Source organism: Herpailurus yagouaroundi, unplaced genomic scaffold (assembly GCF_014898765.1).
Source record: "Herpailurus yagouaroundi ecotype Mexico unplaced genomic scaffold, PumYag 159, whole genome shotgun sequence".
Lineage (NCBI taxonomy): Eukaryota > Metazoa > Chordata > Mammalia > Carnivora > Felidae > Herpailurus > Herpailurus yagouaroundi.
In genome coordinates, this window is record NW_024412400.1 from 34,991,332 (window position 1) to 35,113,542 (window position 122,211).

General features: G+C 41.9%; 2 protein-coding genes and 1 long non-coding RNA gene across 3 annotated transcripts; 2 read left to right on the forward strand and 1 right to left on the reverse strand.

Moving 5' to 3' along the window:
- Window positions 1–38,571: 38,571 nt before the first annotated feature.
- On the forward strand, window positions 38,572–60,024 carry MRPS22 (mitochondrial ribosomal protein S22). The gene is made up of 8 exons (XM_040480323.1): window positions 38,572–38,995; window positions 49,438–49,601; window positions 50,668–50,832; window positions 52,674–52,817; window positions 53,704–53,787; window positions 55,039–55,184; window positions 58,714–58,822; window positions 59,782–60,024. Exons 1-8 carry the CDS (start codon window positions 38,572–38,574, stop codon window positions 59,875–59,877), a joined length of 1,332 nt encoding a protein of 443 aa, XP_040336257.1. The 3' UTR covers window positions 59,878–60,024.
- Window positions 60,025–60,426: 402 nt separating this feature from the next.
- Window positions 60,427–91,589, reverse strand: COPB2 (coat protein complex I subunit beta 2). Its single transcript, XM_040480322.1, has 22 exons — window positions 91,398–91,589; window positions 85,095–85,232; window positions 81,544–81,630; window positions 81,219–81,345; window positions 80,226–80,374; window positions 77,988–78,134; window positions 76,804–76,903; window positions 76,042–76,184; window positions 75,067–75,266; window positions 73,318–73,428; window positions 71,510–71,598; window positions 71,318–71,424; window positions 70,026–70,169; window positions 69,255–69,385; window positions 68,754–68,961; window positions 64,608–64,718; window positions 63,220–63,434; window positions 61,721–61,813; window positions 61,447–61,627; window positions 61,231–61,299; window positions 61,008–61,079; window positions 60,427–60,780 (listed from the first exon to the last, which is right to left on the reverse strand). Exons 1-22 carry the CDS (start codon window positions 91,398–91,400, stop codon window positions 60,688–60,690), a joined length of 2,718 nt encoding a protein of 905 aa, XP_040336256.1. The 5' UTR covers window positions 91,401–91,589; the 3' UTR covers window positions 60,427–60,687.
- LOC121033736 (uncharacterized) lies at window positions 70,167–71,829 on the forward strand. The gene is made up of 2 exons (XR_005792081.1): window positions 70,167–70,267; window positions 70,756–71,829. It is a non-coding gene; the product is annotated as an uncharacterized LOC121033736 (long non-coding RNA).
- Window positions 91,590–122,211: the final 30,622 nt, after the last annotated feature.

Here is a 122,211-nt window from a genome sequence, read left to right on the forward strand (position 1 = left end):
GTGTGTGTGTGTGTGTGTGTGTGTGTGTGTGTGTGTGTGTGTGTGTGATGATTTATTGAGAAAGGACCTCATGCTGGAGAAGACAGGAGCACTGATTGATGAGCTTGGAGTCGGCTGGAGATGAGCCTCATTCATTTTGCAGGTTTCCCAGACTTTTATTGAACACAGCAAACACAAAAGGAAGAGCTGACCACATGGGAACTGAGGCCGAATTTGACATCATGAAATTTATTTTATTAGATTTGGATTTTCTAAAAGGCTTCCTGTAAGGCTCAGGATTACTCCCAGCTCCCATTTCCATCCAGAGTTCTTTGTGGACACTCACCCTGTGCTTGGGCCTGGGTTAGCTGCTCCTGGAAGAGAGGGAGACAGAAGGAGCAGGTATGAAGCCCACACACAGGGAGTTACAGCCCAGGTGGAGGTGACAAGACCAGTACTGTTTCTATGCACCATGGGCTGGAGAGCTCACAGGTGACTCCATGGAGGAGGTGGCCCCTGAGTTGGGCCTTAAGAGGAGGGTAGGAGCTGGATTGGTGAGACAGAGGGAAAGACATGCAGGTGGAAAGCACAGCATGACTAACGGAGGAAACAGTCTCAAGCATGATTGTTGCAGGCCAGGGCCTAACGTGAATGCAGTGGAGGGGGACGTGTGTTGTTTTATTCTTTCCAGGTCTGTTGAGATGTGATTGACAGACAGCCCTATGTAAGGTTAGGGTGTATAACATAACGACTTGACTTACATATATTGTGAAATTATTACCACAATAAATTTAGTTAACGTTCATCACTCATATAGATACAAAAGAAAAATAAAAGAAAAAGGTTTTTGCTTTGTGATGAGATTTCTTAAGATCTACTCTCTGGCCAGTTTTCAAACATGCCATACAGCAGTGTTAGCTCTGGTGACCTTGTAGTGTATCTTATTTATCTTCTAACTTGAAGTTGGTCCCTTTTGACCACCTTCCTGCAATGCCCCCTCCCACTGCTCCTGCCTCTGGTAGCCACAAATCTGATCTCCTTTTCCATGACTTTGATTGTTTTTTTTTTTTTTCAGATTCAACATGTAAGTGAGATCATACAGTATTTGTCTTTTTCTGTCTGTTTCACTTAATGTGATACCCTCTAAGTCCACTCATGTTGTTGCAAATGGTATTTTTTATGGCTGAATAATATACCATAGTATATATCTGCCTCAACTTCGTTATCCATTTGTCTATAGACACTTAGTTGTTTCTATATTTTAGCTGTTGTAAATACTACCGCTGTAAACACAGGGGCGGGGCGGGGGCAGGTATCTCTTCGACATAGTGATTTCGCTTCCTTTGGATATATTCCCAGAAGTGGAATAGCTGAGTCATATGGTAGTTCCATTTGTAAATTTTTGAGGAGCCTCCATACTGTTTTCCACAGTGGCTGCACCAGTTTACATTCCCACCAACAGTGCATGAGGGTTCCCTCTTACCCACATCTTCGCCACTACTTGTTATCTCGTCTCTTTCGTGGCAGCCGTTCTGACGGGCATGAGGTGACATCTCATTGTGGTTTTGATTTACATTTTCCTAATGACCAGTGGTGCTGAGCACCTTTTCATGTACCCCCTGGCCATTCGTATATCTTTTTTTTGAAAAATGTCCTTTCAATTCTTCCCCCTTTTAAAAAACTAGTTATTTGGAATGTGTGTTCTTCGAAAGCTTTAATATAAAATGTTCCCGCTAAAAAGGAAAAGCAGAGTCCCAGGTCCCATCTGGAGAGCGGAAACAACCTGTCTTGGATTTCCTGCTACCCACTCCCACCTGGAAAATAATACCTGGAATCCCTTTCTGGTGAAATTCCCATGCTCTTCCAATTATCTGCAGAGATTAAGAGGTGCTATAACATGGCAGCTATGAGATCAGCCTCCATATTGGAGAGACTTGGGTTCTAGTCCTGGCTGAGCCACTTCTCAGTGCTGTGATCTTAGGCATATTGTTTAGACTCTCTGTGTCTTGTGTTACTCAGCTATTTAAAGGAGATAATGAGAATTTCTATTTCATCCAATTGTGAGGATCAAATGAAATATAACACCAGAAGTCCCAGTGTATCTGTGGCTCAAGGAAGCCCAGTCCAGGAGCCAAAAGTAACTTAAAAGGTATTTCAGTCTTCATGGCATGTCTTGAAGGACCTCGTGGGGGATCCATTCTGTAACTCACCAGAGTGATTCCCAAAGTCACTCTCCTTTTCTCCTCAATTCTCCTGCACCTGTCACAAAAATCCTCACTCACCAAAGGGCTTTTCTGTTCTTTCTCTAGTGATTAGCTGAATTGCATCATAATATGGCAAGTGATGGGAGCTGTGAGTGCTGATACATCCATCTTTTCGCTTTGCTACAGAAATAGTGCTTACAAAGCACTACTCACAGAGCCTGGCTTTTTAAGGCCTCAGTGCATTCTGTTATTAATAGGAAACACTGTGAATGCACATAGTACTTGTTCAAAACTTGGAGCTCAAAAATATAATCAGCTAGGACAAATAGTACTTTTTTTCTTGAAAATATTGAATAACTGAAAACAGCCATTTAAACCTTGGAAGCTTTAAAAAAATTTTTTAATGTTTATTTATTTTTGAGAGAGAGAGAGAAAGACACATTGAGCAGGGGAAAGGTAGAGAGAGCGAGGGAGACACAGAATCTGAATCAGGCTCCAGGCTCTGAGCTGTCAACACAGAGTCCAACACGGGGCTCAAACTCACGAACTGTGAGATCATGACCTGAGCCTAAGTTGGACACTTAACCGACTGAACCATCCAGGCGCCCCAAATCTTGAAAGCTTTTTAAAAGTAACTCCCCTAAAGTTTTAGTTCCATAGATCTGTATCCTGAAATGGTGTCTGTGGATCAGTAAGGGAGATTACCTCCCCTGGCCTGCTTCCGTAGCCTTTCTAGTTGCCTTTGCCACTCCTTGTGCCCAGACCAGGGAGCACTACTAAAACTCCAGGGGCAATTCAGGGAGCTCTGTAGCTGGAAGGGATTCCAGGGCCCCTTGGCCTCCAAAACAGGAGGGGCCACCAGAAAGGAATTCCAAGTGGGAGTGGGTGGGCAAGCAATCCAAGTGACTTGCCACTTGTACTTATCAGAGTTGGCTGAGTCTTAACTGAGAAGAATTGTGGGAGAACAGAGGAGATGTGGACAATACAGAACAAGAGTTGTTCGTTAATTCGTTCGTTCATTCATTCATTCATTCATTCACTCACCAGCCCTTCATTGAGTGCCTGCTGGTAACTGATTGTGGCAGACCATATTTCCCAAAGATAGCCACACATTTATGTTTATTCCACCCCACATGCTTTTCTTGCAGTGTGACTGTCACTCTTTCCACTGAGAAGTGGGGACCTATGTTTATTCCCCTTCAGTCTGGAAGGGTGTGTGTGGCTACCTTGATCAGCAGAGTAGAGCAGAGGTAATGCCGTATGACTTGTAGTTTTAGGTCATAAAAATGATACGTATTCCTCTTGTGTTTGTCTGTCTGACTCTCTCTCTCTTCTTGGATGCTTGCCCTTGGCACCCAACCACCCAGGGGAAGCCTAGGCCACATGGAGGGGCCCAGTTAGTGCTTGGTCAATAGGCAACATCAACCACCAGCCATTGTGAATGGCCCATCAGCTGGTTCTAGACTCTGGCTAAGGCCTTAGACGCTGTGGGCATGATGTCCCTGCTGTGGTGAATTCCTGGCCTCTGGAAATGTTGGACCCAATAACTGTTGTTGTTTTAAGTCACTGATTTTTGGGAGAGTTTGTTATGCTGCAATAGATCACTGATATGTAGGGTCTGCTGGGCCCACTTTCAGGGTCTCTGGGGGGATCTCTAAGTTAACAGAAAGTGACTCTCTTGCTTGATAAGGCGGGATAGAGGGAAGCCTCAAGGAAGTATGTCAAACTCCCTTGGGGCAGTAGGGGTGAGGGCTTAGAAAGGCTTTTTGGAAGAGGTGACACTTCAGCTTGGTCTGGAAGGGCAGGTAAGAGTTAGCCAGGGGGAGGATGGAAAATGGGGAAGAGTGTGGGAGGAGCCTGGACTAGGGGCCCAATCCCTGGGAAGTTGCTGTCAGGGAGTTACCTGGCTTTTCTCACTCCACATGAGTGACTGGTCTCTCAAAGAACTGACTGTAGTGTGGGGCCTCACATCTGGCACAGCCCCTGACATCTGCCCAGGGCACATCAGGACTGTGGCTCCAAAACCCTGTCCCCAGTTAGGCTCTGGGCCCTGGCAAGGTGTGGGGCAAGTGGCCCCACAGACAATAGCGGGGACTTCTCTCAGAGCATACCTTTGCTCCTGGGTCTCTCAGTCTTACCTCAGTCATCTTCTTACCTCCTCCAGGGTCTGGGCCACCTTCGGAAGGGACTGGAAACTAGTGGTGGTGGGGAGGTCAGCAGCCACCACCAGGGCAGGGGGCTAGCACTGGACAATTTCAAAATGGTGCCCTACACAGGGGGGCAAGCTGTTTTTAATATGAATCATAGCAGCATCAATGATCTTACTTCTTCAGATGTTCCCAGCCAGTCCTTGCGGTCTAGCCATACTGCATGAACTACCCTCCTCTGAACATAGCTTCACCCCAGTTTTCCTGGGTTTTAGCCTGGGCTCTGCCTAATTCCAGAGATGTCGTTCCTGCCATTTTCACCTAATCCCTCACCTCAGGCATCCCCTCCTGACTCCTCAGGACTCCACAGCCCTCTATGGCACACCCTTGAGAGTTGGTGATGCCCTGGCCTGTTTACCTGTGTACCTCCCTGACTAGGCTTAGGACAGTGGGGTATTAGAGTAGGTGGGGTTGGTGTGTTTGTGCATTTGTATGTCTGTTGTAAGTATCCTGTGGTTTGTGTCTTTGTGTCCTATCTAGGTACATGTGCTTGCATATGTCTGTGGCTGAGTGTCCATGTGTGTCTAATCCTGGATGTGTCCATGTGTATCTTTTGTGACTGCGTGACTGTGTGTGTTGCGTGCCTGTGTGGGGGATGCTCCCTCTGGGCTGAGAGTGGGGGGTAGAGACAGTCACCAGTCAGGAGCCCGCCAGCTATGTCTTCACGGAACCTTTCGCCTGCCAGCCTCCCAGGACAGCCAGCCCAGCCCAGCCCAGCAAGACACTCTGTCCCCTCTTTTCCAAGTTAAGACACGTGACGCAGACACAGCCCGTGGCGCTGCCCACCCTCCATCCCCCCTGCCTGGGTGGTGTGCGTGTAGACACGGCCAGCATCTCCCTGGTCTCTGTGCTGCTCAGTAAGGAATGGATTATAATTCCTGGGAAGGCTGCATCTGCAACCAACTTGAGGGAAATAATTGTTGAGTGAGTTGAAAGAAAAAAATCGTAGCAAGGAACTTCAATCCAGCCAGCCATCCGTGTCATTAAATTAGGCTAATCTAAATCCTCAGAGCCTAATTTAGCAGCCTCCAAGGCCAACTGAAGCCTTACCCTACATGGCTCTCTGGAGTTCCCACTGCAGAGTCCCTTGCAGTGGTGAGCTGTAGGGGAAACTGTGGGCAGTGACCTCACAGCCTAGGACACACAAAGCTATGATGGACGCCAGCTGCTCCGTGGGGACCTGGCTACAGGAGGAAGCCTGAGCTGAGGGGCAGGCAGTGAGTGTTCTTGAGCTGGCCCTGCCCCTGCGCCAGTCACCCAGCCACCCCAGGCCTCATCTGCGGTTGCCCAGCTCACAGGGGCCATTAGCAACATGCACAGGGAGGGGCTGGTGTGTGGATAAGGCTGAATTCTCTCAGAGTTACCTTAGTGTTTTTCCTCTGAGCCCAGAGCCGTGTCTTGTCAACACCAACCGGTGGGTGAATGGAAGAAAGAATGCAAGATGAATCTGCTACAAAATACAGCTTTTGTAACGGTTACTGTGAATCCTTAATTCCTTCACCCCTTCAGACACTTCATGACTCATTGATTCAACCATCCCTCCCCTCCTTTAATCTTCTTAGCCCCTCTCACTCCCATTCTCTCTGACTTGCTCATTCACTGGCTCTTCCTATCCTCTCTCCTTCCTTCTCGCCCTCCTTTCCTCCCTCGCAGCCTCCTTTTATTCCCACTTTTGGGGAATTGCCTGGTAGATGCTCATCCCACTGGTTGTCCAGAAATGAAAAGCACTTGGGGTCTGTTGCCTCAAGGACCAGTGCCTAGGCCAGGTTCCTGCACTTGGTCCTCTTCCTCCATCCTTGCCTCTGGCTCCCCACTGCCCCCTTCCTGGAGCAGCATTTCCTCCCTGCTCCCCTCCCTGGGGCCTGGGAGGGTGGGAGCTGATGGTGGGCTGTTGGGTGCGTCTTTGCGAGGGGCACTCAGGAGGAAAGGTGCCGAACTGACCTGATAAATGAACCAACAGGGATGTGTGGCCTGGCCCCCCTCCCCCTTTGATCAAAAGCCTCTGAACCCCTGATGACATCCCATGGCGTATTCCTCTATTAATCAGAAAAGCCTTGACAGATGTAAGCAATTTGTCTTTGGAGAGGACTGGAGGGGTGGGGGCGGTGAGGGGAGGGAGCCCGCTCCAACCCTGTGGAGAAGATGCTGAGGGTAAGTCTTGAAATGGGGGCTGAATTCATGCATACTAAGAAGGCAGGAGAACCCAGAGCCAGGCAGATCAGAAAGAGAAGCGTTTTCATTTCAAAGCATATTTCTTCCTTGATTGAATAGCCCCCCACCCCCCACTACCACCACCAAACCGGGATGCTGGAATGAGGCTGGGATCCAGGGGTTAATCCCACCCAGACCCCTTCAGGGCTCAGATGCTTAAAGCAACAGGGGCTGGCAGGTGGGGTTCAGGTGTAGATTCTCTGACAGAACAGCAGTCAGCATTCTCCCAGGGCCCTGTGGCCGTTTTGGTTCCTGCCTGCTGCTGCTGCTGCTGCTGATGGTGAAGCTCAGCTTAAAAACACCATCAGACACACCCAGTGAGCCCACTGTGCAACACGTCCAGAGTTGGCACTGGAGGCACAGACAGGAAGTAATGTCTACTCTCCAAAACACCCAGCCTAGACCACCAGGCAGATACATAATCCAGGAAATGAGTCTTGGCATGGGGGTGGGGAAGGGAGGGAGTGTATCTGCTACAGTGTGGACGCAAAGGGGATCAACAACTCAGCAAGGTGGGGACGCTTCCTGGAGGAGGAAACATAGCTGTGTCTTCAAGGATGGGTAGATGTGCTCACATGGGAAGGGCTTCCCTTTGTCAGTTGGAGAACTACTCATCCTTCAGGACGCAGCCTGGGTCTCCTCCCGTTAGGCTCTTTTCCTCACTAATTTTTGAGGTCAGAAACTAGGTCTGATTCATCTCCGTGTCCTACTGCCCAGCCCAGGGCTTGGATTAGAGTACAACAAATGCTTCCTGAAGTGAGAGGAATAGAGTTGCAGATCATGGGAACAGTGTACAAAGGCATGGAGGCAGGCAGGAATCAGCTTTAAAGTGTAAGAGTAAGAAAACCGCAGCCTGTGTTTATATCAGTGGGGCTGTGTCCAAACAGTGTTCTGTATCCATAGGGAAGCTGAAAACTGAATTGAATTTCTCAGTTTTCATTTGGATGTCTGGCACCCTACAGGGGCACCTGGGTGTCTCAGTCAGTTGAGCATCTGACTCTTGATTTCAGCTCAGGTCATGATCTCACAATTTTGTAAGTTGGAGCCCCACGTTGGGCTCTGTGCTGATAGCACAGAGCCTGCTTGAGATTCTCCCCCTCTCTCTGCCCCTCCCCCACTCTCACTTTCTCTGTCTCTAAATAAATAAACTTAAAACAAAAACAAAAACAAAGATAGCCCAAAGACTCAGCTGCAACTGAAGAGTATATACAATCTTATTCTCATTGTGGTTAAAAAAAAAAAAAAAAAAAAAAAAAAAAAGAGTGCTCCATGAATCTATTTAGATGCTTCAAACATAGATTTTAAAACTCGCTCTTGCAAATTTCAGAGACCAGAGCCACAGCCAGTGTTTTGATCATTTGCCTCCTTCCCTTTCCAATAAACACCTAACATACTTTGCCAAGCTTTCTGTGGTCGGGATTTACAGATCTGTGACTCACCCAAGTGAGCCAGGGAACATGAAAAGATGTCGCTGAGGAGAAATATGCAGGAAGGATGGGAGAGGTCAGCGCCTCCACCAAGCAGGACAGACTCCCACAGCTTTTCCTAATAAACAAGTTTCCAGGGCCCTTTGAATTCTTCCGGAGAGGAGAGGATCGTTAGCATTCACATGGAGGGGAGGAACATCGTGGACAGTGACCACGTGGGCCTGGATCCTTAGTGAGGGGGTATGAGCTGAGGCAGGAAACTGAACTGGGAGGCAGGCTAGGACCCAAATTGTGGTCACTGACAACCATCATTGAGCACCTGCTGTTTGCCCATCCCACAGAGGAAGTGAATTGTCTCGTCTGAGGTCTTGTGGCCAGTAAGTGGGGATCTGGGATCAGAGCTGGGTTTGTTGGTTCCAAAGAACCTAGTTGTTGCATATTCCACTGTGATTTGGGCAGTATTGGGTCTTTCAGTATTGGGACCTGGGACTGGGGCCTGAACTCCCTCACTATGCAGATTGCTGCTCACTGAAACATGCTCAAGGACATTCACTGATACTGAGGCCCTCAAACTAGTTCGAAAGGAGTTCAGGCTGAGGATTTTAAATAGGATTCACCCCAGGCTAAGGGTGTCCTCTGAATGCCCTCCAACTTGCAGGACAAACCCTCTGCCAACCAGGACTGCCCATGCATAAATGCCATTCCCTGTGCCCACGTTTCCACCCACTGTCTGACGCTCTGCGAGGCTGGTGCACTGCCCACCCCTGCACACTGCACACAGCCCTCTTGGGTTTCTCTGACCTCCATTCATTTCCTGGCTCCCCAAGAGCCTGACCATGACAATAAAAAGCTGCTCTGTTCACTCAGTGCTCACACGGGCCTGCTCTGTGATCAGCGTTATACATATGTTTTCTGGATTAACTCCCCAACCCTGGTAGGAGGTGGGTCCCCTTGTCTTCGTTTCTTAGATGAGGCAGTGGAAACTCTGGGAGGTTAAGTAACCAGCCAGAAGTCACACAGCCAGGAAGTGGTGGTAGCGATTTGAATGTCTCATCCGTATGACTGGAAAGCTAGCGTCTCCAGCACCTGTGCCCTTCTGTGTGCAGGCTGCCTCACAGAGGTTCACTGTCTTCCCCTGTGCTGCCACCAACTCGGGACCATCTAGTTAACCCTGGCTTCCCAAGTTTAAGGGGACTGGCCCCTTCATCTTCTAGTGCCATTTAAACCCAGCTTTTCAGTATGTGTTTAAGGCAATTTAGCATCATTAGACCTCAGCATGTGGTTTCTAGAAGGTGGCGAGCCTGTGGTCATGTGCATCTGTGCATATGTATAAGACCATGCGTGAATGTGATTGTGTGTGTGAGCATATGTGTGCACGGGAGTGTGTTGGTGGGCAGAGATGGGAGATAAGAACAGGGAGAGGAGGGGGAGGGAACTTAGGACAAAACAGGTCTCTAGGACATGAGAGGGGCCTAGTGTTCCCAGGGCTCTCTGCTGCACCCCACAAGGGACAAGAGCAGAGCCCCAGCGGGGCTGCAGCAACTAGAGGCCTAGAGATGAGCAAGGCCTCTGTGAGGTAGACACATTCCTCTGTGATATACTTGACCTTGGCTTCTGGGCAGCCTGGCACAGACTTGTGTAGACCCAGAGGGAAAAAAAGACAAGCTTCCTACGAAAGCAGAACCTGCCTTACTGATGAGGTGTGAAGAAATGTAGTAATCACTGCCATTAGCTGAGCATGTCCTATGGGTTAAGTGTGTTATGTGCACGAATCTAAGGAATCCTTAAAGCCTTGCAAGGGGTACATTACGAATGAGGAAACTGGCCCAGAGAGGTTAAGAGGCTTGTCAAGTCCACACAGCAGACTGATGAATATGGGAGTATGAATCGGGACAAGGATGGGACTGACTTCTAGTGACTGAAGCTGAGAGCCCTTTTGGGGGCTGTCAGGTGTGAACCTGTAGGGGCGCCCGGTGCCTCTGATCAAGGATGACCCATGTGTTTCCCACTTTTGGCACAGAGTATGTGTCAGCAGTGTTGATGGAACTTTGGAGATCTTTGTATCTGAGTCTGGAAGATCAAATTGGGGTTCACCAGGGAGACCCCAGGGAAAGTGCGTGTTCTCATCAAGCTCAACCTGCTTCTGAGTCATCGAGGTGGTCTTCTGCTCCTGTCTGGTTCTTACCCACTTCTCAGGGCTGAGTTCCAGGCCCACCTCCTCCAGGAAGCCTCGCTTGTCTAGTCCACACATGCTGATCATACCCGCATGGCAGTGCAGCCCTGACCTGTGTGCAAGATGACCGTGACCCCACCTGGGTGTTCCACTTGGTGGAAACACCACAGCTTGGAGGCCCAGGAGAAAGCCAGTTGGCCGAAATGGAGAGGGAAGGGAGGCAATGAGCCGTTGTCATCTGCTGAACAAACTTGGCAGTGGGGAGCTATCAATGGCCTTCTCATTTGGAAATAAATTCTAGTCAAAGAGCTGCAACTGAGCAAGTCCTTAAAGAGTGTGCAGATGTGAATAGAACCAGGATACTATTTTTAAAATGCCTCTCAACATACTTTCTAAAATGGGTAAGCTGGCTTTTTCTCCGAAATCCCACCTACCCACTGAGGCAAAGCCAGGGGGCCTGTGCTCCAGGGGAGGAGAGAGCAGGTATATGGCCTAGAAGATGGAGCTCCCTAGGGCAGCGAAGGAAGAAATGCCCTAGAGGTCTCTGTCAGGCTGCAAGGGGGAGGAAAACCTCTTTTAGTCTTGGAAGGGAGAAAGAAAGAGGAAGAAGGCAGGGGAAGTGGTCTGACCGTGTCTCCTAGTTTGCCCCACAAGCCCTTCCCCCATGGAATCCAAGACAGATGTGGTGTAAGAAGATACAAATAAGTCTGAGGGTATTTCTGATTTCAGGGCTGATTTATGGTTTCCATGGAGATAGATAGAACATTTTTATCCCTCTTAAAGTCCTGCATCTAACGTGGTGCCACTGCCCAGAGGACAGAGTCAGTGATGGCTGGACAGGGAACAATGCAAGTGGTGGACAGTCTTTTTGGTCTTCCCCTAGAGGAGTCTGGAGTTGTCCACAAGCTCCCACTGGGAGATGTTGGAAGAAGGTAGCAGAACAGCTAGCGGACTGCTGTGGTGAAGGTCAAGGGGGCCCAGAATAGAGACCAGGACAGGAGGCTGAGACACAGTGTGTGCAGTATCATTGAGGAGCGGGCTGGGTGCTAAGGTTGGGGAGCCCAGTGGGCATGGACCATGTTGAAGGAGAGACTGTGCATGGGTTCTCAGCTCTGAGCTCCATCAGACGAGGTCACGTGTGGATTGAGAGAACAATTCCAAGGCTTGTCACTCACTTTCCTGAGACCCCTCCCCCACCTAAAAAAGGCCACACAAACGTCGTCCTGCTCTTTGAAGAAAAAGAGGAAAGAGGGAGAAAGAATATTTACGTGAAAGGGACTGAGATTCCATTTGTCGTTAAACTCAGTGACCACCTGCTTCCCTCTGCTCTCCTGATAGAGGAGACATATTTACAGAAAATAAAAGGAAGCCTCAGTTTGGGGCTTAGTCCAGAATGTGGTAATGTGTCAAGTTTTTACTTTCTTTTTCACTTTAAAAAAAATATTTGTTTATTTTTGAGAGAGAGAGAGAGAGAGAGAGAGAGAGAGAGAGAGAGAGACTGACAGAGTGCAGGTGGGGGAGGGGCAGAGAGAGAGGGAGACACAGAATCCAAAACAGGCTCCAGGCTCTGAGCTACCAGCACAGAGCCCAACATGAGTCTTAAGCCCACGAACCGCGAGATCATGACCTGAGCTGAAGTTGGAAGCTTCACCAACTGAGCCATCCAGGTGCCCCAGTAATGTATCAAATTTTTTAGCATGAAACAAGATTAATCTTAGGTTTGGCCATGAATTTATGCTGAAGGCACAGTATCTCACATGTGAGAGATCTTTTCTCTCAGATAACACCGTTTATCATTTTAAATTATTTTATCATTTATAATTTGAAATACCCAGAACCAGAGGCCTTTAAAGACCATTATACCCCACTCCTCATTCCCTTTAAGTGTGAATGTTCTTGCTGTACCCCCTTTTTCTTCCATCCCAATCCCTGTATACTTCCAACGTGCTTCCCTTCTGTGGGGGAGAAGAGCGAGGGCAGGGATGGGTTTTCCAGTGGCCCAGCTTAGCTGGTATCCCATAGGGAGGATACGTAGCCAGCTTGAGTGCAGATTGCTAGAAGGAGTGACAGATCTAAGCTTTATAGCTTGAAACCACATTTGCTATCTTAGCTTTTGGCTGCAAGTACCAACTCAACTAAGGGTGACTTAGAAAATAAAGATACTTAACAGGAAGACTGAAGAAGGGTGGCTTTCTGAACTCTAGTTCAGTGGCTTGAGGATGTCATCAAGGGCCAAGGCTCTTTCCAGCTATTTTCCTGTCCTTAGAACATCAGCATTTTTGACCCCATGCATGTTGCCTCACAGTCACAATACACCTGCAATAACTCCAGACATCACATTCGCATACAAGTATGTTCAGATTCAGCTCCTATGCATCTCTTTTCTGGCAGAAGAACTTCTTTCAGAAGCTTGACGGGAGGGGAGCTCATGTGCCAACTCCCCAGACCAGGTTCTATACCCACCTGCCCTAGATCAAGACATCTATTATCAGATAATCAAGGTTCTCTTAGCAGAGAGCTAGGTTGGGATGTCTTTGGGCCAGAAAGCCAACAGTGTTTGCCAGTGGTTCAAGTAAAGCCAGGAAAGGAGGAGAGCCAGGGCAGGAAGCCTCATGAGGCAAAAGCCGGGAGGAGACAAAAAAGGATTTAAAGTGGGTCATTGCTGAGCTACCAGGTAGATGATGATGATGGTGATGACGAGGATGATGATGGTGGTAGGGATGAAGCTACAAGTGCTGGAGCACTTACTGTATGTCACACTTGCTAAGCATTAAACAGTCCACACTTGATCCTCACAACAATCCTGTTTTACTTACAGGGGAAGTGAGGCCCACACTGTGTGCTAGCAAGTTGTGGAGCTGAGATCATTATTGCACACTTTGGCTGCTGATGTGGGATGCTGGTAGCATTTCAAAGCAGCTGCTATGCATAGATTCCTTCTTCCCTCTTCCAGCACATATTTAAAAATACTTAATGAGTCCTCTGTTAGACTCATCAAAGGTCCTCACATTCTAGAATACACTGGAGAACAAGACTCATGAGGTCCCTGCTCTCATGGAGCTACATTCTGGTGGGAAGCATGAGAGATTGTCATCTGATCTGTCAACAGGAAAGATGCCATGGTAAGGACTTGTGACAAGTTGGTGCCACCAGGAGTGCTTGGAGAGAGAGCCCTGTTTATACTGGGTGGTTTGAGGAGGGCTCTCTGAGGACAGAGTGGTTGGGTTGAAACTTCAGTGTGAGAAGGTACAGCCGCATGATGATCTGGGGGAAGGGAATTCTAGGCAAAGCAACAGCAAGGGTAGCATTTGAAGCACGAAAGAAAACCATCCTGGTTGGAGCATGGCTGGGCAGGGCCGAGCGAGCATGTTTTGGTGAGGAGTCTGGATTTTTTTCCAAGTGATAGGAGACACAGTAGAGCATCAGCAGCAGGGGGAATGCCTAATCTGAGTTATGCTTTTGGACACGTACTCCTGCTCACAGAGCCCTCCCTTTCCTGTGGGGCACACTGACCCTCATTCTGTGGGCATCTCCCCAGGAGGATTGCAAGTTCCTGTAGGCGCCAACTGGAAGGTACCTCCTCTTGCGCCTGCATGAAGCCATCAGCAATGAACCAGTGGCAGAGAAGCCAATGTCATGAGTAAATATGGGAAGTTCCTGTCTTCACCTGCAGGGACCTGACTGCGGCTGTCCCAGGTGGAGAGTGAGCATGAAGGCATCTGCTTCTCTGAAGTACTGGGGTCCACCATGTCACAGAGCAGAGCAGGCTTGGAAGAGGAACATCTTTCTTCCCTGGGAGGTGTTTCTCCAGGGTGTTGGGGGTTCTGCTCCATCCAGTCTCCCACACAAGCTTGGGAGCAGCCCTGGGTCTCATTAAGAGGAGACTGTCAGATGATCTCAGCGTCCGGCAGATCATTCCCACAATGAGATCTGATAGGTAGCAGACATGTGTGCTGGGGGCGACCTGGTGAGCAGCTACCCCTCCGCCCCCCACCCGCCAGCCCAGGGGGCTTCCCCCACCCTCGCAAGGTGCTCTCAGAACTTGGCTCTGAATGCACGAAACATGAGGCCATCCCCCTTAATCAGAGCTGACTTATGGGAAAATTAAACACAGAAGGACATGCCAGCTCCAGGGAAGGTTCCGTCCCTGCCTTCCTGGAGGCTCAGCCTGACTCTGAGCACCTTTAGGGGGAAAGGCTGACCCTGCTGTCAGCTAGAGAGCTGGGACCCCATGGTGGCGGTTGCGTCTAGATGATGTGTCCCTGTTAGCTGAAACAGGGAGACTAGTAACAAAAGCCAAGTAAAGGGGAAAAATCCTTTTGTTTGGAATGTTCTGTCTACTCTCTAAGTCCTCGTAGCTGGATATCATTGATCTTTCAGAAGCACTGAGTTGAAGTCTCATTAAGTTTTTCCAGGTGTGTCAGGTACAAATTACCTAACTCCTGAAGCCATTAGAAGGAATGCAGGTTCTGCTGGAGGCAGTTTACAATAGAGAGCCAAGGGGGCCAGTGCAGAGGGATTGTCGGGAGGCCAGGCACGGGAAACCTGGGAAAATGGTTCAGGATGTTGAACTCTGTGGAGGAGACACTGAGCTAGGCTGTGACTCGACTCCGCTGTCACTGTTTGGGTTGAGGGACAGACCAGGAGTCTTCTCCTTTGAGCCACATTGAACTTGCACATGGGGCAGCAGGGTGATCCAGAGCCAGGGGTCTTCTTCATACACCCTACTTTGTCCAGAGAGTCCTTTGAAGGCTGCTGTGGGCTCCCTCTCCACTTAAAAAGACCCTTTCTCATGAGGATTTAAAGCATATGCTTGGCCAAGGCTGTCAAAATGCATCACAGAGATGATCCCAAACCAGCCGCTGAGCACCCCCCCTGTCCTGATCAAAGCAGAAAAGGCAGACGTCCCGCTGCCCGTGGATGCTGCAGCACAACATGGGGAGAGCCAGCTGGGACTGCAGGCTGCCAGCCCTGTTAGCCGTGGGGGTGGGGGGCTGCCGTCCATGAGCTGCTGACCAGTTAGACACCAGACGGGCCCTGTGCCCAAGGTATCGGAGATGAATCGGTGACGACTCATGTCCAAAGTCAGATCACAACAGCTTGGGCTAGGCCAGGGAATCAGGCTGGTAGGGCTGGGTGGGGAGGGGCCATGCCTGCAGGAGCAAGGTGGAAAATTAGAAAGCACAGATGGTGCTTATTCCCTGGATATGGGTGGAGGACCGGAGGAGATCGTGGAAGCCCCAAATCTGAAGCTAACTCTACAACAGCCACCTTGCCTGAGCACCCGCCATACACCTGGCTTCATGCCAGAACTGTCATGCTAAGCCTCGTGCAGTCTTCCTACCAGCCTTGGGCGGGGGTCGGGGGGCATTCTAGCATCTCCCGATTTGACAGATAACACAGTGAAGCTCAGAGAGACTGCGTGCTGGGTCCAGCTTCACCCAGCTAGCTTGTGGCAGAGTTAGGATTTGAACCCACGGCAGCATGAGCCCACAGTCAGAGCCCCTAATCCCTGACTGTGTTACTGCCCAGAGATCAGATCGGTTAAGCCTTATCACACGGGAAAGGTGATGGTCAGGGGGGCTGAGGGCTTGCGGTACAGGCCTTCCCAGTGAGAGGCTGGCACGGAAGAAATCCACGTATGGAGAACCCCAGCTCAGCAGTTGGCACACCCAGGGGAAGATTCAAAGAGGAGAATTAGAGGGAATGGGGTGGGCAAGGGGGGGCATCTCCTGCTGGTGACCAGCCAGCCTGGATCCTCCTGGGGATGGCCAGGAGGTTTGGCAGGGCCAGGGAAGAGCCACCCACACTCTCCATCTCATAGCTCTCCTGACACCCTCGAGTCTGGGGTGTGGCCCCATTCTCTGCAAACTTCTGAGAAAAGGGGACTCAGAGGTGAAGTGTGTGGTGGCTGACTTATGGTCATTACAACCGAGAAACTAGTTTTAGAAGAAAGCTGCATACCGGTTTGGGAGATGATCCATCTGGGATCCTAATGGCCTTGCCTTGGGAAGACTTCAGCTAAAGAAGAGATGCTGTTTTCCGGTTCCCTGGCTTAGATGGCCCAGATGTCTCAGCACATCGGCACTGTTGCCTCGTCCGGGCTGGGCTGGGGGCCCAGCTCGGGAACATGAACTGTTGCCCCACATACCCCAGCCCCCTAACGCGCTCCCAGCCTGGCTACGTCAGCAGCCTTGGTGCTGTACTTCGGGACCCGTGGTGGGTTCCTGGTACCCATGGGGAGCTCTTTGGTGCTGCCTGCCCAGCCTTCTGCCCCTGCCCCAGTGCCCAACATACCGGACTTTTCAGGTTCTGGTCTGGACTCCGAGGCTGGCACCTGCCAAGAGTTTCCTCTCAACCCGCAGCTGGGCACTGGCCTCAGAGCCAGAAGCTCCTGGATCAAAACTCTATCACTTGCTAGCTGGGTATTACCTGGGTAAGTGACTTGATTTGTGGTGCTGGTTATGAGGCTGTCGTCTCCAAGTTCTAAAGCTGCCCTTCTGTATTGTTCTTTGGTGCTCTGGGAGTCTGAAAACCAGGTTATGCCTTGCCAGGGGCTCCCCATTAGACTCTGCCAAAAGGAGACACCAGGCGGAGCCTGCGTGGCTGGAGGAAGGAGAAGGGACTGCCCCTTTGCGTCTGCTCCTGCTCCCATCAGCGATGCTCCAGCGGTGGCCCTGCACTCAGCAGCAGCTGCCGGTTCCATTTGTCTGTTTCCTCCATGTGCCCAGGGCCGGCCCATCACGTCTCCTCAGAGACACCGGTCCTCAGAGCTCTGTGTCCCAGCCGTCCCAGCTGCACGGGCCCCTCCAGGAGCCTGGTCTTTATAACCCCGAAGTCTCACCTTTGTTCCCCCAGCCCTAGCAGCTGAGCATCTTCTCATGTGCTTATTTGCGGTTCCTATATTTTCTTGGAAGTGTCTGTTGAAGCCCTTTGTTTGTTTGTTTTAACTGGATCGCTTTCTTATTATTTATTGAGTTGTAAGAATTATTTACATATTCCTGCTGTCGCTACCTCTGTGAGAGCTCTGCGTTCCCTTTTGCCTTTTCGGTTCTTTAATTCCTGGTTAACAGCGCTTATATGAAATAAAAGACATCTCCCCTCTCCTGAGGGAGACACCCGTTCATACCAGACTCCTCGCCTGTCCAGTGGGCACAGTGACTCCATGTCCAGTGAGGACTCAGTGAAGAGATTCCCATGAAGAGCATCGTGGTCCCAGGCTGCACCCAGAGAGGGCTCGGTCAGGGTAGCCCCAGCCAGGGGCCCCCAGTGCAGCCCCTTGTGTCTGTTTTAAGCTGAGGGGAGGAGCAAAGTGCTCTCGTGGGCTCCTCTCAGCTGGCCTGGAGGCAGTTTTTCCAGCCAAGCTCTCCTGTGAGAACTGATGTAATGAAGGAAAGACCCGAGCCTGCATGTCTGTCCACCTTGGAGTGGGCCAGGCGGAGGCGAAACGGCCCTCCCTACACAACATAGTAGTTGAGTTTAAGAAGGGCCTGAATGAGAGGGGCACCCGGGGGGGGGGGTGGTGCTCAGTCCGTTTAGCATCCAACTTCGGCTCAGGTCATGATCTCGCGGTTCATGGGTTCGAGCCCCACATCTGAGCTATCAGCTCAGAGCCTGGAGCCTGCTTCGGATTCTGTGTTTCCCTCTCTCCCTGCCCCTCCCCTACTCACATTCTGTCTCTCTCTCTCAAAAATAAATAAACATTTAAAAAGCTTTTTAAAGAAGGGCCTTAATGAGAAATCAGAAACTTCTGACATCCCAAATGCACTGTTAAGAGGCAGAAAGCCAAGCCATAGACTGGCAGATACTAATCCAATAAGTATGCAAACAACTAAGAAAGGGCAAAAGATTTAAATAGGTACTTCACACACACACAAAGATAACTGAATGGCCACGTGAAAAATGCTGAGTGTCATAGAGAAATTCAAATTAAACCGCGATGAGGTATCACTACACCCCACTAGGAGGGCTGAAGGTAAACAGACTGACAATACCAAGTGGTAGTGAGGCTAGCAGCCAGAACCCTGCTACTTCGCTGGTGGGTTGGAAAAAGATGTAGCCGCTTTAGAAAACAGTTGGTCAGTTTCTTATCAAGTTAAACAACGCTTGCAAAATGATTTAGCAACCCCACCCACATGTATTTACCTGAGAGAAATGAAAACAGATTATATCTACAAAGTCTTGTATGCAAATAGTCAGAAACTTTCTTCATAATAGCAAAAGCCTAAAAACAATCTAAATGCCCATACGCAAGTGAAGGAATGGATACACTGTGACATATTAATGCAACGGAATCCTAACTCAGCAGTGAAATCTGTGAACAACCATGGCACACAGTAAAGTGGAGAAATGTCAAAATCCTGCAGAGGGAAAAAGAAGATGCAAAAGAGTACATACTATATTTTTTCCATGTATATGAATCTCTAGAAAAGCCTAATGGAATATGTAATGACAGAAGACAGACTGGTGGCTGCTTAGAGCCAGAGGTGGAAGGGAGTATTGACTGAGAAGGGGCCCGGAGTCCTTTAGGGAGAGGAGAATGTTCTGTATGTTGATTGCGGTGATGGTATATAAATTGTCAGGAACTAATAGAGTTGACTTCAAGGATATCAGTCAAACATGAAGTAGAGAGCCTTGTCGAGACTGATGGGTGAGGCAGGGACCCATAATGAGAGAGACCCCCCCACACACATGGTGCCCCCTTCTGACTAGCCCCCCCTTCACATACCCCTTGCTGGGTATCTCTGTTTGGTCCCCCACCCCTCCATCCTGCTCTGTGTCCAGGAGGCTGGCTGGAATGGACTGCACGGATGGCCCCTTGCCCATGGTCTTCCTGTCAGATCTGCCAACAGCGGGCACCAGATCTGAGGGCAGAGGAAGGTGGGTAGGAGCATTTATTCCCCTGGCAGATCCTGTGGGGTTGCTGCAGGCCAACCGTGCCCCTGGACTGAAGGTCACAGCCCCTCAAGGCAGCCTGTCTGGATCATCTCCCTTCTGGGGTCTGGTAATCCTCCCACCCTTTCCAAGTCTGCACTGTCCCAAGGCGCCCTACACTCACCCACGCTGTTTGAGTAGTCCTTTGGTTAACCCCCCTTCAAATTATCCTAATTCAAATGTGCCACCTCTTGCTTGCGGGAATCCCGACTGACAGAGCACACACACTTTTTGGTGAAACAAACCAGAGGCTCTGTTTTGCAAGAGAACCTGGGGGGCAGATGGAGATGGTGGAAGGGGGCCCACGGTACCCTGTATTTCCCATTAATGTGCGAGTGTTCATGCCATCGCCTATGGAACTGGCCCCAGAGAGCACAGTCCTCTTCCAAAGCCTTGGCCCCCAGGCCTGGACATATTCCTTCTCTTGGTTCCCTAAAGGAGCTAATAATTTTTTAAATTAGTCAATACCAAGGGACATAGCAGGAAAACAGGACAGACCCAAGAGGCCTGAATCAGGCAGGTGGCACAGAGCAGGTTGGAGAGCCCACAGGAGCCCCTGCCTGCTTCCCCCTACACTGCTGAGGAGTCCAGCGGCCGTGGTTTGAGCTGCCCTGGTGACTTCCACATAACAGCTGCTACTGTGCCCTCGATGTTAGTATGGCCATCTTTCCCACATGATTTCATCTTTTCCTCATTTCAACACTATGGCTGAGACACTGTGGTTTCCATTTTTTACACGTGATGAAACTGAGGTTTGACAAAATTAGGTAACCTGTCCAAGGTCATACTGCTTACAACTGTCAAGCCAACTTCGAACCCGGGTCTGACTCCTTGGTCTGTCTCCTAATACAGCTTGCTGCTGCCCTTCCTTACTAATCCTGGGGTATAAAAGCTCACGGCTTGTCTGGTCATACCCCCACCTGTAAAACCCAAGGACCAAAGTGATCAATTTTCTGGCACCCTCCAAAATGCCTCGGCGAAGCCTCGGAGCCCCAGGTCTTGCTGAGCAGAGAGGGGTTAGCCAGCCATCTCTCCACCTGGTCCCCCCGGGACCCCCGCATAATCTACAATGTAACAGAGCCCAGAGGACTCACCTCGCTGCACAGGGCACTTGTCCTTGGCATGGGGAGCTCCTTCCTGTCCCACTGTTATGGAAGGGCATTGATGGCATGTGTTGGGCTGCCCAGGTCTCTGCAATGCCTTGTAAGCTTATTGTCCCAGCAATAGCACTGGTCCCTGGGCTCCGCTGCAGCTGGTGGCAGAGGCTAATCTCATCTCATGGGACTGCCTGCTGATTCTCCAAACACATAGCCACACGCTCGGTAATTGTTTTTGGAGTATGTAAAACATTTATGTAGGGTTTACAGGCTATATATAAAATGACCACCCTTGCACCTTGGCAGGATCTTAGAAACTCTATGTGAGCATCCCCCTTGTCCCTTAGACTACGGTCCCTAAGAGCAGCACTATGACATTCGGGGCAGGATAATTCTCTGGGGAGTGTGTGTGTGGCTGGCTTGTGCATTGTAGGATATTTAGCAGCACCCATGGCCAGTAGCACACTGCTACCCCCCACGTTTGTGACAATCAGTGTTTCTCCAGACATTGTCAAATATCTCTTGGTGGGGGCATAATCACCCCAGTGGGGAAGCTCTCCCGTGGAGGAAGCCACCACTGTGACTTGGTGACAGTCAGGACTTTGATTTTTAGAGCTGTAACACTCATGCGCACATCCCTAAAGCAACATGGTTTTGTTTTGCTTGTTGTAAGACTTGGTAGAAACGGGATCACACGGTACACCCTTTCGAGTCTGGATGAGACGCGTCCCCACCGCTGCATGCAGTTGCCTTGTGTGCGTTTTCATCACCGTGCAGCATTTTGTCGCGTGAACATGCCACACTTGGCTCGTGTACCTTCCAGTACTGACGGCCCTTAGGCAGTGTCAGTCTGGGGCTGTGGTGAGCATGCCGCCATTCTCCTGGGGGTGGGATTTCTCCGAGGAGTCATAGCAAGTGGACTTTTTTTTTGAGTCGTTGTGCTAAATTAGCCTCCCACAGGGAGGGTGTGAACAGTCCTATTGTTTTCCCATCTTTGCCATCATTTGAGATGACCAGTTTTTAAACATTCGTCAACGGATGCATGCGTATACTTTATGTTATTCTTCACACCCCATTTGTTGTCTGCACTCTGTTGGGCGCCTGGCCCCCATACCATCCCAAGTGATCAGAGCCAGAGTCTTCCTCTGACTGCGCTCTCCCTGCCTGCATTGTATCTGCCTCATTTCTGTCCCCCTTTTCTCTTGCCTGGGAGCCCCACAAAAGCAGGGCTGTATCTGTGTGCCCAGTCCCACCAGCAGACTTTGTGTTGGATGAATGAATGAATACTTCTGGGTGGTGGGGGGAAGGGCTGGAATCAATGTGTGTGATAGCCTCTCCTTCTGACAAGAAGGGAAACTGAAGCCCAGCCCAGTGGGGTAAGCCCTGGGGCCAGAGCTCTGGGAGGAGGCAGACAGAGGCTCCAGACTCTTAACCCTGTCTTTCCCAGTGGGACACAGGCCCCAGCCCTCCCCCACCCCCAACTGCTACTTGGGCTGAAAGAACAAAATGACCCCAGAGTCTTCCTCCTTCTTATTGTTCCCTACCCACCGCCATTCCCAAATACACTTTGTTCTGGATGCCACTTGGGGTCCCAACAGGGAGGCAGTGGGCAGGTGGGAGGAACCTGCCTTGCTTCCCTCAGGTGGCTGGATTTCTGGAAGGTCTTGGGGAGGGAGGGAGGGAGGGCGGGCATGTGCCAGTGGGGTGACTAAGGCACAGCTGCAGTGGGAGCTGTTTGTTTCTCTGCTGCATTTGGGAACAGCGACAGTGACTGTCATTTCCCCTCCACGGAGGCTTGGGGAGGGGCAGAGAGATGGGCACTGGGGAGACAGAGGCTACCAAGGTCAATACCCCGGAATCCTGAGAGTGTGAGGACAAGGGGAGGGGCAGCAAGTGCGGGAGAGCCTTCCCTGCTCTCCCATGCACAGAGTGCATGGGTGAGGGCCAGCGGGCCAGCCTGCTATGGTGCAGGGTGGGACCAACAGGTGGTAGTGGAAACTAGCAGGTGCACTTACTCAGTGCCTACCGTATGCCTGGCACCCTGTTAGGTACTTTACTGGCATAATCCTCTTTTCCTGTCTTAAACTAGGGTTGGCATCATGTCCATTACACAGATGAGGACTCTGAGGCTTAGAGACGGGGAGCAGCTTGTCTGTGGACTGTGCTTCTGCAGCAGGCACACACTCCATCCAGGGCTCTTGAACAGACCTGGGACCCTCCCACTGCAGCACATGCTCCTTGAAGGCAAAGCCACAACAAGCCCAAGTCACATGACCCACGGTGGGCAGAGAATGATTTCAGCAGCCTCTAAGAACCAAGCAAACCTCTCCAGAGCCCTTGAGGTGGTGGGGGGGGGGGGGGAGGGCACGGGGCAGAGGGAGAGGGGGCAGGGCAGTGCGGTTTGAAGAAGAGCAAGGGAGCCCTTTAGAGATGAAGAGATTCCACTGGAGTGGGGGGGAGGGGCTTTGGGGGGTTCAGAATGAAAGACCATTTTGGTTGCTAAGGTTACTGTCCACGACCTCCCCAGAATACCTCCCAGTCTGCATTTTCAAAGTGTGGACAGTTTTGAAGCCCTTTCACCCAGATGACCGTCTGGAAAGTCTGAGGGAATAGAGTTGCCAGATAAAAATACAAGGTTCCCGGTTAAATTGGAATTTCAGATAAACATCAAATGTTTTAGTATAAAACATTTAGTATGTCCCAAGTATTGCCTGGAATATACTTGTAGGAAAAGATTATTTGTTGATTATCTGAAATTCAAGTCCATCTGAGCATCCTATATTTTCGTTTTGCTAAATTTGGCAACCGGAAGGAGGAGGCCTGGACTGGTATCCCCATTTTACCCAGAAGGGAATGGCGGCACAGATAAGCTGTGTGGGGCATGGCTGGCACTGGCACCATGTGCCGTGATCCCAGCCCTTTCCACTGCACACAGCTGCCACCTCTGAGAGCTAATTGCTGAACGGAGTTGCAACCTGACATCTGGGGCATGTGTCAGACCACAACAGAGCCCGTCTTGCCTTTCATCAGGCCGGGCCGGGGGAGCTGCCGGGCCCTTGGAGGGAGGGAGAGCTGTAACTTCAAAGGCCGTGTCGCTGAGAATTCCAGCCACAGCCTTCCAGGTTTGCTTTTGGCTTCATTTCTTGGACTCGCTTGGCTCTGGGGACTGAGGTTTTACTTGTATGTAGGGAGAAGATACTGCTGCTTTTTTCCACTTGGGGGAAAATACCACCTTTACTAAATGGTGCGTGGCCATTTTCCAAATTCTTTTAGTTGTTAATCCTCCCATCACCCCCATGACATGCCTTCATGTACTGTTATCCCCATATTACAGATGGAATAATTGAACATGAAGGCCTCTGGGGGCTGTGCAGGGCACATAGAACGGGGCTGGCTCTGGTTCAAAGGTCTTGCCAGTCCACCACGGGGAGGGGAAAATTATGTGACATGGGGAGTTGCCCCTGGATCTCAGAACATAAATCTCACTGAGCCAGAACCCAACAAACCAAGTCATCCCAGATTCTGCCTTCTTCCTCTGCCTTTTCCCTGAAGGAGACAGGTTCAGGAGGCATGGAGATAATCTGAGATTTGAACCCTCCTCCAAAGAGGTGATCCCCACATACGTCTTCAGGACAGGCCAACCCTTCGTGATGTCCTCCTCTTCTCCTCCTTCTGTAGTCTTTCTGTTGCTGGGGTTCAGGGTTAACATTCCACACCACCAACAACGATGGGAATTGTGTACATTGGCATTTCAGAAAGATCATCCGCCACAGGCAGAGAAAGGAAAGCGGTTTGGGGTGCCACTTTACTCTTGATGGAAGAGCTCCCTGCTCCAGGCCTCTGGCTAGCCAAGGTCTCCTGGCTGACGGTCCCAAGGCTTGGTGATAAGGTTACTATAGAGAGAGATGCCACACTGCATGGGAGGGGCCTCACAGCTGCAGCACCTTCTTTTGTGTGTGGCAGAGGGGATAACCTGTCAGCAGACCACACAGCCATGTGGTTTGTATGGCTTCCCCTCAGAGCACAGGTGGCCCTGGCCTCCATACGTTTCATTCCCTAAGTGTATCTGTGTGTGTGTGTGTGTGTGTGTGTGTGTGTGTGTGTGTGTGTGTGTTGGGGGTGGTGCTGTCATGGGTGCCATACCCAGCTTCTCTCCTTGAGACAGCTCACATGGGCCTCGGCTGGGCTTTCTGCCTTGCTGGAAAGCAGGAGGTGAAGCCGCAGAGACATAATTTGTGGTATCAGTGCAGATGGAGACATATCTGTGTGTGTGTGTGTGTGCGCGCACATGTGTGTGCTCACGTGTGTGTGCGCAATGCCCTGGACGCTATCTTCCTGAGACAGGATGAGTGAGCCTCCACTCTCAGGGCCATTTCAGGTGTCAGAAAAGTTAGAAAAAGGAAGAGCACTTCCAGGGTCACAGTTAAGAATAGGGGGAACCACCACAATGACAAGGCTACATGTAGGTGTATTGATCAACAGCTAAGCCCAGCTGCCTGGCCATCCTCTCCAAGTTGCCAGCATGTAAGTAAAGTCATCTTGGATCCATCAGACCCAGCTTACGCACCAGGTGAATTCCACATGGACTCTCAGTTGCCACCATATAGAAGGATCACCCAGCTGAGCCCTACAAAAAATTGTGAGAACTAATAAAATAGCTGCTGTTTAAACATCTTAAAAAACACAGGGTATGGGGCGCCTGGGTGGCTCAGTCGGTTAAGCGGCTGACTTCAGCTCAGGTCATGATCTCGTGGTCCGTGAGTTCGAGCCCCACGTGGGGCTCTGTGCTGACACCTCAGAGCCCGGAGCCTGTTTCAGAGTCTGTGTCTCCCTCTCTCTGCCCCTCCCCCGTTCATGCTCTGCCTCTCTCTGTCTCAAAAATAAACGTTAAAAAAAAAATTAAAAAAAAAAAAAACCACAGGGTGAAATGCACACTAATTACAACAGCCTCCAGTCTGGCTTCCCAGTGTTCCATTTTCACTGCTATCAGAGGGATCTCTCGAAGCGCTGCCCCTTGTAGGTAAAAATTCCCTGATAGCTGGGGTACTGGGTTCAGATTCAATAGTCAGGCACTTAAGTCTCCACCTCTGCCCCTGTCCTCTCCTTCCAGCCTGTGCCCCAGGCCCCACTCAACCCACATTTTCCAGTCCCTGTACTTCTGTGAACCCACTCCCCCTCCACCCTTAATCCTGTTGGCCTGGCTCAAGGTCCATTTCTCCCTTCCACCCTCCTCTAGCGTCCCTGGCCCTGCCCACACCAGCCATTTTGTACGTGTCTCAAGGCTGTCCAAGTTTGTTATCTTCTTGTGATAATCACATCTCACAGGTGCCTAGAACTTTCCAACAGACAAAGCACTTTCACAGGATACACTCATGTATTCCTCATGGCAACCCTACAAAGCAGGGATCACTCGCTCCCCTTTGCAGTTAAGCCTCAGAAGGTACATGCCGACTCTGATTCTAAATCACCCTGTTCGTGGAAGCTGAACTTGTTTTCTGGGTCTGACGTTTCCTGACTCACGCTCTCTTCTACCCACATTGAAAATTCCACAGCAAAGGCCCCTGGACACAAGTGGGGTTCTTAAGTGCCAGATGGGAGGGGGACTTGACTCTCTGGCTGTCAGACCCTTTTAGAAAAGCAAGCGAGGTCTTTGCAGCGAGGTCACTTTCTTGACTTCTATTGTCTGTTGTCTGCTCCCTACCACCCCTGTATTCTGGGAGATCCCCTGCCTCTTTGGCTGGAGGAGTTGAGGTTTTCTCTGTCCTCAGGACGGGTGGAGAAGTAGCCAAAAGGCTGTGTGAAAGGAGAGGACACTCTGTGTCTTTCCAAGGATGCGAATGTAGAGGGGGACTGCGTGGCATGAAAAGGCACCCCCAGGGCTGAGCCGCCTCAGAGGACGCTACACCAAGGTCTGGGTCCTGACGGCGGTCCCACAGCGCCACCCAGTGGCATTGAGGGAGAATACATGTGCCCTCATGTGGAGTGGGGCGCAGGACAGGGACCTAGAGCACCTCCTAAGCCAGAACCTGGGCCAGGTGCTTTTGCCCATTATGCGGCCAGATCACCTTGTTAATCCTCCCACCACCTCTGCCTGGCAGGAGAAAGGGACGGGGCTCAGAGTGAGCGGCTTGATTCCTTGCTGGGACAAGTCAGAGCTGCTTCCAGCAGTGGCTCCTCCTGTCCCTCTCCAGTGCCCTTAACCCGCGACCACCTGTGTCCCCCTTGCCTCCTGGGTGATCCTCTGTGTCTTCTCCCATCAAGTCATTTTGCGGGCAAATATAAAATGCCTGAGAAAAGTGGTGTAACTTACTGAGTACCTGCTCTGTGCCTGAGGCTGCTTATTAATTTTTGAGTATTCTCACTAAGCCCCACAACAACACTGAAAGGCAGGGATTATCAATCCCATTTTACAGAAGAGGGACTGATTCTTGGAGAAGTAGAGTAATGCATACAAATTCACCCTGCTGTACAAAACAGAACTGGGATTCACAACCTAAAGCCCTTAGGTCCCTGCTTCCCTGGGGGAACTATTACTTTTTTTAATTTTATTTTTTTACATTTATTTATTTTTGAGAGATAGAGAGAGAGCACAAGTGTGGGATGGGCAGAGAGAGAAGGAGACACAGAATCCGAAGCAGGCTCCAGGCTCTGAGCTGTCAGCACAGAACCCGACGTGGGGCTTGAACTCACAGACCATGAGAGTATGACCTGAGCTGAAGTCAGACGCTCAACCGACTGAACCACCCAGGCGCCCCTGTTTTTTTTAATGTTTATTTATTTTTGAGAGAGAGAGAGAGAGACAGAGCATGAGCTGGAGAGGGGCAGAGAGAGGGAGACACAGAATCTGAAGCAGACCCCAGGCTCTGAGCTGTCAGCACAGAGCCTGATGTGGGGCTCAAACTCACAAACCGTGAAGTCATGACCTGAGCTGGAGTTGGCTGCTTAACCGACTGAGCCACCCAGGTGCCCCCCCACCCCCCTTGGAGGAACTCTTCCTTTTATCATCATTGTCTTAAAACAGCCTCTGCTTTGGTGGAAGAAAAAGTTTTGCAACCAGAAAAATCTCCCATAAAACATTAATAAGTTTTCTACCAAATTCAGGTTCATTTTCTCTTCATGGCTTAAATAAAAATGGGCATCATTATTGTCACCATCATCAACATCATGTATTCCACAAACATATAATGAACCCTGTCACTGTCATTGCAGGAGTCCAACATGAATCCTGGCCCCTATCTGCCATCAAGGTCACTGTCACTGCCATTCTCTGACTCCAGTTAGGGTGGGCTCTTCTCATCTTCACCTGGAGGCCTGGACCCTTCTCTTCTAGTTCTGCTTGTTGTTCATGTGCTTATTCATTCATATATTTAATGGATATTTATTGAGCTCCTATTGTGTGTCAGACACTCTAATGAGTACTGAAGATATAGTGGTGAAAGGCTCTGCCCTCACAGAGCCCATAGTCTGGAAGGTAAAATAGATAATAACCAAGTAAATTTACAAGTATTTGACCACAGTCTTCATAAGCACTCTGAAGGCAGGACTGGAATACTATGACAGCATTAGTCTGGGGGCTCCCCTCTCTGCAGCATGCCTCACAACCTCCAGCCCATACTGGATATGCACTATAGGAAATCCTCCAGTCATGGGGCCCTCTGTCCTAGGTCCTCAGTGACATTGCGTTTCCTGGGATTTTGTTGCTTGCTTTCAGTTGCCTCATAATTTGTGTTCCTTTGTGAGTCTTCATGAATTTTAGTTTTTAAATCAGAAGAAAAATGCCCCTTTACAGTCTGGGTTCAGAAAATTCATGTTTTACAGTCTTGAATTACTCCCTAGTGGTATCATATAGGTGTTTGTGCCCTTCGGACTCCATTGAGGAGGATCTCCACTTCCTTCCAAGAGAGAGAACAAGGACTAGATGTACTTGAAACAAAAAATCAAGAAAATATACAAAATGATGGTTTTCAAAATACCAGACACCAGGCAATGAAGGGCAGTGTCCCTGTCATGGGAAACAAATGAGGCGAGTCCTACAATTTTCACATCTTAATGACTTGAGAAGTTTTCTAGGCTATAGCACAGAGAAGGAGAACCCAGCCACAGCTCAGAAAACTCCCTGAGTTCAGGAGATGGAGCTAAGAGCCCAGGGAGACCACGGTGGCCAGAGTTTGCCAAATATATACCAAAGAAGCAGAGAGCTGCACATGGAACTCTGAAGATCCACAAAGGGTTCCTTTCAAGCACTCAGCAGAGTGCTGGTCAGGGCATGAGTATGAAGATATTACCTGAAGCTGAAGTGGGGGAACATCTAAAAGGAATAGAGAGCAGTGGACAGCATACCCCAAAGGCTGGAAATAGTGACTGTTCCCACCAGCAAGAAAAATTCATAAATTATGGGGAATTGGGTAGAATATTTGAAAGGTGTTATCTGAGTAATGTGAAATTATTAGCCCTACGTGGAGCACTGCCCTAGACCTAACAAATCATAAAAGAACATCCAGGGGCCCCTGGGTGGCTCAGTCAGTTGAGTGTTTGACTTTTGATTTTGGCTCAGCTTATGATCCCAGGGTCGTAGGATTAAGCCCCATGTTGGGCTCTGTGCTGAGCATGGAGCTTGTTTAGGATTCTTTCTCTCTCTCCCTCTGCCCTTCTTCCCCACTCATGCCCTCTCTCTCTAAAAAAATTTTTTTTAAAGAATATGTAAAAAGATTGGTGTTTTCAGTTCACCTAACTGAATCCCAGACCAAGGTACAAGAATATGTATAGGAATACTAAAATATTCAGCCCCCCAGCAGAGTAAAATTCACAAACTGTGGCAATCAAATATTAACAGGCATAAAAAGAAGCATGAAAATATTGTTAAGAACAAGAATAGTCAATCTGAACTGACCCAGAACTGACACAAATATTAGAATTAGCAGAAAAGGACGTTAACAGTGATTATGACTGTATTTTATCTATTAAAAAAGCTAAGTAGAGACATAGAAAATACAAGAAAACGTCTAAGTCAAACTTCTGTAGGTGAAGATTACAATGTCTGAGATTAGAAGTATACCAGATTAGATTAATAGCAGATTAGACTCAGCAGAAGAAAAGATTAGTGAACTTGAAGCCATAGCAATAGAAATTATTCAGAATGAAACAGACATAGAAAACAGTTTTTTTTTTTTTCTGAAAAAGGATAGAGGATCAGTAAACTGAGGGACAACTTTAAGTGGCTTCATATATATAATTGGAGTCTGTGAAGGAGAGTGGAGGGTGGGGAATGGAATAGACAGAAAAACTTTTGTAGAAGTAATGGACAAAAATTTTCCACATTCACTGAAAACTATACACCTACTGATCCAAGAGTCTCAACAGATCGAAAGCTCAAGAAATGTGAATAAAACTACATCAAGGCACATCATAATCAAAATATTCAAAACCTAAGATAATGAGAAAAATCTTAGCTGCCACAGGAAAAAAGACATTATATGCAGAGGAACAAAAAAAAATGAGTATAGCAGATTTCCCATCATAAATGTAATCAAGAATACACTGGAGCCAGTCTTCAAAGTGCTGAAAGAAAAAATTGACAGTTTAGGGTTTCATACCTAGCAAAAAATATCTTTACAAAAATGAATGTGAAATAAAGATTTTTTTCAGGTAAACAAAAGATGTAAAAATTTGATATCAGCAGAAATGACAAATGCCTTTGATGGGTAGGCTCATTAGTAGTCTATACGTGGCTGAATCTTTGGGCATAGGAAGACACATATATTCTGAAAGTAAATGGATGGAAAAAAATATAGCATGCTACCACTAATTGAAGCAAAGCGAGTAGCTACATTCAGACAGAGCAGGGGCTGTTACCAGGATAAAGAGGGCATTACACAATTACAAAGGTGTTGATTCTCCAGGAAGACATAACAATCCTTATGTGTATGTATCTAACATGAGACTGTAAATATGTGAGGCAAAAACTCATGGAACTCCAAGGGGGACCCGAGGAATTCACTATTATAGTTGAAGAATTCAGCAGCCCTCTACCAGAAATGGACAGATTTATCAGGCAGAAAATCAGTAAGGACATAGTTGAATTCAATAGCACCATCAGTCAACTGGATATCATTGACATCTGTCAACGACTTTATCCTACAACAGCAGGATATACATTTTCCTCAAGCTCACATGGAACACTGACCAAGGTTGGCCCTGTTTTGGGTCATAAAACACACCTTAGCAAATTTAAAAGAACAGAAATCATACAGTGTCCTCCGATCACAGTGGAATTAAACTAGAAATCAAAAACAGGAAGATAGCCAAGTTCACACTGAGCATTTACCAGGGTAGAGCATACTTTGGGCCACAATACAAGTCTCAATAAATTTAAAAAGCTTCAATTCATACAAAAATATATTTTCTGACTACAGTGGAATTAGATTAGAGATGAATAACAGAAAGATAACTGGAAAATCATCAAATGTGGAGAAACTAACCACAGGTTAAAGGAAGGAATAAGACAAAGAAAATTTTAAAGTATCTTGATCTGAATGAAAATGAAAACACACACAAAAATTTGTGGAATGTTGCTAAATCAATTCTTAAGGAGAAATTTGTAGCATGAAACACCTATAATGGAGAAAATCTCCAAACAATAATCTCAGCTTCCACCTTAAGAAACTAGAAAAATAAGTAGAATAAGGGGAATAAATAATAAGGATCAAATAAACAGAAATCAATAGAAAATAAAAGAACAGAAAAATATTTAAAAAAACATTCTTTGAGATGGTCAATAAAATTGATACACCTCTAGCTAGACTCATTAGAAAGAGGAGAATATACAAATTATTAATATCAGGAAAAAGAGACATGATATATTTACAGAATCAACAGATTTAAAAGCCTAGTTAGTTCATACTATAAACAATGTTATGCCAATAAACTTGACAACTTAGATGAAATGGACAAGCTATGAAAGCTCACTTAAAAAAATAAAAAAGGTAATCTGAGTAGCCCTGTATCTATTAAGGAAATTGAACGTCAGTTAAAAAGCTTCCCACAGTGAAAACTCAAGGCACAGATGGCTTGACAGGTGAATTCTTCCAAACATTTACAGAAGAAACAATACCAGTTCTACACAAACTCTTTTGGGAAATTGAAGAGGATGAAAAATTCCCCAACTCATTCTATGCAGTCAGCAATACCCTGATACTAAAATCAGACAAAGACTACAAGAACAAGTAACTACAGACCAAATCCTTCATGAAAATAGAGAAAAAATTCTAAAAATGTTATTAAATCAGTCCAACAGTCTATATTAAAAAAAGATACATCCGTATCAAATAGGGTTTATTCCAGGAATGTGGGGTTGGTTTAATGTATGAAAAGCAATCAGTGTAATTATATATTATATCATATATAATTATAATTAATATATATAATTATGCAATTATATATTTATTCTATATAATATATATTGTATATTAACAAACTATAAAAGTAAAACCCTGTGATTATCTCAAGAGATTCTAAAAAAGCATTTGATGAAAATCAAACATCCATTCCTGAGAGAAGCTCTCAGCAAACTAGGAATAAAATTAATTTTTGCAACCTTACAAAGGACATCTGTGAAAAACTTACAATCAGCACTACACTTAATGTGAAAGACTGAATGCTTCTCCTCTAAGATCAGGAACAAGACAAAGATATCTGTTTGAGCCACTGATCTCCAACATTGTACTGGAGGTTTTGGTAAGTGTGATAAGGCAAGAAAAAGAAAAAAAAAAGTCATCCAGACTGAAGAATTTAAAACTCTCTTTATTCACAGATGTTATTGTTTATGTAAAATATCTGATGAAATCTACAAACAAGAACTAGAAAGTAGGTTTTGCAAGTTTGAGGATACAAGATCAATAAACAAAAAACAATTGTACATTGGTTTTTGCAATGTCATTGTACCATTAGCAAAATTGCAACAATCATAAATTGAAATTAAAGTAACATTTACAGTAGCATCAAAAATATGCAACACTCAGGGATAAATCTGACAAAAGATACATCTTTACCCTGAAAGCTACCACACATTGCTTAGAGAAACTAAAGGGGACCTAAATAAATGAAGAGATAAGTGTCATTTATGGGTCAGAAGATTCAGTATTGTTGCGATGTCAATTCTTTAGAAATCAATTTATATGGAGAGAATAGATTTGATTTGATCTGAGATCTTAGATTTGACCTGAGATTTGATATAATCTCAGTCAAAATTCCTGCAGAATTTTGTAGAAACAGAAAACTAGATTCTAAAATTTATATGGAAATGTAAAGGACATAAAATAGCCAAAACAACTTTGAAAAAAAAGGAAAGGAGAACAAAATTGAGAGCTAACACTATCTAGTTTCAAGATTTATTATAAAAAAAAACCCCACAGTAATAAACCAGTGTAGCATAAACATATAAAAATAGGTCAGTGGAATAGAATAGAGACCTCAAAAGTACATCCACACATATATGGACAACTGATGTTTTTAAAAGGTGCAAAGGCAATTCAGTGCAGAAAAGACAGTCTTTTCAGCAGATGATTCTGAAACAATGCTTAAATCCATACCTCACATGATACCAAAAAATTAATTCAAAATGTACCATTCACCTAAGTGCGAAATGTAAAACTATGAACCTCCCAGAAAAGAACATAAGAAAAATTTTTGTTACCTTGGGTAGACAAAGCCTGACCCATGAAAGAACATGTTGATAAACTGACCCTCATCAAAATTAAAAACTTCTCTCTTAAATATGTTGTTAAAAGAATACAAAGGCAAGTCACAAACAGGGAGAAAATGTTTGCAAATGTATTTTTAATATAGGTCTTGTATCCAGGACATATAAGAACTCCTGAAATTCAATAAGAAAACAAACAGCCCACTTTAAAAACAGGCAAAAGAGTTGAATAGACAGCTCTCCAAAGAAGATCCATGAATGGCAAATATGACATGAAAAGATGCTCAACATCATTAGTCATTAGGTCAATGAAAACTAAAGGGTTTCTGGGTGGCTCAGTCGGTTAAATGTCTGACTCTTTTTTTTTTTTTAATTTTTTTTTCCCAACGTTTATTTATTTTTGGGACAGAGAGAGACAGAGCATGAATGGGCGAGGGGCAGAGAGAGAGGGAGACACAGAATCGGAAACAGGCTCCAGGCTCCGAGCCATCAGCCCAGAGCCTGACGCGGGGCTCGAACTCCCGGACCGCGAGATCGTGACCTGGCTGAAGTCGGACGCTTAACCGACTGCGCCACCCAGGCGCCCCAAATGTCTGACTCTTGCTCTAAGTTCAGGTCACGATCTCACAGTTTGTGGGATCAAACCCCACATTGGGCTCTGTGCTGACAGCATGGAGCCTGATTGGTATTCTCTCCCTTCTTCTCTCTGCCCCCTCCTGCTCATGTGCGTGCATATGTTCCCTCTCAAAATAAATAAACCTAAAAAAAAAAAAATCCAAAATGAGATACCACATGTATTAGAATGGCAAAGAAACTAACCACATCAAGTGTTGGTGAGGATGTTGAGGAAACCAAATTCTCATACACACCGCTGGAGGAGATACAAAATGGTACAATGACTTTAGAAGATAGTTGGGGAGTTTCTTGAAAAATTTGATGCACCTAATCATATGATTCAGCCATCCCACTCCTAGATATTTTCCTAAGATTAATGAAAACACATGTCCAAAGACTTGTACACAAATATTAACAGTTTTATTTCTAATAGGGCCAAAGAATGGAAACAACCCAAAAGCCCCTCAGCAGGTGAATGGCTAACAAATTGTGGTACACCCACATAATGGAAGATTATTCAGTGATGAAAAGGAACAATTATCGATACACAGGAAACATGGGTGAACCTTAAAATCATCATGCTGAATTAAAGAAGCCAGATGGAAAAAGAGCACATACTTAGGATGCTTTTTTTTTTTACAAAACTCCAGAAAATGCAAGCTATTCTGTGAGGGAGGAAAGCAGTGGTGGCCTGGGGGAAGGAAGTTGTGTAGGCTGAGTGGAATAAAGGGATTCCTGAGGGGCATAGGGAAACTTTGGAGACAGAAGGGATGCTGTGTAGCCATGGAACAAGATGAGATGAGACCAGAAAGATGCTGGTGGTAATAGTAATAGTAATGATGCTGTCTGTCATCTGATGGGCACTGACTGTGTGCTTCATGCCTGTTAACTTTTGCTCTTGTTCTGTGTGGAAGCTGCTGTCACGTCATCTTAGCAGGAAATGAAGCTGATGAGTAACAAGGGCTCATACAGCTAATAAGTTGTGGAGCTCGAATTTTAACCTACATCTGTCTGGCCCCAAAGCTCTTACCATGAATCTGCTCCCATTCCCAGGCCAGTAGACACATGTGAACACATGCATGTTCACCTGTACACAGAAGAGACCACATAAACACACACATACACTCACTTTGCATATACACGTATGTACTTGCACACATGGACATACATGCATATTCATATGTATTTGAACGTGCACACAAAATGATCGCCCGTGCATGTGCACACACGTATGCATGCATCTGTGTCCCCAGAAGATACACATATACACGTTTGCATGACACAGCCAAACACACACATTTGCACATACACATACACATAGGCACACACACTTAGGGCACCCTAAGAATCTATATTCTGCTCTTTTGGCTCTGGCTTCCAACCACTGCAACCCACTGCCAGGTTCTCCCAGTCCAGGCCCCAGGAATCTTCAGGACGCTCAAGTTCTGAGGCCAAAGTGAAATTATGCTCAGACCCCTGATCTGGGAACTGCATGCAAGTCAGGGAGATCAGATGCATCACATTTTCTCATGAAAGAAATTTCTGACAGGCTTATTAACCTTTGAAAATACCAGCTCTCCATCCAAAGGACTTCCGGAGTCCAGATCGAACTGAAAAATAATCTTGTGACAGACCACCCGGTTCTGAGCTGATGGGAATTACTTTCAACCCAGGCCAGCATGTCCCTCTGACAAAATGTTCCACATACCAAACCTGACAGCAGCCAGCTCTGGGGAGCAAGGGAGCCAAGTGTCAGCTATTATAGATCATATCCATGATGGCCATGACATGGGGTGATTACTCTGGGCCTCCGTCATTGCGAGGGCATCTGGGATGGCAGGAAGGAGCCAGCCTAAGTGCCTTTGACATTAAGTCACTGTGCTATAGGACAGAGGGTCTGCCTGTTATCACAGACAGATGTAGCCTTGGCCTCTGGCGATCATTTTCTGTCTTGGGTAGAATTCACTTTTGGGTAGAATTATAGTTGAGCGGGTGCTGTCAGAAGCAAGGAGACAGAGTGCCGTGTGGAAATTTGGAGATAAACTGATAACTCCAGGGTTGGAGGAAGTGACTCATTCACTCCCACTATTTCAGGGTGGAAGACGGTCTTCCTGCTTGCTCTCTTTTGGGCCACCTTCTGGACTCAGAAGAGAGTCTGTATCATCCCGGAAGTTTCAGTGTTTTTCCTTACCCCAGGAAACACATGTGAAACAACTTTTCCACCGTAATAGCTGCCAGGGACCCTAGAGTGTACCTTGTGTTTGCTTTGAATAAATTGGAAGGCCTTGGGCAAGCCCAACTTTGGAGCCTCAGCTTATATGTATAGAAGATGGTCATACTGGTGCCTGTCCTGTCTGCCTCACCAGTTTGCCAGGAAGACCAGCAGGACTGATGAGAAAACAGTGCCCTCCGAATGAAGGGATGATGGCTGTGCTTTGTCACATCTTTCAACATCCTCACCATTGCTCAGGATGTTTCTGCTCAGGTACAGATTTTCACAGGCTTCCAGGCACACATTATTTCCATATTCCTTTAGAACTATCAGGAATCACTTCCAGGCTTCCAGATCCTGGTTCCTCTTCTCTTGCACTGCTGTGACTGCTCCACCACTTGGTGGACTGCTGTTCCTTCAGGTTCGGGCATCACAGCCACATGTACAGCCCCCAGGGGCACCATCAAACTTCTTGCTCCCGCAGCTACCAACACAACCCCATTTTTTCCTCAACCAATGGCTTTGCTTTCTGTTACCTGGAGAACAGAGGCAGAGAGGCAGGAAGGCCCTCCGATTCCTTCCTCAAGACCTATCCACACTCGACTCACCTTAAACTTCTTGCCTCCTGGTACAAAGATTGCTTCCCATCAGTGGCCAGTTTCCCCATTTAGGGCCTCATTCTCTGCAGCTTCCTTGGGAGCCTCCCATCATTACTTGTCCCTCCTCATTTCACTTCTTGCCTTATTACCCATCTCTTCTCAGTGCACAAAGGGGCTTTGACCATGGAATTTGTGTCTGTGGGAACATGTTGGGAGTTGGGACCTGAACGGGGGCAGGGAAAATACACTCTGGGTGAAGACCCAAATGGGGAAGATGTGGTCCTTCGGGAAGATGGTGTCTTGAAGACCTGTGGAAGTTTCAAGGGTTTGCTGGAGATTGCAAGGGCTCTTGGATTTTCCACACTGTCATTTTTCCTTCTCAGGCCCTGTCCTTCCTCTTTCCATCTCTCTACATCCCTCTTCCAGTATTCTGCCCCCAGATCATCATCTTGAAGAATTCTAAAAGCCCAGGGCAAAATCCCAGTCCCTTTAGGAAAATAATGAAAATTCAGACCCTGTAAAATCACTGGCAGTTGAATAGTTGAAATGTCACTATACTTTTGTTTTACAAATAATACCCACTCTTGCTCCACAGAGCTAGTGATCCCAGATTTGACCTGATGAATCCTACCACTGGATGCTTCTAGGGTGTCTTAGGACTGTCCGAGGGCCAGCCCTCCCCATTTCCCAGGGGGTGAATAGGACCTCACCTGGGCCAGTCAGTTTCTCTCACCAGGAACTCGGCTTTGATGGAAAGCAAGTAGTTGGAACCAAGGCATTCTGACAGCAGCCTCCTGGAGAGATTTCTCTTGAGTTCCTGCCTCTGGGAACCCTGGAGCTTCCATCCTTCAAGGCCTTCCTGCGGCTTTGCTATTCACCTTTCCCTTTCACTCTGTGAGATAGTCAACATCTTTCCCAACACTTCCATCTCTGTTTTAGACAGGAAATATTTGTTGCTTATAACCAGATAGCCTTCACTGTTAAGCGTTCCCTCTGAAGATCTTCAGACAGGCCCCGACTTGCTGCCACCCAGCTGTCTTGCACCCACCCCATTTATGAAATGCCAGACGTCAAATCCTGAAAGTCCTTTGTCCTCAAAGTCTGCAAGGTAAGTGCTCTCATTATAGCCATTTTGTAGGTGAGGAACTGAGATTCTGAATGACGTGGGCGACTGTCCATGGTTACAGCTAGAACTAGGAAACTTGGTTAATACTTGTCAGTAAAACTTAGTGTGGCCCGAATAAAGGAGATTAATGAAAGGAACATGGGAGGGTCTCTGGCCAAGATAGCACCTTTCCTCATCTCTCTTTTTCTCAAAGCACATAGTCAGCCATCTCTACAAGAAACTAATACAGCAGCCAATGGATTCATTCCTCCTGCATTAGGTGTCCACTCATTGTCCAAACAGTATTATTCAGGGGAGCGATATACAAAAACATAGCCAGTGAGGCCTATCGTCTCAGCAGTGCCTATGGGAATGAAGTAGGTGGGCGATTCTTAGAGAAAGGGCACGGGCTGGGAGACACTTGCATGCATTTCACTACCACTCCCTGACACTTGCTACCTGCTATCATGTAGGTGTGCAAGGTGGGAAGTGTTGGGAAGCATAGGGCAGCAGCCATCCCTGATTGCAGCCTAGAGCTCTATGCTCCCCCACCCAATCAGGGAATCTGTTCAGAAACAGAGATCTAAATGAGCCATGGTGGAAAAGAGGTTAAGGTTAGAAGATGAGTCTACCTGTCCAACTAACTCAAACAAGTGTTAACATCCTCCTTTGGCCAGGCCTTGGGAAGAGTTCTTAGCACAAGTGCCAAACTACAGGGAAGAGAAAGACCTACACATCCTGGACAGCTGGTAAGAAAATAACAGGATCACTTAATCATTCATTCAGTCATTTATTCAACACGTTTGCTGGACATAGACATTACAGGTTAGGTGACATACGTAGAGTGACTGTCTTCATGGGATGAGAAAAATAAGCAAATAAATGAGCAAAATAATCACAAATTGAGAAAAGGGCTATGAAGTAAAGAGGTAAGGTTCTGAGACAGAATGAAGTGTATGAGTTGGTATGGATGAAGTTGGTGGTGGCAATCGGTTATATTTGGCATGTGGGAGGGTCTGTGATAAGCTGGAATGGATAAGTCGAATAGGCAGTTGGATTTAAACCTGGGGCATGGAGAGGTTTGGGCAGGCCATGGAAATCGGTTAGAGCCATGGAAACCGAAGGAAAGGTCCAGGAAAAAATATATAAGGCAGATGTTGTACGTTTTACCTTTGGCTGTATGCATACACAGGACACGAACATTTTCCACGTGGTAAGAAGCGGGTTACAAGAAAATCGTAAAGCTGCGCAGCTTCGCCTCCCACCTCCCGCAACCAGACTACATTTCCCAGAATGCGGCGCGAAGTGCGCGAGACCCGAAATGGCTCACAGCCACTTCCGGCGCAGATGGCCCCGGATAATCATGGCGACCCTCAGAGCGTCTGTGTCGCTGTGGGGCCTCCTGACAGGTACTCGGAACACCGAGCGGGTCTCTTTCCCGGCCCGAACTCGGCTCCATCTCGGCACCCTGCTCCAGCCGCTGCCCAGGCCCTGCGGGGCGGGGTTGCCATGCCGTCGGCTTGCCTCTGAGGCGGGTAAGTGACCTGTCAGACGTCCGCTGGCGCGTTTTCCTGGGAGACCCAGAGCGTCCTTCTGGCTGGCGAGAACCACGCGGGCCCCACCCCCTCATCCCAGTCCCCGGCTCCTCTAGCAGTGCTCCCTTAGACCGAGCCGGCTTCCTTCTGTACCTTGTACCTGAAGGGTCTGTTATCGCCCACCTTTGTAATTCTTCACTCGCTTAACTAACAGTGCCTGAGTTCGGTTCCTTGCAAAGCACAGCTACGTTTGGGGAAACGGCCAACTAAACTTTGAGGGAACTCGTGGCCCAAGGGGGAGGTGGCAGTGTAGTGTGACCCAGGCTGTGGATAGGAGATCGCACATAAGAGTAGCGCTCAAACTAGGTTGGAAGGGGCAGGGAAGGGTTCCTGGAGATGATGGCGAACGCTGAGACCTGGCTAACCACGCTATAGGGAGAAAACAGGAAGCATTTCAGGCAGAGGAAACAGCATAAGCAAAAGTCCAGAAATGAGACTGAAATACAGGTAGTTTGGAAGCCCATGTTTTAGGTAGGATTGATAAGGGTTCGTTATGGCTTTGGCTCTGAGTTTAAAAGGAGAAATCAGTGCTGCTTCTCAGGTTTCTGGCTTGCACAGTTGAGTGGAGAATAATCCCATTTATACCAAGACAGAGAAATTGTAGGAACAGGTAGGGAGGTGAGGGAAGAAGAGGCAGGAGTAGATGAGATGAGCTTGGCAGGAAGGCAGAACTAAACGTCTGTTTGCACACGTTAAATTTGAGGTGCTTTTGAAATTCTAGTGTAGGTATCTAATACGCAGTTCATATCTGAAGTGAGAAACATCTGGTGAAAGTGGTAACTCAAGCTGGGGGAATGGGTGAGACGGTCTGAGAGAATAGTGCTGAGCACATATTGTCTGCCAGGTGCTTTAAGTGACCTGGGTGTTAGAGATGAGTATAAGACAGGGTTCTGGCCTTTGGGGGAACACGTTGTTTAGTGGGGGATGCAGTGAGAAAGCAGACTTCCTTAGTTTTTTTTTCTAAATGATATTGGAAGTCATTGGTGAGTTTCAAGCATGCATGATCTTGATCATATTTCAAAATTTTTTTGTTCTATTGAGATACAATTAACATACAGCATTGTATAAGTTTAAGGTGTACAACACAGTGATAATATGTTGTGAAATTCATATGTCATGAATTATTACTACAGCAAGATTAGTTTACATATTTTCTCCCCTGTAGATACAAAGAAAAGCAAAAACATTTTTTCTCCTGTGGTAAGAACTCTTAGGATTTACTTTCTTAACAACCTTCATATATGCTTTTCAGCAGTGTTAACAGTTTTTATCATGTTGTACATTGCATTCCTAGTTCTTATTTATCTTTTGGCTGGAAGTTTGTTTCTTTTGACCACCTTCTTCCAATTCCCCCTCCTCCTACCCCTTCATCTGGTAGCCATAAGACCACAAGTCTGATCTCATTTTCTTTTTTCCTTTTAAATATTTATTTTGAGAGAGAGAGAACCCATGAGTGGGAGAGAATCTCAAGCAGGCTCTGTGCTGTCAGTGCAGAGCCAGATGTGGGTCTTGGTCCCACAAATCATGAGATCATGACCTGAGCTGAAATCAAGGGTCAGACGCTTAACTGACCTAGCCACCCAGGCACCCCCGATCTCTTTTTCTGTGAGTTTTTGTTTGTTTTAAGATTCCACATGTAGTTGAGATCATACATTATTTGTCTTTCTCTGCTCGACTTATTTCACTTGGCATAATGCCTTCACAATCCATCCATGTTGTCCCCAATGGCATGATTTCCTCCTTTTTTGTGGTCAAATAATATTCTTTTACACGCGTGTACATGCACATACACACACACACACACACACACCCCCCACAACTTTATTATCCATTGATGGATACTTAGTTGTCTCCATATTGTGGCTGTTGTAAATAATGCTGCTTTGAATATAGGGGCACATATATCTTTTCAAATTAGTGTTTTGGCTTTTTTTGATAAATAACCAGTATAGTGGAATTAACTGGGTCATATGGTATTTCTATTTTTAGTTTTTTCAGGAACCTCCATACTTGTTTTCACAGAGGCTGCACCAGTTTACATTCCCATCAGCATTGCGCTAGAGTTCCTTTTCCTTCACATCCTTGCCAACATTTGTTGCTTGTCTTTTTGAGTCTAGTCATTATGACAGGTGTAAGGTATTATCTCAATGTGGTTTTGATTGGCATTTCCCTGATGAGTAGGGATATTGAGCATCTTCTCACGTGTCTGTTGGCTATCTGTATGTCTTCTTTGGAAAGATGTCTGTTCAGGTCTTCGGCCCATTTTTAATCAGATTATTTGCTTTTTTGGTGTTGAGTTGTATTATCTTCTTTATATATTTTGGATATTAATCCCTTATCTGATTTATCATTTGCATTCTTCCATTTAGTAGGTTGCCTTTTCATTTGTTGGTGGTTTTCTTTGCTGTGCAAAAGCTTTTTATTTTGATGAAGTTCCAGTAGTTTGTTTGCTTTTGTTTCCCTTTCCTGAAGAGTTCTATCTAGACAAATGTTGCCATGGCTGATGTCAGAGGAATTACTGCCTTTCTTTTTTTTTTTTTTTTTAAATTTTTTTTAAGTTTATTCATTTTTGAGAGAGAGAGAGAGAGACAGAGTATGAGCAGGGGGAGGGGCAGAGAGAGAGAGAGAGAGAGAGAGGTAGACACAGAATCCAAAGCAGGCTCCAGGCTCTGAACTGTCAGCACAGAGCCTGACGCGGTGCCGGAACTCACAAACCACGAGATCATGACCTCAACTGACTGAGCCACCCAGGCGCCCCTCTTTCTTTTTTTTTTTTTTTGTAGGAGTTATGCCTTTAATCCATTTTTAGTTTATTTTTGTGTATGGTGTTAGAAAGTGACTCACTTTCATTCTTTTGCATGTAGATATCCAGTTTTCCCAGTATCATTTATGGAAGAGACTGTTTTTTTCTCCATTGTATATTCTTGCCTCCTTTGTGGTAGATTAATTGACGACATAAGGGTGGGTTCACCAGGGATATTGGCCTGTGGTTTTTTTTCTTTTCTTTTCTTTCTGGTTTTGGTATTAGAGTAGTGCTGGCCTCACAGAATGTATTTGGAAGCTTTCTTTCCTCTTCTACTTTTTTTTTTTCTTAAAGTAGGTTATATATGTAGTGTAGAGCCTAATGTAGGACTTGAACTCATGACCCTAAAATCAAGATCTGAGCTGAGATCAAGTCGGATGCTTAACCCACTGAGCCACCCAGGTGCCCCTATTATTTTGGAATAGTTTGAGGAGAATGGGTACTAACTCTTCTTTACAAGTTTGGTGGAATTCACCTGTGAATCCATCTGGTCTGGACTTTGTTGTTGTTTTTAAATTGTGGTTTAACTTTATCACTTGTAAGGGGTCTGTTCACATTTTCTATTTTTTCCTGCTTCAGTTTTGGAAGATTGTTATGTTTCTGGAAACTTACCCATTTCTACTAGGTTGTCATATAATTTTTCGTAGTAGTCTCTTATAATCCTTTGTATTGTGGTGCTGGTTGTTACTTCTCTTTTAATTCTGATTTGGGTCCTTTTTTTTTTTCTTCTTGATGAGTCTGCCTATAAGTTTATCAATTTTGCTTATCTTTTCAGTGAACCAGCTCTTGGTTTCAGTGGTCTTTTCTATTTTTTATTCTGTTTCATTTATTTCTGCTCTAAATTTTTTTATTTTATTCCTTCTAATGTTGGCCTTGTTCTTTTTCTAGTTTCCTTCAGGTAGAAGGTTAGATTGTTTATTTGATATTTTTCTTGTTTCTTTGGTAGGACTGTATTCCTATAAATTCCCTTCTTAGAACTGCTTTTGTCGTGCTCCAAAGATTTGCGGCTGTTGTGTTACCATTTTCATTTGTCTCCATATCTTTCTTGTTGATTTCCTTGTTGACCCATTGGTTGTTCAGGATCATGTTGCTTAGCCTCCATGTGTTCGTGTTTTTTTGTTTTGTTTTTTTCATTTTTTTTTCTTTTAGTTGATTTCTAGTTTTATACTGTTATGGTTGGGAAAGATGCACGATATAATTCAGTCTTAAATTTATTGAGACTTGTTTTGTAGTCTTAACATGTGATCTAACCTGGAGAATGTACCATGTGCGCTTGAAAATAATGTGTATTCTGTTGTTTTTGGATAGAATATTATATATACGTGTGCTAAGTTCATCTGGTCTAAAGTGTCATTCAAGAACATTGTTTTCTTACTGATTTTCTTACTGGATGTTGCATCCATTGATGTAAAAGTGGTGTGAAAGTGCCTTGCTATTATTTTATTATTGTTACTTTCTCTCTGTATGTCTATTAATATTTACTTTATGTATTTAAGTGCCTCAGTGTTGGGTGCATAGATATTTACAATTATATCTTCTCATTGGAGTGATCCCTTTATCATTATGTAATTCCTTGTTTCTTGCTACAGTCTTAGTTTTGAAGTCTATTTTGTCTGATGTAAACATTACTATTTTTTTTTCTTCCATTTGCATGGAATATCTTTTCCCATCATTTCACTTTCAGTCTCTGTGTATCTTGAGTTCTGCAGTGAGTCTCTTGTAGCCAGCGCATAGATGGGTCTTTTTTTTTTTTTTTTTTTTAATCCATCTGCACCCTGTATCTTTTGTTTGGAGCATTTACTCCATTTACATGTAAAGTAATTATTGATAGGTATTGTACTTATTGCCATTTTAGTAATTGTTTTCTGGTGTTGTTGTTTTTTTTTTTTTTTTAGCTCTTCTCTGTTCCTTTCTTCTTTTGCTTTCTTGTTGTTTGGTGGCTTTCTTTACTGTCATGTTTAGCTTTTTTTCCCTTTTTTGTGTGTGTGTGTATTACAGGTTCTTGATTTGTGGTTACCAGGGGTGTATATATAACATCATATATGTATAGCAGTCCTTATTATTAAGGTGATGGTTGCTTAAGTTTGAACACATTCTGAAAGTACTATGTTTTACATTTTTCCTCCATGTTTTATATATGTATGATGTCATATTTTACATCTTTTTATTTTGTATATCCCTAATATTTCTTTTAATTTTTGTAGATATAGGTGATTTTACTGCTTTTGTGTTTTAACTTCCATAGTGCCTTTATAAGTGATTAATGTCCTACTTACTATATGTTTGCTCTTACCAGTGAAGTTTATTCCTTTCACAATTTTCTGAATTGTAGTTATTGTCTTTTTTTTTTTTTTAACCACTTAAAGGATTCTCTTTAACACTTCTTGTAAAGATGATTTAGTGGTGATGAACTTTAATTTTTGTTCGTCTGGGTAACTCTTGATCTCTCCAATTCTGAGTGATAGATAATTTTGCTGGGTAGAGCATTCTTGGTTGTAAATTTTTTCCTTTCAGCACTTTGAATATGTCCTGCCATTCCTTTCTGACCTTCAGATTATTTGCTGAAAGATTAGGTAATAACATTATGGGAGTTCCCTTGTGTGTAATTGTTTGCTCTTGCTGCTTTTAATATTCTCTCTTTATTGCAAGTTCTGTCATTTTAATTATATGTCATGGTGTGGACTTTTTTTGGTTCATTGTGTTTGGGGATTTTTGTGTTTTCTGAACCTGAATGTGTTCCCAGATTAGGGATATTTTCAGCGATTACTTCTTTAAATAAGTTTTCTGCCCCTTTCTGTCTCTCTTTTTCTTCTGAGATCCCTATAGTACTATGTTATTGTGCTTCATGATGTTATAGAGGTCCCTTAACCTATTCTTACTTGTTGTTATTTTTTTCTTTTTGCTATTTAGGTTGGTTGTTTTCCATTACACTGTCTTCCAGATCACTGATCCATTTTTCTGCATTCTGTAATCTGCTGTTGATTCCCTCTCGTGTATTTGTTCTTTCAGTTATTGTATTCTTCAACTCTCATTGATTATTTTTTATATTTTCTATCTCTTTGTTGAAGTTGTGAATTCATCTATTCCTCTGTCTCAAGTCTAGTTGGGTATCTTTATAATTGTTACTTTGGTCTTTTTATTAGGCATATTCCTTATCTCTATTTTGTTTAGTTCTTTTTCTGTAATTTTTGTCTTGTTCTTTCCTTGTGAACATATTCTTCAGTCTCCTCATTTTTTTCTCACTCTCTGTATCTGTTTCTGTGTATCAGGTAGGTATGTCTCCTGATCTCTAAAGTAGTATCCTTGTGTAGAAGAGGTCCTGTGGTGCCCTGTAGCACAATCCCTTCTTGTCACCAGACCACATGCCCCAGGGGTGTCCCCTGTGTGGACTGTGTGTGTCCTCATTTTGTGGCTAGGCCACAATTTCTGTGGGCATCCTGATGGGTTGGGCTGGCCCTTAGCTCAGTGGGCTCCATGTCCTGCTTCATTTGCCGCAGGCACAGTGGGCAGTGTACTGTCCTGTTGAAAGGCCTGGCTGCGGCTGCCATGGGCTTGCTGGTAGGTAGCCTGGTTGTTTCCAGTTGTTGCGACAGCTGAAGGGGGCAGGGTTTGTTCCCCATGCAGGCAGTAAGAGGCCTGTCTGGCAGGAATTGAACACATGCTGGTGTGTGGGACTATCTCCCCCACTCCCCGTGGCAGGAATTGCTTTGGAGGGGTGCCTACCAAGGCAGGTGGGTTGGGTGGGACAGGTCCACGGGGCAACACTGAGGCAAGGCACATGCTGCTAGCAAGGTAGATGAAGAGTGTGTTAGAACAGGCTCCGTCAAGAGTCTGGCCGTCTAGGCTTGGGGAGGGCAAGAAAAATGGCACCACCATCACTTTTGTTCCCAGGGAAGTTTCCTGAAGATTCCTGTCTTTCTGGCACACGTCCTCAGCTTCGTCCATACATATCTTTCACATATGCCCCAGGTGCTTTTCCAACTGCTGCTTTTGTGCTGTGTCTGTGGTGAGTTACTTAGCATGCTGGGTCTCAGGTTTTTTAACCTCTGGCTGTCTCAGAGTTTAAAATCAGCACCACTCATTTTCAAAGCCAGATCTTGTGGGGACTCCTTTTCCCAGTGTGGGTCTGGGAAGGAGTCCAGTCTGGGAGTCTGATCTTCTTGCTCCTCTGTGCTTGTGATATCCTTCTTGTTTTTGGTTAGTTGAGCCAGGGGTTTGATTACTGACTGTGTTTCCACCCATCCTACCCTTTTTGATGTGGCCTTATTTCTACAACCAGCTGTGGGAGATCTGTTCTGCCAGGCTTCAGGTCATTTTCAGGGTTAGTTGCCATACATGTAGTTGTTGCCTCTGTGCATCCTTGGGGTGAGGTGAGCTCAGGATCCTGCCACTCCACCATCTTCCCTGCATTCCTCCTCTTTGATTTCTTTCGCCTCCTTGGCTAAATTTATTCTTAAGTATTTTATTGTTTTTGATTCTGTTGTCGATGGGATTGCTTTCTTTCTTTTTCACATAACTTGCTGTTAGTATAGAAATGCTACTGATTTTTAAATGTTAATTTTGTATCCTGCAACTTTACTGAATTTGCTGATTAGATCTAATAGTTTTTGTTTTGGGTTTTTTTTTGTGGAGTTTTTAGGATTTTTTACATACAAAATCCTATTGTCTGCAATTGGATACAATTTTACTTGTTCTTTTCCAATTCTGAGAACCTTTTCTTTTTCTTGCCTAATTGATTGGCTAGGACTTGAAGCATTATGTTGAATTGGAGACATCGTTGTCTTATTCCTGAACTTAGAGGAAAGGCTTTCAGTCTTTCATGGTAACTGTGGGTTTAGCATATATATAGCCTTTATTATGTTAAGGTATGTTCCTTCCCTACCTAATTTGTTAAGAGCTTTTATCATGAACCAATGTTGAAATTTGTCAAATGCTTTTTCTGCATCTGTTGAAATGATTATATGATTTTTCTGTCATTCTGTTAGTGTCATGTATCCATTGATTTGTGTATGTCAAACCATCCTTGCATCCCAGGGATAAATTCCACTTAATCATGGTGAATGATCTTTTGCTGAATTTGGTTTGCAAGTATTTTATTGAGAAATTTTACATCCATAGTTATCAGGAATATTGGCCTGTAGTTTCTGGTAGTGTCCTTTTCTAGCTTTGATATCAGACCAGATTGGGTGTGTTCAGGGTGGTATGGCTGTAGAGTCTAGCTTTGGTATCAGGGTAGTGCTGGCTTCATAAAATGAGTTTGGTAGTGTTCCCTCCTGTTCAGTTTTTTGGAGGAGTTTAAGAAGGACTGGCAGTAATTCTTCTTTGAATGTTTGGTAAAATTCACCTGTGATGCCATCTGGTACTGGCCTTTTCTTTGTTGGGACATTTATTATTGCTCATTGAACCTCCTTAGTAGTAATTGGTGTGTTCAGATTTTCTGTTTCTTCCTCAGTCTTGGTGGGGCACATGTTTTTAAGAATTTTTCCATTTCTTCTAGGTTGTCTAGTTTTTTGCCATGTAATTGTTCACATTAGCCTTTTAGGATCCTTTGTATTTCTGTAGTATGAGTTGTAATGTCTCCTTTTTCATTTATAATTTTGTTGATTTGGGTCCTTTCTTTTTTTTCCTTGCTTACTGTAGCTAAAGTATTGTGAATTTTCCTGCCTTTTCAAATAACCAGCTCTTAGTTTCGTTAATCTTTCCTGTTGTTTTGACTGCGTTTTTAAGAGATTACTCTGGTTGTTCTGTGAACAATGGTCTACAGTGGTGTCAGAATGGAGTCTGAGTCATTCTTGGAGTCAGGGAGACTGGTTAGGAGGCAAAGGCAAGAGATGAGCATGGCCTTGATCAGAGTAGTGGCAGTGGGAAATGGAGGATTAGAGAGATTTATGAGGTATAACAGGCAGTATGTTCTGTGTTAGTGTGCTTTTTTTGTAAAATGGGGATAATTATGGTATTGCTGGGGTTGTGAAGATTAAATGTGCTGAATACGTAACATTTTTAGCTCAGTAAGTACTGGTATATAGTGAGCACCTAACAAATGTTATTTGTTATCATTGCTGTTGCTGTTACTACTGCTCTTTGGCTAGATGTGGAGAGTAAAGAAGTCAGGAATGACTGTGAGATTTCAGGCCCACATGACCTATGGATGCTGCTAAGATAAGGAACAATAGGAAAAGCAGGTTTAAGACGGGAGAAAGTTGATGGGTTCTGCTTTGGCAGTACTGGGGTGCCAGTGAGATGTCCATGGGTTAGGTGGTTGGAGGATGATCTTAACTGAAGATTCAGATTTTAGAGTCACCAGCATATAGAAGTAATTAAAGTTGGAGCGCCTGGGTGGCTCAGTTGGTTGAGCATCTAACTTCAGCTCAGGTCATGATCTCACGGTCTGTGAGTTCGAGCCTCGCATCGGGCTCTGTGCTGACAGCTCAGAGCCTGGGGCCTGCTTCAGATTCTGTGTCTCCCTCTCTTTCTGCCTCTCCCCAACTCATGCTCTCTCTCTCTCAAAAATAAATTTAAAAAACTTGAAAAAAAAGAAGTAATTAAAGTTATATTGCTAGGATATCATTCAGGGAGAATATAGGAAGGGAGAAGAGAAGGATTTTTAGGGGAATCAGCATGTACAGGACTAGCAGAGGAAGAGGTGGCTGGGAAGGAATGGTACTTATTTCCTCTCTTTTTTTTTTTTCTCTCTTTCTTTTTTTTTTTCCTAATGGAAATGGAACAGGGGAAGTTAGGCAAATGGATAGGCAAACCGCATAAGGCAGAGATGATATCTGGTCTCCTCTCCTGTCCAAGCCTCTTCCATGACACCCGCTTGGCCTTTTCAGTCCCACGTCGTAATCCAAGCCTGTGTTTTCTAGTTGCAGCCCGTTAGCTTGGCATTTCCTTCCCTTTATTCTCTGTGCTGTTCAGGCCCTTGGGAAGCCTTCTTTGACCCTGCCTTGTCCATCTCTGCTCCAAGAGTATGTATGTGGCACTTGCACTGGGGGCCACCATGAGAGACTAGAGCTGATCTAGGCTCTAGAAACAAACTTTGGTTTAAATCCTGACTCTGTCACTTAATAGCTAGTTGTCTTTAAGGAGGCTCCAGTGTCCTCATTTATAAAATTGAGATATCAATACCTATTTTGTGGGTTGTTTAAACATTCCTGAAAATATGTGTAATGCCTGACGTATAGGAGACAACTCTGTAAGTTATTATGATTAACATTATTACATTACTTAGTTTAAAAATTTTACTTTGAAGTAATCTCCACATGCAACATGGGGATTGAACTCACAACTCCGAGATCAAGAGTTGCATGCTCTACTGACTGAGCCAGCCAGGTGCCCCAGATTAATTAGTTTTTTTATGTTGCTTTTCCACTAGATTGAGTGCCTTTTTTCCAGTATTCTTAATCATTGTAAGTGGTCAGTAAATTTTATCAAGGAATGGATGAATGGATTTCATAGGGATTAACATTATGCATACTGAGGTAGACATCTTGTTCATCATTTCTATTAACTTTTCTGTTTTGAGGTCTCGTTGGCTTGTCATTTTTACCATCTTCTTATTTACTACAATCCATTTTAACAGAATCTGGTAGCTCAGAGATCAAGAAACCTACATTTATGGATGAGGAAGTCCAAAACATACTCATCAAGATGACAGGCTTGAATCTGCAGAAGATTTTTAAACCAGCTGTACAAGAACTGAAGCCACCAACCTATAAGCTGATGACCCAGGCACAGTTGGAAGAAGTACGTGAATGCAGACATATGGGCAGGATACTTTTCTTTCAAGGGTTAAATTAGATTTCTAGAGGCCCCCTGGACGCTGAGGGCTGCTCTTCCATAGATGCTCATGATGGGAGTTCCAGGCACAGACTGAGAAGAGAAATGGGATCAGGCAGGCAGATAGGAGCAGGGAGCGTGGCTGAAATTAGGCAGACGGGGGGCACGTGGGTCAGGCCTGCGTGTCCAAGCAGAGCTCCTCCTCTGCTCCCAAACCGGCTCGAGTGTCTTTCTTTGTGCTGCCTGCTTCAGCTTCTTTCCTCAGAAGCCTCCGCTGTGAGCTGCTTTGAAGCTTGCTTTCGTGGGATTATGAGATCCTGCTGAAGCACATCCTACTCTAAGCTACCAGGGTCCTCCTGGAGTCATGCGTATTGAGTGCTTTGTGGAAAATGCTTTCATGTGTGAATATGTGAAGCATTATTGCCCATTACAGTCAGAGCAAAACATTCAGATATCCAATAGTATATCACATGAGTAAAAGGTCCCCTTTGAACTTCTCAGAGGTAATCATTGCTAACTGTGTGGCATGGAGCACTGTGGTCAGTGGTTAAGAGCGTGGGATTTGGAGTTGAGTTGCCAGGGTTCAAGTCCCAGTGTTGCAACTTTTTAGCAATTTACTTAACATTTGTGTGCCTTTATTTTCTCTACCATGGAATAACAGTGTCAGCTAGCTCATAAGGTAGTTGTGGGCATTAAATGAGCCAAATATTTTCAGAGTATGTAAACAATATATGGTACATAGTATGTACACAATAAATGAAATCCTTTCTTTAATTTTAAGCAGCTTTTGTGGCCCGGCTCAGTCTCCGAGCATCTTTTGCTGTGTCGAGAATGGTTGAGTCTGTAGGTGGTGCTCTCAGCCACTGTGGAGAGGCAAAAGCCAGGGTGCAGGGGCCTTTTCACTCACTGAATCATGGCTACAGCTTCTTCTCTTCGCAGTCCTTGGCATTTTATATCAGTATCTGCTTTTGTCAGATGATCCTTCTTGTCTGTAACGTTGTAGCTTTCCTTAAGAAATGTGTTATTTCATTAGGCTACAAGAAAGGCAGTTGAGGCAGCTAAAGTACGATTAAAAATGCCACCGGTTCTGGAAGAACGAGCGCCAATAAATGACGTGTTAGCTGAAGATAAAATTTTGGAAGGAACGGAAACAGCCAAATATGTGTTTACTGATATATCATATAGCATACCACACCGGGTGAGTATATATCTAACTGCAAAATGATCTTTATTTGAAATATGTGCGGTTGGACCTGAGGAACGAGGGTCGACATCACTGTGACCCAGCTGTCTCTGAATCTTCCAAACCAGAATTCCTGTGACTGGGTGAGACCCTTCTGGAAGATCCAGCCCAGCATAAGGAAGAAGAGAAATGCAGAGCAGTCCCACATCATCATGTTACCATGTCCCTACAGATTATGGACACAGTATATTCCAGACTGACTGCAGAGAATGGTGTGCTGAGACAGAACGAGGGGTTTACAGACAGAAACCCACCCCTAAGCCACAAATAGGCAGAAATCTTCAAGGCAGTGGCAGAAGGGGATTCTTTCTGCCCAAGTTAGGCTGACTTCCTAAGCTGAAACGTTTTTCTTTCCTGTAAATTCTTGAGGATGCCAGAAAAACCCAGACTGCCCAAAGGATATTCGCTCTTCAGAATTTGCAGCAAGAGTGACAGGTTTCCCCAGATAATTCTCAGATACCACTGCTTCTTCTATTGTGGTTTTTATTCTCTAGCTCCTCTTCCCTTGATGACCAGTTCCAAAAGGGAACTGTGTTTGAGCCTTTTCAATTAAGAGTGAAACAAGAGCGATTTATAATTTAGCCCAAAAAATGCACTAGAGTACTACGTAACGCTATGGTTGGGGGAAGGGCCACACCACATTATTCTTTTTATCATATATGATTATGGTTAGAAGACATGATTCGAGCAGTGTCCATGTCTGTGTACATCAACTGCCTGTATGCCTGACCTGATGAACAAGGATCTCAGAGTTTCATTTTAATTAAAATTTTTGCTTTGGGCTGCTTTATTATACGTTTGCAGTGCTTTGAAGGCTGTTTATGGGAGCATTTTATAACTTGAGAGAGGAACTTAGAATTCAAATTACCTTAGTCCTTTTGAGAAATAATTGTGTTATTTAGGCATCTGCTATTTTTTTCTGTTTGCAGTACTTGAAAGTTTTTATTATCCTCAAAACACATTCAGAGACTCTCACATCTCTGAAAAGGTCAAAGTCAGTTAATTTAAACATTAATCAGATGTATATCAAGTATCTGCGATGTGCAAAGTTCTTTGTAAGTCACCGGGTATTGTGAAGAATTATAATCCATAGCTCCTGCCCATTTTAAGTTTTCTAACAGTATCTGAGCAGTGTCAGGAATCTTGCACATGATAAATTGCCCACTGAGTGGCACACACAGTGGGTGGAATTCAGAGGGAAGCCATCTCATGGCCTGGGATTTGGTAGTTGGAAAAGTGAAGAGGCCGGAAGCAGGGAGACAGTCTCTCTGACACATTTATGTCTCCTGTCACTATAAGGAATTACACAGGTGAGGAATTAAGACTCCACATTCTTGGGTTTGTTCCTTTTATCCCAGGGACTTTAGAAGTAGATCACAAAGTAAATAAAGTCTGTTTCAGTGAGACTTTGGAATGGGGAAATGAAACAGTTTGAAAGGTCTCATAGTACTTCTTTCCTCTGAAATGGATTTAGATGAATCTCTGATCAGTTTTTTTTAGTTGAATCATTTTGTGTATTGAGCTCACTTTAGGACCATGGTTGACACTTAGTAAATACGTTAATTTTAGATTTCTGATTGTCAGAGGCAGAGCAGTGATTAGTGAAGGAAGTACCAAATCTTGCCAAGTCTTCGAGGTTTAACATTATCATTGAAATCCTAGACCATTGCATTTTATGTCTCCCAGTTGCATTTTATATTTTGATTGCAAATTATTCATATAATGGTGCTTAATGGAACACTGGAACTAAAAATAAGTCTTCAGAAACTCATTCTTGATTATGTTTTCTATTTCAGGAGCGTTTTATTGTTGTCAGAGAACCAAGTGGCACGCTACGGAAAGCCTCTTGGGAAGAACGGGACAGGATGATACAAGTTTATTTCCCAAAAGAAGGTCGTAGGGTTTTGACACCAGTAATTTTCAAGGAAGAAAATCTTAAGGTAAGGTGACTGTGCTTTCGTAGAGTCAGTGGTGATGGTTTCTTGGTTGAGCATTGGCTCTGGTGCTGTAGAGCATTCTGCTTTGATAAGCACAGATATGCAGGGTTTTGTGTTTTTGTTGTTTTTTTCTTTAATTTAAATCCAAGTTCGTTAACATATAGTGTAGTATTGGTTTCAGGAATAGAATTTAGTGATTCATCACTTAAATATAACACCCAGTACTCATCCCAGCAAGTGTCCTCCTAATGCCTCTCACCTTTTTAGCATATCCTCCCACCCATCATCCCTCCATCAACCCTCAGTTTGTTCTCTGTATGCAAGGGTCCCTTATGGTTTGTCTCCCTCTCTGTTTTTATATTATTTTTGCTTCCCTTCCCTAATGTTCATCTGTTTTGTTTCTTCAATTCCACATGTGAGTTGAAATCACGTATTTGTCTTTCTCTGATTTATTTCACTTAGCATAATGCACTCGAGTTCCACCCACATTGTTGCAAATGGCAGGATTTCATTCTTTCTGATCACTGAGTAATATTCCATTGTATGTATACCACATTTTCTTTATCCATTCATCAGTCGGTGGACGTTTGGGCTCTTCCATAATTTGGCTATTGTTGATAGTGTTGTTACAGACATTGGGGTGCATGTGCCCCTTCGAATCAGCACTCCTGACAGATACGTGTTTCTAATGATGACTCCACCACTGTTATCAGTCTTGCAATTGGCTTAGCTGGGATTTGAATGTGGGTGTGAGTTGTGGAGCCTGTATTATCTCTGCCTACCTTTTACTGGGCACAGATGTGGATGAGTACATCTGTCATGGCATCAGGACGGGTGTTGAGCTTTCGTGTTTATCTCATCTAATTCCATCTGTGCTGTGTGGTTTTAGACCATGTACAGCCAGGACCGGCATGTTGATGTCCTCAATCTCTGTGTTGCCCAGTTTGAGCCAGATTCTGCTGAATATATCAAAGTGAGTATATTTTATAATTTCTAAAGTATGGACTTAAGTATGGTTATGAGTAAGATTTATTCAAGGGAAAGAGAAATACCTGAACATTTATGGAGTACCTGAAGTATACCAGATGTTTTATCCTTACAGCAGCCCTTACAGATGAGAGAATTTAAGTTTGGAGAGTTGAGTACCTTGCTGGAAGTTGCACAGTTAGTAGGTGGTAGTTTAGGACCCAAACTTGAATAGGCAAAGCCTGTTTTCTTTTCATTTTATCATGCAGGAACAGAGTCGTTTGCTAAAATTTGCCAAAATGTCGTGTGTCTTACAGTTCAGTAAGTAATCACGTAGTGCCTTCCATGTGTGAGATAGTGTGGTTGGTAATATAGGCGAGGACACGAACTAAGATCAGGTGTGCTCTGTTAGAGCTGCAGTCTGGCATTGACTGTGGAGAAGGGTGCTAGATAAGTATGCAGATAATTATCACCTTGGGTTTAAGATGTTAGGTGCTAAGAGAAGATTACAAAGTGCTCTCAGGAAAGACTTCATAGGGGTCTTGACCAGGGTTCTAGAAGGGCAGGGAACACGGTGAAGTTGAGTGAGAAGAGGTGTTTCAGGCAGGGAGGGGGAACAGTGTGAAAGGTAGGAAACAGTGTGCTTGCAAATGGCTAGTCATCTGGTTTGCTTGTACATACAGTGTGTATGGGAGGTGTTCAAGATGAAGCTAGAAAAGTAAATGGGGCCGTACTTGACCTCAGAGGCTAGACTCAAGAATCTGGACTTTAGTCAGAAGGCCTTTGAAAGCCTTTTGAACACAGAAATGCCCTATTTATCATATGCAAGATGAATCTGGAAGAACTGAAGGAACATTAGTTAGTAAGAATGGAGCAGTTGATGGGATAGGAGAAAAAGGGAGGAGTGAAAAAGCATTCTTGATTTCTTTTCTTTTCCCCTAGTGACCAAGATAGTGGTGGTCTATTATTTCTAGCGGTCTCCAGCATATGTAATAGGTGCTTCGTGAGTAGTGCTTGGCTGCTGAAAAGTAATTGATCTGACTGTAAATGTGTGGCAAACTTGTTCCAGGCTGCCACACACTTCCACAGTGGAGGGCCAGTCTAAACCATACCTATTGGTTAATGATAGTGGAGGCGGGTATCAGTAGACCTGGTTTACTGATACCTTTTTGGGCAATGCTCATGTTAGTAAATGTGTATCCAGTAATCCTCACTTTTTATTTTCATGTTTCTGAAAAATTACATTTTGTGTGGATAGATTCATCATAAGACTTACGAAGATATAGATAAACATGGAAAGTATGACCTTTTACGCTCAACAAGACACTTTGGTGGAATGGCTTGGTATTTCGTAAATAAGAAAAATATTGATGGTTTACTGATTGACCAGATTCAGAGAGATTTGTAAGTACAATCTTAGTAAGTAAAAGAAATTCTCACAACTATTATAGTAAATCTGTATTTAAGCTATTTTTCCCCATTGATGACAGTGTATTGTCCAATAATAAATACCTTTCATTTACCTCATTTGTTTATGGGTTTGTTCTTCCAGCACAACCCAGTTTTCTCAAGTCTTTGCTTTTGTGGTTTTTGTTTTTGTTTTTGTTTTAATGTTTATTTTTGAGAGACAGAGACAGAGCACAAGAGTGGGAGAGACAGGGCGGGGCGGGGGGTGTGGTGGGGGAAGACACAGAATCCAAAGCAGGCACTAGGCTCCAGACTGTCAGCACAGAGTCCGACACGGGGCTCAAACTCACAGACTATGAGATCATGACCTGAGTCAAAGTCGGATGCTTAACCAACTGAGCCCCCTAGGCGCCCCTGCTTTTGTGTTGTTTAAACAAGGCTAGATTCTTTGAAAGATACGTGGTAGTGCATCTGTATTATATATATCTTGGATACTGACTTATCCTGGGCCTCACCAGAGTTCCTGGGGACCAGTGAACTTTCCAGAGACTCAAAAAGGGATTAAATAGGAAATGTAAACTGACAGGTGCTTGTTTTCTGGGTGGGACTGGAGCTTTTCAGTAAAAGTCATCATTTAATTTATGAAAATACTGTTTTTAATGTCCCTTGCTTTTGCAAGACTTTTAAGATGTTGAAAAAATTAGTTTTCCAAAGTTGCATGAAACAAGGAATATCTGTTGTATGTTTTTTTTAATGTTTATTTTTGAGAGCATGAGCAGGGGAGGGACAGAGAGAGGGAGACACAGAATCTGAAGCAGGCTCCAGGTTCTGAGCTGTCAGCACAGAGCCTGATGCGGGGCTCAAACCTGCGAACTGTGAGATTGTGACCTGAGCTGAAGTCAGATGCTTAACCAACTGAGCCACCCAGGCGCCCCTGGAATATCTGTTGTATTTTAACATGCTTGTATTTTAACTGGTGTGCTCCCAGGTTCTAGCTGAAACTGTACTTTACAGCTTGTGATGAAACTGTTGTTTTTGATTATCAGTTGGATTAGAAATGCCAAGATGACGAGGAAAAGAAACCAGCATGGTTGTAGTAAGGTCAGTAGGCAGTCCTTGACTGACTCAAAAGTCTGAACTACAAGATGGTTATAGGGATTACTGCCACCTTCAGACTATGAGGAGCTTTGACTCAGAGTATCCTCCACGTAATCTCATCTAAGTCCTTCACATAAAGTTCCTAAGGCATTTGGAACTAGAAGGTGCCACAGGCATTCTTTAAGAAATACAGCCCAGGGGCGCCTGGGTGGCGCAGTCGGTTAAGCGTCCGACTTCAGCCAGGTCGCGATCTCACGGTCCGTGAGTTCGAGCCCCGCGTCGGGCTCTGGGCTGATGGCTCAGAGCCTGGAGCCTGTTTCCGATTCCGTGTCTCCCTCTCTCTCTGCCCCTCCCCTGTTCATGCTCTGTCTCTCTCTGTCCCCAAAATAAATAAAAGTTGAAAAAAAATTTTTTTAAAAAGAAATACAGCCCATATTTGGAACCAGAGCACTATTTCTCATAGAAGCAGCATTCCTAATGGTTGATGACTTCAGGCCAGCCTACTTTACTAGCAAGTGTGTTGTAACCCAGTTCAGAGGGCAGACACATAACCTCATTCCACATAAGCAGGGGGCCGGTTGGCAGTGACATTTCCTGTGAACGAATTTTCTTATAAGGTTTTTAAGATGGAATCATTCTGAAATTTTTTTATTTTAAAGACATGTAACATTTTCGTAAAAAAATGTGTAACTGAAAATCAAAGTTCTTTATCAAAATGTAGTAACATATATTATAGTAATAGTCATTACCGTATTTAAGCTTTACATTTGAATCAGTTTACTTGTATACTGGGAGGGAGTTTTGAGTAATCTTTCCTGCTCCACATTAAGTAAAACCATTCTTGTGTGGTTTCTGACCCGGACAATGTGCTGCAAATCTCAGACCGGACAGTAGAGGGTGCACATCCTCACTGAATGAAACACAAGGCAGAACTGGGATTCGGCTCATATTTATTTTGGACTTAATTAAGTCCCAGTGTTGGTTTGTGGTTGAGATTCTTTTAAAAAATCTGTTTGAACATGGAAACTTATTTGCTCTTATTTTCAAATATGGCTAGGTGTTAAGCTAACTTGTTCAGTAAGATACAGGCATTATACTTTAGCATGAATGTAATAAAGCACTAAATGGAATCTAAATATATATAGAAACCCATTTAAGCTCCTAACAGGACCACATGCCTAAGCTCTAAAGGGAATTCTTTTTTTTATTTGGGGAATTTTGTTGCCATGTTTATTGGACTTTGTTAGATTATAACAAGCAATACATTTGTAATGAACATGTTTGAATTTTTTTCCCTGGAAAGTTTTACTATATGAACAGCTCTGGTTTCTCATTTCTCCCAGAGGATGGCCTTGGAGTGGATGGGCCTTGGGATAAGCCTAGAGCATTTCTCTAAGGTCACCATGGCTTGAGAAATTCTTTAGTCTCACGATCACTCCACTCTTTATCCGCCAGCTCAGATGTAAAGCAGAGAAAATTAATGAGATGGCTGGGAGAAATACTGAATTAGGATGTCTTTATCCTTCTACCCCCAACTGGAAGCCAGTACCTCACTAGTGTGCACAGCATAACCTCAAAAGCATAAGCATTTTAGAAAAGTTGTTACCTCCTCAGCTTTGAGGTGACAAATGGGCAAGTGTTGACTATGTGAGAAGACAGTGACTGGTTTGGGGAAGGCTAAAGAGGTTTTTTTTGCTGATAGAAGTTGTCTATACTTTCTAAAAAGGTAAGTACAAACCAGAAGACTGAATTCTAGATTGCAAAAGTAGAACCTGACGTTCCTTCTGACTCAGGTGCACAATTTCAGATTGGCTTCACTAGGATGCTAATTTTTGACTAGTGGGTTCCTGTGAATAGATAGGTAGCCTGGGAGTCTTTCCTTGGACTCCTAGGAGGCCTCTTGTAAAGGCATTTTCCCACTAATTCAGAGTCTTAATGAAAATTTGTTAGCTGCCAATAAGTTCACTGCTAATGAACTTAAAGGCAAGTGGCTTTGAGCATCCCCTGACCACCAGCCTCCAGCTTATGTGGGAGGAAGATAGTATTCCTGCCCTCTGAGTAACAGGACATTATTAGCTGCTGGTGAAGTGGGCTGGCCTGGCAGCCATCTACCATTAAGAATGCTGTTTCTATGAGAAGTAATGCTCCGTTTCCAAAAGGAATATAGTCACACTTAGAATATATTCACTTTCATAAATTGGGCACTCCCTGTACGGATTCCCGGCCTGCCTACCTCAGAGTAGAAATAAAGCCTAAATTGGCCCGTATTCTGAAAATGCCTTTGAAAGTATAAAACCTGAAGGCTTAAAAAATGTCTGGCCCGAGGAAAGTTTGAAGTGGAATTTAGTTTTATGTTGGCACACATTTTTATAGAACTGTGAAGCAAATGAAGAAAACCCACTGACAGCAGTAATTCCTTTCACCCTAGACTGGATGATGCCACCAGCTTGGTCCAGCTGTATCACATGCTCCATCCAGATGGCCCGTCGGCTCAGGAGGCCAAGGAGCAGGCTGCTGAGGGAGTACATTTAATTAAGGTAAAGGGACTTTTTTCACCTGGCTGTTGTGTGGTGCTAATTGAGATGGGAAGAATTCTAAAGTGGGTCATATTTAATAGTAACTAAACATTTGTGATCTTGAAACAGTGACCAGAGTCCCATATTTCTTCGGCCTGGAAAACAGAAACAGATGGGATGGGAGTGGAGGAGCTGCACACTCAAATCCCAAGTAGTTCAGATAGTAGGGCAGCCGCCCCCTTGTTCTTTGAGGGGATCAAGTGATGAGCAGGGCAGTGTGGAGCAGGTAGCACGTGTTTCCAGTGTACCTTCCCGTCCTTCAGGGCGGTCACAATCCTGTCCAGAAGGGGAGAGGGTGGTGCCTGTATTATTACTAAGTCTTAGTTGCATTAGCACTTTGGAGCTGCCTCCCTCTCCCAACCATGGCCTTACACAGAGTTCTCTGTCACTGTATAATTTTCATCACTTCTAATGCTCAGAATAGACATGGTTTTGTGGATCTGGCTTCTCTCCCAATATTATTTTACCCATACCGCAAAGCAGTTCTAAGGATAAAAGTGACCAGTGATGGACCCCCTAGGAGGAGTAGAGAGAAACTATGGTACTAATTTTGGTTTTCTGTGATTGGTCAGGTAAAGCAAAATGCTTTTGGGGAAAATAAAGTGATTTTTTTTTTGAAATCTAATGATTTTCATTTTGACCTAGCAGGGGGTACAATGTCAGGTTTTAATTTTTTTCTGAAAACAGGCTAAGAGACATGGCAACCATGTTAGAATTCTTCTGGTATTTAGAATTACTGTGGCTTGAACTGTACTGGATGTTATTTTTTGGTCCATGTAGTATGCTTATTTTATAATCAGAAAAAAAAATTGTGAAACTTGGAAGACTTTTTAAACTGGGACTTTGCTAATGCAGAAATGGAAAACTATAAATAGTACATGTTCTATTGCTTAAGAGTTTCTTTTTTTAAATTTAAACAGGTCTTTGCAAAAACAGAAGCACAGAAGGGAGCATATATAGAATTAACACTACAAGCTTATCAAGAAGCATTCATTAGCCATTCTGCAGCTTCCTGAAAATATTTTTTTAAATAAATTTCATTTTACTTAAATTATAACTAGCTTTCTGTTAATGTTGAGCTGAATGTTTAAAAATGTCAAAATGAAAACTACAGATGGGAGTTACCAATAAAATTGTTTTTTAACAGTGCCTCTAACAAAAATACAAAGAAAATCTTGTTACTCCACTCATTTTCCTAGGCCACAGGGGGATAACTGAAGTATATCTGAGTGCCTGGTTATGAATTTCTCTCACCAGAGTGGATGGTGCAGTATAAAACAACAAAAAGGTACTTCTTTCTGTATTACCAACTAGGTAGTTTAAAGAGAGCCCAGCTTAATGAGGTTTCTGGGTTTCAGATCCTGATTCTAGAAGCAGGTAGCTACTAGACAAAAATCAGGACATAATAATCCAAGTACTAAAAAGTTAGGGCAGGGGTAAGAGGATGAGATCAAGAAAAAAGGGTTAAGAGAATGTGGGCTGATCCCTAGGTGAGGTGTAGTTTTGGTTCAGCCTTCTAAAACTAGAAGCTTATCTTCATTATTTAGAAAGGAAACTTTCGAGTATTTTCATTAATTCAAAAGATTTTATGAGATGTGATCTAGTGACAGTATGAAAAAAAAATCAAAGCCCACATCTGTTTTACTTAACAGGAAGCAGTGATTTAGATGCGGCACATAAACTCCTAGAATGAGGAGAGCACTGTGCTCCCAGTGGGCCACAGCCTCTCCCTATAAAAAAATCTCAGGAGTTTCTTAGAGTCCAAAGAACTGTGGTCACGGTGGCAGTCAACACCTGTCCTTAATGGTTCACGGGAAACATTACACTTAGTCATCCAAAATATCTTCATCCAGGTTGATGTCTGTTGTGTCAATATCTTCTAATTCCAAATTATCCAGATCTTCTAGTTCGAGTAAACTCTGCAAAGAAAAGAGTTATTGGTAGGTAACTTTTTGAAAAGTTATCTGATTCCTGATCAAAAGAGAACCAAAGCAAGAGTCAAGAGGGGCATTTTCTCATTTCAAAGCCCCTGCTCTGAAAGTGATTATGTCACTGAAATGCAGAGGCCTGCACATCCTGTGGCCATTCATGAGGCGGGAGGAGTGAGCCTGGGGTTCCCATGGGAAGTTTGGGTATAATGTCCTACCTTTTCTTCTTTGTTGGCTGTGTGGGAGGTCACAATAACTGGAGTAGGAGAAGCAGGTTTCCCATTAAGTTCCTGAAAGCCCAAGTGGAGAGAATAGAAAGATGAAGGAATTTGTTCAGGTAATTTTCCCCCAAGGAAAGGCTGTTGAGGATTAGGAAGTGGGACATGGTACTTAAAATGAACAAATCTTAACCAGATTATCTGATTAAGATATTCTACTGACCTGCTGAGCTGCAGATCTTGAGGGCTGAAAGCCTTTTGCCTCTTCCATAACATTTCTTTCTTCATTTGGCTATCAGAATAAAGCAATGATGAATAAAGCAGTGTAATCTGAAGTCCTAATTCATCTATGGACTTGGCCTAAATCCCAGATATTAGCTCTCAATCCACCAATAATGTATATAAATTATAAAAGAGGCCTGGCTCCCTGGCAACTCACCGTGACAAGTGGGTACTGCTTGGCCGGCCACAGATCAGCATGTGTTTCCTTCACCCATTCTTCCACAACAAAGGCTTCTTTTAATCCAGGAAAAAGGTTTTCGTACTCTGTTGGATCAGCAAGGGATTCTGCTGCTTTCTGATTGACTTTTGAAAGATTTTCTCTCCAGAGTTTTACCACCCTGTCGTAGGTATCATGAAACCAAAGGGAAAGTGAGTTAAGTGTGCTCTAGTTTTTATCTGAACCATTTGTTCCTGAAATTAAAAGTCTGTACCTTGAAACCTGACTAGGTAAGTAAGTCCGGGCCAGGAAGGCAGCTTCTGGCAGTCGGCCAGTTCTAATCAGGAGTTCCAGGCAAGCATCAAGCCTAAAGATTAGAAAGGAGAGGCACTAATTATCAAGAATAAACAACGAAGTGTAGATGTAGTGTTGCAAAGTCAGCACTTCCTCCCCAGCTTCCACACATACTCCTCATTTCTGTCACTGAGCCATTAACTGGTCAGCACCAGTGTGTTACATAATCAATGGACTCCAAGAGTGTGAGGGGTAGGGCAGTTGGTGACCATTTTCAATCTCCTAATAACCTATTTTAACAATTCCTAAGAAGAATCTAAGGGGGCTTTTCAAGACCAGCTAAGGCAGCTTATAAGCAAGCACATTTTAAGAGCTTTCAGGGGATATGGGAGCAGAAACTCGGTTTCACAAGTGGGAACATCGAGGGTGGTGTCTTGAGTGTGGGCTGTGTGCAGCAATGTAGTGATGTCCAGCAGGGCAATGTCCTAGTGTCTATTTGGTTTCTTTTTCGAAGTTTGATAAAGTGGATAATGTGTTTTAGAAGTCGTATGTTTTTGAAAAAAACAAAACACAGGTTTTTGGATATTAGAAAGGTAGCAGTACATATACCACACACATTACCTACCACCCTCAGCATCAAATAAAAGTCATAGACAATATTTTGCAGGAACACATGAATACTAAATATGATAAAAACAAGTGGCATAAGAGCAACTAATAATAGTATTTCGGAGTTTAGGTCAGGTTTTGCTATCAAGTAAGTTATAAAAAACTTTCAGGATATTTTTGGGTTTTTGAATTATGGACCTATTCCTACACATATGCAAATTTACAAACACATTATAAATACACATTGGGGTGCACAAGGTTTCTATAATGAAGCATGAGGTTTAAATGAATGCAGGGCAAGGTTAATGAATACTTCATGTTTTACTTCATAATATGGTCAGCTAATGTTGAGATGATCTGGTCTGCACTGACTGCTAAACTTTCAGAAGTATATGACATTTTTATGCTTTACAGTTGGGACTCAAATCTAGAAGTAAATGGCATCCTAAACCCCTTTATTCTTGCTATGGACAGGTCAGAATTACCCAATTTGGGCAAAATTACTTGCCTTTTGAGTACTATGGGAGCATCACAACAGCCTCCTGCCATGGGAAAATAAAATGGCTCAGGCAGGGAGAGGCAGGGCTTTTGAGAAACGGCTTTCACGTTTCTCTCAGTCCAAACCTCCTTGAACAGCTCATTTTGCTCAGACATTTCGACCAAATTGGTAAGAACATCCCTTGCTGAAGGCCAGTGCCACCAAGGTAGGACTGTCCTCCAACTGCCCCTACTAGCCAGGGTCTAGGCCAGGCATCCATCCGTCTCTTTCCAGGGTTTGTTCCTCTCTCAACCACCCTCAAAGTCCGCGAGTGCGGAAATCAGTGCTTTAAATTACTACACTCACCTTTTAGACCTTGATTTGATACTTACTTGCCCTGTAAAAAGTAGCTCATGAATGCCACATTATTCTTGCCGTCTCTCTCTGCACCCTCTGCTAGTTTATTCACCATACTAGCATTTCCAGAGGCAGTGGCCAAGAGCAACAGACCCCCGTAATCCTGTGCATGGTGCAGGCACTCCTGGGCGAGGCCAAACTGACATTTACTAATGGCAAGTTCAGCAAGTTGTTTCCACTTCTGCTCTGACTGTAAGAAAGAGTTTCCAAGTAAACACATCTATGGAAATAAACATTTGAGTTTTCAACATCAATATTCTTCTGTTACCCTGAGTATTACTGTGCTGATAATGGGAGATATTTTACACATATACTGAGCTGTGCTTGTTAAATTGGTTCTATCAATCAAAATAAGAATGTAGTGACAAAATGTGTAATGAGAAAAGTTATTCGCATATACAAAATTCAAACACAAATCAATTTTATTGATGCATGAATAATCATCAAACCCATGTTATTTTTATTTTGTAATTACCCAGTAAAACTAAAAATAATACTATCTAATTGGAATTTTAAGGTAATTAGATTGTAAGTATTTTAATGAATGATTTCATACCATTTTTTGAAAGAATAAAATTATTTCATACATCCTTAAATATTTAACAGTAATATTATCTGTCATTTGTAGCTTCTCAGAAATCAAAATACTACACATTTAGATTATCTTAACATAGCTGAAATTTATTTAGCACATTTGAAATGAATTTACCAATAAATACTACATGTAAACCATGGTTGGGGGCCCCTCGATATGTAACAGTTCATTAAAATGTCATTAAATTGTGTCAAAATATTAAAATCTTTCTTTAAAACCAACAACTTTCTCACTAATTTGGGATATTGGCAAATTAGTGCTTTGTCTGCACTCCTAGAGTTCCCAGACTATAATATCTAATATCTTACATCTTTTGCAAAACAGATCTCATATAAGCTATGAAAACATTTTTTCCTTTTTTTTTTTGAATGTTTATTTTTGAGAGAGCACAAGTGGGGGAGGGGCAGAGAAGGGGTGGGGTGGGGGGAGATAGGATCAGAAGCAGGCTCTGTGCTGACATGGGGCTCAAACTGAGGAACCACAAGATCATGACCTGAGCTGAAGTCAGACGCTCAACCAACTAAGCCACCCAGGTGCCCCCAAAACACTTCTTAAATCAGAATGCTAAGAATATCTGCAGTAAAATCCATTTAATTTAAAGACAAACAAAATGCATTTTTTAAAAGATCAAAGAGAGGCACTAACGTCACCAAAGAGTGTCACTAATGTACATTTCGGAAAACTTTAATGAAGAGAACTTACACTAAATACACGTAAGTACCTACTGACTTTTGCATTAGTTATGAAAAATCATGACTTAGTACATACCTCTGCTTCTACTGCTAATTGGTATGCAATTTTTAGTTCTCCAAGCTGAAGAGCAAGTTCAAAGCGATGCTCAGGATCTGTGGATACTGTAAGAGCTTGTTGCTTGAAGCCCTAAACAGAGAACAGATGTAACAATGTGTGGGCAGTCTGTATGTGTAGATTTACAGTGCACACACAGCAAATCATCATTGATCCACTCCCTCTTGAACTAAGAATACCCTGCTGACATAGAAACCCCATGGCCTAAACAAAAGAAATAGAATACTTTTTTTTTTTTTTTAATTTTTTTTTCAACGTTTACTTATTTTTGGGACAGAGAGATACAGAGCATGAACGGGGGAGGGGCAGAGAGAGAGGGAGACACAGAATTGGAAACAGGCTCCAGGCTCTGAGCCATCAGCCCAGAGCCTGACGCGGGGCTCGAACTCACGGACTGCAAGATCGTGACCTGGCTGAAGTCGGACGCTTAACCGACTGCGCCACCCAGGCGCCCCAATAGAATACTCTTTAATGAGAAGACAGAAAAATTCAGGAGTCATTAAATTAATTGGTAAGAACCAACCTAGCGGAGAGATTTCAGTCCCACAATGCTGTTTTCTAAGCTGTGAACATTGACTGATGCTAGCTAAACTCCTGTAAAACTGGTAAAATCAGAAATTCAAAAGTAAACAGCTGTCAAGAACAAGATTTTGGAAACTTGACTGAACAAGAACCATTTCAAAAAAAGAAAGGCACAGTGGTGCAGACCTAGCTGTTCATAATCTACTCACTAAGCTAGGCTTAGAGATCATCTAGTCCAGTCCCTCAAAGAAAAGCAAGTCAAATGTAAAAGTCTTCCTTTCAGTTTTTCGTAATCTAGGTCATTTGGCAAACATTTGCTTCCAGGTCCTAATGCCAATCAGGTATCCTTACCTAGGACTTTACTATTGGTCTTACATCCACTTTATTTATCAGCCAGCATTCCAGAGGGCAGGAAATCTAAAACTGTCTTCCATTTTCCACTGTGTCATAAAAACAGGCTTTAAAACCAACTACTGTAATTACCAAATTAGCTTCTCCTCTAAGAGTACTGATGGGAGTCTACACTATGGGCAAGTTCTTCAGCTCTGTGGATGCGGTGTGTTGGACAAAGCTCAGACTTCAAGAGACTTCACTGGAATGAGGAACAATGCTCAGTTACAGGGTGGTTAAGAGGGAGGAACTGGGCAGCTTTCCAAGTTCTGGCTGGATCTTCAGGATGGCTGTATCACTGTGTTTAAAATGTTTTAACTTCCCAGACTATCCAAGCTGTCCCTCCTCTCATTCATCCATCTGAACAGTGTAAACAAGGCACTCTGAATAATCTGCATACTCCTTTTCTTTCCTAGCAACTGGCGTAAATAATAAAAATCCAAGAACAGAGTATATAAGATCTATGGAACTCATTAGACATAAGCAAAGCAGATGAAATTAGGTGGACTAAATAAACTTTTGTTTTCCCCCAAACCCCCACTGAAATGACACTAAAAGGATTCTTTTTTTAGGAAACAAATTCTTTTTTAAAAAATATTTATTTAGAGAGAGAGTGGGAGAGGGGCAGAGACGGAATCCCAAACAGGCTCAGCGCTGTCAGTGCAGAGCCCTACATGGGGCTTGATCCGAGGAACTATGAGATCATGACCTGAGCTGAAATTAAGAATTGGAAACAACCCAACTGAGCCACCCAGGTGCCCCTAGGGCATAAATTCCTTAGGATACAGAAAGAGGAGACCTCTGTAACAAAATTTTGGAAGCTAGAAAACTGGCAGAGGAATTTAAACAGTTAAAACACTAAAGAAAACTAATCCTAAATCAGGAGTGAGGACACCATAGAAACAACTTCATTCACACATCAAGATCCCCAGTGGCATCTCATGGAAGGCAATGCTAAAATAAACAAAACTGCCTGAAAGTCTCTGTAACAAGCAGGTAAGAAATAAGATACCCCAGGTCCCCTCTCCTCTCCTCCCCCAACCTCTGGACACACACAGAAGACAGCAAGTTTAGTCCTCGAAGAGGATAAACTAGAGGGTCTCCAGTCTGAGGGATACCTTATACATCTTTCGAGAGGAAAATAGGAAATTATGAGAAAAGAGATTGAGACTAAATGAAATACCAGATGCTGAGACACCAACCTGTTTTCTACTTTGCATCCAGAATGATGGTGATTTAAGCTCAATCTTACCCCTTGGGCTGTAAACCCTAACCAGCCTAAGGGGTAACACTTACTAAAATATCAACAACCTGCAAGCTATATGTCAGCTAGAACAGTACCTGGTGCAATGTTAAGTGTTCATTAAATTCACAAGATGAACATATGGACCTTGAGCATCCCTAATCAAGTGGCCCAGCCATATCCATAATGTGAAGTCCGTATCGAGCAAGACCTCTCACAAATTCAGGCCTTTTATCTGCTTCTTAGACTCTCCTCTTAAATGAGGGCCCAAGGATCATCAGATGCATGAAGAAAATCTCTAACAGGAAAGGCACAGATCAAAATGAACCAATAACAGCAACTTGAAGGAAGCATACCATGAAGAAATAAAACCTCAAAACAACAAAACCTATCATTCAGACCCTGAGAGAAGTAAACTTTCATCCATACACAAGAATAAGACTTTAAAAGTACAATGATAACAAAATGAGACTAGTGTAGGAGGCCTAACATTTCACTAACAGTTCCACAAAGAATACAGAAAGCTAAGGAAGGACATCATCAGAGAAATGAATCAAGAAAATCTCTCAGAAATAAGTGTCCAATTAAATAAGCTTGTCTAATACCCAAAAAAATGAATTTGTTCATAATTGACCTCTACCAAGGCCCACCATCATAATATTTCAGAACAATAGGGACAAGGTCCAAAAAGCTTCCAGAAAGAAAAAACAGATCAGGTGCCAAGATCAGTAATATAAACCAGTAACACTTCAATAATAACTAGAAGCTAGACGGCAATGGAACAAATGCCTTCAAAATTTTGAGAGAATTGCCTCCAGCCTAGAATTCTGTATCTAGTTAAATAGTCAAATATGTTTTAGAAGAGAACAATGGCAGTTTCGGATAATCAAGGTCACAAAAAACTTTACTTCCAATAATAATCCTTCTCTCAGAAAACTACTGAAGGACATGCTCCAGCCAGATAAGGGAGTAAACCAGCAAAGAAGATAGGGGATACAGGAAACAATGGATCCAACTGAGAGGCAAAAGGAAGGCCCAACCTGATGGTGAGGGGATATCCATGATGATAGGAGATTTCAAGGAAATCTGGAGAACCACCAGAATCTAGTGAGAATTAACTGTAAGTACACAGAAAAATAAGCAAAGGAAAAAAGACAACTCCAGGGAAAACAAACAATTGCAGGAAGGGAAAGCTACACTATACTAAATGGCTCAGCTGTGAGCAGTGTCTACAATAGCTCTAAAAATGTAAACACTGAAAACTGATGTAATCAAAATCATCCAACTATAGTGGGAGGAGGACAGAAAAATGGCATGTATGTTGTATAAGTAGCAGGAGAAAGGTAAACCCTCATCTTCTACAGAGTGTTAAGTCACAAGAAATGCCTAAAGCTCAGTAACAGCATATGTTATCTAGAGATGTAGAAATAAATTCCAAGAGAATCAACCAAAAGAATTAAACTTCTACTTCCTTTAGGAAGAAGATATGATAGAGGGAAGGAAGTGCTGCTTTTTTTCCTTGAGCCTTAAAGAACTTTGTACTTTGTGCACAACTTTGACTTAAAAACACTCCATTAAGAAAAAACCTACCACCAATGCTAAATTTTATGTATATTTTACAATTAAAAAAAAGAAAGAAAGAAAAAGAAAAGCCTGCTAGGATAGAGAGAGAAAATGCAGGGCAGAAATGAAAGTATTGATAGAATGGAAAAGAAGTCTACAGAAAGAGAAGACTGATAATCATTTCCAACAATTAAAGAAGGTACTAAGGGCATTAAGAAAGGACAAGGAAGAATATAATAAGTGACTTAAGTTTATAGGAGAAATTCCACTGCCATAAGGAAATCAGTGGTAATAAAGAAATAGTATTTTCAAATCCACATAAATTACTGGTTTAAAGAAAAAAACCCACAAAAGAAAACAGGCAAAAAGACAAAACAAAATCCTTTTACCTGCTTTTCCAGAAAGTGTGCAACTCTGGTCCTCTGTTCTTTTGGAATGGTAGGAAGAACTTTATCAGCCATGCTAAAATCCCTTCTCATGACAGCTGTCTGGTATTCCAGCACTGAAACCAAGAGAGAGTAGCTAACGATGTTCAGTTCTTTATCCCCCAGATAAAGCCTGTTGTCTTTAGGAATATAGCCCAGAAGATACATTGTTCTGTAATAGAAACAGAAACTAATTTAGGAGTAGGCCCAAATTAGTAGGTAAACATACACACACACACACACACACACACACACACACACACTACCTCTTGCTCAAAATCTTTCCACTTTGATGCAATTTTGATCAACAACAGCCCATCTGTTAAAACTCTAACACTGAAAAATCAGGCCCATCACTGCTACAAGCCAGCAATAAGTTTCGTTTAAAAAAAAAAAAGAAAGAAAAGAAAAGCATAATTTTAAATTCAGGATGCTTAAGACACAAGCAAAGCAATTCTCAGTTACCTATCCAAGTGGGCAATGGTGACTATTTCTCCTCCAACATAATAATTTAATCTGTTCACAGAACTCGTGTAAATGAAGCAGTCGCCTACCCACAGCCCTGTTTTCACAATTTCCTGAATCTCACCAAGAACCTGCAGAGAGAAAAGAGTCTATTATTACCTTATTCAGCATTAGAAATCCGGTTACAAAAACTGAATATGATTGGGGGTGATAAGGGAGATTAAGAAATGCAAAGTAAAATCCTACTTCAAGAAAGAAAATATTTCCCTGGAATTTCTATCTTCTTTTTTCATTTAAAAACAGATTCCTGGATGAGTATTTATAATATAAAATCTCACTGCTGCATCAAAGCTGTGATCTAAAAAGTGTTGATCTAAATTTCTTATATACATGAAACTGGAATAGGAAGTATTTCATAAAATCTTCCAGGAATATCTCCACAATAGGTGATTTATCTTTACCATTTGAGAGCTCATTTAAATCACTGGGTAAAATGTCTTAAGACCAAAACACCTTCTAATTTCCTTACTGAAAGATATCAAAGTCATCTGAAGATTCCCTAAAATCAAAGTACAAATAAATATCTTTTAAACATATATACTTTCAAACTCTGATCTTTGAGCCAAGGCTTTAATCTTCACATTTCACCAGACTTCCTTAAATGTTTACTTTCCTCAAACCTAACTTAACAGAATGTTAAAATCAGTGAAGTCAGGTTACACGAATATAAATCATTTAAGAACGAAGGTAAAGTTGTGCTGATGCAGTCACCTCAAAGGCATCTTCAATGCCATCTTCTGTAACTCCTTCATGTGTTTCCTGTGCAGCCAAGACTTTCTCCGACAGATACTTAAGGATAAAAAATGACTCCTCGGTGGCAATACAGACCAGCTCTCCAGAGTCAGACCAGAAAATCTACGACATGACAAACAGAACAGACAAATGGTTTCGGATTTCCGAGTGGTATGACAAACTGCATACACTTTGTTTCTTACAAGATTCGTCTTAGGACAGTAAGTACGCATTGCACAATTTTATGTAGTGCATAGCGGGTATATACATACGTACACAGATACACGAACACACATATATATGTACACACACATGTGTATGTATATGCATTTAGAGGGTGGGCTGGGCTATTTGGTCTAGAAATGGAAAGACTAAAGGGAGACAGGAAGGAAACTGTCAGTGAACAGTGGATATAATGTAATTTAGGAGCAGCAGCCTATTCGCTATTGCTCTAGAACAGTGTTTCCCAGCCTTTTTTTTTCCCATTATCACCCACATCCACCCACCCAGGAATGTTTTTAGACATTTTTCTCCTAATCACCCTCACCTACAAAATTTTAAATCCATAGATACTATATATATATTATACATATGCAATTATATAATACATGTTATGTATAAAATTATATAACATATATGCACACTGTATATACACACATATATATACTTGCATAACATATAAATACATGTGAATATCTATGCTTTATAGATAAAATTTTCTTCATCCTCAAGAAGCAATTTTTGCTGTTGGGGTACTAGTGCTCACTGAGAATGCATGCTATAAAAGATAGAACCAGGACCCAAGAGAGGTGGATTTGTCTCCAAAGAATTTTGTTACAATGAAAGCTGTCAAAGAAGCAGGTAGTTCCATAAGGTAGAAAACTTTGTCACTGGAGACATTTACCTAAAGTTTAAATAGCATCAGGGAAACTATGAAAAGGCTTTCTGATCTGATCCTGGATCTTTCCAAGTCAAGACCTTTCTGACTTCTTGTCTTCAAAGCAGGCTTTTCATACTCTGTCAAACGCCATTTAAAATATGAATAGCACTTGGCATTTGTCTAAGTTTTCCTGCTTTTCAAAATACCCAATGTCTACCACCTCATTCAAATACTGCAAGTCTGATTTTCTAAGCAATCTTGAAGTAAATGACACTGTGTCCAACACAATGGAACCAGGACAGCTGGGTACAAGGACATTTCTTTGCCTCAGGGACTCAGAGCTCCTCACAAAGTTACACATTCTAAAAGTGACAGTGGAGGGAAAACTCACATGTTTGGGCTGAATTTCAATTCTGCGTATGAGTTCTGTATTGTCCCAGTCATAGAAAGCTAAGCCGTTTACAGATCTGACTCCCAATAAGAAGCCTCCATAGATACCTGAAAAGAAAAAAGATTTTTGGGTAGATGTTTCTGAGCCATTGCAAAGCTTCTAAAAAATCTATCATTTATAAATAGCACTCACTTTCTGCTCCAAAATCTGGTTTAAAGGATTTTTTTTCCTTAAAGTTCTTAAATATCTTCACAACACTGTTGCTCTCTCTTATTGCGTATCTGGGGGGAAAAGGCAGGCAAACACAGCATGTTATGTACCAAACCATACTTCCATCGAATGTCAGAAATATCTTCAGGTATACTTGAGTAATGACTTATGAGTTTCACAGTCTGTTACACAAATTATTAGGGTTTGCAAGCTATTTTAAAAACTGAGAAAGACCCAACATCCCTCAGTAGATGAGTGATTAAACCAACTGTGGTACATTCATGCGATGGAACACCGCTCTGCAAAAAAGGCGACCAATTACTGACTCATGCAACAACATGGACGAATCCCAAAAATACTGTGCTGAACAGAAGAAGCCAGACATATAGACTGGATATTGGAGTTTCATGTATATGAAACTCTAAAGATAAATCTAATCCACATGGTGAGAAAAAGCAAATCAGTGACTGGGGCCAGGGAACTGACTATTAAGGGAAAACGAGGATTTTCTGGGGATGGTAGAAATGTTCTCTGTCTTTGTGCTGGCGGTTATAGATTGTATACATTTGCCTAAAGTCACTGAAATGTTCACTTAAAATAGTACATTTAATTCTGTATAAATTATACTTCAATACAGGCAACTTAAAAAATAAAAACTTTTGTTAAGTGGCTCAAGAAGTTAGCCACGTTTGGCAACAACTTACAACACTGTGTATATTCAGGCGTCTTGAAAAAGGGGGACTGTGGCTGTTGCTGGACATTCAAGAGTATTTAAGGAAGTGATCTGATGAGTGTTCCTATCAAGATAGGAAAGATGCTGAACAGGACCTTAGCTGGATAAAGCTAAAAAAAAAAAAGTGAACTATCAAAACAGAGAGGTATGGTGAGAGAAGTAAGAATTCATGAACTATAATTTTGTTTAGGATGGTTAACAAAATACATTTAGAAATGGAACTGTGTATATATGAGTGTATTTAGGAAATTTATGAAAAGATCAAAACCAATTCCTACTCTCAGTGTATCTTTTGTTAAAAAATTTAAAAACATGCATCTTACATGCAACACTGAGGCTCAGGTTACTCTGTTGAGGGCAGGGGCAATAAAAAAATATGGAGGAAACAAAACTAAGAAAACTATGAAGATGTACATCAGTTGTGTGGTCAGGTGGGGGGATTGGGGGGAAGTCCTGGTGTTTATTATGAGCACAAAAAGGAATCAAAAAAGAACCGCTCAGTAACCAGTATCTAATATAAATAATTACAAGAAATTATAAATAACCAGTATCTAATATGATAATTCAGAGTTAAATGATTTTTCCTGTTTTTAATAAGAATATTTTATGAACACTCTAAATTCAAACAGAATTTGTTTTAAATATAGGGGGTGGGTAACATCACAGGAAACACGTTTTAAAGAAGATTCAATGAAGTTAGCATCAAGATGACATCAGACTGTAGTCTCTCCCAACTACCTCGGGATCCTAGCAGCAGCTCAGGACATCAGCTCATAGGGAAAGCCTACTTCGTCTTGAGCCCATAAGCACCAGGCCCAAATGCAGGCTCCATCAAGGAAATGGGTGCTGGGCCCCCAGTTTAATGGGATTAGTGGATCAGCCTGAGTGAGCGTGCTGCATACTGAACACAGAAAGGGCAAAGACAGCTCTGGTGAGAACTGTTCTTGAAAGGCAGAAGCACAGCCAACACCGAGCCCTGGGAACATGATTCATACAGCCGCACACAGATGACCCATCTGCAGTCAGGGCCAGCGGGACAGCACAAGCCAAAACTTACTCTGAAGAATCATGGGCCCATGCAAACTCCTGGGCAGATCCAAAGCTCTTGTTTCTCAGGGCCATTGCTGTATAGATGATGTACTCGCCATCACCACACACCACGACAAACCTGGAAATTATGGAAGCCAGAGAGAGAGAGTAGGATCACTGACATGTGGAAGTTATGAAACACTGATTCCTCTGCATAATAAAATATTTCTGATGACAAATGCTACTTTGGTTGACTTTTAAAAAAAATTTTTTTTTTTAACGTTTATTTATTTTTGAGACAGAGAGAGACAGAGCATGAATGGGGGAGGGCCAGAGAGAAGGAGACACAGAATCTGAAACAGGCTCCAGGCTCTGAGCTGTCAGCACAGAGCCTGACGCGGGGCTCGAACTCCTGGACCACGAGATCATGACCTGAGCTGAAGTCGGCCGCTCAACCGACTGAGCCATCCAGTCGCCCCTTCAGTTGACATTTATAATTGAATCTAGTATCTTCTGAAGTTATACATTTCTTCAAATACAGAGCTAGACATAAATATTTTATCAACAAATCCCAAAACATATCATGAACATGGGCATTTGCTAAAAATCTTACTGCAGTGGCCTTCTCTTATAAGCAAAGGAGACTTGAGGCAGGAAGACAAGAATGGCTGCTGATGCACAGGGGGAGGATTCTAATAATACAACGGATACTTGTTGAGCACCAAGATGCCTAGAACTTTGCTCATTACATTTACACCATTAGGAGGCACTATTTGTTGCAAGACTATCTTAATTTTAAAGCACATCACTCAAATGAATAAAAATACTCATTTTTAATGACTGTTAAGTTTATCAAAATAGAGTATTTTAACATTTAAATAATCAGTAAAAACAGGATGTTGCACAGTCGAGTAACAGTTTCTCCACAGATATAAAACAACTCTATTTAAAGTTGCATTGGCTGTATTGGCTGCTACCAGATTGCCAATGCTGAAATGCAAAACTTATAGGAAGAAAAAGCTTTGTGATATTTATTATGCATTCTTAATCTTCCTAAGAAAATTACATTAGAAATAACTGTGGATGCCATTTACTGAATGAGGCAGCATACCTGGTTTACATAATTTGTCTTTTTCAATACTCAGCACTGAATTATAAGATGCCCAGATCTATTGTAAGTGACTTTTAAAGAACCACAGGCTTAATTAAAACTCATGCTTGAAACTCCTCTCTTGACAAGATGTTGGGTGCTTTCTAAATCTTAAGAAACGAAACTGATGGTTCAAATTATAGCTAAGAAGCAGAATTATTACCAGTCCCCAAATTGTTTCTTTTTTTCTAATATAATTTATTGTCAAATTGGCTTACATACAACACCCAGTGCTCATCCCAACCCAAATTGTTTCAACGGACACAAACTTCAGAGTCTGCTTTTCTTCTTAAGTCAGTAAGTATTTAGAGCACCTAAGTACATGTTACCTGCCCTCAGAGAAGCACAAGGACACAAACCCAACACATTTAAAATGAGTAAATACAAAACTATTTAACTGTTCAAAATTGCATGGTGGGACAAAGCCAGGAAGGCAAATATGCTTTCCCCTTGCATGCCAACTTAATCAACTGGTAGGGTTGCCTGTGGCCATGCTGAGGATTGTGAGGCCAGGGCAAAAGCTCATGAGGAATGCCCACCCTAGAGGAAGAGCAGCATATGCTGTGGATTTGCAAACCCACATATCTAACAACATAGAAGCTCAGAGAGAGATTGTGGTTGACTTACCGCCCATTAGGATTGTGCTGAATGGTCTGAGGGTATATTTCACAACTGCCCATATCCTTTACTGCCAGTGGCAGTCTTTCTCCATCTTTAATTTCAGCATCTCCCATTGCTTTTAGGTTGGCCTGCTGGACTTCTGAATGCTTGGCCCAAATTATCTTTCCATTGGCATCCATGGACATGGCAGGTTCCTCCCGACCAAGCTAGAAGAATTAACAAATGGCTCGTAGCAATAAAAAAACAAATAAAACCACAAAATAAACACTTTCTATTTTCGTTTAACAGAGGGCTCCATCCTTTCACTTTATTTTTTTTTTATTTTTTATGTTTATTTATTTTTGAGAGAGAGAGAGAGAGAGAGAGAGAGAGAGAGAGAGAGGGAGAGAGGGAGAGAGGGAGAGAGACAGAACATGAGAAGTGGAAGGGCGGAGAGAGAGGGAGACACAGAATCCGAAACAGGCTCCAGGCTCCGAGCTGCCCGACGCGGGGCTCCAACCCACAAACTGCGAGATCATGACCTGGGCCGAAGTCGGACACCCAACCAACTGATACACCCAGTTATCCCTCCATCCTTTCATTTTAAACCTCCAGTGTTTAATCTCTTGCGCTTGCTTAATGAAAGAAGAGCCAGTTTAATAAAACTGGTGACTTAGAAGATGACTGTACAAAAATACAAGGAAAACTGCTTCCACTATGTTCATTTATTCAGAGAGAGTATAATTAAAGTTTGGTTTTTTTTGGTTTTTTTTTCAACGTTTATTTATTTTTGGAACAGAGAGAGACAGAGCATGAACGGGGGAGGGGCAGAGAGAGAGGGAGACACAGAATCGGAAACAGGCTCCAGGCTCTGAGCCATCAGCCCAGAGCCTGACGCGGGGCTCGAACTCACGGAGCGCGAGATCGTGACCTGGCTGAAGTCGGACGCTTAACCGACTGCGCCACCCAGGCGCCCCCAGAGAGAGTATAATTAGAGATTACCTTAACAATGATGCTCCCTTCGTCATAGCCCAGAGCGACATTGTTGGATCCTCTAAGACTGGCCACGCACCACACCCTCTCCATTCCATAATTTAATGTGCTCTCTAGGCGATACGTGCTTGAATGCCAAATACGCACGGTTCCTAAAAAGAACAATGTGAACACTCCCTTTTAATTTGAACATCTAACGATGGATTAGGTCAGATGAACCAGCCACAGCGAAGTCCTTTTTTTATTAGCTTCCTGGCAGCGTAAAGTTTTGATCTACAGTCTGTAGGTGATTTTATCAAGTAACAAATAAACAGAAAATTACAGGTAAGAAATGTGATTTTCTGTGTGAAATAATGTATTTCCCGGGCACAGTGCCTACTATGTACCTGCAGATGCTTGATACACATGATCTTTTATGTTCACTATAATCCTGTGAGGTGGATATGTCTGTTCCCATTTCATAATCTGCCCAAACCACACATCCATGAAGTGGCAGTGCCTGAATCTGACCCCAAGTTTGTAGACTCCAAAGCATTGACAGGCTTTTTCAGTTTTTCGCTAGGACTTCTGGGTGTCCTCTTATTTAAATAATAGAGTCAAAACACATTAGGATGATGACGACGATGACAATAACAATGTCCCTTCATTTTATAACTCAAATATTCTATTCTGATAAAAACAGCAAACCTAATTACAATGCCGGGCACTACCTGGCTTAAATATCTACTTTGTAATTAAAAGCACAGGAATAAACATACATTTCTAACTTACCATCTTCTGAACCTGTGATGATGATTGGCAACTCAGGATGAAAACTGGCACAAGATACATTTTGGGCATGTCCCTCCAGTGTCTGTACACAAGTTTTATTCTGTAATCAAAAGACAGCAAGACACAGAAAACATTTTTTGTGTGTGAAAAGTAACTTATCTTTAATTTTTCCAGTGCACATACGTTATAAATGATAGTAGTAATGACAATCTATATAGTATTCGACACAGAAAGTTTTGAAACACAATTATCTTATCGTGTGCATACTTTCTCTAACTCTTTGATAATACAGGGAAATGTAATTGCAACCATCCTATTTAAAGAAGAAAACACACACACCTCAAAAGATCTGGTGTTCATTTGAATATTTTCTCGCCAAATTCCTAAGGTAATGTCTTTCATATTTTTATTTCTGTACTTAAGCACAAATTTGAATAAGGTTCTAAGTAACACTGATTTTCTAGGCTTCATTTTTTTTTTTTTTAACGTTTATTTATTTTTGAGACAGAGAGAGACAGAGCATGAATGGGGGAGGGTCACAGAGAGAGGGAGACACAGAATCTGAAACAGGCTCCAGGCTCCATCCAAGCTGTCAGCACAGAGCCCGACGCGGGGCTTGAACCCACGGACCGTGAGATCATGACCTGAGCCGAAGTCGGCCGCTCAACTGACTGAGCCACCCAGGCGCCCCTAGGCTTCATTTTATTAACTGTTTATGGACATGTTGATGTGAGAAAGAAAAAACAGAAACTGAATCTGTCTCTTAGAGATACAAAGCATAGTAACAAGAAATCATAACTAGGTTTGCAAAGTCTATGTGGCAAAATGGCTATAGCATGGCTGTGTCATGATATTATTAATCTGCTAGTTTCCAATTATAAACAAAAGTTTACCAGTGAGGATATTAGAGGATGTAATAATTCATTTTAATCAAATGTTTAAATTTCTAATTTCTACTTTTAAATGAAAAATAAACATGATGGCATTTTATTTCTAAAACCTTGACAGGCATTTGTTTTCATTTTTATGGAGAACTCTGGGATCACTGTTTAGGTGTAAATACTGAAGCCTGAAATTATTTGTGCTATGAATGGAGTTCAATAACCCAAGTTTTAACTGTCCTGTAAGAAACAACGAAATCCATGTCTAACATATGGCAAAGTAAGGTTATGAAAAAACTGTACCTGATAGTCCCATATTTTAACAAGACGGTCATCTGCGCCTGAAATGAGGTATGGTTTGTCGCCACCACTGTAGTAATCGATGCAATTCACGCCTTTCTCATGTCCCTCCAGAGTGAAGTTTGGGGAGGAAGACCCCAGCTGCCACACCTTTAGAGAACGACAGCATCTGACATTCAATATGGTGACTCGCCTTTCACAAGGCAGATCCACCACACTTCTGACATGTTATATAAAACACCAAAGCACAGGGGAGGGAAATTAAAGAATGTACATTTTTTTAACCCATTTGTTTCTGTTGTTTCTTACTTTACTTGAATTTCTAGGGGGTAGAATAACTATGGCATTCTCTGAAAATTCCAATTTCCAGGCTTCATCCCTAGAGATTTTTCTTTATCCCTAGAGATTCCCCAGAAATCTAGATTTTTAATAGAAACCCCAATGGTCCATAGGCTATAGTGTGAAGAATAATACTTTAAGGGTAAGAAATGATTTTATGAGAATTTTAACATAAAGATCATGAAAGTGAATTTAAGAAGGTCTATTAAAAAGAGAAAATTACCACTAACTAAAAAATTTTAAGTTGTAAAAGTAGTCAAACATTACTAGAGCACTAGGATTGAGCTTTACCTTTACAAATATTTCCTGAGTGCCTCCTACACGGGAGGGGAGGGTAAAGATGTGTAAACAAATGTTTACCATTGACTGGATCAAACACACTTTACTAGAGCCAAAGATAAGACAATTTATGTTTTCATGATATACCTAATTTAGTGACGCAAGTCTGAAACTAATTCAAAGTTTCCAACTTATGTCAAAAGCCAGGACAACCCAGCAAAAGGAAAAAAATAAGGCCAAAACGCTAAGATATTCAGAGAGGTATCATTTAATAATTATCACACAAATAACATGTACCATTTTCTATAAGTTAAAGGAAAACTAACAAAAATGTTATACAGACGTCAGTACACACACGTAAGCAAAAGTTAATGCAATATATAATTTTAAATCTATACATGTAGAGACATTTTAAAAATCATAATGGAAAAAGGAGTACGGCTGCATTCTTGCATCTTGTATTAAGCATCTAGTACAAGCAAGGTACTGTGTTGCTTGCTACTGAGTATCTGTTTGAGGGAGTGGAGGTGACACATAGTTCCTGCCCCAAACATCAACATTTCGGGGGGATACAGATTGCCATACACACATCAGTTATCATTCAAAATGAAGGCCATAATGGAGACAAAAGGAATGGAAGGAAGGGACTGAGCAGGACTGCCTCTGTCTGGAGATGAAATGGGTGTCTGAAAGAGCTTCTCAGAGTAAATAATTGTGCTAAGCCTTGAAAGATAAGTAGTTCTCTAGAGGGGGAAAAAAAAATCAAAAGGGAGAATAGAGAGTGTCACAAGCAGAGGTAATAGCTGAATATGATTATGTGAACATTCATGGCATCTCTAGAGAATGGTGGATAGACCAGGGTTATAGGAAATGTCTCATCATATTAGCTGTGGCTAGTCTTGGAAACCCTTGTAGTCCACACTAAAGTACTGGAACTTTACTCTCAGACTAGAAACTGAGAGATGAAACCCATGTTATAGAAAGATAATTGGCAGCAGTATGGAGAAGTAGAATAAGAAAAAGAGAATGGAGGCAGATGAAATTTAAATGTAAAATAGATTAACAATCAGCAGAGGTCAACAATGAATACACTAAAAGGAAACAGGAAATAGAGGAAATACACTAAAAGGAGAGGGAACAGAAGATTCTGGCATTTTTCTTATTCTGGGTTTGCGGTGGTTTAGGTGGTTTAAAAGTCTTTCAGTATACTGGTTTGATATGGAAAAACACTCCTTCCATTAAGAGCACCAAGTTGCAGTTAGAGAGGGAGGGAGCCAAACCATAAGAGACTCTTAAAAACTGAGAATAAACTGAGGGTTGATGGGGGGTGGGTGGGTAATGGTTATTGAGGAGGGCACCTGGTGGGATGAGCACTGGGTGTTGTATGGAAACCAATTTGATAATAAATTTCATATTAAAAAAAAAAAAGAGCGCCAAGTTGCTACAATATTCTTCTAAACAGAATATGTCCTTCTGGATCAAAGTGAGAGATCCTATTTTGACTTCAATACAAGCTTTTGAGAGAAACTTATAATCAGGAATAACTTTCTGGGTAGCCAGTAGTAAAACACCTAAACAACTGTATTTCACCACCATAACTGATACAAATAGTGGACACCCTACCTTGATGGTCCTGTCCAAAGATGCACTGGCAAACTGGTTGTTATCTTTGGGATTAATCACAATCTGCATAACATAATGGGTGTGTCCTTCAAACACTTGTGAGCAGGACCATTTTTTATCCCAGTCCCAGAGCTTAATAAGCATGTCATCTAGGCCAAAAGAAAGTCTTAAGTTAGTTGCAATTTATATTTCTTTCAGTCAGAACTAAGATGCAGTCTCTGTGCTTTTTAAGGCAGCAAATCTAAGAGAAATCATACATTCCATGACTTAAAGAATCAGAACTGAAAACATTTTTCAAAATCCTTATTTATCCTAAGAATAAACTTAACTCTCTACACAAGAGCGGAGATAAGATACAGAAATTACTAATGGCAAATACAAAAGTTTCATGAGAAAATTTAAGAAAGCCTCAGTGGGCTTTACAGAATGACAAAAGAGTAACACAAGTTTGATTAGAATCTAAGTATGACTGAATAACGAGGTCGGTAACTAGGGAATAAGCATCCCTCTTATATGAATGGCTGAAAAAAGCTTTGAATTACTTCTCTCAATTTTAACTTAAAAATGTTTCAAAGAACCATTACCAATGCAATGCAACTTGTCTTAATTGCCCTCCAAAGAGTCCACTGTTTTAGATGGAATACCAGAGAGCAAAGTAGCCCAAGTATAACCTGAATAGGGTATATGGCAATCCAGCAAAAACTCACTTACCAGCATGTAAATTAGCTTTCTGTTCAGATGTTTAATCATCTAGACCTGTAGGCCTTCCCTGACAGGAACTAGAACAAGCGCTATACAAATCCTAAGCAGAGTTGATATTTCATTAAATACAAAAGCAAGCAGCATTGATAGCACGCTAACGGATTTAAATAGTTTAAAGGCTGCTTGGAATTAGAACTCTACTTGTAATGGCAGTGAAAGAATTGCACGTCTCGCTGAATGAAAATGAATGACTCAAAGAGATGCACGTAACCAAAAGAAGTCACTTCTTACCGCTGCTAGTGAGAATGAAAGGCTGGGTCGGATGAACAGCAATACAGCGAATGTAGTCCGAGTGTGCTTCAAACATATGAACCCTCTCCAGAGTGTTGTAATTGAACACTCTGATCTGCATATCATCCTGGAAATGAAAATCTAGAAGTCATTACTACTGTTACGAAGTCAACTGCACAAGAAAAGTGGATTATAGGCTCAAGGATTAAAGTCCAAACTTCAAAACATTACACTAATTAAGAAATCAAGAATTAAATCATCCACATTATCACTGACCAGTTCAGAAATTGAACCGAAGGGATTAGAGATTCACAGAATTACTTACCGCTCCTGTCACAACCCAATTCTTTCTTGCAACAAACTTTGCAGCTCGAACAGGAAGATCACATACTTCAAATGTTTTCACCAATGTCTTTAAAATTAATAAAAACACATACACTTTGAGTTATGAGAAAATAACTGAAGAATCTATTGTTATATTTAAAACATCTATTTATTTAGATCACTTCTAATTTAAAAATATTTTCAGGCTAAAATACAAAAGTTCAACAATCAAATGAAAAACACAGACCAATCTTCTCTTCTTTAACAGTTTCAAAATTAAAATACTTACAAAGGATAAAAGAGAGCAAATGTCCACAAGATGAAATTCCAGATCCCCTGTGCTCCAGCCTGCCCTTTCCTTTCTCTCTAGCCTCACCTTTGGCTACTCCCAGCCTTACCTTTCCTCCTCCTGAAAACCTACCCACAGATCCTTACACTCCCCTTTCAAAACACAGCACCTTCGTAATTATGTGTTTAATGTCAATCTTTCCTACTAAGCTCCCTGAGGGCAGGAATCTTTTCACCACTGTATTTCCAGAGCTTAGAACAGTGGCTGGCAAACAACCAGTGTGTAACAACTATTTGTTGAATAAATTGGCTTAGTTTGTTTATTTATTAAAGCTTACTTATTTATTTAGAGAAAGAAAGACACCACAAACAGGGGTGGGCCAGAGAGAGAGAATCCCAAGCAGGTTCTGCACTGTCAGCATGGAGCCCGATGCAGGGCTTGAACTCACGAACTGTGAGATCATGACCTGAGCAGAAACCAAGATTTGGACGCTTAACCGACTAAGCCACCCAACACCCCTGCTTAGTTTTCTTTTTAAAATTAAACCCGTCAACTCACAAAATAAACTCCTAAAAAAGATGCAGTTGTTTTGTACATCTCAGCAATCTGTTTCCATACAAATGCTGTTTACCTGTCTTTAGTGAAGTTATGCTTTACACAGTGATTGAGGTATCTCTTCAAGTTGTTCAGAATGGAATAATATATACAGGATAAAAGTAGATAACTAGGAGACCCCTCCTAGAAAGAACAGGGATAAATGCATCTTTTTGTCCTCTACTTTGATGCCTTATTTTTTAAAATTCTGAAAATCAAGCTATCATTTTGCAATATCTTTTTTTGTACCAGAGAGTAATGGAAAAAAGTACAATCTTACTAACTGATGAACCATGTGCACTAAATAAAAAGAACAGAAGCCAGTAAACCTGAAACTAATGTAACATTGTATGTCAACTATACTAAAACAAGCAAACAAACAAAAACTAAGTTACAAAAAAAAAAAAAAAAAAAAAGAATAGAGACAGACCTCAAAGATTCTTCACACAAAGACATTAAATGGGGAAGCTCCAACCTGTACAACCACTGTCAGTTGATTACAATACAGACACTGAGAGCAGAAAGAACATGCAGTCTCTAAGATGATGGACAAATCCACGAAAGCTTATGAGTAGTCAATAAATCCAGGGATCTGCTGAGCCGTACACATGAGGCAGCTGCAGACATAAAGCAGCTGCAGAACGGTCATGGTTCAGGTCCATGTTAAGTGCTATGACTGATACAAATAACACAAGAGACGGTCTCCACATTCTAGAATCTAAACAGTCTAAACAGGAGGAAAGGCTATACACTCAACAAACACTCAATGTAAGTCAGGAAACTAATGATTAATACTTGTATGGTACCTTACAGGTCTCACACACAATTTTATCTAATTGGATTTAATCCTTTTGATACTCCTGTGATATAGGGAAGGCAACAATATCATCTTCATTTTAGATAATTAAACTGAGCCTTAACATGATTAAAAGGCTTGCCCACACCACTTAATTGGCAGGATGGCTTCAAATTCCAACATACTGATTTTTTTAATCATTGGACTCACCACCTCAAAGATGTATTTGAAATTCAAGTACATTTGAATATACTTCCAAAAACTTTTTGCCTCTTTCAAGAATTTTGCTCTCAATATACATGAGTGCCAAGTAGCTTCTGTTGGTGATAGAGGGGAAAAAGCAAGGAGAACCAAAAGAGACAAACCATTCAACAAAGACTTACTGAGTGTAAATCTGTCAGATATGCACTTGGAGTAACAGTAGGAAATAAGACTAGGATAATCCCTGTCCACCTCAGAACCGCCATTCTTGAAGGAAAGAAGGAAATTAGACAAGTTACCAATGAGGTAAATTATGAAAGTGGAAGCAAGCGGCCCTGCCAGAGGGCATAGGAGGGCACAAAAGAGAAACATGAGGCAAAGTGAGTAAAGATAAAGCAGAGTTACGTTACAGGAAAACCTAGAGAAGGGTAAGGGAAGTACACCTGGGATTGAGAACACACTACAGTGAAATGACAGCTGAGACATGGCTAAATGGAGGGGAGACAAGGGATCCCCAGGAAGAATTAGGAAGCGCAGTGAGGGCTCGGGGAGGCACCAACATATCTGTTTAGCTTAAAACCACAAAGATTTTAAATGTGTGAATGCAGGAGTAGATCAAAAAAAAAGCAATTACCAAGCATATTATTTCCATTAATACAAACGGATTCACAAGATGAAGATGTGAAATTGCAGAGGTGAGAATTCCTGATACAGTGAAATAGGGATAAATGGAATGTTCATTATTCATTAGCTCAAAAAGTAATTATTGAGTGCTTCCTACGTGTCAAACAATGTTATCAGCAGTAGCATAAAGCAGAGAACAAAGTGTTAATGTGTATAAATTGTCACTGATGGGGTTTTGGTTTAGTGTGCAGTCATTCTGTGTCATTAGTGACATAAGACTATAACGGTGTTTTTACGTTTATTCCTGGCCTTGATTTCCTAAGCCTATTTTTGCCGTCTTAAATTATTCAATGTGAGGTTTGTCGGGTATTAAGAACTTAAACGTGGATGTTGAAGGTAATTATTGTATAAGTAGACACAGAAGCGTATGGAATATTGCTGACTATATGTTCTGTATTTTGAAGGAAAAAGATTAAGAATGGTCAACAAAAAGGAAAACGAGACAAACCAATTTGAAGTTAATTATTTACTCAGATGAAAAAGAGCAAAACAAGCATGTAAGGCAGACAATCCGTATAATGCATATTTTAATATGTGTAATCAAAAGCTGACTATAAATACTTCTCTGACATACTCTATAATTCATATGGCAGATTGAAAGTTATCTGCAAATAATTATATCAAGTACTTGGGAAAAATAAATAAAATTAAAAATCCCATTCTTAGGAACGTTAGAATATTCACTGACTTAATTTAATACTTTATCTAGAGCAAGTGACCTTATATTGGTGGCAATTTCCTTAATTTCAAAGAAAAGTTAATACTACCTACGTCAGAATTTAACATTTAAATATTGTGTATGACAAGACCCAAACGTTTTATCCCACAAGCTATTACCCCATAAATGTTAGTTCTGCTTTACTGAAAATACTTTGTACCAATCTATTTGAGAAAGCAGTCTGCATATAGCTAGTGGATTCTATTTCTTCTCTTTCATTATAATCACCGTCTAACACACTATTTCTAAAAAGTCCTTAAAAATTCCTACCTGTGTTTCATGATTCCACACGCACACACTGCCATTGTAAAGACTTGCCAACATCCATGGCTCTGTAGGATGCAAATCCACACTCTTAACTCGATCTGATCGAGCAGTTAGCTTTCTCTTTATATCAAGTCGCAGAGGCTAAGGAGAAACAACATCAAAAACCCACAAAACATTAAATTGCTACGCCAAATAAAACATATTTGAGATCTCAACTGAAACACTACATTAACATGCATTAATAGGCCTATAAAACAATTCAGTTTTACTTTGCTAAACTGTAGGCACAGTTTCAAGTCTAAAGCACCTACTTCTTCACTCATAAAAACATATGAGTACTTAAGTTATTTTTAATTTACAGTAGTTGTTGTCGAACTTGTTGGCTTCAGGAATCTTGTACACTCTAAAAAAATTTACTAAAAAGCTTTTGTTTATGAAGTTTATATCTATTGATACCATGTGAAATATTAAAATTGAAACAACTTAAAAATACTTATTAATTCATTTTCAAATAACAAAAATAAACTCATTACATATTAACTTAACATATTTTTATGAGAAACAACTATATATTCCAAATAAATTTAGTGAGAAGAGTGGTAGTGTTTCACATTTTTGCAAAACTCTTTACATTCTATCTTAATAGGAGAAAGCTGGTTTCTCATATTTGCTTTGGCCTTCAATATGTTGTTCTGGTTGATGTTAGTCTCATGAAGATATGTAGATGGAAAAAGAGAAATATTTAAATAACTTTTTTCAAACAGCTATGAATATTCTTCTTTCATACACGTTAAAACTTGACAAGTGGTAGTTTCTTAAAGGTTAGTTGCAATATGAAAACTGAAACCAGAGCCTGATGTGGGGCTCGATCTCATGAACCATGAGATCATGCCTGAGCTGAAATCAAGAGTTAGACACTTAACCAACTGAGCCACCCAGGCACCCCTTAAGGACACTGACTTTTAACTTACCAAAAAAAAAAAAAAAAAAAAATTGGTAATGAAGAATATACTAACAGTACAATTTGGTGACACTATACCAGTTCAGTTTTATCTTCTATTACTTTTACACCAACAGTGCAAATTATCAACATAGTGAAAAAGGCCATTAGTGTCTTACTATAAGGAACACAGTTTTAATTTGTGAACCTCCTGAAAAAGAATGGGGGACTCCTAGGAGACTGCAGATCACATTTTGAGAACCCTTGGTTTACAGAGTATCTACGTAAGCATACATAAAATATCCACTAAATCACAATGTTGTGCCCATGTCATGAGTGTCCTATTCGAAAATATTCTAAAGTGTTATTCATGAAGTCTTAGTAATCCTAAACTATATCGATCAAAACAGTATGATACTGGCATAAAAACACATAGATCAATGGAACAGAACAGAGAACCCAGAAATAAATTCATGCATATATGGTCAATTAGCCTGCCAAAAAGAAGCCAAGAATATACAATGGGGAAAGGATGGTCTCCTCAATAAATGTTTGGGAAACTGGACAGCCATATGCAAAAGAATAAAACTGGACCACTATCTTACACCATAGTTAATTTTACAAAAATTGACTCAAAATGGATTAAAGACTTGAATGTAAAACCTGAAGCCATAAAACTAGAAGAAAACATAGGCAGTAAGCTCCTTGACATTGGTCTTGATGATTTTTTTGGATCTGACACCAAAAATAAAGGCAACAAAAGCAAAAATTAACAAGTGGGTCTACATCAAATAAAACGCTGCACAGCAAAGGAAACATCAGCAATGAATTTCATTTCATTTCATTTCATCAATGAAAAGACAACCTACTGAATGGGAGAAAATACCTGCAAATCATATATCTAGATAAGGGATCAATATTCAAAATATGTAAAGAACCCATACAACTCAAGAACAAAAAAATAAAAAATAATAAAAATAATCATCTAGTTAAAAATAGGCAGAGGTTCTGAATGGACATTTTTCCAAAGAAGACTACAGATGACCAATAGGTACATGAAAAATGTTCAATGTCACTAATCATCACAAGTCAAAACCATAATGAGATAGCACCTTACACCCATTAGAAGGGCTATTATCAAAACGACAAGAAATAACAAGTGTCAGTGAGGATGTGAAGAAAACAGAACCCTTGTGCACTGTTGGCTAGAATGTAAATTGGTGAAGCCACTATTGGAAAACAGTGTGGAGGCTCCCCCCGCCACCCCCCCCCACCTCTGCCAGAATTAAAAACAGAACTACCATATGTATGACCTAGCAATTCCACTTCTGGGTATTTATCCAAAGAACAAGGAAAGCACCAACTTGGAAAGATATATACACCCCCATGTTCACTGTAGCATTATTTACAATAGCCATGACATCGAAACAATGTATAAGTATCCACTGATGGATGAATGGATAAAGAAAACATATGTAATATATGCATACTATACATATAATATTCCATTGTGTATATGTACATAATACATATTACATATATTTATATACAATATTCCATTGTATACACACACAGGAATATTATTCAGCCATAAAAAAGAATGAAACCTTGCCATTTGTGACAACATGGATGGACCTTGATAGTATTATGCTAAGTCAAATAAGGTGGAAAAAGACAAACACTATATGACCTCACTTGTATGTAGAATCTTTAAAAAAAATAAACACACACACACGCTAAACAGCTCAAGCTCATACATTCAGAGAACAGATCGGTGGTTGCCAGAAGCAAGGGGTGGGGATGGGCACAATGGATGGAGGAGGTCAAAGGGTACAAACTTCCAGTAATAAAATAATTAAGTCCTGGGGATATAATGTACAACACGGTGACTAGTTAATAATACTGTGTTGTATATAGAAAGTTGCTTAGACCTTAAAAGTTATCACACAAAAAAAATTACTCTAACCACGTATAGCGATGGATGTTAATTAGACTTACTGTTGTGACCATTTCACAATATATACATATGCTAAATCATTATATTGTACACATGAAATTAACATAACATTATTTCAATTATACCTCAATAAAAAAATTGATTTCTTCAGAGAAAAGTATTTTGGCAATAGTATTAGTAAATACTAGATGAATGGGATGTGTGATCAATATGGGTTATATCCATGTCCATAAAGGCCTTTGGAGGCAAATGGGAATATTTATAACATTTTAATGGATTTAAAGTTATAGGAACCTAACATACTTAATTAGGAACCTAACTGATGCATTACTTAGTAATCTAATACAAGAACCTAATTCTAATTAGAACAATTTTAAACAAAAATTAAAATACTCTTGAGTCAGAAAATGCTAATAGTGTAAAACAGCTTTTTTCAACCTGGATTCATCTACACCACAGACAAGAAAATGATGTGAATAAAGTATTTTCTCAATTCTCCCAAGAATACTTACCATTCTAGAAAAAAAGTTAATTCATTATAAACAGTGATACCTTTGGATTTAGTCTTAATTCGCTCTTGGACACAGATTGGGGAAGACTGATTTAAAATGTTTCCCCTTTGACAGGTTTTAAACACAACCGAAAAGTTTATTTGGCAAGTTGAGTTACTGCGGAATCTTTATTTCTGTAATCTTCCAGAATGATCATGAATCGAACAGAAATTTAAGGTTACTTTTCAACACAAAATGAAGATCACTAGATATTTTCAGCAGAGATATCAAACAAAGCAAACGCCTCACAAGGCTTTTATTCATCTACTACTTCCAACCCTGTTAGCACATCTATACACGCCTCTCCCACTTTTAGCAATAACCTAGATCTCTTTACTTTAAAAGATCAGAGTTCTTTGGCTCTTCTCTACAATCTCCAAAAAATGTTTCCACTGGTGTGCCTTTCTCTCCATCTCAAACTCTCTACTGTCAAATCACCATCCTGACACTTCTTGGTCATTCAGGGAAGCAGGACTTTTTACTTCATCCTTTTCTCAATTTTGCCTCATTAATTTGCATGACAAATTTCAACTCCTTTTGCTGGTCTCTTCAGAGTGAACAAACATGAAATGTCTATTGTGTGCCAGGAACCACAGTGGGGGCTTTCACGTAAGCCAGCACATCTCACACTTTTCCTCTAGCAAATGAGGAAATCCATCACTTACAAACTGTATATATTTTACCATATGGATGTTTAATGATTACTGAGTAAAAGCGATGCTATGGAAAGTTGGGCCGGGGGACTAAGCAACCCTAGAATACTTCCAAGTATCTCTAATTCACAAATCCCAGTTTAAAAAGCACATATGAAATCTCTTGTTACATTTCTCCCAACATTTAAGTGACTACTTTGAAGGAGACACTGTATTAGACACTCTAGGATACAAACACGAGTAAGATATTCATACTGTACCCTTCGTTCTAAATGCCTCCATTTTCCAAAAACTGGATGCATTTGGGACCCTTTTTTTTTTTTTTTAATGTTTATTTATTTTTGAGAGAGAGAGACAGACAGACAGACTGTGAGCAAGGGAGAGGTAATGAGAAGGGGAGACACAGAATCCGAAGCAGGCTCCAGGCTCCGAGCTGTCAGCACAGAGCCCGACGTGGGGCTCGAACTCACGGACTGTGAGATCATGACCTGAGCCGAAGTCGGACGCTTAACTGACTGAGCCACCCAGGCGTCCCCATTTAGGACTCATCTTAAATGCTGCTGCCACCAATAAAATCTTTTGGATTACCTTAGCCAGAACTATCCTTTCCTAAGGGATCTTACAGAAGTTAATTTTAACCTTTAACATTTGTATATGTATCTCTTTTTGCTTTATAGAGTCGATTCTTCTTAAGGGCAGGGTCATTGCTTTACTCATGTCTTTATCTCCACAGCATCTTCTATATTTGGATATGGGGTTTAAGGACAGATGGTATAATCCAGGTCTAGGGAATTATGCTGCACCCAAATTTCAGTTCTGCCACTCATTTCAAATATGCAATAATGGGCAAGTTTACTTAGAACTTCTCTCAGGTTCGACATTAAGAAAAACGGGGATAATACTTTTATCTACGTCTTAGTGTTATGAGAATTAAATTCAGTGTTAAGCAGTTAGAATAGTGCCTGGCCTATCATAACCGCTCCATAAACACTTCTTATAACTCATTCTCCCAGCTGTTGAAAGACTTAGGAGGCAAATGATTAGCAAATTGCATGGGCACATAATAAACACTCTATGGTAAACAAGTGAAAAAATAAATTCGTATTTGTATCTCATAAAAAAGATTTTAAATGTACTAAAGAATGAAGGATATTTCGTTAGAAAATGTCCATTACTGAAAGCGCAGCAGATCCCAGACCAGAGCGGATCACTGGCAATATGACGTAGGATCATTAAGAGACCTGAGATCTTGTTCCGGGGCCCTTAACCTGGGGACCCAACGAAGTTCATGGATAAGGATAGGGGAGAGGTGGTCTCTAGTGAACCCACTGAATTTTTTGCAACGCTGTGTGCTTCTCTACCCATTATCCATAACTTTCACCAGTTTCCCTAAGGACTCAACCTCTGCTGTAATCCCAACTCTGCCTCAATTAGCTTTTTGCAAACTTTTTTTTTTTAACCGCAATATACAGATTTTGGATTTATTAATCCCCAAGTTCTTCAAGCTCCAAAATCTCTGAACCTATGCTCCATAACAAGTAAAAAGTGGGGGAAGTGCAGGATAATGTTTAAATACAGAATACCGACTTTCTTACTTTTTTGCAGAAATCATATCCTCACACTATTGTACTTTTTTCCTTCTTATTAGAACACTCTTGGGCAAAAGTACTTTAGGGTATTTTTGAGGGTGAGAATGACAATAAAAAAAGTGCTATCTGTCCTGACTGCCATTCTTACCAGCCACTATACTTGCAAATGCAGAAAAGCACACTAGTTTTATAAGCAACATCCTAACCCTTCTTTGCCCCCTAGAAACTTAAAGTGGGATGCCAAAGCATTCGAAATTCCACTTTGAACTCCATATACACTTTATTTACCTATTTCAGAGGGAATGCTTTTCTGTTTAAGATCGTCAGTGCGGTCAGCACACGCTATTATAGTAAGAACAAGCCCAACATGAGAGTACGGTCAGCTGCCACCGTGTTAAGGGCAGAATGAGGTACTTTTGCCAAAGCCCAGGCACTGCGTCTCCAAACCACCTCAGATTCCTGGGCCCCACCGCCGCCGCCTCCCTCAAAAAACTCAAACCGGACCAGGACCCCGCAAGGCCTGAGGCGGCGGCCGCATCCGCAGCCCGCACTCCAGCAGCTCAAGGCTGGCCTCAGACGAAAAGGCCCCGCTCCCTCCTGCAGGGTCTGGACCTACCATCGCTCCGTTGGTCAGAGCCCGGGAGCCCGCACTTGCCACCGGCGACGCAGACCCTAAAAGACCCACCGACCTGCTGCCGGCCGACTGACTGACGTGGAACTTCCGGGAGGCGATTCTCGCGATAATGGAAGCCAGGCCGCGAGCGCCTGCGCAAACGCGACGCAGGGTGGACGTTTTCCAACGCCCTTCTCAGTTTCCTAGGCAACGCGGCCTTCTAAACTGTCCGGAGCCGAAGGGTTTGAGAAGGCTGCGTGTGGTCTTTACCACCAAGCGAAATGGACTCGAACCCGTGAGGGGAGACTGAGAACTAGAAACCGAGAGAGAAAAAAGATGAGAAAAACGAAATGCTTAATCCCTTTGGACGCTAACGGCAGGGGGAGCACCGCCGTAGTGGAGTTGTGGTTTGAGGAGCCGCGTCCGCCTCCTCCGACTCTGGCTCTGATGGGAGGGACGGGGAGAGGAGGCGGAGCACGGGTCCAACGCCTCAGTACTAAGATGGCCTGAGAACTAGGACCAGGAAATTCTCTGCGAGCCCTGGACCGAGCGCCGAGTGAGGCTGGGAAGAAATGGGCAGACTCAGGGCCGGGCTTGAGGCCAATAAGCTTCCAGGGAGGCCAAGAGCCTTCAGTCTGGAGCCCCCAGGAGATAGGGACTCCAATCATGCATGATCATTTGTTACTGAGCATCGACTGTGTTATTCATTTATTTAACAAATATTTATCGATCTTCAGCTGTGTGCTAGACCTACTTTCCTCTCAAACCCTTCCATCAAACTGAATTATCTCCATTTGACTAATGAGGAAACTAAAGTTCAAAGAAGTGGCCTGACCAAGGCCACATAGTAAGTGGTGGAGTCGGGATTTCATCTCAGATTCATGTGTCCTCAAAGTCCCGTGATCTTTCTACTACATCAGAGTATCTCTTCATAGAGGTAACTGTAGAAAGGACATGAGCCACAGGTTGCAAAAACTGCGAGAGCATTTGCCTGTCACCATCCTCCTATATTCCTGCTTTTATTTTGTTTTAAACACCGTGGGCCAAATAAAAACTTGTTACGTTTAAATGAGTACCTCTGGCCTGACAGAAGCCTTGGCTTTTTAAGACCTCTGTATTTTCAGAAAGGCAAGAAGTGTGTGTGTGTGTGTGTGTGTGTGTGTGTGTGTGTGTGTGTAGAACATTCAGAGAGAGACATGGACTCTGCGTGTCTTTTAGTGAGACCTTTGCTGCTAATGTGATCCCTTTGTGGGCCTAAGTTTTCCTGATATTAAAAATAGGTTGTGGCCGCCTGGGTGGCTCAGTTGGTTAAGCCAGAGGACCTCGGCTCAGGTCACGATCTCCCTGTTGGTGGGTTTGAGCCCCAGGTAGGGATCTGTGCTGAGGGCTCAGAGCCTGGAGCCTGCTGATTCTGTCTCCCTCTCTCCCTGACTTTCACCTGCTCACGCTCTGTCTCTGTCTCTCTCTCAAAAATAAACATTAAAAAAAAAATAGGCTGGATAATCTCTAAAGATCTTTCCATTACTATTCTGTGGTTTTTTTTTTAATTTGTTTTTTCAACGTTTATTTATTTTTGGGACAGAGAGAGACAGAGCATGAACGGGGGAGGGGCAGAGAGAGAGGGAAACACAGAATCGGAAACAGGCTCTAGGCTCTGAGCCATCAGCCCAGAGCCTGACGCGGGGCTCGAACTCACGGACCGCGAGATCGTGACCTGGCTGAAGTCGGACGCTCAACCGACTGCGCCACCCAGGCGCCCCCTGTGTTTTTGCAATATTTAATAGAAGAGTGGGTCTGGAACTGGATTTTAATGCCAGCAGTTTTATCTTATGAAATATAAATTGAGAAGAGTTCGTTGAAAATTTTATGAATTCAAACTATATGTAATTTGCTTGAATAGTGGAGCTTCTAATATTTCTGATTCCTGGATACTCTTGCACTTCAGAAAGTATCTTAAGACTTGGCACATTACCAAGCAATACAAAATAACATATTATCTCTATCCTCAAGGCACTCAGTTAGGGATACTTAAATCCTTAAATACACTAGGCACCCAAGGATTTATTTAGTTAGTATTGATGAGAGCTGAGCCCCCCATGTCACACTGTGACTCTACCTTTTCTCATTTTTCTCACTGCAGTTAACCAACATTAAGTTCTGCAGTTGTATACTATAAATTCATTCTTCTTTCAACCATTACATACTGAATTTGTACTATATCCAAAGCACTATACTAGGTGCTGCCTATAAAAATTTTAGACCTATAAAAATTTAGTCTTGGATTTGGTTAAAAGAAATTCCATTTTAAATAAGATTCTCAAATATGAACTAATAGATAAAATAACTAACTACATGTGTGTATATTCCTAAGTTTTCAATGGTGGGTTTAAAATCTTTTGTTTACTCTGTGGTTTAGAGGAGACTGGAAGGTTAGGAAAGTAGCTCTGGGGAAGAAAATAAATATGGACAAGCTTAGCAAATTGGTAAAGGGTTTCCCAAGAGGTTGATTGCAATTGATCAACAGATCTTAAAGTCTTACCTGGTCAATTTCTAGGATGACTGTGTCACCCCTTCCTTTTTTCCGCTGCTGTGAGAAATCCAAATGGAAGTTCAGTCAGCAATGCCTCTATCAGTACTCTGTATACACCTTGCTCTCCCCAGTCTATTCCCACCCCTTCATCAGAAGTTGAGGAAGTGAAAATAATTCCTGGAAAAGTCTAGTTGGCATTTTCAAAAAATAAAACTCTGTGTATGAATGTGTGTGTGTGTGTGTGTGTGTGATCATTTAGCCAAGTGGTGAGTAGGTACATGAACAATAGCCTAGTTTCTCTCTTCAAAGGGAGGTGAGTTATGTACAAATAATGAAATACTATACCGAATATGAGTACCCTGAGAAGTACCAATAAAGTACTCAAAGAATAAAATATCCAGCCAGGGATATCAGTTTGATAAAGGAGGAATAATGTGAGCAGGACTTTGAGTTAAAGAGTACGTGGTATATTTGAGAACCACAAAAGTCCAGTTTGCCTGGTATTTGTTTAGGACACTGAGGGAAAAGCATGGAGAGGAAGGACAGAGCTAGAGCCTGAAGATTCTTAAATAGGGAGGAATTGGACTTTAATTCAGTAAGCAATTTGGAACCATTAAACCAGAAAAGAAACCTGTTCATACTTGCACTCTGTAAGATTTACCATTTGTTGATGTGTGTGAACAAATGGATTGGGACAGTGAAATACTACACAAGTTTAAGGGAAGTAAGTGTGGAAATAATGGTTATGAATGAATTTTATTGAGTGTCCACTAAGTACTCAGCATGAGAATATGCACTTTGCATACTGTGATTCATACAGTAGTACTAAAAGACTTTATTTTCTCCAACTTATAGATGAGAAACTGAGGTCTGCTTGGTTAAGTGATATGCTCCATGCCACACTGCTCAAGAATGAGTGACAGCCTTGAGATATGAATCCAAATTTATCTCCAAAACAAGGGCTGTTTGTTTTTTTCAATAGCATCTTTTAAAGTTTATTTATTTTGAGAAAGATACAGACAGCATGAGCAGGGGAGGGGCAGAGAGGAAGAGAGAGAGAATCCCAAGCAGGCCCTACGCACCAGTGCAGGTTCTGACGCGGGACTCAAACTCATGAACCACAAGATCATGACCTGAGCTGAAATCAAGAGTTGGACGCCCAACTGACTGAGCCACCTAGGTGCCCCACCAAATGCTGTTTTTACTAGACTGACATTTCTTCCTTTTTCACTAAGAAGCTAGAATCAACAAGATACACATATGATTTGAGTTTGTTGTGAATTAAGGGGTTGGGAGGCATCCTTTTTTTTTTTTTCCAATATATGTTTACTGTCAAATTGGTTTCCATACAACACCCACTGCTCATCCCAAAAGGTGCCCTCCTCAATACCCATCACCCACCCACCCCTCCCTCTCACCCCCCATCAACCCTCAGTTTGTTCTCAGTTTTTAAGAGTCTCTTATGCTTTGGCTCTCTCCCACTCTAACCTCTTTTTTTTTTTTCCTTCCCATCCCCCATGGGTTTCTGTTAAGTTTCTCAGGATCCACATAAGAGTGAAAACATACGGTATCTGTCTTTCTCTATATGGCTTATTTCACTTAGCATAACACTATCCAGTTCCATCCATGTTGCTACAAAGGGCCATAGTTCATTCTTTCTCATTGCCACGCAGTACTCCATTGTGTATATAAACCACAATTTCTTTATCCATTCATCAGTTGATGGACATTTAGGCTCTTTCCATAATTTGGCTATTGTTGAGAGTGCTGCTATAAACACTGGGGTACAAGTGCCCCTATGCATCAGTACTCCTGTATCCCTTGGGTAAATTCCTAGCAGGGCTGCTGCTGGGTCATAGGGTAGGTCTATTTTTAATTTTTTGAGGAACCTCCACACTGTTTTCCAGAGTGGCTGCACCAATTTGCATTCCCACCAACAGTGCAAGAGGGTTCCTGTTTCTCCACATCCTCTCTAGCATCTATAGTCTCCTGATTTGTTCATTTTGGCCACTCTGACTGACGTGAGGTGATACCTGAGTGTGGTTTTGATTTGTATTTCCCTGATAAGGAGCGAAGCTGAACATCTTTTCATGTGTCTGTTGGCCATCCGGATGTCTTCTTTAAAGAAGTGTCTATTCATGTTTTCTGCCCATTTCTTCACTGGGTTATTTGTTTTTTGGGTGTGGAGTTTGGTGAGCTCTTTATAGATTTTGGATACTAGCCCTTTGTCCGATATGTCATTTGCAAATATCTTTTCCCATTCCGTTGGTTGCCTTTTAGTTTTGTTGGTTGTTTCCTTTGCTGTGCAGGAGCTTTTTAACTTCATAAGGTCCCAGTAGTTCATTTTTGCTTTTAATTCCCTTGCCTTTGGGGATGTGTCAAGTAAGAAATTGCTACGACTGAGGTCAGAGAGGTCTTTTCCTGCTTTCGCCTCTAGGGTTTTGATGGTTTCCTGTCTCACATTCAGGTCCTTTATCCATTTTGAGTTTATTTTTGTGAATGGTGTGAGAAAGTGGTCTAGTTTCAATCTTCTGCATGTTGCTGTCCAGTTCTCCCAGCACCATTTGTTAAAGAGACTGTCTTTTTTCCATTGGATATTCTTTCCTGCTTTGTCAAAGACTAGTTGGCCATATGTTTGTGGGTCTAGTTCTGGGGTTTCTATTCTATTCCATTGGTCTATGGGTCTGTTTTTGTGCCAATACCATGCTGTCTTGATGATGACAGCTTTGTAGTAGAGGCTAAAGTCTGGGATTGTGATGCCTCCTGCTTTGGTCTTCTTCTTCAAAATTACGTTGGCTATTCAGGGCCTTTTGTGGTTCCATATGAATTTTAGGATTGCTTGTTCTAGTTTCGAGAAGAATGCTGGTGCAATTTTGATTGGGATTGCATTGAATGTGTAGATATCTTTGGGTAGTATTGATATTTTGACAATATTTCTTCTTCCAATCCATGAGCACGGAATGTTTTTCCATTTCTTTATATCTTCTTCAATTTCCTTTATAAGCTTTCTATAGTTTTGAGCATACAGATCTTTTACATCTTTGATTAGATTTATCCGTAGGTATTTTATGCTTCTTGGTGTAATTGTGAATGGGATCAGTTTCTTTATTGTCTTTCTGTTGCTGCATTATTAGTGTATAAGAATGCAACTGATTTCTGTACATTGATTTTGCATCCTGCGACTTTGCTAAATTCATGTATCAGTTCTAGCAGGCTTTTGGTGAAGTCTGTCAGATTTTCCATGTATAATATCATGTCATCTGAAAAAAGGGAAAGCTTGACTTCATCTTTGCCAATTTTGATGCCTTTGATTTCCTTTTGTTGTCTGATTGGTGATGCTAGAACTTCCAACACTATGTTAAACAACAGTGGTGAGAGTGGACATCCCTGTCGTGTTCCTGATCTCAGGGAAAAAGCTCTCAGGTTTTCCCCATTGAGGATGTTGTTAGCTGTGGTCTTTTCATAAATGGCTTTTATGCTGTTTAAGTATGTTCCTTCTATCCCGACTTTGTCAAGCGTTTTTATTAAGAAAGGGTGCTGAATTTTGTCAAATGCCTTTTCTGCATCGATTGACAGGATCATATGGTTCTTATCTTTTCTTTTATTAATGTGATGTATCACGTTGATGAATTTGCAAATGTTGAACCAGCCCTGCAGCCCAGGAATTAATGCCACTTGATCATTCTGAATAATTCTTTTTATATGCTTTTGAATTCGATTTGCTAGTATCTTATTGAGAATTTTTGCATGCATATTCATCAGGGATATTGGCCTGTAGTTCTCTTTTTTTACTGGGTCTCTGTCTGGTTTAGGAATCAAAGTAATACTGGCTTCATAGAATGAGTCTGGAAGTTTTCCTTCCCTTTCTATTTTTTGGAATAGCTTGAGAAGGATAGGTATTATCTCTGCTTTAAACGTCTGGTAGAACTCCCCTGGGAAGCCATCTGGTCCTGGACTCTTATTTGTTGGGAGATTTTTGATAACTGATTCAATTTCTTCGCTGATTATGGGTCTGTTCAAGCTTCCTATTTCCTCCTGATTGAGTTTTGGAAGAGTGTGGGTGTTTAAGAATTTGTCCATTTCTTCCAGGTTGTCCCATTTGTTGGCATATAATTATTCATAGTATTCCCTAATAATTGCTTCTATTTCTGAGGGATTGGTTGTAATAATTCCATTTTCATTCATGATTTTATCTATTTGGGTCATCTCCCTTTTCTTTTTGAGAAGCCTGGCTAAAGGTTTATCAATTTTGTTTATTTTTTCGAAAAACCAACTCTTGGTTTCGTTGATCTGCTCTACAGTTTTTTTAGATTCTATATTGTTTATTTCTGCTCTGATCTTTATTATTTCTCTTCTTCTGCTGGGTTTGGGCTGTCTTTGCTGTTCTGCTTCTATTTCCTTTAGGTGTGCTGTTAGATTTTGTATTTGGGATTTTTCTTGTTTTTTGAGATAGGCCTGAATTGCAATGTATTTTCCTCTCAGGACTGCCTTCGCTGCATCCCAAAGCGTTTGGATTGTTGTATTTTCATTTTCGTTTGTTTCCATATATTTGTTTCATTTGTTTCCATATATTTGTTTCGTTTGTTTCCATATAGTTTTTAATTTCTTCTCTAATTGCCTGGTTGACCCAGGCACCCATTCTTTGGTAGGGTGTTCTTTAACCTCCATGCTTTTGGAGGTTTTCCAGACTTTTTCCTGTGGTTGATTTCAAGCCTCATAGCATTGTGGTCTGAAAGTATGCATGGTATGATCTCAATTCTTGTGTACTTATGAAGGGCTGTTTTGTGACCCAGTATGTGATCTATCTTGGAGAATGTTCCATGTGCACTCGAGAAGAAAGAATATTCTGTTGCTTTGGGATTCAGAGTTCTAAATATATCTGTCATGTCCATCTGATCCAATGTATCATTCAGGGCCCTTGTTTCTTTATTGACTGTGTGTCTAGATGATCTATCCATTTCTGTAAGTGGGGTGTTAAAGTCCCCTGCAATTACCACATTCTTATCAATAAGGTTGCTTATGTTTCTGAGTAATTGTTTTATATATTTGGGGGCTCAAGTATTTGGTGCATAGACATTTATAAGTGTTAGCTCTTCCTGATGGATAGACCCTGCAATGATTATATAATGCCCTTCTTCATCTCTTGTTACAGCCTTTAATTCAAAGTCTAGTTTGTCTGATATAAGTATGGCTACTCCAGCTTTCTTTTGACTTCCAGTGGCAGGATAAATAGTTCTCCATCCCCTCACTTTCAATCTGAAGGTGTCCTCAGGTCTAAAATGAGTCTCTTGTAGACATCAAATGGATGGGTCTTGTTTTTTTTATCCATTCTGATACCCTATGTCTTTTGGTTGGCGCATTTAGTCCATTTACGTTCAGTGTTATTATAGAAAGAGATGGTTTAGAGTCATTGTGATGTCTGTAGGTTTCGTGCTTGTAGCGATGTCTCTGGTACTTTGTCTCACAGGATCCCCCTTAGGATCTCTTGTAGGGCTGGTTGAGTGGTGATGAATTCCTTCAGTTTTTGTTTGTTTGGGAAGACCTTTATCTCTCCTTCTATTCTAAATGACAGACTTGCTGGATAAAGGATTCTCGGCTGCATATTTTTTTCTGTTCATCACATTGAAGATCTCCTGCCATTCCTTTCTGACCTGCCAAGTTTCAGTAGAGAGATCGGTCACGAGTCTTATAGGTCTCCCTTTATATGTTAGAGCACGTTTATCCCTAGCTGCTTTCAGAATTTTCTCTTTATCCTTGTATTTTGCCAGTTTCACTATGATATGTCATGCAGAAGATCGATTCAAGTTACACCTGAAGGGAGTTCTCTGTGCCTCTTGGATTTCAATGCCTTTTTCCTTCCCCAGATCAGGGAAGTTCTCAGCTATTATTTCTTCAAGTACACCTTCAGCACCTTTCCCTCTCTCTTCCTCCTCTGGAATACCAATTATGCATTGATTATTTCTCTTTAGTGCATCACTTAGTTCTCTAATTTTCCCCTCATACTCCTGGATTTTTTTATCTCTCTTTTTCTCAGCTTCCTCTTTTTCCATAATTTTATTTTCTAGTTCACCTATTCTCTCCTCTGCCTCTTCAAATGGTTGTTTCCATTTTATTTTGCAGCTCGTTTATGGCATTTTTTAGCTCCTCCTGACTGTTCCTCAGTCCCTTGATCTCTGTAGCAATAGATTCTCTGCTGTCCTCTATACTGTTTTCAAGCCCAGCGATTAATTTTATGACTATTATTCTAAATTCACTTTCTGTTATATTGTTTAAATCCTTTTTGATCAGTTTGTTAGCCGTTGTTATTTCCTAGAGAGTCTTTTGAGGGGAATTCTTCTGTTTGGTCATTTTGGATAGTCCCTGGAGTGGTGTGGAACTGCAAGGCACTTCCCCTGTGCTGTCTTGAATAACTTGCGTTGGTGGGCGGGGCCGCAGTCAGACCTGAGGTCTGCCCCCAGCCCACCACTGGGGCCACAGTCAGACTGGTGTGTGCCTTCTCTTCCCCTCTCCTAGGGGCGGGATTCACTGTGGGGTGGCGTGGCCCGTCTGGGCTATTTGCACACTGCCAGGCTTGTGGTGCTGGGGATCAGGCGTATTAGCTGGTGTAGATTGGCAAGGTGCAGGGGCAGGAGGGACAGGCTCAGCTCACTTATCCTTCGGTGATCTGCTTCGGCAGGACCAGGAGGGAGTCAGACCCGCCGCTGGAGGGATGGATCCGCAGAAGCACAGCGTTGGGTGTTTGCGTGGTGCAAGCAAGTTCCCTGGCAGGAACTGGTTCCCTTTGGGATTTTGGCTGGGGGATGGGCGAGGGAGATGGCGCTGGCGAGCGCCTTTGTTCCCCGCCAAACTGCGCTCTGTTGTCCGGGGCTCAACAACTCTCCCTCCCGTTGTCCTCCAGCCTTCCCGCTCTCTGAGCAGAGCTGTTAACTTATAACCTTCCAGGTGTTAAGTCCCACTTGCTGTCAGAACACACTCAGTCCGGCCCCTCTGCTTTTGCCAGCCAGACTCGGGGGCTCTGCTTGGCCGGCAGGCTGCCCCTCCGCCCCAGCTCCCTCCCGCCAGTCCGTGTAGCGCGCACCGCCTCGCCGCCCTTCCTACCCTCTTCCGTGGACCTCTTGTCTGCGCTTGGCTCCAGAGAATCCATTCTGCTAGTCTTACGGATGTTTTCTGGGTTATTTAGGCAGGTGTAGGTGGAATCTTAAGTGATCAGCAGGACACGGTGAGTCCAGCGTCGTCCTACGCCGCCATCTTCCCTCCTCCAATCTGGGGTTGGGAGGAATCCTAATGTTAATGTTTTGAATCTAAAGAACCTGGAGGAACACCTTTAATTAGAATAAGAAGTGGAGCCAGTAAATGATGCAGGTAAGAAACACAGGAAAACTGTATGCCAGATACATCTAGGAAAACTATGCCACAAAAGGAAAAGAGAGGGAGAACATAATAGGGTGACCAGCAGTCTAGATGGCTTTAGAGAATTTAAGGAGGTTTGGTATTTAGAAAAAAACTATTGCCATTGAATTAAATGATTGCGAGGATACAAGTTGCCTTCAAAAAAGCATTTTCAGTTTAGTAATGCTAAGGGAAGCAGGTTTTCAAGGGATTAAGAAATGATTGGATGATAAGGAAATGGAAGTAGTGAGTATACACTAATTTAGCAAAAGAATGGTATGGAAAGGCAAATATTGATGTCTCACTGAAAGTGAATTGATTGTTTCTGTATTTAGGGTGTAGGTGACATTACTTCATAATAACACTCCAAATGGATGTACACAACTAAACAAACCTTTGCAGTGTGAGTAGGAATTAGCCAGAAAAATGTCAAGAAGGTTATATGCAGAGCATTTTAAGTGGAGGGAAGTGAGAGTTCGATTTTCCCAGAGAACTAAAAGTGGTTTAGCATGTCTGGGCCAGATAGTAAGAAGGGGGAAGAATCGAGAAATGGGACTGGAAAGACAGATGAAGCTCAGATCTTGAAGGTCCATGATTGCCAGTTTAAGGAGTCTGGACTTTATCGGGAGGGCTCCAGGGAACCATTGAAGAATGTTAAGTAGGGTAATCTTCATGCTCCATTACTGATTCATCATTGCGTGTCAGTTACTTTTCCTATTAAAGGAAATGTTAAGGTTATCAGCTGGATTTCTGCATGATATGAATAAGAAGAGTTTGACCACATAATCACATACCAACCATCAGCAGACTAAATTGAGTTGAAGAACCACTGAGCTGTCTTCCAAGAAAGAAGCTTGTGGACGCCCTACACTAGAGGCAAAAGCTTTGATCGCAAAAGCATTGATTAACTATAGCGTGCTGTGCATTTCATCTGATTACCTTCTAAACATTTAAAAGTTGTTAAATTTACTCCGTGTGATGTGGGACGCGGGATGAGGGAATGTTCACTTTTGTTTACCTGAAAGCATAAAAATCTAAATTTTCAGTAACGTTTTTGGTGTGGATATAAATTTTACCTTTTAAAAAAGATTGTATTAACCTCATGTTTCCTTAATAAAAAAATTTTAGAGGAGGCAGTTTAAAATGAGCTTTGAAGGAAACGAAGGAGGTGATTACACAGATTGGAATTGCCAGACATTGTAAGTATGGTAGTAGAATTGGAGGAATTTGTTGTCTGGTGACCTCCATAGTGTTTTCATATGTAAAGACATTCTATACCCCACTCTTCTCCTGTGGAAGGCTAAGACCAACAATGTTAAATCATGGGCAACAGACTCTGGAAACTTCTCTGTCTCAGGGTTGTCTTATGCGGTGAACTTTCCTGGTATCAGTTTCATTACCTGTGAAATAACGTTGGACAAAATGAACTCTGAAATCCCTTCCTGCTCCAAGCTTCTTTCGACTTTTGAGCGTGATTCTGTGTTCTTGTCAAATGAAGAGGGCAAAGGGTTGCAGGATGTGCTAAGAGACATTTGTTTTTACTTCATGTGTCAAGGCAGTAGTTCTTCCCACATATTTCACAGCACATATTGCTCTTTTTCTCTGGCAGCCACCTTTACTCAGCACATTTTTTGTGAGGGTTCATTATCCTTTGAACAATACCGTATAAACCCGAGACTCCTAGGGCTTAGAGCAAGGAGCCTGATGGATGTGAGGGGACCAGAAGCAGAGGCCAAAGTGTGCGTGGTATGCAGAGGTCCTTGGTGAACATTTTCTAGCAACCAATGCTTAGCTTTCTTTCCAGAGAAAAGATTTTACAAAGTTTTACATAAGCAAGTTGATAGGTTTAGAGCAATTATGTTTCCTTAAGAATTATGTCCTTGTAAATGACAGTGCTGCATATAAATAAATGAATAATAATGACAAATAGCCTGGATATCTGGCATCTAGCAGTTACCTTTAAATTAATTGAAAAAAAAAATTTAATGTTAAAGTGAAATATCTGGAGTGACAAGGCAGTGCACAGTATAATTTCCATCAAATTGCCTTATTCCACTTTCTTCTAAAGAATTTGTCAGCTCAAGTTGATCTAAGGGCATTACTGAATTTGAATTCAAATGTAGTTCAAGCCCCAAGCTTTAAAAACTGAAGTCCTTGGGCTCTGAGCTCCTGATAGGCTTTTGTACCTGAAGATGATAATCCAAATCATATTGAGTCGCCCTACTCCAGGACTTTTCATTTGATGTCAAAGCAACTTCACATTGACAGTGCTTGATCCATCACTAAAATCCAAATAAAGGTACTGTCGCTAGGAAGAAGAAAGTATTTCTTTTGCTAAATATGGCTATACCTTGGCATATCTTCCATTGACAATGAATGCAGATATAACTTTATCTTGAAAAGGTTTATATATAAAGTGTTAGCTAACTGGATCATATATGGGTACTACTTACACACACATACATACATATATAGGCAGAGTCAATATCTGAGGGAGGTGAAAGGAGATTACAGGTGTTTTATTTGTATTTTCTAACTTTTCTATTAGAAACATACTGTGTAATAAAGAAAATAAAATTTTCTGTAAATACATAGCAAAGGAGCTTGTCATTTGAGGGATGCCTATTTTGAATCTGACCATAAAGCAAAGAAATACCTCCTGTTTTCTGAATAAATCTGGATTTTCATTTTATAAAGCCCATTTAAGGTGCAACAAAATGATATAGTCACATCAAGAATGAACAGTTTGCCAAAAGAGAATATGCAATCGCTGAGTGTTCCAGGGGGAGTAAGATCCACGTTTTGCAAAAGGAAGTTAGTGGATGGATTTTTCATTGAGGTGTATTCCTGGAAGAACTAGACAAGGAAGCAGCTGTGTCAGAAGATTACAATGTGCAAGGGGGTAAGGTAGGTGAGGCAGTGATCGGGAGGGAGGAAGGATGAGTCCTGCTAAGGAGCCCAGTGGAAGTGCTGTAAGTAGCGCTTGTGTTCAGCTGGTATGTATTAATACTGCCAAACACGTGTTTAACATGTCAGTTGCTAGGGGCACCTGGGTGGCACAGTTGGTTGAGCCTCCTGATGTCAGCTCAGGTCATGATCTCACGGTTTGTGAGTTTGAGCCCCGTGTCAGGCTCTGTGCTGACAGCTCGGAGCCTGAAGCCTCCTTCGGATTCTGTGTCTACCTCTCTCTCTTTGCCCCTCCCCTGCTCATACTCTGTCTCTCTCAAAAATGAATAAACATAAAAAAAAAATTTAAATGTCTGTTGCTAGAGAGCTGCTACTTTGATCCCTAGTTGATCAGGTCCCTCTCCCAGGCTTCTCCATATTCTAGCCACTAAAGGGGTAACAACTCATACCACAAGGGGCACCCAGGCCGCTGGTCTTGTGCAACAGCCAGCATCTGGTCTGAGACTTGGGAATCTTTTCTGACTGATGAGTGCTGGTACTTTTGCCTTTCTAGGTATGGGTTTTATTCTATTCTGCTTGGAATCCACTGAGTCTCTTAATTCTGATAAGTTGTCAATCACTATGCTAGTCTCTCTTTCGTCTCTTCCTGGCATGGCAATGTTAGAACTTTGTACTGTATTTTCCACATCTCCCATACACTTTTGTGTGTTTCTTTGTCATTCTCTTCTCTCAGTACTACATTCTGTATAAGGTCTTCTGCCCCATTTCCCATTCATTATTTCTCCCTCACATTGTCAAAATGTTGCAAATATGATCATCGAGTTTTTAATTTCAATTACTGTCATTTTTATTTCTAGTTTTGTTCTTTTTCAGATATGGGATGTAACTTTTTATAGCCTCCCTATTATAGTTATTTTCAAGGTTGTGATTTATTTCCACAAACATAGGCATAATTGTTTTTAAACCTGGGTCTTATAGTTAAAGTCTGTATGGGTCTATTTTTTCTGTCTTGTTTTGCTGGTTCTTATTCCCCTGATGCTTGGTTATCTTTGATTGGAGAAGTAACTGGTCACTGTCCTTAAATTATTTATGGGGGTACACCAAAGTCTACTTTGGATGTGCCCTCCACACCCCTAGAGCCTTTATTTTGGTTTTTCCAGGCATCTGGGATCAATAACAACTGAGATCTCTTTACACCAAATTCATGGCTCAGAAGTCTCTGACTCACCCAGGCTAAGTGTACACGTGGTACAAACCCACAAGAGGGTGGTCTGTGGCCACAACTTCTTGAAGATTTTTTGTTCCTTTTCAATTCTCCTGCCTTGCTAATTGCCAAGGAGAGCTTTCTGGAAGCCCGCTGAGATTGAGGGTCAGTGATAGCAGATTGAGATCTGGTTTATGCTTAATCCAATGTGTACTAATCTGGGGGAAGTTGTCCGATAATACTCTTCAGGTTCTTTGGGCTCCTGGTCTTACCTGGATCCATCCAGCCTCTAGTGGCCATAGCAGTGTTGACAGACACCCTTAAGGGTTTTGATCATCAGTAATCTTCTTACCATTTTGGTAGCATCCAGATATTGGCCTGAAAATTCTTTCTTTCCCTAAGTCTATTTATTTATTTTGAGAGAGAGAGAGAGTGCACGCACACATGCACGAATAGGGGAGGGGCAAAGAGAAAGGGAGAGAGAGAGAATCCCAAGCAGGTTCTAAGCTGTCAACATGGAGCCTGACATGGGGCTTGAACTCACGAACCATGAGATCATGACCTGAACCAAAGTCAAGAGTGGGTCGCTCAACCGAGTGAACCACCCAAGTGCCCTGACCTAAAAATTCTTTATTGTGTTTTCAGAACTTTGGTTATTTTAAGGTAGTAGTGTATTTTTTGTTGGTGTTTTCAGCAAGAGTGCTGATCTGAACAACCTAGGTCACTATTACCTGAAACCAGAAACCTCTAGAGAGTTTATAATTTAGTCTTAATAAAAGCATTTTGAGCAGAAAAGACAATGATGATAAGTTATTCTGATTTAGAATAAAGGAAAGACGTCTAGGCTGAACTGGCAAGGAGGTGCTAACACCAAAGCTACATTTATAAGGGAGATGAGACAGAAACCTTCCCAGTGCCCCTGAAAATTGACCTCATCTATGGGAGATGTGGCAGGGTAACACTTTGACATATATGGCAAGAATTTTCCCCACATTTCTTCATATGCCTATTTTCTCTCAGCATCTCTCAGCTTTGACCCTCCCACAGCCTCTGTTGAATCATCTGTCTCAAACTCTCCCTCCATTCTCTCCACCATTGCTCCCTCCCTCACCTGGATCAAGATATGAGGGAAGCGGTCACCAGTATTCCCAGAGTAGAGTAGGATTTTCCCCCAAGCACAAAAAAAAAAAAAAAAAAAAAAAAAAAAAAAAAATACACACACATACACTTTTTCAAACAATTTCAACACTTTGTAGAATCCATGTTAAAAACCCAAGCACCAAGTCTATGATATAGACATCGCAATTAAATTCAACAAACATTTCCTGATGACCTATTTTAGGCTAGGAATCATGAAGAGTGAGATAAAAAAGACACCATCACTATCCTAAAGGCTCCTGATATTATTATGATAATATAATAAAAACATTGTCCTCCTAAATATATCCAGGGGGATTACTCTTCAAGGGACTTTGTAAAATTATTTTCCATGCTTAAAAAAAAAACAACAGGAAGTTTGGATGCACTGTCAATTCCATTTGTAGCAAAAAGAGCAAGGGCCTAGCTATAGATTTTAGTGGCCTATATCCACATGGTCAAACAAGTGAAGAATATAATGACCACTCTGCAGGTGTCAGCAGCACTTACACAGAGCCACCTCCCTCTGTACTCTTGGCAGGGAAGGCCACGTTCCCACAGGAAGTTGGAACCAATGGCAGTGGTAAGAAAGCATCTATGGGACACCAAAGAGAAATGCAAACTGTATGTTGCCATCAGGCACACGGCCTGGATAAGAAGAAACATAAATTTTGCTTTCAGCATTAGGGGAGTAGGCAGAAACACCAGAAATTTAGCCACATCTTCCAACAGTCAAGATTACTGTGAATAGGGCTCTTAATGTCTCAATGCAGCATTAGAACATTTCCCACAGATCAGATATGTTCTCCTTGTCCCATCCCCCAACACTCTCCTTTGCAATTTACTGAAAAGTTGGGTATGGGGCGCCTGGGCGGCTCAGTCGGTTGAGCGGCCGACTTTGGCTCAGGTCACGATCTCGCGGTCTGTGAGTTCGAGCCCTGCGTCGGGCCCTGTGCTGACAGCTCGGAGCCTGGAGCCTGTTTCAGATCCTGTGTCTCCCTCTCTCTGACCCTCCCCCGTTCATGCTCTGTCTCTCTCTGTCTCAAAAATAAATAAACATTAAAAAAAATTTAAAAAAAAAAGTTGGGTATAAAGTTCCACCCTGAGTGAGATTCACCAGTGGGATAAGATGAGGTAAGTTCCTTAGCCTGTGACTACATGGTGGAATTGCATCATACATTTACATTTATGCAAATTCAGCTATTTGAGCTCAGAAATAAAGATAGTTTAAATAATATTAGCAGTACCTCTCTCTTTCTCCTGGAATGAACAGAAACTAGAAGAAGGGAATCTGTTATTTTTTCAAAACACCTCAGTTCTTCTGTATCTTCCACAATAAGAACTGTTTCCTCAATGAATGAGAGTCTAGGTGATTTTCTTATCACATGCTTCTAAATGTGATCCACCTGTTATCTAGAACTAAGGAAACAATCATCAAGGGAAAAACTGCTATGTTAGATTATTAGGTGCCACTACAGATACAACAAAGATCCCTGCTATCCAGTAGCCTTCACTGCCTGTATTGAGCTCCATGAAGAAGGTGAAAACCAAAGACAAAAGGAGCACCCAAGACAAAAGAAGGAGGCTGGCATCCATCAGCCTGAGGAGATTAAAAAACCTTCTTGGAGGAGGAGACGCTTTAGAATGGGCCAGATTATTTCACAGTTGACCATGTGTCACAGAGATTGGTGCTTTTCAGCCAACAACTCCAAGAACATTTGCATTTTATAGATGAAAAATCTCATGGTCACAAAGATTAAGTAACTTGCCTAAGTTCACACAATATGTGCTAGAGCTGGGCTTCAAACCAGGCGGATACTGTAAGGTAACATTCCTACCTCTTACAAGGATAATGTTAAGTTAACTAGGTTCTTAGAACACTTAATAATAAATGAGCACTCAGTAAATATTAATTATCTTCCCTTTTGCCCCTATGTCATCCCTCTACAGCACCTAGGTCAGAAGCAAATGTTCAATATAAAGGTCAAGAGAAAGTGGAGTGGAGGATGGGTTGAACTGTATAAGGGCAGGAAAGTGGTACAAATCAGTGGGGCTTGCCAGTGGCCTCAGTGCAGATCTCATGTAAAGATTTCTCAGGACATAAAATCAATATATAGAAATCTATTGCATTTCTAAACACTAATAACTAATTATAAAAAGGAAAATTAAGAAAAAAATCCCATTTACAATTGCATCAAAAATAACAAATACCTAGGAATAAATTTAATTATTTAATAAATTTAATCGAGAAGGTGGAAGACCTATACACTGAAAACTATAAGACATTGTCAAAAGAAATTGAAGATAACACAAATAAATGGAAAGATATTCTGTACCCATGGTTTGGAAGAATTAATATTGTCAAATGTCCATACTATCCATAAGAGTCTGCAGGTTCACTGCAATCCTGGCCAAAATTCCAGTGGCGTTTTTCACAGAAATAGAACAAAAAATCCTAAAATTTGTATGGAACCACAAAAGACCCCGAGTAGCCAAAGCAATACTGAGAAAGAAGGATGAAGCTGAGACATCACATTTCTTAGTTTCAACCTATATTACAAAGCTGTAGTAATCAAAATAGTGTGGTAGTGGCATAAAAACAGACACATAGATCAATGGAGCAGATCAGAGAGCCCAGAAATAAATCCACACATATACGGTCAATTAATTTATGAAAAGAAGCCAAGAACATACAATGTCCTCTAATAAATGGCGTTAGGCAAACTGGAAGGCCACATACAAAAGAATGAAACTGGACCACTATCTTACACTACACACAAAAAATGACTTAATATGGGTTCAAGACTTGAATCTAAGATCTGAAACCGTGAAACTCCTACAAGAAAATGTAGGCTGTAAGCTCTATGACATTGATCTTGGTGATAATTTTTTCGATTTGAGCCCCAAAGCAAAGGCAACAAAAGCAAAAGTAAACAAGTGGGACTATCATTCTAAAAAGCTTCTGCACAGCAAAGGACACCACAACACACTAAAAGGCAACCTACAAAATGGGAGAAAATATTTGCAAATCAGGTATCTGCTAAGAGGTTAATATCCAAAATATATAAAGGAGCCATACAACTTAATAGCAAAACCAAAACCATACAAACATAAAACCAATCCAATTAAAAAATGGACAGAAGACCTGAATAGCCATTTTTCCAAAGATGACATGCAAATGACCAACATGAAAAGATGCTCAGCATCACTAATCATCATAAATCAAAACTACAATGAGATACCACCTCATACATGTTAGAATGGCTCTTATTAAACTATTATCACATGTTGGTGAGGATGTAGAGAAAAGAAATCTTTGTGAACTGTTGGTGGGAATGTGATTTGTTGCAGCCACTATAGAAAACAGTGTGAAGGTTTCTCAAAAAATTAAAAATAGAATTACCATATGATCCAGCACCACTATTGAGTATTTATCCAAAGAAAATGAAAACACTAACTCAAAAGGATATCTGCACCCCCATGTTCATTGCAGCATTATTTACAGTAGCCAAGATATGGAATCAACCCAATTGTTTAAAAACGAATTAATGGATAAAGAGATTGTGGTGTGTGTGTGTGTGTGTGTGTGTGTGTGTGTGTGCGCGTGCGTGCATGCGCGCAGTGGAATATTATTCAGCCATAAAAAAGAATGAAGTCTTGCCATTTGTGATAACATGGATGCGTGGATGCACCTTGAAAGCATTTTGTTTAAGTGAAATAACTCAGAGAAAGACAAATACCATGTGATCTCACTTATATGGAATCTTAACAAACAAACAAAAAAAAAGCTCAACCTCATAGATACAGAGAAGTGTCTGTAGTGGCCAGAGGCAGGGGATGAGGAGTGTGGGTAAAAGGGGTCAAAAGTACAAACTCATAGTTATAAAATCATTGAATCATAGGGATGTAATGTGCATCATGGTGACTATAGTTAATAACACTGTACTGCATATTTGAAAGTTGCTAAGAAAGTAGATCTTAAAAGTTCTCATCACAAGAAAAAAAATTCTATAGCCACGTATGGTGATGGATGTTAACTAGATTTACCGTGGTGATCACTTCACAATATATACAAATATTGAATCATTATATTGTACACCTGAAACTAATATAATGTTGTATGTCGATTATATCTCAATAAAAAGGAATGAAAACTTGAAAAAAAGATTTCCAGCTGGTCTTCTATTACTATTACTGAAGAGTTGAAAATAAGGCCTTCACTGGGACATCCAAACCTACTATATGCATATTTGTTGATTGATTTCTAAAAAACACTTATACACACAGGTGGTATATACATGATATAGTGTATATTAATAAGTATATATATATATATTTAAATTGGATATTACATGGGAGTAGTTATTTTTATTTTATCTTTTTCTAACTCATATACAGTGAGCATTGTTGTTTTAGCTGCCTGTATACCCTTCCTTTTTGAGGAAATCCCCATTCCCTGGCAGTTTGAGCTCAAGCATGGCCATGTAGCCTCATTACAACTTATATAGGGTGCTTCTATCTGTGCTGAACCTTGAGAGGCTGGTCAGCTGGTGGTAATTTGCAGAGGGAGTCCAGCAGCATGGAGGGCATGACCAGGCCATGAAGTACAGCAGTGCCCATGGAGAAGATACAGGGGCAGTGATACCCATGGTGCCTGTAGAGGCCACGGTGCTGTGTTGAGCAAACAGACTCTGTGGTGGGATAATGGTTAGGCCTTCTTCCTCAGCCATTATACTTCTGATACATGTCTAGAGTCAGTCTATGTTGTTTTTAATCAAGAGTCCTGCTTAGTGTGGTATCCAATAGCCTGCTCACAAACAAAAGATGGTCTGATGGTCTCGACAGTAATTTTGAAACCTGAAGGAAAGCCCCAAATATCACATTGATTTTAACAATAGCCAAAGCGAGTTTGGGATGGCTAGTAACCATTCCAAATTGGCCTTGGGTTAGGTTACCATTTATGGAAATAATACTTCTTTCTCCCTAGATATATGGGTGGCAAGAAAACAATCAGAGTCAATCATAAAACCAGGCCTGACCCTTGGCTCTATGTGGTTCAGTTGGTTTCTTGGCTCATTCCTTATTTTATCCAAAGCCAGGTCAGATTGTCCGGGTGGAATGTTCATAAAAGCCGAAACCTTAGTGTGAACATTTTCTTTAAGGTCAGTGTAATTTACAATCTGTCCAGAGAAGCTTTTAGAGATGTAGAATGTGATGTAGAATGTGACTGTAATCCACAATGCACTCTCATTACCCTTCCCTCCTATTAGAAATTGATTCTGGCACAGTTCCTTCAGGTGGAAAGTGACTCTGTCAGCAACTGCTATTTCGTTTTTCACACATTGGTGTTCCCCCTACCAAAGTATTAAAGCCTCCTTAATGTTCCTTTAGGAAAGGTTAAAAGCAGTTATCACTAACATTTGGAGTTTCATATCTCCTTGTTATTTCTACCCTGCTTTGCTCCTTGGGCAATTAGCAATCATGTAGACTGGAAGATCTTTTCCTCAAATTACCTAAGCTTGACTGCTCTGTATGCCAAGTGACCTGAAGAAAAACATGCCCAAACAAGGCACCTCACCCCGACTGTGGTTGGCAGCATTTGTCTCCCTTTTCCCCTACCCCTATGGCTCTTCCTTGCACTTTAGGACAAGATAACACTGTCACCAAACTATTTCTGACCCCTTGCAACCTGACTCTAGACAGATCCAGAGAACAAACCGGACTTTAACCACAGAGGAACTGAAGCTGACAAAAAGGATGGTCAGCCCATCTCTGTATGTGGCCATTAGCATTCCCATAACTTTCAGAGTATTAGGTAGTGTGATGATTAATTTTGTCAACTTGATGAGATCACAGGGTGCTCAGCCTTTTGGCTAAATATTATTTCTGGGAGAGTCCGTGAGGGTGTTTCCAGATAAGATTAGCATTTGGATTGGGTCGAGTAAAGCAGATTTCCCTTCTCAACATGGGCCGGCATCATCCAATCTGTTGAGGGTCTGAATAGAACAGAAAAATGGAGGAAAAGAAAATTTGCTCCCTGCCTGACTGCTTGAGCAGAGACATCCATCTTCTCCTGTCCTCAGGCTGAGACTTATACCATCAACTCCCTTGGTTCTTAGGCCTTTGGACTTGGATTAAATTACACCACTGGCTTTCCTGGGTCTCTCACTTGCAGACATTAGATCATGGGACTTCTCAGCCTCCACAGTCAAGTGAGCCAATTCCCCACAATAAAGCTCTTTTTATATATATTCTATTGGCTCTGTTTCTCTGAAGAACTCCAACTGATACAGATAGTGTCTCTTAATAGTGCCCATGGTTCTCCTTCCTGATACCATGCTTTTTAATCTGTTTAAATTCACGCATACCCCCTTTGGGTAAATATAAAATATTCTTTCACCCCCTATGTTGAACATTACATTTTTCACAAGTAGGTGTTAAGTTTAATTTTCATTAAACTTATTCATTTTTAAAGTCTCCAAATATGGAAGCATGTTGAACGTGTCTTTTAAAAATGAAGTAGATTCCCTAGAGATTTGTGCCAGCCTCTATAGGGAGGAGGCCCCTGGTTAGCAGTCATGGATGAAGACAAACATAATGGGTCAGCTCAACAGCATCTCAACTTTCTTATTGCCATTCACTTTAAATATTTTTTATGTTTATTTTTTTTTTGTTTTTGAGAGAAAGAGCGTGAGCAGGGTAGGGGCAGGGAGAGAGGGAGACACAAAATCCAAAGCAGGATCCAGGCTCTGAGCCATCAGCACAGAGCCCAATGCGGGGCTCAAACCCACAAACTGTGAGATCACGACCTGAGCTGAAGTTGGACGCTCAACCAACTGAGCCACCCAGGCGCCCCCATTGCCATCCACTTTAAATACCAAGCAGCCTTTCCAGATTTCTCTTCAAGGAGAAACGGCCCTATGACATGTTATCACAGCAGTGGCAGGTAAGTGGACTTCTTCTGTTTTGCTTTCCTAACAAAGGGACAGACACAGCTGACTCCATCTCTTCATGTCTTCTTACCTTGGGGAAGTTTGCCACCTCTAGCAACGTCCGTCTTTTTAACGTAAAATGATAATAGCACCTAATTCATAAATTGCTGCAAGAGTTACAAACATACTATAAATGAGGATAACTTTCAAAAAACATTAACCCATTTTTTGCACCTCATGTTTCCTTTTACCCTTTGTGCTACAACTTTCCATCCCCCAATACGCTTATTCATGGTCAACTACTCTATGATTACTACCCTAGAGATGAGATGTCCTGGTGAAAACAGATATACAAGGAGTCCCTTCTAGTCACTGAGTAGGTAGAGGTGAGAAAAGAAAGGACTCAGGACATAGACTAGAGAATTCAACAATTCAAGATGTTTTAAAATTTGTAAATATTAGTATTTGACTTCCACTTCCAGGAAAATGAAGTAGATGTACTTTTCCTATGCCTCTTTCTAAGTATAACAGACCAGCTAGGCACCTCAGGACCCAAATAATGACACAATGGTGAGTTCCTCAATTTTTTTTTTTTTGTACTATATATCCCATACTTGGAGCTGAAGAAGGCAGCAACCTGTAAACACCAATGGGCACAAACAAAAAAAGCCCTAATAAAAGTTTGTTCTCACTAACCAATGGACCAGGAAAGGGATGGCCTAGAAAGAAAGAAAGCTTTTCGATGATAACTCCTTCACTCTAGCCAAACACCACAGAAAAACTACTATGTCAGTAAAGACTAAGTAGTGAGCCTAGACTTCCACCTTCACCAAGCTGCAATGAGATGTCCCAACCCTCTTGCTGTAGTGATATCAGAAGAGAGCTGGAAACTTTATCTTCACTGGATGATAAGGAGGCCCACCCCACCACAGGGTCAGCAGAGACCATACAGGAGCATTGACTTCCACATCTACCTGTCATTAATGAGGTACTCTTCCTTCCCAGTGGGGTGGTAAAAGAGGAGGCCTAGTGGAGAGTTAGCCATAAGGAGGCCACCCTCTCCTCCATCCCCATGTTATTAGTGGAGGCCATGTGGGACAATAATGAGATGTACCTACCCCTCCAAGCTAGATAGGTATCAGTAGGGCCTAGTGGCAATCTAGAACTCCTACCTCCGTCTAACAGTAACAAGGAGCTCCCCCCTACCCTACTCTCAGATATCAATGGAGGTTAAGTGGTGACCCTGGACTTCCACCTGTAACTGGCAATAATGAGATGACCTTCTTTCCTTTGACCCCCAGCCACTAGAGTAGTATCAGAGGATGTCGGCTAAAATAGAAGGTTAAAATAAGAGTCAAACAAAATAGAAAGTTAAAATAAGAGTCAAACATAATACTCAAAATGTCCAGATTTCAATTGAAAATCATACACCTTAACATGAACTAGGAACATTTCAAAGTGAATGGAAAAAGACAATCAATAGATGTCAACACCAAGATGTCTGAAATGGTAGAATTATGTGACAAAGAGTTTAAAGCAGCCATGATAAAAATGCTTCATGAGCAATTATGAACATGCCTGAAACAAATGAAAAGTAAAGACAAAGTCTCAGTAAAGAAACAAAGAAGAATATTTGTATCATTAGAATCCTGGAAGGAGAGGAAAAACAGAATGAGGCTGATAAAGTTTTCAAAGAAATAATATCTGGAAACTTACCAATTTTCCAAAAGACATAAACCAACAGATTCCAGATACTGAGAACTCCAAACATGATAGACCCAAAGAAATCCATACCAAGAGTACATCACAGTCAACTTTTGGAAAATTAAAGACAAAGAAAAAAAAATCTTGAAAGCAGTAAGAGAGAAACGACACTTATAGGGAAGAGACAATTTGAACGACAGTTTTCTCATCAGAAACCATGGAGGCAATGAAAATAGATCTACCCTATGACCCAGCAATAGCACTGCTAGGAATTTACCCAAGGGATACAGGAGCGCTGATGCATAGGGGCACTTGTATCCCAATGTTTATAGCAGCACTTTCAACAAGAGCCAAATTATGGAAAGAGCCTAAATGCCCATCAACTGACAAATGGATAAAAAAGATGTGGTTTATATATACAATGAAATACTACTTGGCAGTGAGAAAGAATGAAGTCTGGCCATTTTTAGCAATGTGGATGAAACTGGAAGGTTTTATGCTAAGTGAAATAAGTCATACAGAGAAAGACAGATACCATATGTTTTCACTCCTATGTGGATCCTGAAAAACTTAACAGAATACCATAGGGGAGGGGAAGGGGGGAAAATTACAGACAGAGAAGGAAGCAAACTATAAGTGACTCTTAAATACTGAGAACAAACTGAGGGTTGATGGGGGGTAGGAGAGAGGGGAAAGTGGGTGATGGGCATTGAGGAGGGCACTGTTGGGATGAGCACTGGGTGTTATATGGAAACCAATTTGACAATAAATTATATTTAATATAAAAAAAAGAAAGTAGCACATTTTTCATATGCTAAAAGAAAGAACTATAAACCCAGAATCCTGTATCCAGAAAAAATAGCCTTCAGGATTGAAGGGAAAAATCAAGACATTCTCAGATGAAGGAAAATTAAGAAAATTTGTCACCAGCAGGCCTACTCTAAAAGAATGGCCAAAGGAATTTCTCACAACTGAAATGAAATGATAAGCAAAAGAATGGTGAAGCATCAGGAAAGAAAAAAAAACCCACAGCAAACAAAAATATGGGTAAACACAATAGACTTTTCTTTTCTCGTTTTTCTATATTATGTTTGATAATTAAAGCAAAACTTTTACCACTTTCTTCTATTGTTCTAAATGTATGTGGAGGAGCTATTTAAGACAATTATATCATAGGTGGGAGAGGGTAAAAACATGTGAAGGGAGATAAAGGTTCTACACTTCACTTGAAGTGATAAAATGGTATCAGTAGATTGTGATGTTATACATACATAGTGTAACATACATACATAGTGTAACATACATACATACATAGTGTAACATATGTATGTTATACATACATAGTGTAACACCTAGACTAACCACTAAAAAAGCTATACAAGGAGATATAGTACAAAAAAACCCAAAAAACAAAAAAAAAAAAACAAACAAACAAAAAACCCCAACCATAATGGAAGCCACAGCAATCTTGAGAAAGAAAAACAAATCTGGAAAAGGCCATATTTCATTTTTTCTCATTGCCACGTAGTATTCCATTGTGTATATAAACCACATCTTCTTTATCCATTCATCAGTTGATGGACATTTAGGCTCTTTCCATAATTTGGCTATTGTTGAGAGTGCTGCTATGAACATTGGGGTACAAGTGCCCCTATGCATCAGCACTCCTGTATCCCTTGAGTAAATTCCTAGCAGTGCTATTGCTGGGTCATAGGTAGAGCTATTTTTAATTTTTTGAGGAACCTCCACACTGTTTTCCAGAGTGGCTGTACCAGTTTGCATTCCCACCAACAGTGCAAGAGGGTTCCCGTTTCTCCACATCCTCTCCAGCATCTATAGTCGCTTGATCTGTTCATTTTTCAGTCTTTATTTTAAAATGTAGTTTGTCTTGGGGTGCCTGAGTGGCTCAGTTGGTTAAGTGCCCTACTTCGGCTCAGGTCATGATCTCACAGTTTGTGAGTTTGGCTCTGTGCTGGCAGCTCAGAGCCTGGAGCTTTCTTCAGATTCTGTGTCTCCCTCTGTCTCTGCCCCTCCCCTGCTCACACTCTGTCTCTCTCTCCCTCAAAATAAATAAACATTAAAAATAAATAAATAAATAAATAAATAAATAAAATGTAGTTTGTCTGTTATAAGTATGGCTACTCCAGCTTTCTTTTGGTGACCATCAGTGTGACAGATGGTTTTCCATCCCCTTACTTTCAATCTAAAGGTGTCTTTAGGTCTAAAATGGGTCTCTTGGAAGCAGAATATAGATGGGTCTTGTTTTCTTATCCATTCTGATACCCTATGTATGTTGATTGGAGTGTTTAGTCCATTGACATTTAGAGTGATTACTGAAAGATATGAATTTAGTGCCATTGTGTTGCCTATAGAGTTGGAGTTTTTGGTGATGTTCTATGGTCCTTTCTAATCTTTGTTGCTTTTGGTATTTTTTGTTTTATTTCATCTTTTCTCCACTCAGAGAGTCCTCCTTAAAATTTCTTGCAGGGCTGGTTTAGTGGTCACAAAATCCTTTAATTTTCATTTGTCTGGGAAATTTTTTATCTCTCCTATTTTTTTAATGTTTTTTAAATTTATTTTTGAGACAGAGAAAGAGCATGAGTAGGGGAGGGGCAGAGAGAGAGGGGGGCACAGAATCTGAAACAGACTCCAGGTTCTGAGATGTCAGCACAGAGCCTGATGCGGGACTTGAATTCATGGACTGTGAGATCATGACCTGAGCTGAAGTCGGACACCCAACCAACTGAGCCACCCAGGCGCCCCTCTCTCCTTCTATTTTGAATGACAGCCTTGCTAGATAAAGAATTCTTGGCTGCATATTTTTCTGATTCAGCACATTGAATATATCCTGCCACTCCTTTCTGGCCTGCCAAGTTTCTGTGGATAGGTTTGCTGCAAACCTGATCTGTCTTCCCTTATAGGTTAAGGACTTTTTTTCCCTTGCTGCTTTCATAATTCTTTCTTTGTCTGTATATTTTTGTGAATTTGACAATGACATGACTTGTTGATGGTCAGTTTTTGTTGAATCTAATGGGAGTTCTCTGTGCTTCTTGGATTTTTATGTCTGTGTTTTTCCTCAAATTAGTAAAGTTTTCTGATATAATTTGTTCACATAAACCTTCTGCCCTTTTTTTCTATCTCTTCATCTTCTGGGATTCCTAGGATTTAGATGTTATTCCTTTTTAACAAGTCACTGAGTTCTCTAATTCTTGTATTGTGCTCTTTTGCCTTAGTTTCCCGCTTTTTTTCTGCTTCATTATTCCCTATAATTTTGTCTTTTGTATTGCTCATTCGCTGCTCTGCTTCATCCATCCTTGCTGCCATAGCATCCCTTTGAGATTACATTTTGCTTATAACATTTTATTTTATTATTTTTTAAATGTTTATTTATTTTTGACAGAGAGAGAGAGAGAGAGGGAGAGAGAGAGAGAGAGAGAGAGAAAGCATGAGTGGGGGGTGGCAGAGAGTGAGGGAGACCCAGAATTCAAAGCAGGCTCCAGGCTCTGAGTTGTCAGCACAGAGCCCGACTTGGGGCCCAAACTCACGGCTTGCGAGATCATGACCTGAACTGGAGTTGGACACTCAACTGATCGAGTCACCCAGGACCCCCACACTTAAAGATCTTAAATTTCATCCTGACTAGATTTTACTTCTTTTATCTCCACATAAAGGGATTCTATGTTTTTTCAACCCCAGCTATTATTATTATTGTGGTTCTAAATTCTAGTTCAGGCATCTTGCTTATATCTGCGTTGATTAAGATCTTGGCTATCATTTCTTCCTGTTCTTTCTTTTGGGGTGAATTCCTTCATTTTGCCATTTTGGAGGAAGAAAAAGAATAAAATCAAAAATTAAAAACAACACAAAAAATCAAATAAAGGAAGCTATATGCTACGTGTGTTATGGTCTGGTTGTTGAAAGAAGCTTGATAGAATGGAGAAAAAAGGGAAAGAAAAAAAAGAAAAGAAAAAAATATAAAAGGTAAGAAAAATTTTAAAAATGTATAGAATAAAATGGAATGAAGCAAAATATAATAAAAAATTTACAAAAAGTTAAAAATATAGTAAAAAGAATGAAAAAATTTTTAAAGAAAATAAAATTTTCTCTTTCTGTATCCAAGAAAAAGGAAAAAAAAATTTAAACAAAGACAGAAGCAACAAACAAACAAACAGACAAAACCAAATAGATGAGGCAACAAACAGAACGAAACCCAAATTGTTACATCCAGTTTCCCCTAGAACTCAAACTATGAAGCACTCTATAGTCCATACACTAAGTTGCTGGAGAGAGTTGTGCTGATCTAGGGGATGTGCTTGCAGAGCGCAGCTGAGCGGGGCTTGGTGTAATGGCTCCATTATCCACTAGGTGTCCTGGCTTAGCTTACTGGGGTGCATCAGTTTCGTGTGTATGTGCATGGGCAGGAAGGTGGAAATGGCTTCACCCAGCTTCCTAGTCTCTGACACTGGAACTATGTGCTCTCACCAACCCACAATCAAGCACTCCTCCTTTTTCTCAGACTTCCATCCATTCTTCAATTCTACCCTGTCCATGTCCAAGCTGTCAGCCTGCCAGGTGGCACCTCCCTCCAGAGTTTTATCTCAGATGTGGCTGTGTTTCCAAACCCTTCACTTCAGAGAACCCTGTGGTTTGTATTCACTCTAACCCTCTAGGGGAGGGCCTCGCTGAGCAATGGTCAGGTGCCAGCTTGCTCCAGAAAACGTTTGTGCAATCCCCTAGCAGCAGAGGTTCAAAGATTATGGCAAACCACAACACACAGACAGTGCCAGGTTTCACCACATTCTGATGTCTTTGTCCCAATACCAGCAAACATGGTTGCTCCCTGGGGTCTTCTGGGACCTTTGCCTGTGGACAAGCTGTATGGCAACTACCAAATGTCCTCCAAGGAGTTGAACTGCTTCCTCCCATGTGGCCCATGGACCCTTCAGACACTGCTACCCACTCCTGGGGACTCGCCCTGCTTCCTCACCAAAGCACTGCCAGGTATTGAGCTCTGGAATTTCCGACTCTGTTTTATAGAAGCCTTATGGTATTGAAACCCTCTCCTTTCTCCCTGTCAATGGTTTTTGGGAACATATTTCTTGTTCAGTCCCTTGTGAATTTTCACTCTCTCTTTCTCTACAGTTACTTTCGGGGGGAGTACTTTTCCTGTACTCTCCAGGTGCACTGCACTCTTCCTGCCTTCTCACTGTCCTCTCTCTGCAAAAACAGCTCCCTCCACAGCTTTTCTTTCCCTCAGATCACCTCTCTGTACTGTATACCTGCTGAGTTCTGTGACTCAAGTCATTCAGATTGTTGTGTTAATCCTCAGATCAATTCCCTACATGTTCAAAATGGTTTGGTGTTGATCAAGCTGTCTTTCAGAAACAAGACAAGCTGAGAACTTCTATGCTGCTCCACCATCTTGAAAAACCCAAATGGATTTTTTGTTTAAGTAAGCTCTATGCCCAATAGGGGACTTAAACTCATGACCTTGAAATCAAGTGTTACATGCTCTACTGACTGAGGCAGCCAGGTTCTCCCAAAATGGAATTCTTAAAAAAGTTCAAGTAACCCACAGGAAGGCAGGAAAAAGGGAAGAGAAAAGTGAAAAGCAGAGCAAAAAGGAAACAAAAAATAAAATGAAAACTTAAGTTTTGACAGATCAATAATCACATTAAATATAAATTTTCTAAATACACTAATTAAAGGACAAGGATTAGAAGAGTGGATTAAAAACTGACCCAGATATATGTTATCTGCAAGAAGTTCATTTCAAATATGACATAGGCAGATTGAAAGTAAAAGGATGGAATAAGATATATCATACACACATTAGTCAAAAGAAAGCAGAAGTAGTTTTATTATTTCAGATAAAATATACTTCAGAGCACAGAAAATTGCCAGAGACAGAGACATATAATGATAACAGGATCAATCTTCTAAAAAGACACAGCAATCCTCAATAGGTGTACACCAAACATTACAGCCACAAAGTATGTGAGCCAAAAAGTGATAGAACTAAAAAGAGAATGACACAAACCCACAATTATAATTGGAGACCTCACACTCCTTTCTCAACAATTGATGAAGCAATAGACAGGAAGTCATCAAGAACACAGAAGAGCTATGAACTCAACACCACCATCAACAAATATGATCTAATCAACATATACAGACCAGGCTACCAAACAATTCCACAATACACATTCTTTCCAAACCCACAGAATATGTACCAAGATGGACCATATCATGAGCCATAGAACAATTTTTTGAAAAAAAATTGAAAGAATTTGAAATGATACAGTGTGTGCTTTGACAATTGAGTCAAACTAGAAATCATAACTGAAAGATAACAGGAAACTCTCCAAACACTTGAAAACTAAACAATACACATCTAAATAATCATTAGTCACAGAAGTGTCAAGGGAAAAGAAATCCAATGAATGGAATGAAAATAAAAATAAAAATGAAATGTACCAACATTTTGGAAGCATTGCTGACAGGGAAATTTATAGCACTAAATGCCTACATTAGCAAAGGGGAAAAGTCTCAAATCAGTCATATAAGCTTTCACCTCAAGTACCTAGAAAAAGAAGAGCAAAATAAACCTAAGACAAGAAGGAAAAAGAATTCTGTTCTGTAAGAATAGAAATCAATGACATTGAAACAGAAAATAATAGAGAAAAATCAATGTAATAAAGAGCTAATCTTTGAAAAGATCAATACAATAGATAAATCTCTAGCAAGACTGACAGAAAAAAAGAAGGGATACAAATTACCAATATTGGAAATGACGAGGGGCTATCACTACAGACTTTTCAGTCATCAAAAGGATAATAAAGGAATACTAAAAACAACTCTACATAAATATGAACACTTACACAAAATGGACTAATTAATACAAGAAACAGAAGTGATCACAACTTGTAACTAATATAAAACAGACAATTTGAATAGCTTTATGACTACTAAAGAAATTGAGTCATAATTTTATAACTCCCAAAAAGATGGGAC

Bases quoted from the DNA above. Each gene is read 5' to 3' on its own strand.
- MRPS22 (XM_040480323.1), top strand. From the start codon at position 38,572: ATGGAAACCGAAGGAAAGGTCCAGGAAAAAATATATAAGGCAGATGTT. The intron at 55,185-58,713 runs GTAAGTACAATC...CTTTCACCCTAG, and splicing joins GACCAGATTCAGAGAGATTT to ACTGGATGATGCCACCAGCT. The intron at 58,823-59,781 runs GTAAAGGGACTT...AAATTTAAACAG, and splicing joins AGGGAGTACATTTAATTAAG to GTCTTTGCAAAAACAGAAGC.
- COPB2 (XM_040480322.1), bottom strand. The intron at 81,346-81,543 runs GTAAGTAATTCT...TTTCATTTCCAG, and splicing joins ATTGGGTTGTGACAGGAGCG to GATGATATGCAGATCAGAGT. The intron at 70,170-71,317 runs GTGAGTTTTCCC...GTCATGTCGTAG, and splicing joins TTGAAATTCAGCCCAAACAT to ATTTTCTGGTCTGACTCTGG.